Below are 144,179 nucleotides of genomic sequence, written 5' to 3'. Positions count from 1 at the left end.
CAAGTCAGTGGTCTCCGTGGCAGACAGAGCAAGTCAGTGGTCTCCGTGGCAGACAGAGCAAGTCAGTGGTCTCCGTGGCAGACAGAGCAAGTCAGTGGTCTCCGTGGCAGACAGAGCAAGTCAGTGGTCTCCGTGGCAGACAGAGCAAGTCAGTGGTCTCCGTGGCAGACAGAGCAAGTCAGTGGTCTCCGTGGCAGACAGAGCAAGTCAGTGGTCTCCGTGGCAGACAGAGCAAGTCAGTGGTCTCCGTGGCAGACAGAGCAAGTCAGTGGTCTCCGTGGCAGACAGAGCAAGTCAGTGGTCTCCGTGGCAGACAGAGCAAGTCAGTGGTCTCCGTGGCAGACAGAGCAAGTCAGTGGTCTCCGTGGCAGACAGAGCAAGTCAGTGGTCTCCGTGGCAGACAGAGCAAGTCAGTGGTCTCCGTGGCAGACAGAGCAAGTCAGTGGTCTCGGTGGCAGACAGAGCAAGTCAGTGGTCTCCGTGGCAGACAGAGCAAGTCAGTGGTCTCGGTGGCAGACAGAGCAAGTCAGTGGTCTCGGTGGCAGACAGAGCAAGTCAGTGGTCTCGGTGGCAGACAGAGCAAGTCAGTGGTCTCGGTGGCAGACAGAGCAAGTCAGTGGTCTCGGTGGCAGACAGAGCAAGTCAGTGGTCTCGGTGGCAGACAGAGCAAGTCAGTGGTCTCGGTGGCAGACAGAGCAAGTCAGTGGTCTCGGTGGCAGACAGAGCAAGTCAGTGGTCTCGGTGGCAGACAGAGCAAGTCAGTGGTCTCGGTGGCAGACAGAGCAAGTCAGTGGTCTCGGTGGCAGACAGAGCAAGTCAGTGGTCTCGGTGGCAGACAGAGCAAGTCAGTGGTCTCGGTGGCAGACAGAGCAAGTCAGTGGTCTCGGTGGCAGACAGAGCAAGTCAGTGGTCTCGGTGGCAGACAGAGCAAGTCAGTGGTCTCGGTGGCAGACAGAGCAAGTCAGTGGTCTCGGTGGCAGACAGAGCAAGTCAGTGGTCTCGGTGGCAGACAGAGCAAGTCAGTGGTCTCGGTGGCAGACAGAGCAAGTCAGTGGTCTCGGTGGCAGACAGAGCAAGTCAGTGGTCTCGGTGGCAGACAGAGCAAGTCAGTGGTCTCGGTGGCAGACAGAGCAAGTCAGTGGTCTCGGTGGCAGACAGAGCAAGTCAGTGGTCTCGGTGGCAGACAGAGCAAGTCAGTGGTCTCGGTGGCAGACAGAGCAAGTCAGTGGTCTCGGTGGCAGACAGAGCAAGTCAGTGGTCTCGGTGGCAGACAGAGCAAGTCAGTGGTCTCGGTGGCAGACAGAGCAAGTCAGTGGTCTCGGTGGCAGACAGAGCAAGTCAGTGGTCTCGGTGGCAGACAGAGCAAGTCAGTGGTCTCGGTGGCAGACAGAGCAAGTCAGTGGTCTCGGTGGCAGACAGAGCAAGTCAGTGGTCTCGGTGGCAGACAGAGCAAGTCAGTGGTCTCGGTGGCAGACAGAGCAAGTCAGTGGTCTCGGTGGCAGACAGAGCAAGTCAGTGGTCTCGGTGGCAGACAGAGCAAGTCAGTGGTCTCGGTGGCAGACAGAGCAAGTCAGTGGTCTCGGTGGCAGACAGAGCAAGTCAGTGGTCTCGGTGGCAGACAGAGCAAGTCAGTGGTCTCGGTGGCAGACAGAGCAAGTCAGTGGTCTCAGTGGCAGACAGAGCAAGTCAGTGGTCTCAGTGGCAGACAGAGCAAGTCAGTGGTCTCAGTGGCAGACAGAGCAAGTCAGTGGTCTCAGTGGCAGACAGAGCAAGTCAGTGGTCTCAGTGGCAGACAGAGCAAGTCAGTGGTCTCAGTGGCAGACAGAGCAAGTCAGTGGTCTCAGTGGCAGACAGAGCAAGTCAGTGGTCTCAGTGGCAGACAGAGCAAGTCAGTGGTCTCAGTGGCAGACAGAGCAAGTCAGTGGTCTCAGTGGCAGACAGAGCAAGTCAGTGGTCTCAGTGGCAGACAGAGCAAGTCAGTGGTCTCAGTGGCAGACAGAGCAAGTCAGTGGTCTCAGTGGCAGACAGAGCAAGTCAGTGGTCTCAGTGGCAGACAGAGCAAGTCAGTGGTCTCAGTGGCAGACAGAGCAAGTCAGTGGTCTCAGTGGCAGACAGAGCAAGTCAGTGGTCTCAGTGGCAGACAGAGCAAGTCAGTGGTCTCAGTGGCAGACAGAGCAAGTCAGTGGTCTCAGTGGCAGACAGAGCAAGTCAGTGGTCTCAGTGGCAGACAGAGCAAGTCAGTGGTCTCAGTGGCAGACAGAGCAAGTCAGTGGTCTCAGTGGCAGACAGAGCAAGTCAGTGGTCTCAGTGGCAGACAGAGCAAGTCAGTGGTCTCAGTGGCAGACAGAGCAAGTCAGTGGTCTCAGTGGCAGACAGAGCAAGTCAGTGGTCTCAGTGGCAGACAGAGCAAGTCAGTGGTCTCAGTGGCAGACAGAGCAAGTCAGTGGTCTCAGTGGCAGACAGAGCAAGTCAGTGGTCTCAGTGGCAGACAGAGCAAGTCAGTGGTCTCAGTGGCAGACAGAGCAAGTCAGTGGTCTCAGTGGCAGACAGAGCAAGTCAGTGGTCTCAGTGGCAGACAGAGCAAGTCAGTGGTCTCAGTGGCAGACAGAGCAAGTCAGTGGTCTCAGTGGCAGACAGAGCAAGTCAGTGGTCTCAGTGGCAGACAGAGCAAGTCAGTGGTCTCAGTGGCAGACAGAGCAAGTCAGTGGTCTCAGTGGCAGACAGAGCAAGTCAGTGGTCTCAGTGGCAGACAGAGCAAGTCAGTGGTCTCAGTGGCAGACAGAGCAAGTCAGTGGTCTCAGTGGCAGACAGAGCAAGTCAGTGGTCTCAGTGGCAGACAGAGCAAGTCAGTGGTCTCAGTGGCAGACAGAGCAAGTCAGTGGTCTCAGTGGCAGACAGAGCAAGTCAGTGGTCTCAGTGGCAGACAGAGCAAGTCAGTGGTCTCAGTGGCAGACAGAGCAAGTCAGTGGTCTCAGTGGCAGACAGAGCAAGTCAGTGGTCTCAGTGGCAGACAGAGCAAGTCAGTGGTCTCAGTGGCAGACAGAGCAAGTCAGTGGTCTCAGTGGCAGACAGAGCAAGTCAGTGGTCTCAGTGGCAGACAGAGCAAGTCAGTGGTCTCAGTGGCAGACAGAGCAAGTCAGTGGTCTCAGTGGCAGACAGAGCAAGTCAGTGGTCTCAGTGGCAGACAGAGCAAGTCAGTGGTCTCAGTGGCAGACAGAGCAAGTCAGTGGTCTCAGTGGCAGACAGAGCAAGTCAGTGGTCTCAGTGGCAGACAGAGCAAGTCAGTGGTCTCAGTGGCAGACAGAGCAAGTCAGTGGTCTCAGTGGCAGACAGAGCAAGTCAGTGGTCTCAGTGGCAGACAGAGCAAGTCAGTGGTCTCAGTGGCAGACAGAGCAAGTCAGTGGTCTCAGTGGCAGACAGAGCAAGTCAGTGGTCTCAGTGGCAGACAGAGCAAGTCAGTGGTCTCAGTGGCAGACAGAGCAAGTCAGTGGTCTCAGTGGCAGACAGAGCAAGTCAGTGGTCTCAGTGGCAGACAGAGCAAGTCAGTGGTCTCAGTGGCAGACAGAGCAAGTCAGTGGTCTCAGTGGCAGACAGAGCAAGTCAGTGGTCTCAGTGGCAGACAGAGCAAGTCAGTGGTCTCAGTGGCAGACAGAGCAAGTCAGTGGTCTCAGTGGCAGACAGAGCAAGTCAGTGGTCTCAGTGGCAGACAGAGCAAGTCAGTGGTCTCAGTGGCAGACAGAGCAAGTCAGTGGTCTCAGTGGCAGACAGAGCAAGTCAGTGGTCTCAGTGGCAGACAGAGCAAGTCAGTGGTCTCAGTGGCAGACAGAGCAAGTCAGTGGTCTCAGTGGCAGACAGAGCAAGTCAGTGGTCTCAGTGGCAGACAGAGCAAGTCAGTGGTCTCAGTGGCAGACAGAGCAAGTCAGTGGTCTCAGTGGCAGACAGAGCAAGTCAGTGGTCTCAGTGGCAGACAGAGCAAGTCAGTGGTCTCAGTGGCAGACAGAGCAAGTCAGTGGTCTCAGTGGCAGACAGAGCAAGTCAGTGGTCTCAGTGGCAGACAGAGCAAGTCAGTGGTCTCAGTGGCAGACAGAGCAAGTCAGTGGTCTCAGTGGCAGACAGAGCAAGTCAGTGGTCTCAGTGGCAGACAGAGCAAGTCAGTGGTCTCAGTGGCAGACAGAGCAAGTCAGTGGTCTCAGTGGCAGACAGAGCAAGTCAGTGGTCTCAGTGGCAGACAGAGCAAGTCAGTGGTCTCAGTGGCAGACAGAGCAAGTCAGTGGTCTCAGTGGCAGACAGAGCAAGTCAGTGGTCTCAGTGGCAGACAGAGCAAGTCAGTGGTCTCAGTGGCAGACAGAGCAAGTCAGTGGTCTCAGTGGCAGACAGAGCAAGTCAGTGGTCTCAGTGGCAGACAGAGCAAGTCAGTGGTCTCAGTGGCAGACAGAGCAAGTCAGTGGTCTCAGTGGCAGACAGAGCAAGTCAGTGGTCTCAGTGGCAGACAGAGCAAGTCAGTGGTCTCAGTGGCAGACAGAGCAAGTCAGTGGTCTCAGTGGCAGACAGAGCAAGTCAGTGGTCTCAGTGGCAGACAGAGCAAGTCAGTGGTCTCAGTGGCAGACAGAGCAAGTCAGTGGTCTCAGTGGCAGACAGAGCAAGTCAGTGGTCTCAGTGGCAGACAGAGCAAGTCAGTGGTCTCAGTGGCAGACAGAGCAAGTCAGTGGTCTCAGTGGCAGACAGAGCAAGTCAGTGGTCTCAGTGGCAGACAGAGCAAGTCAGTGGTCTCAGTGGCAGACAGAGCAAGTCAGTGGTCTCAGTGGCAGACAGAGCAAGTCAGTGGTCTCAGTGGCAGACAGAGCAAGTCAGTGGTCTCAGTGGCAGACAGAGCAAGTCAGTGGTCTCAGTGGCAGACAGAGCAAGTCAGTGGTCTCAGTGGCAGACAGAGCAAGTCAGTGGTCTCAGTGGCAGACAGAGCAAGTCAGTGGTCTCAGTGGCAGACAGAGCAAGTCAGTGGTCTCAGTGGCAGACAGAGCAAGTCAGTGGTCTCAGTGGCAGACAGAGCAAGTCAGTGGTCTCAGTGGCAGACAGAGCAAGTCAGTGGTCTCAGTGGCAGACAGAGCAAGTCAGTGGTCTCAGTGGCAGACAGAGCAAGTCAGTGGTCTCAGTGGCAGACAGAGCAAGTCAGTGGTCTCAGTGGCAGACAGAGCAAGTCAGTGGTCTCAGTGGCAGACAGAGCAAGTCAGTGGTCTCAGTGGCAGACAGAGCAAGTCAGTGGTCTCAGTGGCAGACAGAGCAAGTCAGTGGTCTCAGTGGCAGACAGAGCAAGTCAGTGGTCTCAGTGGCAGACAGAGCAAGTCAGTGGTCTCAGTGGCAGACAGAGCAAGTCAGTGGTCTCAGTGGCAGACAGAGCAAGTCAGTGGTCTCAGTGGCAGACAGAGCAAGTCAGTGGTCTCAGTGGCAGACAGAGCAAGTCAGTGGTCTCAGTGGCAGACAGAGCAAGTCAGTGGTCTCAGTGGCAGACAGAGCAAGTCAGTGGTCTCAGTGGCAGACAGAGCAAGTCAGTGGTCTCAGTGGCAGACAGAGCAAGTCAGTGGTCTCAGTGGCAGACAGAGCAAGTCAGTGGTCTCAGTGGCAGACAGAGCAAGTCAGTGGTCTCAGTGGCAGACAGAGCAAGTCAGTGGTCTCAGTGGCAGACAGAGCAAGTCAGTGGTCTCAGTGGCAGACAGAGCAAGTCAGTGGTCTCAGTGGCAGACAGAGCAAGTCAGTGGTCTCAGTGGCAGACAGAGCAAGTCAGTGGTCTCAGTGGCAGACAGAGCAAGTCAGTGGTCTCAGTGGCAGACAGAGCAAGTCAGTGGTCTCAGTGGCAGACAGAGCAAGTCAGTGGTCTCAGTGGCAGACAGAGCAAGTCAGTGGTCTCAGTGGCAGACAGAGCAAGTCAGTGGTCTCAGTGGCAGACAGAGCAAGTCAGTGGTCTCAGTGGCAGACAGAGCAAGTCAGTGGTCTCAGTGGCAGACAGAGCAAGTCAGTGGTCTCAGTGGCAGACAGAGCAAGTCAGTGGTCTCAGTGGCAGACAGAGCAAGTCAGTGGTCTCAGTGGCAGACAGAGCAAGTCAGTGGTCTCAGTGGCAGACAGAGCAAGTCAGTGGTCTCAGTGGCAGACAGAGCAAGTCAGTGGTCTCAGTGGCAGACAGAGCAAGTCAGTGGTCTCAGTGGCAGACAGAGCAAGTCAGTGGTCTCAGTGGCAGACAGAGCAAGTCAGTGGTCTCAGTGGCAGACAGAGCAAGTCAGTGGTCTCAGTGGCAGACAGAGCAAGTCAGTGGTCTCAGTGGCAGACAGAGCAAGTCAGTGGTCTCAGTGGCAGACAGAGCAAGTCAGTGGTCTCAGTGGCAGACAGAGCAAGTCAGTGGTCTCAGTGGCAGACAGAGCAAGTCAGTGGTCTCAGTGGCAGACAGAGCAAAAAAAAACAAAATGTCTTATAAATTGTCATGTAAAAAAAGAATAGAGTCAACAGTGGAAGGCTGAAGGACAGTCCTCCACTGGTTGATTGTCCTTCCAGCTACACTGAAGTTCCTCTCCCTGATGCTACAGCTCGCCGGAATGCAAAGTATACTTCTAGCCAGCCTGGTCAATTTAGGGTATGTAACACTGTGTTCCTTCCACCAGCCCAACAGATCACGTTCGTTTTCCATCGCCAACACAGCAGGTCTCTGTGCTGTGTACTGCTGCACTTCATCATTTGTGTCTATTTCTTCATGAACATTCTCCCATTCAGCAAATGCAGTCACTGCTTTTTTGGCAGCTGTAGGTTCATTCTCAACCACTGTCGTTTCCTTCACCGGTTCTTCTGTTTTAATGTTGTTGATAAGTCTGCGCACTTCAGAATAAACTACTTCCCTATCATGGCTGGATAACATTCGTAGCTGATTAAATTTAGGCCAGAGAAATGTTGCTATTTTGTGCTCGTCATTTATTTTAACTTTCTTCAGAAGCCACTGTCTGTGCCATTCCCTGACAACTGCTTGTGTTGGAGTATCTGAAGAATGTGGCATACAGAGACGTTTAAGTTTCTCAAACCACGGAATTACCAGGTTCAATGTAGGATATTGGTCTCCCTCGAGTTCCCTCTGAGCTTCATAAAATGGTCGGAGGAAATCCACCAAAAACTGCAAGACATCAGGGGTGATATTTTCCAGCCTGTAGCTTTCCCCACGCTGTTCCAGTTTCTCGTGCAGCTCATGATAAATATCCTGAATTGAATTCAGTGTCAGATACACAGTACTGTACCTCGTTTCTCCCATTGGATTTAAAGTTTTAGACAACTGTGCAGCAAGACCAGACTGTTTAATATATGTCACCAAGTCTTTGGCATGATGTATAGTTTCTACAACATCCGGAGCTTCAGAAGATAATTCCTTTGGATCAAGTGAATGTTGAAGGACTGTGTTATATACATGGCCCTGACAATCCAGACGTCGATATGGTCTAAGATCAAACACTATGTTAGTGCCTTGATCTGTCACCCAGACCAGTTTATATAAATTTGCTGGGTCGAATCCAAATGTATTCACGAGCAGAATTAAAATCTCCTGCCTGATGTTTTTACCAGTTTTGACGTCCTCCAGTGGAAACATTGCTGTTGTTAAAACTTTGGCATGAAGTTTAAAATCTACTGTGATGTAATGACAAGTTATCGACATATAATGGATTTTATTGTAGTCGTCCGTCCACATGTCAGTTGTCATTCCCACATTCACATCCTTCAGTATGTCAGTAATCTGAGAAATTAGTTCTTTTCTCTTTTCTTTGGCCACATCACGACACCTTCTTGAAACTGTACTTGGATTTGGTAACACACTTGATGCTGATACTTGACCGTATGTCGCACCCACATTGATAAGCTCTTGTGCTAGCTCAACAAACCCTTCACCAGAGACAGTTTGGAAAGATCGAATATCTTTGCAACAGAAACTCACGCATTTGTCTATAATTTCTGATTTCTTGTGAGTGGGTCTGTTTTTTTTTCTTGTCCGTACAAAGGAAGTTAAGTCTGACCGACTTGGCCCTGCTGTGGGTCGAGTACATCCTTTTACAGTGTGTCGCTGCAAAGATGAATTTCCTGTCTTTTTGCTGTGATATTTTAGTAGAAGTTTGCAAGATTTACATTGTACAAATCCACTTGAACTTTTACTATTTCGGAAAACAACAACATTGAAATGTTCCCACACGGAAGATTTACGTTTTCCAGCTACAGGACTTTCCACTGCTAAACATTCTCCAGTCGACAGCATTTGTTTTACATCCATAGTGTACAGTAATGTAAAATCACCTTTGGACACATGTAGTCGGGTCTAGTCGTGTTTGGGTCAGGCAGCCAGGCTTTAAGTCAGATTTCTACTTCCAAGTCCTATTGTTGAAGGGAAAACAAGCAGACACTGTTTAAAATGTGTCCTTAAACTTCTCACCGAGTCTTTAAACAATCGCCGCATCGTTAGTGCGGCCATTTTTTTCTGCTGTTCACTGTCCAATAACAATGAACAGTGAGACTCTGGATCTGAACCAGGAACATTCATTGCAGTTTGGAGACAGAAAGCAGCAATGATTTTCAATAGTGAGTTCTTCTCATTCTGTCTCACTCACCCTGTCCAGACACTGCCTGAGAAATACCTCTCTCTCCACTCCGACTCCATGTCCCAGGACCAGTACCTGCTAAAGGCCTGCTACCAGACCCGAACGCGACAGGCCCTGACGACATGTGTCGGGTTTGGGTCGGTCACTCTTCCGGGTCGAGCTCTTGGGCTCGGGTCGGACAAACACAGTATTAATCGGACATGAAAGGTTGTTTAAAAAGATGAAGATTGGAGCCACGAAGTCAGTGATTGTTTGGTCATGAGTTAAACAGAAACCCATGGAGTTGTGTCCAGACAGGTTGTGCCACACTGTACCAGTATCTGTATTGCTTAAACTAAACACAGCAATTGCCAGAAGGCTCAGTAAATATCATTACACATTACCTAGACTCCTGCTTTCCAGGTTGAAATACATGCTGCAAGTTTATCCAGTGAGCAGCTGAAATGCAAAGAGCAGGAATGTTCTGAGTGATTAATTATTACAAAATGATTATAAAATATACAGTATTTGTATTAAAAATATAACCTGCTCACTGTCAGGACTCTAGTCCACACACACAGCACCTGACCGAACCACAGCGGACCCGACCCCGACCCGACCATCCCTTCACTTCCCTTCCTGACACCCAACCTGCAAGATGCTACACCGCATGCGTGATGACGGCAAATTGACGGCACCGGCTCACTGCGCAGACTCAATTCCGACCCGGATTCCCAGCTCCGGTCAGTTTTTTTAAATTTCAATACTGACCAGCAGAGACTGACCGAGTGTGTCCGACCCGAACCCGAACTGGACCCGAGCCCGAAAGCCGGAGCCGCAAGCTGGGCCCGAGCCGAGGCGGACACATGTGCTCGGGTCCCGCTCGGGTTGGACTCGGGTATCCAGGCCTCTAGTGTACATTCCACACAGTCCCCGACTCCCGCTGAACTTCCCCGCTATTCAATGTTAATCTCTGAACACATCTGCAGACTCGCTCCCAAACCTGGTGTTGCTGCTGGAAGCAGATGTTGTTTGTTCACTTACCCCGGGACCCGGATGTCTCCATTCGCAGCTGATTTAAACAATCTTCCGCTCACTCACTGAATGACGGTCAGAGACAGTGTTGGGGGAAGGGGAGCGCATGCGCTCTTCGCTTCATTATGACGTCCCAGTGGGCGGGGCTATATCGCGCGTGCGCAGATCTCTGCAACAAAACTCAATGGGAACTTTCCCATTTCACCCTCATCAATGTGTGAACAATGAAACTGAACATGGGATTAGGGTGGAGGGAGGGTGGGGAGGGGTGGAGGGAATCTATAACCTAGAAAGCCGGGAGCTGATCCCATTTAGATGTTCAAATTGCCGTCTCTCCCTGCAGGGTCTTTGTTATTATTGAGACCCTCCTCTCAAAACAATCAGACAGAAACATGGGAGGAAGGAGGGAGTCGGTGTGTTTGCTGGGACCTTGTAGAATTCATTTCAGTCAGCAAAGGTTTGTCTAACCGGAGTGAAACCCGCGGTCAATGTGAGTAATACACAATGGTGATCTTCATCGTTTCATTCTGAACAAGAGAGACACGGAGCTGCCGCGATTATACCAGACACACAAACACAGTGACGATAGAGCCCGTCCCAGAGTTTCAGCTCCCGGTTGTTAAATGTCCTCATGTACACAGTCTTTGCTGTGAGTTTTCAGGGCTCAGTTGCCGATTTCTACTCCTGTATCACTTAAACACTCGGAGCCAGGAGATCCTCACACTCCATTTTGAAAGGTTTATTGACAGGAATTTTTCTAAACTTTGGCTGAGTCGATCATAACCTGCTGATCAAGCATAGTATTATTCAAGGAATTAATGAGACATTCTGTTCACTACTTGGGTCTTGAACTCGGTTTGAGCAGATCAATAAGTGAAAGGTTCAGCATTTTTCCAGATACAGCAGACAGAGCTGGATAGAGGGACTCAGGGTTAATCCTGCACACACAGGGCAGTTTGAGTGACAGTCACACAGGGACGGGAACTGATCTCGATTCCGTTGCCTACTCACCCAACAAGGACAGTTCGGGACTGACTAAACATCCAACTCACTATAATTCAGTACTGGAGAAAGACAGAGGCTTGTCCACTCCATCTTTCCTTACTGTATCTGGGACATTATGTAAGGGAAAGTGTTCCAGTACCTCTCACTCTCAGAGAGCAACTGACATGTGTTCAGACAGTCAGTGTTAGTCTTTCACTTACCATGAATAGGCGCCTCTCCAAGAACCTGTAAATCCAATATCCCGAAGCAGTTGTTCTACTCAGAACTTGGTCATGGTAGGAGAACCCCAGGAGGACAGTGGAAACACTTCAGAGATGTCCTCAAATCATCCCTCATTTGGGAAGACATTGTACTCTTCAGGGATATTTGTCAGGAACATGCAAAGGCGAACTCGACGCAGCGAAGACAGCACCCACACGTCCGATGCAGTCATTTACCTGACCCTTCCAGCACCACCTGTCCCTGATATGACAGAATCTGCAGATCATGCATTGGACTTATCAGCCATTTCATAACTCAACAAACTGGAGTGGAAAAAAGTCATCCTTGATCACGAGAGACTGTCTGAGATGGAAGAGAATAAATAGGCCAATATAATGATCAGCAATAATAATGAACTGGATAGGGAGGAGATCGAGAGCAGGGAGACAGAATAGGGAGGGGAAGTTGCCTGGGACGTTTATATAATGTAACACATTGACAGAGATCCTGTTCTATTTGGGTAAAGACTTATTCAAGATAGAAAAATGTAAACTATTCTCTCGATGACATATTGTACCAGAGACAAGCTCTCTATTATTTCCAAACTCAAAACAGGGCCAGATTATAAACAAATACTGTATTTCTCACTGAACCACTTTTACCTGTTGGACTCTCTGCAGATTCGCAGGACAAGGCCATTCAGATATATTTTCAGTCTAAGAGATTCATTCTGATGACATTAAGCAGAGACTATCAGATGTTTAACTTTCATCCCTCAAACACTCGGATTCACTTTTACACTTCGACGACATCCGTTTGGACAGTTTAGGAGCCGCCCCCTCACCCCTTCCTCCGCTTTATTCCGACCATCTTCCAGTCTCAGTGTCACACACGTTACCATTAATTTGCTTTTGATCAATATAATTCAAAGGTTGTTTGCAGCGACAATCATAGAAATAATGATGACAGTGATTTGTACAAAACATCCCATATCCATCCTATCACCATGATTACAAGCAGGCAGAACCAGGGGAAGGAAAAATCTGGTAACAAAGACCATTATTTTTGACATCAGTGGTGAATTAATAAAGGACAACCAGTACGGATTTGCTGAGGGCAAATCATGTGCTACTAACATGATTGAATTCTTGTGGTTGAAGTTACTGAAGGTAGTACAGTAATTATTGGATACATGCTCTTCCAAAGGCATTCGATCAAGTAGTGAATAACAGACTTACATGGAGAATAGAATGCATGTTAAAATTGACACTGGTATCCTGAGATGGTAGTTGGTTCAAGGATAGGAGCCTATTCTGTGACCTTGTATTACTTACACCTTCTCCTTTGTTATCTCTTGCCCCACCCCCGCTTTACTTGCTTTTCACCTCTGACTATTCTAATATTTGCTTGTTCTGAAGTAGGGTCACAGACCTGAAACGTTAATTCTGCTTCTCTCTCCACAGATGCTGCCAGATCTGCTGAGTATTTCCAGCATTTCTTGTTTTTATTTCAGATTTCCAGCATCCGCAGTATTTTGCTTTTATTTTAGAGTTTAGTAGTGAACTGATCCTTTCTGCTGACTGGGCAGAACTATGCAGTGGTGTGACGCAGAAAACTGTACGAAGAACATTACTTCAATAGGGCCCACAATGTTGCAGTTTGAGGAGGACAAAATACACAGTAATGTATGCAAATATTAAAGAGCTGTAAGTTTCAGGTAGATGTTACCTGAACAGAGGTGAGACAGAGAATACCCAACCTGTCTCACCTTTAGATTCCTGACCAAGATAGACCTACAAGGTACAAACTCAAGTTATGTGACCAAGTCAGAGAGTTTATTAGGCTTAACTAAGATGTACAAAGTTAATACTTAACAATGGTAATAGATATTCAGTAACACACAACACCCGTTCTTGTTTCTCTGCTTGCTGCCGCACGGACTTCTCTCCTTCTTCTTCCCTTGCTGTGTTTTCTTGACTGTATTCTATCTTCTCCTTTTAAGTACCAACGATCTTCTGTTGACCCCTCTCTAAGTGTGCTGACGATGTCCTGTAACACCCTTTCTTTTATCCTTCTTGTGGTGCAAGGATGTTACCATATTAGTTTTGAAATGTTCCAAGTGTCCTAATTGGTCCAGGGTGACATCATTGTTTGACACTTGTTAGTTAATGGTTGAATCTACACACAGTACAGATGTTTCCCGACTCTTTCTATTTTAGCAAGGATCCTAAAGGTTACATTCTTGCTGATCCCAGACATTTTTTTCTTTAATTCTGCCTTTATCTCATCTCTCTCCATGCAAGGAGTGCTGGTGACTCTCCCATTGTTCTCACAAAAAGGTTTAAACAAAGTATAGCCTTGAAAACACATTTCATAATAAAGCAAGCAACAGATCAAACAGACTTCAATATATTGATGTACAAATTAATCCTATTATTTTAGCTGTCCTTATTTGTCACAAACGTAAAATATGTCACAGTCCATCGCACCCACATTGTGGATTCTCCTCCAGCTACATGACTTGCCTCTTTTTCCCCTATGGCTATGTGCATCTTCCACACTGACACATCTCTCAACATGACATTTTAACATAGTTCAGTGAAGATGACCGTCATGCTTCACAATCCAACCTTAACATTGCAGTTCTTGCATAAATGTAAGCTATGAAAATGCTCTAAACTTTACACAGCGGTGAGCAGTGTTCAGGTGATACAGAAAATCTGGTGCATTGGGCAGAGACAATCAGTTGATCTATCAAAGTCTCTTGATGTAATGCTCCTATCTATACTACTTACAACACAACTATTCTTTTGTTATCTAAAAGCTTGGATAGATGGCTCTGGACTATGTTATCTAAGTAAGTGGTTGTTCTCCTTCTTTTTCTTTTTTTCTTCTTTTGGGCCTCCTTATCTCGAGAGACAATTTATACGCGCCTGGAGGTGGTCAGTGGTTTGTGAAGCAGCGCCTGGAGTGGCTATAAAGGCCAATTCTGGAGTGACAGGCTCTTCCACAGGTGCTGCAGAGAAATTTGTTTGTCGGGGCTGTTGCACAGTTGGCTCTCCCCTTGCGCCTCTGTCTTTTTTCCTGCCAACTACTCAGTCTCTTCGACTCGCCACAATTTAGCCCTGTCTTTCTGGCTGCCCGCCAGCTCTGGCGAATGCTTGCAACTGACTCCCATGACTTGTGATCAATGTCAAACGATTTCATGTCGCGTTTGCAGACGTCTTTATAGCAGAGACATGGACGGCCGGTGGGTCTGATACCAGTGGCGAGCTCGCTGTACAATGTGTCTTTGGGGTTCCTGCCATCTTCCATGCGGCTCACATGGCCAAGCCATCTCAAGCGCCGCTGACTCAGTAGTGTGTACAAGCTGGGGGTGTTGGCCGCTTCAAGGACTTCTGTGTTGGAGATATAGTCCTGCCACCTGATGCCAATTATTCTCCAAAGGCAGCGAAGATGGAATGAATTGAGACGTCGCTCTTGGCTGGCATACGTTGTCCAGGCCTCGCTGCTGTAGAGCAAGGTAATGAGGACACAGGCCTGATACACTCGGACTTTTGTGTTCCGTGTCAGTGCGCCATTTTCCCACACTCTCTTGGCCAGTCTGGACATAGCTGTGGAAGCCTTACCCATGCGCTTGTTGATTTCAGCATCTAGAGACAGGTTACTGGTGATAGTTGAGCCTAGGCTGGTGAACTCTTGAACCACTTCCAGAGCGTGGTCGCCAATATTGATGGATGGTAAGTAAGTGGTTGTTCTCCTTCCAGTAATGTGGATTGAGGGGAAATTTGATGCAGGTGTAGGTAAGTTAGACAAGGAGAACCAGTTCCCATTAGTTGATGGTGCAAGGACAAGGAGACACAGATAGATGGTTTTGGGAAAGAGATGCAGGGAAATGTGAGGAAGCACTTTTTGTTTTACCTGCGACAACTCCCTGCCCACAAGTGTGGTGGAAGCAGAGAAAATCAATGATTTCAAAAGGAAATTGGAGAAACACTTGAAGGAAACAAACTTGCTGCAGGGCGACGTCCATCAAGCAGGAGAATGAATCTGATTGGATGATGAGAATATTTTATCAACTTCAATTCTGTCAAGGGTTTGACAGTTTTTTTCCTTTGCAAAATACTGCAACATAAAAATAAACAGCAATTTAAGATTGCGAAGGCTGGGAATCAAATCTGGGTCAACAACTTGGAAAACAGCGATGCTCACCACTATACCACCATCGCTTACTGCACTGTGTGCTTTGGTTTAATTCACAGAACACTTTACAATCATTTTAACTTGCACCTGAGCAACACGTTTATGTTAATAAAAACACAATACTGTGAATGCTGGAAATCTGAAATAAAAACAGAAAGTGCTGCTCATATTCTGATCAAAGAACACTCACCTGAAACGTTAACTCTGCTTCTCTCTCCACAGATGCTGCCAGACCTGCTGAGTATTTCCAGCATTTCTTGTTTTTATTTCAGATTTCCAGCATCTGCAGTATTTTGCTTTTATTTTAGAGTTTAGTAGTGAACTGATCCTTTTTGCTTACTGGGCAGAACTATGCAGTGGAGTGACGCAGAAAACTGTACGAAGAACAATGTTTTTAACGGTCCCACAATTTCGAAGTTTGAGGAGGACAAAATAAATAGCAATGTATGCAAATAGTAAAGAGCTGTAAGTTTCACGTAGATGTTACCTGAACAGAGGTGAGACAAAGAATACCCAACCCGTCTCACCTTTAGATTCCTGACCAAGATAGACCAACAAGGTACAAACTCAAGTTATGTGACCAAGTCAGAGAGTTTATTAGGCTTACCTAAGATGCACAAAGTTAATACTTAACAATGGTAATAGATATTCAGTAACACCCAACACCCGTTCTTGTTTCTGTGCTTGCTGCGGCACGGACTTCTCTCCTTCTTCTTCCTTTGCTGTGTTTTCTTGACTGTGTTCTACCTTCTCCTTCCAAGAGGTAACGATCTTCTGTTGACCCCTCTCATTGCAGAAACTGACAGATACAGAGTAACATCAACCTTCACGTACCAGGAACTGACAGGGACAGAGTAAAATCAACATTCACATACCAGAAACTGACAGGTACAGAGTAAAATCAACATTCACATACCAGGAACTGACAGGTACAGATTAAAATCAACATTCACAAACCAGAAACTGACAGGTACAGAGTAAAATCAACATTCACATACCAGAAACTGACAGGTACAGAGTAAAATCAACATTCACATACCAGGAACTGACAGGTACAGAGTAAAATCAACATTAACATACCAGGAACTGACAGATACAGGGTAAAATCAACATTCACATACCAGGAACTGACAGGTACAGAGTAAAATCAACATTCACATACCAGGAACTGACAGGTACAGAGTAAAATCAACATTCACATACCAGGAACTGACAGGTGCAGAATAAAATCAACATTCACATACCAGGAACTGACAGGTACAGAGTAAAATCAACATTCACATACCAGGAACTGACAGGGACAGAGTAAAATCAACATTCACATACCAGGAACTGACAGGGACAGAGTAAAATCAACATTCACATACCAGGAACTGACAGGGACAGAGTAAAATCAACATTCACATACCAGGAACTGAAAGGTATAGAGTAAAATCAACATTCACATACCAGGAACTGACAGGTACAGAGTAAAAGCAACATTCACATACCAGGAACTGACAGGTACAGAGTAAAATCAACATTCACATACCAGGAACTGACAGGTACAGAGTAAAATCAACATTCACATCCCAGGAACTGACAGATACAGAGTAAAATCAACATTCACATACCAGGAACTGACAGGTACAGAGTAAAATTAACATTCACATAACAGGAACTGACAGGGACAGAGTAAAATCAACATTCACATACCAGGAACTGACAGGTACAGAGTAAAATCAACATTCACATACCAGGAACTGACAGGTACAGAGTAAAATTAACATTCACATACCAGGAACTGACAGGGACAGAGTAAAATCAACATTCACATGCCAGGAACTGACAGGTACAGAGTAAAATCAACATTCACAGACCAGGAACTGACAGGTACAGAGTAAAATCAACATTCACATACCAGGAACTGACAGGTACAGAGTAAAATCAACATTCACAGACCAGGAACTGACAGGTACAGAGTAAAATCAACATTCACATACCAGGAACTGACAGGTACAGAGTAAAATCAACATTCACATACCAGGAACTGACAGGTACAGAGTAAAATCAACATTCACATGCCAGGAACTGACAGGTACAGAGTAAAATCAACATTCACATACCAGGAACTGACAGGTACAGAGTAAAATCTACATTCACATACCAGGAACTGACAGGTACAGAGTAAAATCAACATTCACATACCAGGAACTGACAGGTACAGAGTAAAATCAACATTCACATACCAGGAACTGAAAGGTACAGAGAAAAATCAAAATTCACATACCAGGAACTGAAAGGTACAGAGAAAAATCAACATTCACATACCAGGAACTGACAGGTACAGAGTAAAATCAACATTCACATACCAGGAACTGACAGGTACAGAGAAAAATCAACATTCACATACCAGGAACAGACAGATACAGAGTAAAATCAAAATTCACATACCAGGAACTGACAGGTGCAGAGTAAAATCAACATTCACATACCAGGAACTGACAGGTACAATACAGATCGTTGGCCGGTATTTATTTGAAGGCAGGGAATTAAAAAGTGACGCAATGATCGATCCGATCCATGAACGTTCTTGTAGGAGATCTCGAAATTACCTCCAGCTGAAATGTGAGCAGTTGGTATTCAAATAACTGCAGTAAATCGACTCTTTCACAGAGTCTGTCAGTGGATCTTAAAAGAGCCGATCTGCTTGGTGCTTTATTTTTGTACATTGTGGAGATCTGCAAGGAGCTGTTGTGCTTGGTCACTGCAATGTCCAATCGTAGGTCAAATATTTGAATGAATATTTTATAGTAAGCGATGGTGGTATAGTGGTGAGCATAGCTGCTTTCCAAGCAGTTGACCTGGGTTTGATTCCTGAACATCACAACCTTAAATTGCAGGTTTAATTTATGTTGCAGTATTTTACAAACGAAAAAAATGTCAAAGCTTTGACAGAATTGAAATTGATAAAATATTCTTATCATCCAATCAGATTCATTCTCCCGCTTGATTGGCGTCACCCTGGAGCAAGTTTGTTTCCTTCAAGTGTTTCTCCAATTTCCTATTGAAATCATTGATTGACTCTGCTTCCACCACACTTGTGGACAGACATTGCAGTTGCAATGTAGCAGGTAAAGCAAAAATTGCTTCCTCAAATTTCCCGGCATCTCTTTCCCAAAACCATCAATCTGTGTCTCCTAGTCCTTGTACCATCAACTAATGGGAACGGGTTATCCTTGTCTAACTTACCTACACCTGCATCAGATCTCCCCTCAATCCACATTGCTGCAAGGAGAACAACCACTTCCTTAGATAACACAATCCAGAGCCATCTATCCAAGCTTTTCAATAACAAAAGAATAGTTGTGTTGTAAGTAGTCTCGATAGGAGCATAACTTCAAGAGACTTTGATAGATTAACTGATTGTCTCTGCCCAACGCACCAGATTTTCTGTATCACCTGAACACTGCTCACAGCTGTGTAAAGTTTAGAGTATTTTCATGGCTTACATTTATGCAAGAACTGCAATGTTAAGGTTGGATTGTGAAGCATGACGGTCATCTTCACTGAACTATGTTAAAATGTCATGTTGAGAGATGTGTCAGTGTGGAAGATGCACGTAGCCATAGGAAAAAAAAAGGCAAGTCATGTAGCTGGAGGAGAATCCACAATGTGGGCGCGATGGACCGTGACATATTTTACTTTTGTGACAAATAAGGACAGCTAAAATAATAGGATTAATGATATGCTTTGTACATCAATATATTGAAGTCTGTTTGATCTGTTGCTTGCTTTATTATGAAATGTGTTTTCAAGGCTATACTTTGTTTAAACCTTTTTGTGAGAACAATGGGAGAGTCACCAGCACTCCTTGCATGGAGAGAGATGATATAAAGGCAGAATTAAAGAAAAAAATGTCTGGGATCAGCAAGAATGTAACCTTTAGGATCCTTTCTAAAATAGAAAGGGTCGGGAAACATCTGTACTGTGTGTAGATTCAACCATTAACTAACCAGTGTCAAACAGTGATGTCAACCTGGACCAATTAGGACACTTGGAACAATTCAAAACTAATATGGTAACATCCTTGCACCACAAGAAGGATAAAAGAAAGGGTGTTACAGGACATCGTCAGCACACTTAGAGAGGGGTCAACAGAAGATCGTTGGTACTTAAAAGGAGAAGATAGAATATAGTCCAAAAAACACAGCAAGGGATGAAGAAGGAGAGAAGTCCATGCGGCAGCAAGCACAGAAACAAGAACGGGTGTTGTGTGTTACTGAATATCTATTACCATTGTTAAGTATTAACTTTGTACATCTTGGTTAAGCCTAATAAACTCTCTGACTTGGTCACATAACTTGAGTTTGTACCTTGTCGGTCTATCTTGGTCAGGAATCTAAAGGTGAGACGGGTTGGGTATTCTCTGTCTCACCTCTGTTCAGGTAACATCTACCTGAAACTTACAGCTCTTTACTATATGCATACATTGCTGTGTATTTTGTCCTCCTTAAACTTCGAAATTGTGGGCCCGTTAAATACATTGTTCTTCGTACAGTTTTCTGTGTCACTCCACTGCATAGTTCTGCCCAGTAAGAAAAAGGATCAGTTCGCTACTAAACTCTAAAATAAAAGCAAAATACTGCAGATGCTGGAAATCTGAAATAAAAACAAGAAATGCTGGAAATACTCAGCAGGTCTGGCAGCATCTGTGGAGAGAGAAGCAGAGTTAACGTTTCAGGTGAGTGACCATTGATCAGAATATTTGCAGCACTTTCTGATTTTATTTCAGATTTCCAGCATTCACAGTTTTGTGTTTCTGTTAACACAATCGTATTGCTCAGGTACAAGTTGAAACCATTGTACAGCATTCTATTAATCAAAACGCTGGAGCAGCACAGTACAGTAAGCGATGGTGGTGTAGTGGTGAGCATAGCTGCCTTCCAAGCAGTTGACCTGGGTTTGATTCCCGGCCATAGCAACCTTAAAATGCAGGTTTACTTTATGTTGCAGTATTTTACAAACGAAAAAAACGTCAAAGCTTTGACAGAATTGAAATTGATAAAATATTCTTCTCATCCAATCAGATTCATTCTCCCGCTTGATTGGCGTCACCCTGGAGCAAGTTTGTTTCCTTCAAGTGTTTCTCCAATTTCCTATTGAAATCATTGATTGTCTCTGCTTCCACCACACTTGTGGACAGACATTGCAGTTGCAATGTAGCAGGTAAAGCAAAAAGTGCTTCCTCACATTTCCCGGCATCTCTTTCCCAAAACCATCAATCTGTGTCTCCTAGTCCTTGTACCATCAACTAATGGGAACGGGTTATCCTTGTCTAACTTACCTACACCTGCATCAGATCTCCCCTCAATCCACATTGCTGGAAGGAGAACAACCACCTACTTAGATAACACAATCCAGAGCCATCTATCCAAGCTTTTCAATAGCATAAGAATAGTTGTGTTGTAAGGAGTATAGATAGGAGCATAACTTCAAGAGACTTTGATAGATTAACTGATTGTCTCTGCCCAACGCACCAGATTTTCTGTATCACCTGAACACTGCTCACAGCTGTGTAAAGTTTAGAGTATTTTCATGGCTTACATTTATGCAAGAACTGCAATGTTAATGTTGGATTGTAAAGCATGACGGTCATCTTCTCTGAACTATGTTAAAATGTCATGTTGAGAGATGTGTCAGTGTGGAAGATGCACGTAGCCATAGGAAAAAAAAAGGCAAGTCATGTAGCTGGAGGAGAATCCACAATGTGGGCGCGATGGACCGTGACATATTTTACGTTTGTGACAAATAAGGACAGCTAAAATAATAGGATTAATGATATGCTTTGTACATCAATATATTGAAGTCTGTTTGATCTGTTGCTTGCTTTATTATGAAATGTGTTTTCAAGGCTATACTTTGTTTAAACATTTTTGTGAGAACGATGGGAGTCTCACCAGCACTCCTTGCATGGAGAGAGATGAGATAAAGGCAGAATTAAAGAAAAAAATGTCTGGGATCACAAGCATGTAACCTTCAGGATCCTTGCTAAAATAGAAAGAGTTGGGAAACATCTGTAATGTGTGTAGATTCAACCATTAACTAACTAGTGTCAAACAATGATGTCAACCTGGACCAATTAGGACACTTGGAACAATTCAAAACTAATATGGTAACATCCTTGCACCACAAGAAGGATAAAAGAAAGGGTGTTACAGGACATCGTCAGCACACTTAGAGAGGGGTCAACAGAAGATCGTTGGTACTTAAAAGGAGAAGATAGAATATAGTCCAAAAAACACAGCAAGGGATGAAGAAGGAGAGAAGTCCGTGCGGCAGCAAGCACAGAAACAAGAACGGGTGTTGTGTGTTACTGAATATCTATTACCATTGTTAAGTATTAACTTTGTACATCTTAGTTAAGCCTAATAAACTCTCTGACTTGGTCACATAACTTGAGTTTGTACCTTGTAGGTCTATCTTGGTCAGGAATCTAAAGGTGAGACGGGTTGGGTATTCTCTGTCTCACCTCTGTTCTGGTAATATCTAGCTGAAACTTACAGCTCTTTACTATATGCATACATTGCTGTGTATTTAGTCCTCCTTAAACTTCGAAATTGTGTGCCCGTTAAAAACATTGTTCTTCGTACAGTTTTCTGCGTCACTCCACTGCATAGTTCTGCCCAGTAAGCAAAAAGGATCAGTTCGCTACTGAACTCTAAAATAAAAGCAAAATACTGCAGATGCTGGAAATCTGAAATAAAAACAAGAAATGCTGGAAATACTCAGCAGGTCTGGCAGCATCTGTGGAGAGAGAAGCAGAGTTAACGTTTCAGGTGAGTGACCATTGATGAGAATATTTGCAGCACTTTCTGATTTTATTTCAGATTTCCAGCATTCACAGTATTGTGTTTCTGTTAACATAATCGCATTGCTCAGGTACAAGTTGAAACCATTGTACAGCATTCTATTAATCAAAACGCTGGACCAGCACAGTGCAATAAGCGGTGGTGGTATAGTGGTGAGAATAACTGCCTTCCAAGCAATTGATCTGGGTTCGATTTCTGACCATCGCAACCTTAAATTGCAGGTTTACTTTATGTTGCAGTATTTTAAAAACGAAAAAAATGTCAAAGCTTTGACAGAATTGAAATTGATAAAATATTCTTATCATCCAATCAGATTCATTCTCCCGCTTGATTGGCGTCACCCTGGAGCAAGTTTGTTTCCTTCAAGTGTTTCTCCAATTTCCTATTGAAATCATTGATTGTCTCTGCTTCCACCACACTTGTGGACAGACATTGCAGTTGCAATGTCGCAGGGAAAGCAAAAAGTGCTTCCTCACATTTCGCTGCATCTATTTCCCAAAACCATCAATCTGTGTCTCCTAGTCCTTGTACCATCAACTAATGGGAACGGGTTATCCTTGTCTAACTTACCTACACCTGCATCAGATCTCCCCTCAATCCACATTGCTGGAAGGAGAACAACCACCTACTTAGATAACACAATCCAGAGCCATCTATCCAAGCTTTTCAATAGCATAAGAATAGTTGTGTTGTAAGTAGTATAGATAGGAGCATAACTTCAAGAGACTTTGATAGATTAACTTATTGTCTCTGCCCAACGCACCAGATTTTCTGTATCACCTGAACACTGCTCACAGCTGTATAAAGGTTAGAGTATTTTCATGGCTTACATTTATGCAAGAACTGCAATGTTAAGGTTGGATTGTGAAGCATGACGGTCATCTTCTCTGAACTATGTTAAAATGCCATGTTGAGAGATGTGTCATTGTGGAAGATGCACGTAGCCATAGGAAAAAAAAAGGCAAGTCATGTAGCTGGAGGAGAATCCAGAAAGTGGGCGCGATGGACCGTGACATATTTTACGTTTGTGACAAATAAGGACAGCTAAAATAATAGGATTAATGATATGCTTTGTACATCAATATATTGAAGTCTGTTTGATCTGTTGCTTGCTTTATTATGAAATGTGTTTTCTAGGCTATACTTTGTTTAAACCTTTTTGTGAGAACAATGGGAGAGTCACCAGCACTCCTTGCATGGAGAGAGATGAGATAAAGGCAGAATTAAAGAAAAAAATGTCTGGGATCAGCAAGAATGTCACCTTTAGGATCCTTGCCAAAATAGAAAGAGTCGGGAAACATCTGTACTTTGTGTAGATTCAACCATTAACTAACTAGTGTCAAACAATGATGTCAACCTGGACAAATTTGGACACTTGGAACAATTCAAAACTAATATGGTAACATCCTTGCACCACAAGAAGGATAAAAGAAAGGGTGTTACAGGACATCGTCAGCACACTTAGAGAGGGGTCAACAGAAGATCGTTGGTACTTAAAAGGAGAAGATAGAATATAGTCAAAAAAACACAGCAAGGGATGAAGAAGGAGAGAAGTCCGTGCGGCAGCAAGCACAGAAACAAGAACGGGTGTTGTGTGTTACTGAATATCTATTACCATTGTTAAGTATTAACTTTGTACATCTTGGTTAAGCCGAATAAACTCACTGACATGGTCACATAACTTGAGTTTGTACCTTGTCCGTCTATCTTGGTCAGGAATCTAAAGGTGAGACGGGTTGGGCATTCTCTGTCTCACCTCTGTTCAGGTAATATCTAGCTGAAACTTACAGTTCTTTACTATATGCATACATTGCTGTGTATTTTGTCCTCCTTAAACTTCGAAATTGTGGGCCCATTAAAAACATTGTTCTTCGTACAGTTTTCTGCGTCACTCCACTGCATAGTTCTGCCCAGTAAGCAAAAAGGATAAGTTCGCTACTAAACTCTAAAATAAAAGCAAAATTCTGCAGATGCTGGAAATCTGAAATAATAATAAGAAATGCTGGAAATACTCAGCAGGTCTGGCAGCATCTGTGGAGAGAGAAGCAGAGTTAACGTTTCAGGTGAGTGACCATTGATCAGAATATTTGCAGCACTTTCTGATTTTATTTCAGATTTCCAGCATTAACAGTATTGTGTTTCTGTTAACATAATCGTGTTGCTCAGGTGCAAGTTGAAACCATTGTACAGTATTCTATTAATCAAAACGCTGGACCAGCGCAGTACAGTAAGTGATGGTGGTATAGTGGTGAGCATAGCTGCCTTCCAAGCAGTTGACCTGGGTTCGATTCCAGACTATCGCAGCCTGAAGTTGCAGCTTCCCTTTATGTTGCAGTATTTTACAAATGAAAAAAATGTCAAAGCTTTGACAGAATTGAAATTGATAAAATATTCTTATCATCCAATCAGATTCATTCTCCCACTTGATTGGCGTCACCCTGGAGCAAGTTTGTTTCCTTCAAGTGTTTCTCCAATTTCCTATTGAAATCATTGATTGTCTCTGCTTCCACCACACTTGTGGACAGACATTGCAGTTGCAATGTAGCAGGTAAAGCAAAAAGTGCTTCCTCACATTTCCCGGCATCTCTTTCCCAAAACCATCAATCTGTGTCTCCTAGTCCTTGTACCATCAACTAATGGGAACGGGTTATCCTTGTCTAACTTACCTACACCTGCATCAGATCTCCCCTCAATCCACATTGCTGGAAGGAGAACAACCACCTACTCAAATAACACAATCCAGAGCCATCTATCCAAGCTTTTCAATAGCATAAGAATAGTTGTGTTGTAAGTAGTATAGATAGGAGCATAACTTCAAGAGACTTTGATAGATTAACTGATTGTCTCTGCCCAACGCACCAGATTTTCTGTATCACCTGAACACTGCTCACAGCTGTATAACGTTTAGAGTATTTTCATGGCTTACATTTATGCAAGAACTGCAATGTTAAGGTTGGATTGTGAAGCATGACGGTCGTCTTCTCTGAACTATGTTAAAATGTCATGTTGAGAGATGTGTCAGTGTGGAAGATGCACGTAGCCATAGGAAAAAAAAAGGCAATTCATGTAGCTGGAGGAGAATCCACAAAGTGGGCGTGATGGACCGTGACATATTTTACGTTTGTGACAAATAAGGACAGCTAAAATAATAGGATTAATGATATGCTTTGTACATCAATATATTGAAGTCTGTTTGATCTGTTGCTTGCTTTATTATGAAACGTGTTTTCTAGGCTATACTTTGTTTAAACCTTTTTGTGAGAACAATGGGAGAGTCACCAGCACTCCTTGCATGGAGAGAGATGAGATAAAGGCAGAATTAAAGAAAAAAATGTCTGGGATCAGCAAGAATGTAACCTTTAGGATCCTTGCTAAAATAGAAAGAATCGGGAAACATCTGTACTGTGTGTAGATTCAACCATTAACTAACTAGTGTCAAACAATGATGTCAACCTGGACCAATTAGGACACTTGGAACAATTCAAAACTAATATGGTAACATCCTTGCACCACAAGAAGGATAAAAGAAAGGGTGTTACAGGACATCGTCAGCACACTTAGAGAGGGGTCAACAGAAGATCGTTGGTACTTAAAAGGAGAAGATAGAATATAGTCAAAAAAACACAGCAAGGGATGAAGAAGGAGAGAAGTCCGTGCGGCAGCAAGCACAGAAACAAGAACGGGTGTTGTGTGTTACTGAATATCTATTACCATTGTTAAGTATTAACTTTGTACATCTTGGTTAAGCCAAATAAACTCTCTGACATGGTCACATAACTTGAGTTTGTACCTTGTCGGTCTATCTTGGTCAGGAATCTAAAGGTGAGACGGGTTGGGTATTCTCTGTCTCACCTCTGTTCAGGTAACATCTACCTGAAACTTACAGCTCTTTACTATATGCATACATTGCTGTGTATTTTGTCCTCCTTAAACTTCGAAATTGTGGGCCCGTTAAAAACATTGTTCTTCGTACAGTTTTCTGTGTCACTCCACTGCATAGTTCTGCCCAGTAAGCAAAAAGGATCAGTTCGCTACTAAACTCTAAAATAAAAGCAAAATACTGCAGATGCTGGAAATCTGAAATAATAAGAAATGCTGGTAATACTCAGCAGGTCTGGCAGCATCTGTGGAGAGAGAAGCAGAGTTAACGTTTCAGGTGAGTGACCATTGATCAGAATATTTGCAGCACTTTCTGATTTTAATTCAGATTTCCAGCATTCACAGTATTGTGTTTCTGTTAACATAATCGTGTTGCTCAGGTGCAAGTTGAAACCATTGTACAGCATTCTATTAATCAAAACGCTGGACCAGCACAGTACAGTAAGCGATGGTGGTATAGTGGTGAGCATAGCTGCCTTCCAAGCAGTTGACCTGGGTTCGATTCCCGGCCATCGCAAACTTAAATTGAAGGTTTACTTCATGTTGCAGTATTTTACAAACGAAAAAAATGTCAAAGCTTTGACAGAATTGAAGTTGATAAAATATTCTTATCATCCAATCAGATTCATTCTCCCGCTTGATTGGCGTCACCCTGGAGCAAGTTTGTTTCCTTCAAGGGTTTCTCCAATTTCCTATTGAAATCATTGATTGTCTCTGCTTCCACCACACTTGTGGACAGACATTGCAGTTGCAATGTAGCAGGTAAAGCAAAAAGTGCTTCCTCACATTTCCCGGCATCTCTTTCCCAAAACCATCAATCTGTGTCTCCTAGTCCTTGTACCATCAACTAATGGGAACGGGTTATCCTTGTCTAACTTACCTACACCTGCATCAGATCTCCCCTCAATCCACATTGCTGGAAGGAGAACAACCACCTACTTAGATAACACAATCCAGAGCCATCTATCCAAGCTTTTCAATAGCATAAGAATAGTTGTGTTGTAAGTAGTATAGATAGGAGCATAGCTTCAAGAGACTTTGATAGATTAACTGATTGTCTCTGCCCAACGCACCAGATTTTCTGTATCACCTGAACACTGCTCACAGCTGTATAAAGTTTAGAGTATTTTCATGGCTTACATTTATGCAAGAACTGCAATGTTAAGGTTGGATTGTGAAGCATGACGGTCATCTTCTCTGAACTATGTTAAAATGTCATGTTGAGAGATGTGTCAGTGTGGAAGATGCACGTCGCCATAGGAAAAAAAAAGGCAAGTCATGTAGCTGGAGGAGAATCCACAAAGTGGGCGCGATGGACCGTGACATATTTTACGTTTGTGACAAATAAGGACAGCTAAAATAATAGGATTAATGATATGCTTTGTACATCAATATATTGAAGTCTGTTTGATCTGTTGCTTGCTTTATTATGAAATGTGTTTTCAAGGCTATACTTTGTTTAAACCTTTTTGTGAGAACAATGGGAGAGTCACCAGCACTCCTTGCATGGAGAGAGATGAGATAAAGGCAGAATTAAAGAAAAAAATGTCTGGGATCAGCAAGAATGTAACCTTTAGGATCCTTGCTAAAATAGAAAGAATCGGGAAACATCTGTACTGTGTGTAGATTCAACCATTAACTAACTAGTGTCAAACAATGATGTCAACCTGGACCAATTAGGACACTTGGAACAATTCAAAACTAATATGGTAACATCCTTGCACCACAAGAAGGATAAAAGAAAGGGTGTTACAGGACATCGTCAGCACACTTAGAGAGGGGTCAACAGAAGATCGTTGGTACTTAAAAGGAGAAGATAGAATATAGTCAAAAAACACAGCAAGGGATGAAGAAGGAGAGAAGTCCGTGCGGCAGCAAGCACAGAAACAAGAACGGGTGTTGTGTGTTACTGAATATCTATTACCATTGTTAAGTATTAACTTTGTACATCTTGGTTAAGCCTAATAAACTCTCTGACATGGTCACATAACTTGAGTTTGTACCTTGTCGGTCTATCTTGGTCAGGAATCTAAAGGTGAGACGGGTTGGGTATTCTCTGTCTCACCTCTGTTCAGGTAACATCTACCTGAAACTTACAGCTCTTTACTATATGCATACATTGCTGTGTATTTTGTCCTCCTTAAACTTCGAAATTGTGGGCCCGTTAAAAACATTGTTCTTCGTACAGTTTTCTGCGTCACTCCACTGCATAGTTCTGCCCAGTAAGCAAAAAGGATCAGTTCGCTACTAAACTCTAAAATAAAAGCAAAATACTGCAGATGCTGGAAATCTGAAATAATAAGAAATGCTGGTAATACTCAGCAGGTCTGGCAGCATCTGTGGAGAGAGAAGCAGAGTTAACGTTTCAGGTGAGTGACCATTGATCAGAATATTTGCAGCACTTTCTGATTTTAATTCAGATTTCCAGCATTCACAGTATTTTGTTTCTGTTCACATCATCGTGTTGCTCAGGTGCAAGTTGAAACCATTGTACAGCATTCTATTAATCAAAACGCTGGACCAGCGCAGCACAGTAAGCGATGGTGGTATAGTGGTGAGCATAGCTGCCTTCCAAGCAGTTGACCTGGGTTCGATTCCCGGCCGTCGCAACCTTAAATTGCAGGTTTACTTCATGTTGCAGTATTTTACAAACGAAAAAAATGTCAAAGCTTTGACAGAGTTGAAATTGATAAAATATTGTTATCATCCAATCAGATTCATTCTCCCGCTTGATTGGCGTCACCCTGGAGCAAGTTTGTTTCCTTCAAGTGTTTCTCCATTTTCCTATTGAAATCATTGATTGTCTCTGCTTCCACCACACTTGTGGACAGACATTGCAGTTGCAATGTAGCAGGTAAAGCAAAAAGTGCTTCCTCACATTTCCCGGCATCTCTTTCCCAAAACCATCAATCTGTGTCTCCTAGTCCTTGTACCATCAACTAATGGGAATGGGTTATCCTTGTGTAACTTATCTACACCTGCATCAGATCTCCCCTCAATCCACATTGCTGGAAGGAGAACAACCACCTACTTAGATAACACAATCCAGAGCCATCTATCCAAGCTTTTCAATAGCATAAGAATAGTTGTGTTGTAAGTAGTATAGACAGGAGCATACCTTCAAGAGACTTTGATAGATTAACTGATTGTCTCTGCCCAACGCACCAGATTTTCTGTATCACCTGAACACTGCTCACAGCTGTCTCAAGTTTAGAGTATTTTCATGGCTTACATTTATGCAAGAATTGCAATGTTAAGGTTGGATTGTGAAGCATGACGGTCATCTTCACTGAACTATGTTAAAATGTCATGTTGAGAGATGTGTCAGTGTGGAAGATGCACGTAGCCATAGGAAAAGAAAAGGCAAGTCATGTAGCTGGAGGAGAATCCACAAAGTGGGCGCGATGGACCGTGACATATTTTACGTTTGTGACAAATAAGGACAGCTAAAATAATAGGATTAATGATATGCTTTGTACATCAATATATTGAAGTCTGTTTGATCTGTTGCTTGCTTTATTGTGAAATGTGTTTTCAAGGCTATACTTTGTTTAAACCTTTTTGTGAGAACAATGGGAGAGTCACCAGCACTCCTTGCATGGAGAGAGATGAGATAAAGGCAGAATTAAAGAAAAAAATGTCTGGGATCAGCAAGAATGTCACCTTTAGGATCCTTGCTAAAATAGAAAGAATCGGGAAACAGCTGTACTGTGTGTAGATTCAACCATTAACTAACTAGTGTCAAACAATGATGTCAACCTGGACTAATTAGGACACTTGGAACAATTCAAAACTAATATGGTAACATCCTTGCACCACAAGAAGGATAAAAGAAAGGGTGTTACAGGACATCGTCAGCACACTTAGAGAGGGGTCAACAGAAGATCGTTGGTACTTAAAAGGAGAAGATAGAATATAGTCAAAACAACACAGCAAGGGATGAAGAAGGAGAGAAGTCCGTGCGGCAGCAAGCACAGAAACAAGAACGGGTGTTGTGTGTTACTGAATATCTATTACCATTGTTAAGTATTAACTTTGTACATCTTGGTTAAGCCTAATAAACTCTCTGACATGGTCACATAACTTGAGTTTGTACCTTGTCGGTCTATCTTGGTCAGGAATCTAAAGGTGAGACGGGTTGGGTATTCTCTGTCTCACCTCTGTTCAGGTAACATCTACCTGAAACTTACAGCTCTTTACTATATGCATACATTGCTGTGTATTTTGTCCTCCTTAAACTTCGAAATTGTGGGCCCGTTAAAAACATTGTTCTTCGTACAGTTTTCTGCGTCACTCCACTGCATAGTTCTGCCCAGTAAGCAAAAAGGATCAGTTCGCTACTGAACTCTAAAATAAAAGCAAAATACTGCAGATGCTGGAAATCTGAAATAATAATAAGAAATGCTGGAAATACTCAGCAGGTCTGGCAGCATCTGTGGAGAGAGAAGCAGAGTTAACGTTTCAGGTGAGTGACCATTGATCAGAATATTTGCAGCACTTTCTGATTTTATTTCAGATTTCCAGCATTCACAGTATTGTGTTTCTGTGAACATAATCGTGTTGCTCAGGTGCAAGTTGAAACCATTGTACAGCATTCTATTAATCAAAACGCTGAATCAGCATAGTACAGTAAGTGATGGTGGTATAGTGGTGAGCATAGCTGCCTTTCAAGGGGTTGACCTGGGTTCGATTCTCGGCCATCGCAACCTTAAATTGCAGGTTTACTTTATGTTGCAGTATTTTCCAAACGAAAAACATGTCAAAGCTTTGACAGAATTGAAATTGATAAAATATTCTTGTCATCCAATCAGATTCATTCTCCCGCTTGATTGGCGTCACCCTGGAGCAAGTTTGTTTCCTTCAAGTGTTTCTCCAAGTTCCTATTGAAATCATTGATTGTCTCTGCTTCCACCACACTTGTGGACAGACATTGCAGTTGCAATGTAGCAGGTAAAGCAAAAAGTGCTTCCTCACATTTCCCGGCATCTCTTTCCCAAAACCATCAATCTGTGTCTCCTAGTCCTTGTACCATCAACTAATGGGAACGGGTTATCCTTGTCTAACTTACCTACACCTGCATCAGATCTCCCCTCAATCCACATTGCTGTAAGGAGAACAACCACTAACTTAGATAACACAATCCAGAGCCATCTATCCAAGCTTTTCAATAGCATAAGAATAGTTGTGTTGTAAGTAGTATAGATAGGAGCATAACTTCAAGAGACTTTGATAGATTAACTGATTGTCTCTGCCCAACGCACCAGATTTTCTGTATCACCTGAACACTGCTCACAGCTGTATAAAGTTTAGAGTATTTTCATGGCTTACATTTATGCAAGAACTGCAATGTTAAGGTTGGATTGTGAAGCATGACGGTCATCTTCTCTGAACTATGTTAAAATGTCATGTTGAGAGATGTGTCAGTGTGGAAGATGCACGTAGCCATAGGGAAAAAAAAAGGCAAGTCATGTAGCTGGAGGAGAATCCACAAAGTGGTCGCGATGGACCGTGACATATTTTACTTTTGTGACAAATAAGGACAGCTAAAATAATAGGATTAATGATATGCTTTGTACATCAATATATTGAAGTCTGTTTGATCTGTTGCTTGCTTTATTATGAAATGTGTTTTCAAGGCTATACTTTGTTTAAACCTTTTTGTGAGAACAATGGGAGAGTCACCAGCACTCCTTGCATGGAGAGAGATGAGATCAAGGCAGAATTAAAGAAAAAAATGTCTGGGATCAGCAAGAATGTAACCTTTAGGATCCTTGCTAAAATAGAAAGAGTCGGGAAACATCTGTACTGTGTGTAGATTCAACCATTAACTAACTAGTGTCAAACAATGATGTCAACCTGGACCAATTAGGACACTTGGAACAATTCAAAACTAATATGGTAACATCCTTGCACCACAAGAAGGATAAAAGAAAGGGTGTTACAGGACATCGTCAGTACACTTAGAGAGGGGACAACAGAAGATCGTTGGTACTTAAAAGGAGAAGATCGAATATAGTCAAAAAAACACAGCAAGGGATGAAGAAGGAGAGAAGTCCGTGCGGCAGCAAGCACAGAAACAAGAACGGGTGTTGTGTTTTACTGAATATCTATTACCATTGTTAAGTATTAACTTTGTACATCTTGGTTAAGCCTAATAAACTCTCTGACATGGTCACATAACTTGAGTTTGTACCTTGTCGGTCTATCTTGGTCAGGAATCTAAAGTTAAGACGGGTTGGGTATTCTCTGTCTCACCTCTGTTCAGGTAACATCTACCTGAAACTTACAGCTCTTTACTATATGCATACATTGCTGTGTATTTTGTCCTCCTTAAACTTCGAAATTGTGGGCCCGTTAAAAACATTGTTCTTCGTACAGTTTTCTGCGTCACTCCACTGCATAGTTCTGCCCAGTAAGCAAAAAGGATCAGTTCGCTACTAAACTCTAAAATAAAAGCAAAATACTGCAGATGCTGGAAATCTGAAATAATAATAAGAAATGCTGGAAATACTCAGTAGGTCTGGCAGCATCTGTGGAGAGAGAAGCAGAGTTAACGTTTCAGGTGAGTGACCATTGATCAGAATATTTGCAGCACTTTCTGATTTTATTTCAGATTTCCAGCATTCACAGTATTGTGTTTCTGTTAACATAATCGTGTTGCTCAGGTGCAAGTTGAAACCATTGTACAGCATTCTATTAATCAAAGCGCTGGACCAGCGCAGTATAGTAAGCGATGGTGGTATAGTGGTGAGCATAGCTGCCTTCCAAGCAGTTGACCTGGGTTCGATTCTTGGCCAATTCAACCTTAAATTGCAAGTTTTCTTCATGTTGCAGTATTTTACAAACGAAAAACATGTCAAAGCTTTGACAGAATTGAAATTGATAAAATATTCTTATCATCCAATCAGATTCATTCTCCCGCTTGATTGGCGTCACCCTGGAGCAAGTTTGTTTCCTTCAAGTGTTTCTCCAATTTCCTATTGAAATCATTGATTGTCTCTGCTTCCACCACACTTGTGGACAGACATTGCAGTTGCAATGGAGCAGGGAAAGCAAAAAGTGCTTCCTCACATTTCGCTGCATCTCTTTCCCAAAACCATCAATCTGTGTCTCCTGGTCCTTGTACCATCAACTAATGGGAACGGGTTATCCTTGTCTAACTTACCTACACCTGCATCAGATCTCCCCTCAATCCACATTGCTGGAAGGAGAACAACCACCTACTTAGATAACACAATCCAGAGCCATCTATCCAAGCTTTTCAATAGCATAAGAATAGTTGTGTTGTAAGTAGTATAGATAGGAGCATAACTTCAAGAGACTTTGATAGATTAACTGATTGTCTCTGTCCAACGCACCAGATTTTCTGTATCACCTGAACACTGCTCACAGCTGTATAAAGTTTAGAGTATTTTCATGGCTTACATTTATGCAAGAACTGCAATGTTAAGGTTGGATTGTGAAGCATGACGGTCATCTTCTCTGAACTATGTTAAAATGTCATGTTGAGAGATGTGTCAGTGTGGAAGATGCACGTAGCCATAGGAAAAAAAAAGGCAAGTCATGTAGCTGGAGGAGAATCCACAAAGTGTGCGCGATGGACCGTGACATATTTTACGTTTGTGACAAATAAGGACAGCTAAAATAATAGGATTAATGATATGCTTTGTACATCAATATATTGAAGTCTGTTTGATCTGTTGCTTGCTTTATTATGAAATGTGTTTTCAAGGCTATACTTTGTTTAAACCTTTTTGTGAGAACAATGGGAGAGTCACCAGCACTCCTTGCATGGAGAGAGATGAGATCAAGGCAGAATTAAAGAAACAAATGTCTGTGATCAGCAAGAATGTAACCTTTAGGATCCTTGCTAAAATAGAAAGAATCGGGAAACATCTGTACTGTGTGTAGATTCAACCATTAACTAACTAGTGTCAAACAATGATGTCAACCTGGACCAATTAGGACACTTGGAACAATTCAAAACTAATATGGTAACATCCTTGCACCACAAGAAGGATAAAAGAAAGGGTGTTACAGGACATCGTCAGCACACTTAGAGAGGGGTCAACAGAAGATCGTTGTACTTAAAAGGAAAAGCTAGAATATAGTCAAAAAAATACAGCAAGGGATGAAGAAGGAGAGCAGTCCGTGCGGCAGCAAGCACAGAAACAAGAACGGGTGTTGTGTGTTACTGAATATCTATTACCATTGTTAAGTATTAACTTTGTACATCTTGGTTAAGCCTAATAAACTCTCTGACATGGTCACATAACTTGAGTTTGTACCTTGTCGGTCTATCTTGGTCAGGAATCTAAAGGTGAGACGGGTTGGGTATTCTCTGTCTCACCTCTGTTCAGGTAACATCTACCTGAAACATACAGCTCTTTACTATATGCATACATTGCTGTGTATTTTGTCCTCCTTAAACTTCGAAATTGTGGGCCCGTTAAAAACATTGTTCTTCGTACAGTTTTCTGCGTCACTCCACTGCATAGTTCTGCCCAGTAAGCAAAAAGGATCAGTTCGCTACTAAACTCTAAAATAAAAGCAAAATATTGCAGATGCTGGAAATCTGAAATATTAATAAGAAATGCTGGAAATACTCAGCAGGTCTGGCAGCATCTGTGGAGAGAGAAGCAGAGTTGACGTTTCAGGTGAGTGACCATTGATCAGAATATTTGCAGCACTTTCTGATTTTATTTCAGATTTCCAGCATTCACAGTATTGTGTTTCTGTGAACATAATCGTGTTGCTCAGGTGCAAGTTGAAACCATTGTACAGCATTCTATTAATCAAAACGCTGGATCAGCACAGTACAGTAAGCGATGGTGTTATAGTGGTGAGCATAGCTGCCTTCCAAACAGTTGACCTGGGTTTGATTCCCTGCCATCGCAACCTTAAATTGCAGGTTTACTTTATGTTGCAGTATTTTACAAACGAAAAAAATGTCAAAGCTTTGACAGAGTTGACATTGATAAAATATTGTTATCATCCAATCAGATTCATTCTCCCGCTTGATTGGCGTCACCCTGGAGCAAGTTTGTTTCCTTCAAGTGTTTCTCCAATTTCCTATTGAAATCATTGATTGTCTCTGCTTCCACCACACTTGTGGACAGACATTGCAGTTGCAATGGAGCAGGTAAAGCAAAAGGTGCTTCCTCACATTTCCCTGCATCTCTTTCCCAAAACCATCAATCTGTGTCTCCTAGTCCTTGTACCATCAACTAATGGGAACGGGTTATCCTTGTCTAACTTACCTACACCTGCATCAGATCTCCCCTCAATCCACATTGCTGGAAGGAGAACAACCACCTACTTAGATAACACAATCCAGAGCCATCTATCCAAGCTTTTCAATAGCATAAGAATAGTTGTGTTGTAAGTAGTATAGATAGGAGCATAACTTCAAGAGACTTTGATAGATTAACTGATTGTCTCTGCCCAACGCACCAGATTTTCTGTATCACCTGAACACTGCTCACAGCTGTATAAAGTTTAGAGTATTTTCATGGCTTACATTTATGCAAGAACTGCAATGTTAAGGTTGGATTGTGAAGCATGACGGTCATCTTCACTGAACTATGTTAAAATGTCATGTTGAGAGATGTGTCAGTGTGGAAGATGCACGTAGCCATAGGAAAAAAAAAGGCAAGTCATTTAGCTGGAGGAGAATCCACAAAATGGGCGCGATGGACCGTGACATATTTTACGTTTGTGACAAATAAGGACAGCTAAAATAATAGGATTAATGATATGCTTTGTACATCAATATATTGAAGTCTGTTTGATCTGTTGCTTGCTTTATTATGAAATGTGTTTTCAAGGCTATACTTTGTTTAAACCTTTTTGTGAGAACAATGGGAGAGTCACCAGCACTCCTTGCATGGAGAGAGATGAGATCAAGGCAGAATTAAAGAAACAAATGTCTGTGATCAGCAAGAATGTAACCTTTAGGATCCTTGCTAAAATAGAAAGAATCGGGAAACATCTGTACTGTGTGTAGATTCAACCATTAACTAACTAGTGTCAAACAATGATGTCAACCTGGACCAATTAGGACACTGGGAACAATTCAAAACTAATATGGTAACATCCTTGCACCACAAGAAGGATAAAAGAAAGGGTGTTACAGGACATCGTCAGCACACTTAGAGAGGGGTCAACAGAAGATCGTTGGTACTTAAAAGGAGAAGCTAGAATATAGTCAAAAAAACACAGCAAGGGATGAAGAAGGAGAGCAGTCCGTGCGGCAGCAAGCACAGAAACAAGAATGGGTGTTGTGTGTTACTGAATATCTATTACCATTGTTAAGTATTAACTTTGTACATCTTGGTTAAGCCTAATAAACTCTCTGACATGGTCACATAACTTGAGTTTGTACCTTGTCGGTCTATCTTGGTCAGGAATCTAAAGGTGAGACGGGTTGGGTATTCTCTGTCTCACCTCTGTTCAGGTAACATCTACCTGAAACTTACAGCTCTTTACTATATGCATACATTGCTGTGTATTTTGTCCTCCTTAAACTTCGAAATTGTGGGCCCGTTAAAAACATTGTTCTTCGTACAGTTTTCTGCGTCACTCCACTGCATAGTTCTGCCCAGTAAGCAAAAAGGATCAGTTCGCTACTAAACTCTAAAATAAAAGCAAAATATTGCAGATGCTGGAAATCTGAAATATTAATAAGAAATGCTGGAAATACTCAGCAGGTCTGGCAGCATCTGTGGAGAGAGAAGCAGAGTTGACGTTTCAGGTGAGTGACCATTGATCAGAATATTTGCAGCACTTTCTGATTTTATTTCAGATTTCCAGCATTCACAGTATTGTGTTTCTGTGAACATAATCGTGTTGCTCAGGTGCAAGTTGAAACCATTGTACAGCATTCTATTAATCAAAACGCTGGATCAGCACAGTACAGTAAGCGATGGTGTTATAGTGGTGAGCATAGCTGCCTTTCAAGCAGTTGATCTGGGTTTGATTCCCTGCCATCGCAACCTTAAATTGCAGGTTTACTTTATGTTGCAGTATTTTACAAACGAAAAAAATGTCAAAGCTTTGACAGAGTTGAAATTGATAAAATATTCTTATCATCCAATCAGATTCATTCTCCCGCTTGATTGGCGTCACCCTGGAGCAAGTTTGTTTCCTTCAAGGGTTTCTCCAATTTCCTATTGAAATCATTGATTGTCTCTGCTTCCACCACACTTGTGGACAGACATTGCAGTTGCAATGTAGCAGGTAAAGCAAAAAGTGCTTCCTCACATTTCCCGGCATCTCTTTCCCAAAACCATCAATCTGTGTCTCCTAGTCCTTGTACCATCAACTAATGGGAACGGGTTATTCTTGTCTAACTTACCTACACCTGCATCAGATCTCCCCTCAATCCACATTGCTGGAAGGAGAACAACCACCGACTTAGATAAGACAATCCAGAGCCATCTATCCAAGCTTTTCAACAGCATAAGAATAGTTGTGTTGTAAGTAGTATAGATAGGAGCATAACTTCAAGAGACTTTGATAGATTAACTGATTGTCTCTGCCCAACGCACCAGATTTTCTGTATCACCTGAACACTGCTCACAGCTGTATAAAGTTTAGAGTATTTTCATGGCTTACATTTATGCAAGAACTGCAATGTTAAGGTTGGATTGTGAAGCATGACGGTCAACTTCTCTGAACTATGTTAAAATGTCATGTTGAGAGATGTGTCAGTGTGGAAGATGCACGTAGCCAAAGGAAAAAAAAAGGCAAGTCATGTAGCTGGAGGAGAATCCACAAAGCGGGCGCGATGGACCGTGACATATTTTACTTTTGTGACAAATAAGGACAGCTAAAATAATAGGATTAATGATATGCTTTGTACATCAATATATTGAAGTCTGTTTGATCTGTTGCTTGCTTTATTATGAAATGTGTTTTCAAGGCTATACTTTGTTTAAACCTTTTTGTGAGAACAATGGGAGAGTCACCAGCACTCCTTGCATGGAGAGAGATGAGATAAAGGCAGAATTAAAGAAAAAAATGTCTGGGATCAGCAAGAATGTAACCTTTAGGATCCTTGCTAAAATAGAAAGAATCGGGAAACATCTGTACTTTGTGTAGATTCAACCATTAACTAACTAGTGTCAAACAATGATGTCAACCTGGACAAATTAGGACACTTGGAACAATTCAAAACTAATATGGTAACATCCTTGCACCACAAGAAGGATAAAAGAAAGGGTGTTACAGGGCATCGTCAGCACACTTAGAGAGGGGTCAACAGAAGATCGTTGGTACTTAAAAGGAGAAGCTAGAATATAGTCAAAAAACACAGCAAGGGATGAAGAAGGAGAGAAGTCCGTCCGGCAGCAAGCACAGAAACAAGAACGGGTGTTGTGTGTTACTGAATATCTATTACCATTGTTAAGTATTAACTTTGTACATCTTGGTTAAGCCTAATAAACTCTCTGACATGGTCACATAACTTGAGTTTGTACCTTGTCGGTCTATCTTGGTCAGGAATCTAAAGGTGAGACGGGTTGGGTATTCTCTGTCTCACCTCTGTTCAGGTAACATCTACCTGAAACTTACAGCTCTTTACTATATGCATACATTACTGTGTATTTTGTCCTCCTTAAACTTCGAAATTGTGGGCCCGTTAAAAACATTGTTCTTCGTACAGTTTTCTGCGTCACTCCACTGCATAGTTCTGCCCAGTAAGCAAAAAGGATCAGTTCGCTACTAAACTCTAAAATAAAAGCAAAATACTGCAGATGCTGGAAATCTGAAATAATAATAAGAAATGCTGGTAATACTCAGCAGGTTTGGCAGCATCTGTGGAGAGAGAAGCAGAGTTAACGTTTCAGGTGAGTGACCATTGATCAGAATATTTGCAGCACTTTCTGATTTTATTTCAGATTTCCAGCATTCACAGTATTGTGTTTCTGTTCACATAATCGTGTTGCTCAGGTGCAAGTTGAAACCATTGTACAGCATTCTATTAATCAAAACGCTGGACCAACACAGTACAGTAAGCGATGGTGGTATAGTGGTGAGCATAGCTGCCTTCCAAGCAGTTGACCTGGGTTCGATTCCCAGCCATCGCAACCTTAAGTTGCAGGTTTACTTTATGTTGCAGTATTTTACAAACGAAAAAAATGTCAAAGCTTTGACAGAATTGAAATTGATAAAATATTCTTATCATCCAATCAGATTCATTCTCCCGCTTGATTGGCGTCACCCTGGAGCAAGTTTGTTTCCTTCAAGTGTTTCTCCAATTTCCTATTGAAATCATTGATTGTCTCTGCTTCCACCACACTTGTGGACAGACATTGCAGTTGCAATGGAGCAGGTAAAGCAAAAGGTGCTTCCTCACATTTCCCGGCATCTCTTTCCCAAAACCATCAATCAGTGTCTCCTAGTCCTTGTACCATCAACTAATGGGAACGGGTTATCCTTGTCTAACTTACCTACACCTGCATCAGATCTCCCCTCAATCCACATTGCTGGAAGGAGAACAACCACCTACTTAGATAACACAATCCAGAGCCATCTATCCAAGCTTTTCAATAGCATAAGAATAGTTGTGTTGTAAGTAGTATAGATAGGAGCATAACTTCAAGAGACTTTGATAGATTAACTGATTGTCTCTGCCCAACGCACCAGATTTTCTGTATCACCTGAACACTGCTCACAGCTGTATAAAGTTTAGAGTATTTTCATGGCTTACATTTATGCAAGAACTGCAATGTTAAGGTTGGATTGTGAAGCATGACGGTCATCTTCTCTGAACTATGTTAAAATGTCATGTTGAGAGATGTGTCAGTGTGGAAGATGCACGTAGCCATAGGAAAAAAAAGGCAAGTCATGTAGCTGGAGGGGAATCCACAAAGTGGGCGCGATGGACCGTGACATATGTTACGTTTGTGACAAATAAGGACAGCTAAAATAATAGGATTAATGATATGCTTTGTACATCAATATATTGAAGTCTGTTTGATCTGTTGCTTGCTTTATTATGAAATGTGTTTTCAAGGCTATACTTTGTTTAAACCTTTTTGTGAGAACAATGGGAGAGTCACCAGCACTCCTTGCATGGAGAGAGATGAGATAAAGGCAGAATTAAAGAAAAAAATGTCTGGTATCAGCAAGAATGTAACCTTTAGGATCCTTGCTAAAATAGAAAGAATCGGGAAACATCTGTACTGTGTGTAGATTCAACCATTAACTAACTAGTGTCAAACAATGATGTCAACCTGGACCAATTAGGACACTTGGAACAATTCAAAACTAATATGGTAACATCCTTGCACCACAAGAAGGATAAAAGAAAGGGTGTTACAGGACATTGTCAGCACACTTAGAGAGGGGTCAACAGAAGATCGCTGGTACTTAAAAGTAGAAGATAGAATATAGTCAAAAAAACACAGCAAGGGATGAAGAAGGAGAGAAGTCCGTGCGACAGCAAGCACAGAAACAAGAACGGGTGTTGTGTGTTACTGAATATCTATTACCATTGTTAAGTATTAACTTTGTACATCTTGGTTAAGCCTAATAAACTCTCTGACATGGTCACATAACTTGAGTTTGTACCTTGTCGGTCTATCTTGGTCAGGAATCTAAAGGTGAGACGGGTTGGGTATTCTCTGTCTCACCTCTGTTCAGGTAACATCTACCTGAAACTTACAGCTCTTTACTATATGCATACATTGCTGTGTATTTTGTCCTCCTTAAACTTCGAAATTGTGGGCCCGTTAAAAACATTGTTCTTCGTACAGTTTTCTGCGTCACTCCACTGCATAGTTCTGCCCAGTAAGCAAAAAGGATCAGTTCGCTACTAAACTCTAAAATAAAAGCAAAATACTGCAGATGCTGGAAATCTGAAATAATAATAAGAAATGCTGGAAATACTCAGCAGGTCTGGCAGCATCTGTGGAGAGGGAAGCAGAGTTAACGTTTCAGGTGAGTGACCATTGATCAGAATATTTGCAGCACTTTCTGATTTTATTTCAGATTTCCAGCATTCACAGTATTGTGTTTCTGTTAACATAATCGTGTTGCTCAGGTGCAAGTTGAAACCATTGTACAGCATTCTATTAATCAAAACGCTACACCAGCACAGTACAGTAAGCGATGGTGGTATAGTGGTGAGCATAGCTGCCTTCCAAGCAGTTGACCTGGGTTCGAATCTCGGCCATCGCAACCTTAAATTGCAACTTTCCTTTATGTTGCAGTATTTTACAAACGAAAAAAATGTCAAAGCTTTGACAGAATTGAAATTGATAAAATATTCTTATCATCCAATCAGATTCATTCTGCCGCTTGATTGGCGTCACCCTGGAGCAAGTTTGTTTCCTTCAAGTGTTTCTCCAATTTCCTTTTGAAATCATTGATTGTCTCTGCTTCCACCACACTTGTGGACAGACATTGCAGTTGCAATGTGGCAGGTAAAGCAAAAAGTGCTTCCTCACATTTCCCGGCATCTCTTTCCCAAAACCATCAATCTGTGTCTCCTAGTCCTTGTACCATCAACTAATGGGAACGGGTTATCCTTGTCTAACTTACCTACAGCTGCATCAGATCTCCCCTCAATCCACATTGCTGGAAGGAGAACAACCACCGACTTAGATAAGACAATCCAGAGCCATCTATCCAAGCTTTTCAACAGCATAAGAATAGTTGTGTTGTAAGTAGTATAGATAGGAGCATAACTTCAAGAGACTTTGATAGATTAACTGATTGTCTCTGCCCAACGCACCAGATTTTCTGTATCACCTGAACAATGCTCACAGCTGTATAAAGTTTAGAGTATTTTCATGGCTTACATTTATGCAAGAACTGCAATGTTAAGGTTGGATTGTGAAGCATGACGGTCATCTTCTCTGAACTATGTTAAAATGTCATGTTGAGAGATGTGTCAGTGTGGAAGATGCACGTAGCCATAGGATAAAAAAAGGCAAGTCATGTAGCTGGAGGAGAATCCACAAAGTGGGCGCGATGGACCGTGACATATTTTACTTTTGTGACAAATAAGGACAGCTAAAATAATAGGATTAATGATATGCTTTGTACATCAATATATTGAAGTCTGTTTGATCTGTTGCTTGCTTTATTATGAAATGTGTTTTCAAGGCTATACTTTGTTTAAACCTTTTTGTGAGAACAATGGGAGAGTCACCAGCACTCCTTGCATGGAGAGAGATGAGATAAGGGCAGAATTAAAGAAAAAAATGTCTGTGATCAGCAAGAATGTAACCTTTAGGATCCTTGCTAAAATAGAAAGAATCAGGAAACATCTGTACTGTGTGTAGATTCAACCATTAACTAACTAGTGTCAAACAATGATGTCAACCTGGACAAATTAGGACACTTGGAACAATTCAAAACTAATATGGTAACATCCTTGCACCACAAGAAGGATAAAAGAAAGGGTGTTACAGGGCATCGTCAGCACACTTAGAGAGGGGTCAACAGAAGATCGTTGGTACTTAAAAGGAGAAGCTAGAATATAGTCAAAAAAACACAGCAAGGGATGAAGAAGGAGAGAAGTCCGTGCGGCAGCAAGCACAGAAACAAGAACGGGTGTTGTGTGTTGCTGAATATCTATTACCATTGTTAAGTATTAACTTTGTACATCTTGGTTAAGCCTAATAAACTCTCTGACATGGTCACATAACTTGAGTTTGTACCTTGTCGGTCTATCTTGGTCAGGAATCTAAAGGTGAGACGGGTTGGATATTCTCTGTCTCACCTCTGTTCAGGTAACATCTACCTGAAACTTACAGCTCTTTACTATATGCATACATTACTGTGTATTTTGTCCTCCTTAAACTTCGAAATTGTGGGCCCGTTAAAAACATTGTTCTTCGTACAGTTTTCTGCGTCACTCCACTGCATAGTTCTGCCCAGTAAGCAAAAAGGATCAGTTCGCTACTAAACTCTAAAATAAAAGCAAAATACTGCAGATGCTGGAAATCTGAAATAATAATAAGAAATGCTGGTAATACTCAGCAGGTCTGGCAGCATCTGTGGAGAGAGAAGCAGAGTTAACGTTTCAGGTGAGTGACCATTGATCAGAATATTTGCAGCACTTTCTGATTTTATTTCAGATTTCCAGCATTCACAGTATTGTGTTTCTGTGAACATAATCGTGTTGCTCAGGTGCAAGTTGAAACCATTGTACAGCATTCTATTAATCAAAACGCTGGACCAACACAGTACAGTAAGCGATGGTGGTATAGTGGTGAGCATAGCTGCCTTCCAAGCAGTTGAGCTGGGTTCGATTCCAGCTCATCGCAACCGTAAATTGCAGGTTTACTTCATGTTGCAGTATTTTACAAACGAAAAAAATGTCAAAGCTTTGACAGAATTGAAATTGATAAAATATTCTTATCAGCCAATCAGATTCATTCTCCCGCTTGATTGGCTTCACCCTGGAGCAAGTTTGTTTCCTTCAAGTGTTTCTCCAATTTCCTATTGAAATCATTGATTGTCTCTGCTTCCACCACACTTGTGGACAGACATTGCAGTTTCAATGGAGCAGGGAAAGCAAAAAGTGCTTCCTCACATTTCGCTGCATCTCTTTCCCAAAACCATCAATCTGTGTCTCCTGGTCCTTGTACCATCAACTAATGGGAACGGGTTATCCTTGTCTAACTTACCTACACCTGCATCAGATCTCCCCTCAATCCACATTGCTGGAAGGAGAACAACCACCTACTTAGATAACACAATCCAGAGCCATCTATCCAAGCTTTTCAATAGCATAAGAACAGTTGTGTTGTAAGTAGTATAGATAGGAGCATAACTTCAAGAGACTTTGATAGATTAACTGATTGTCTCTGCCCAACGCACCAGATTTTCTGCATCACCTGAACACTGCTCACCGCTGTGTAAAGTTTAGAGTATTTTCATGGCTTACATTTATGCAAGAACTGCAATGTTAAGGTTGGATTGTGAAGCATGACGGTCATCTTCTCTGAACTATGTTAAAATGTCATGTTGAGAGATGTGTCAGTGTGGAAGATGCACGTAGCCATAGGAAAAAAAAGGCAAGTCATGTAGCTGGAGGGGAATCCACAAAGCGGGCGCGATGGACCGTGACATATGTTACGTTTGTGACAAATAAGGACAGCTAAAATAATAGGATTAATGATATGCTTTGTACATCAATATATTGAAGTCTGTTTGATCTGTTGCTTGCTTTATTATGAAATGTGTTTTCAAGGCTATACTTTGTTTAAACCTTTTTGTGAGAACAATGGGAGAGTCACCAGCACTCCTTGCATGGAGAGAGATGAGATAAAGGCAGAATTAAAGAAAAAAATGTCTGGGATCAGCAAGAATGTAACCTTTAGGATCCTTGCTAAAATAGAAAGAATCGGGAAACATCTGTACTGTGTGTAGATTCAACCATTAACTAACTAGTGTCAAACAATGATGTCAACCTGGACAAATGAGGACACTTGGAACAATTCAAAACTAATATGGTAACATCCTTGCACCACAAGAAGGATAAAAGAAAGGGTGTTACAGGGCATCGTCAGCACACTTAGAGAGGGGTCAACAGAAGATCGTTGGTACTTAAAAGGAGAAGCTAGAATATAGTCAAAAAACACAGCAAGGGATGAAGAAGGAGAGAAGTCCGTGCGGCAGCAAGCACAGAAACAAGAACGGGTGTTGTGTGTTACTGAATATCTATTACCATTGTTAAGTATTAACTTTGTACATCTTGGTTAAGCCTAATAAACTCTCTGACATGGTCACATAACTTGAGTTTGTACCTTGTCGGTCTATCTTGGTCAGGAATCTAAAGGTGAGACGGGTTGGGTATTCTCTGTCTCACCTCTGTTCAGGTAACATCTACCTGAAACTTACAGCTCTTTACTATATGCATACATTGCTGTGTATTTTGTCCTCCTTAAACTTCGAAATTGTGGGCCCGTTAAAAACATTGTTCTTCGTACAGTTTTCTGCGTCACTCCACTGCATAGTTCTGCCCAGTAAGCAAAAAGGATCAGTTCGCTACTAAACTCTAAAATAAAAGCAAAATACTGCAGATGCTGGAAATCTGAAATAATAATAAGAAATGCTGGAAATACTCAGCAGGTCTGGCAGCATCTGTGGAGAGAGAAGCAGAGTTAACGTTTCAGGTGAGTGACCATTGATCAGAATATTTGCAGCACTTTCTGATTTTATTTCAGATTTCCAGCATTCACAGTATTGTGTTTCTGTTAACATAATCGTGTTGCTCAGGTGCAAGTTGAAACCATTGTACAGCATTCTATTAATCAAAACGCTGGACCAGAACAGTACAGTAAGCGATGGTGGTATAGTGGTGAGCATAGCTGCCTTCCAAGCAGTTGACCTGGGTTCGATTCCCGGCCATCGCAACCTTAAATTGCAACTTTCCTTTATGTTGCAGTATTTTACAAACGAAAAAAATGTCAAAGCTTTGACAGAATTGAAATTGATAAAATATTCTTATCATCCAATCAGATTCATTCTGCCGCTTGATTGGCGTCACCCTGGAGCAAGTTTGTTTCCTTCAAGTGTTTCTCCAATTTCCTTTTGAAATCATTGATTGTCTCTGCTTCCACCACACTTGTGGACAGACATTGCAGTTGCAATGTCGCAGGTAAAGCAAAAAGTGCTTCCTCACATTTCCCGGCATCTCTTTCCCAAAACCATCAATCTGTGTCTCCTAGTCCTTGTACCATCAACTAATGGGAATGGGTTATCCTTGTCTAACTTACCTACACCTGCATCAGATCTCCCCTCAATCCACATTGCTGGAAGGAGAACAACCACCTACTTAGATAACACAATCCAGAGCCATCTATCCAAGCTTTTCAATAGCATAAGAATAGTTGTGTTGTAAGTAGTATAGATAGGAGCATAACTTCAAGAGACTTTGATAGATTAACTGATTGTCTCTGCCCAACGCACCAGATTTTCTGTATCACCTGAACACTGCTCACAGCTGTATAAAGTTTAGAGTATTTTCATGGCTTACATTTATGCAAGAACTGCAATGTTAAGGTTGGATTGTGAAGCATGACGGTCATCTTCTCTGAACTATGTTAAAATGTCATGTTGAGAGATGTGTCAGTGTGGAAGATGCACGCAGCCATAGGAAAAAAAAAGGCAAGTCATGTAGCTGGAGGAGAATCCACAAAGTGGGCGCGATGGACCGTGACATATTTTACGTTTGTGACAAATAAGGACAGCTAAAATAATAGGATTAATGATATGCTTTGTACATCAATATATTGAAGTCTGTTTGATCTGTTGCTTGCTTTATTATGAAATGTGTTTTCAAGGCTATACTTTGTTTAAACCTTTTTGTGAGAACAATGGGAGAGTCACCAGCACTCCTTGCATGGAGAGAGATGAGATAAAGGCAGAATTAAAGAAAAAATGTCTGGGATCAGCAAGAATGTAACCTTTAGGATCCTTGCTAAAATAGAAAGAATCGGGAAACATCTGTACTGTGTGTAGATTCAACCATTAACTAACTAGTGTCAAACAATGATGTCAACCTGGACCAATTAGGACACTTGGAACAATTCAAAACTAATATGGTAACATCCTTGCACCACAAGAAGGATAAAAGAAAGGGTGTTACAGGACATCGTCAGCACACTTAGAGAGGGGTCAACAGAAGATCGTTGGTACTTAAAAGGAGAAGATAGAATATAGTCAAAAAACACAGCAAGGGATGAAGAAGGAGAGAAGTCCGTGCGGCAGCAAGCACAGAAACAAGAACGGGTGTTGTGTGTTACTGAATATCTATTACCATTGTTAAGTATTAACTTTGTACATCTTGGTTAAGCCTAATAAACTCTCTGATATGGTCACATAACTTGAGTTTGTACCTTGTCGGTCTATCTTGGTCAGGAATCTAAAGGTGAGACGGGTTGGGTATTCTCTGTCTCACCTCTGTTCAGGTAACATCTACCTGAAACTTACAGCTCTTTACTATATGCATACATTGCTGTGTATTTTGTCCTCCTTAAACTTCGAAATTGTGGGCCCGTTAAAAACATTGTTCTTCGTACAGTTTTCTGCGTCACTCCACTGCATAGTTCTGCCCAGTAAGCAAAAAGGATCAGTTCGCTACTAAACTCTAAAATAAAAGCAAAATACTGCAGATGCTGGAAATCTGAAATAATAAGAAATGCTGGTAATACTCAGCAGGTCTGGCAGCATCTGTGGAGAGAGAAGCAGAGTTAACGTTTCAGGTGAGTGACCATTGATCAGAATATTTGCAGCACTTTCTGATTTTAATTCAGATTTCCAGCATTCACAGTATTTTGTTTCTGTTCACATCATCGTGTTGCTCAGGTGCAAGTTGAAACCATTGTACAGCATTCTATTAATCAAAACGCTGGACCAGTGCAGTACAGTAAGCGATGGTGGTATAGTGGTGAGCATAGCTGCCTTCCAGGCAGTTGATCTGGGTTCGATTCCTGGCCATCGCAACCTTAAATTGCAGGTTTACTTCATGTTGCAGTATTTTACAAACGAAAAAAATGTCAAAGCTTTGACAGAGTTGAAATTGATAAAATATTCTTATCATCCAATCAGATTCATTCTCCCGCTTGATTGGCGTCACCCTGGAGCAAGTTTGTTTCCTTCAAGTGTTTCTCCAATTTCCTATTGAAATCATTGATTGTCTCTGCTTCCACCACACTTGTGGACAGACATTGCAGTTGCAATGTAGCAGGTAAAGCAAAAAGTGCTTCCTCACATTTCCCGGCATCTCTTTCCCAAAACCATCAATCTGTGCCTCCTAGTCCTTGTACCATCAACTAATGGGAATGGGTTATCCTTGTCTATCTTATCTACACCTGCATCAGATTTCCCCTCAAACCACATTGCTGGAAGGAGAACAACCACCTACTTAGATAACACAATCCAGAGCCATCTATCCAAGCTTTTCAATAGCATAAGAATAGTTGTGTTGTAAGTAGTATAGACCGGAGCATAACTTCAAGAGACTTTGATAGATTAACTGATTGTCTCTGCCCAACGCACCAGATTTTCTGTATCACCTGAACACTGCTCACAGCTGTATAAAGTTTAGAGTATTTTCATGGCTTACATTTATGCAAGAACTGCAATGTTAAGGTTGGATTGTGAAGCATGACAGTCATCTTCACTGAACTATGTTAAAATGTCATGTTGAGAGATGTGTCAGTGTGGAAGATGCACGTAGCCATAGGAAAAAAAAAGGCAAGTCATGTAGCTGGAGGAGAATCCACAAAGTGGGCGCGATGGACCGTGACATATTTTACGTTTGTGACAAATAAGGACAGCTAAAATAATAGGATTAATGATTTGCTTTGTACATCAATATATTGAAGTCTGTTTGATCTGTTGCTTGCTTTATTGTGAAATGTGTTTTCAAGGCTATACTTTGTTTAAACCTTTTTGTGAGAACAATGGGAGAGTCACCAGCACTCCTTGCATGGAGAGAGATGAGATAAAGGCAGAATTAAAGAAAAAAATGTCTGGGATCAGCAAGAATGTCACCTTTAGGATCCTTGCTAAAATAGAAAGAATCGGGAAACATCTGTACTGTGTGTAGATTCAACCATTAACTAACTAGTGTCAAACAATGATGTCAACCTGGACCAATTAGGACACTTGGAACAATTCAAAACTAATATGGTAACATCCTTGCACCACAAGAAGGATAAAAGAAAGGGTGTTACAGGACATCGTCAGCACACTTAGAGAGGGGTCAACAGAAGATCGTTGGTACTTAAAAGGAGAAGATAGAATATAGTCAAAAAACACAGCAAGGGATGAAGAAGGAGAGAAGTCCGTGCGGCAGCAAGCACAGAAACAAGAACGGGTGTTGTGTGTTACTGAATATCTATTACCATTGTTAAGTATTAACTTTGTACATCTTGGTTAAGCCTAATAAACTCTCTGACATGGTCACATAACTTGAGTTTGTACCTTGTCGGTCTATCTTGGTCAGGAATCTAAAGGTGAGACGGGTTGGGTATTCTCTGTCTCACCTCTGTTCAGGTAACATCTACCTGAAACTTACAGCTCTTTACTATATGCATACATTGCTGTGTATTTTGTCCTCCTTAAACTTCGAAATTGTGGGCCCGTTAAAAACATTGTTCTTCGTACAGTTTTCTGCGTCACTCCACTGCATAGTTCTGCCCAGTAAGCAAAAAGGATCAGTTCGCTACTAAACTCTAAAATAAAAGCAAAATACTGCAGATGCTGGAAATCTGAAATAATAATAAGAAATGCTGGAAATACTCAGCAGGTCTGGCAGCATCTGTGGAGAGAGAAGCAGAGTTAACGTTTCAGGTGAGTGACCATTGATCAGAATATTTGCAGCACTTTCTGATTTTATTTCAGATTTCCAGCATTCACAGTATTGTGTTCTTGTGAACATAATCGTGTTGCTCAGGTGCTAGTTGAAACCATTGTACAGCATTCTATTAATCAAAACGCTGGATCAGCACAGTGCAGTAAGCGATGGTGGTATAGTGGTGAGCATAGCTGCCTTCCAAGCAGTTGACTTGGGTTCGATTCTTGGCCAATTCAACCTTAAATTGCAGGTTTTCTTCATATTGCAGTATTTTACAAACGAAAAACATGTCAAAGCTTTGACAGAATTGAAATTGATAAAATATTCTTATCATCCAATCAGATTCATTCTCCCGCTTGATTGGCGTCACCCTGGAGCAAGTTTGTTTCCTTCAAGTGTTTCTCCAATTTCCTATTGAAATCATTGATTGTCTCTGCTTCCACCACACTTGTGGACAGACATTGCAGTTGCAATGGAGCAGGTAAAGCAAAAGGTGCTTCCTCACATTTCCCGGTATCTCTTTCCCAAAACCATCAATCTGTGTCTCCTAGTCCTTGTACCATCAACTAATGGGAACGGGTTATCCTTGTCTAACTTACCTACACCTGCATCAGATCTCCCCTCAATCCACATTGCTGGAAGGAGAACAACCACCGACTTAGATAACACAATCCAGAGCCATCTATCCAAGCTTTTCAATAGCATAAGAATAGTTGTGTTGTAAGTAGTATAGATAGGAGCATAACTTCAAGAGACTTTGATAGATTAACTGATTGTCTCTGTCCAACGCACCAGATTTTCTGTATCACCTGAACACTGCTCACAGCTGTATAAAGTTTAGAGTATTTTCATGGCTTACATTTATGCAAGAACTGCAATGTTAAGGTTGGATTGTGAAGCATGACGGTCATCTTCTCTGAACTATGTTAAAATGTCATGTTGAGAGATGTGTCAGTGTGGAAGATGCACGTAGCCATAGGAAAAAAAAAGGCAAGTCATGTAGCTGGAGGAGAATCCACAAAGTGGGCGCGATGGACCGTGACATATTTTACTTTTGTGACAAATAAGGACAGCTAAAATAATAGGATTAATGATATGCTTTGTACATCAATATATTGAAGTCTGTTTGATCTGTTGCTTGCTTTATTATGAAATGTGTTTTCAAGGCTATACTTTGTTTAAACCTTTTTGTGAGAACAATGGGAGAGTCACCAGCACTCCTTGCATGGAGAGAGATGAGATCAAGGCAGAATTAAAGAAACAAATGTCTGGGATCAGCAAGAATGTAACCTTTAGGATCCTTGCTAAAATAGAAAGAATCGGGAAACATCTGTACTGTGTGTAGATTCAACCATTAACTAACTAGTGTCAAACAATGATGTCAACCTGGACCAATTAGGACACTTGGAACAATTCAAAACTAATATGGTAACATCCTTGCACCACAAGAAGGATAAAAGAAAGGGTGTTACAGGACATCGTCAGCACACTTAGAGAGGGGTCAACAGAAGATCGTTGGTACTTAAAAGGAGAAGATAGAATATAGTCAAAAAACACAGCAAGGGATGAAGAAGGAGAGAAGTCCGTGCGGCAGCAAGCACAGAAACAAGAACGGGTGTTGTGTGTTACTGAATATCTATTACCATTGTTAAGTATTAACTTTGTACATCTTGGTTAAGCCTAATAAACTCTCTGACATGGTCACATAACTTGAGTTTGTACCTTGTCGGTCTATCTTGGTCAGGAATCTAAAGGTGAGACGGGTTGGGTATTCTCTGTCTCACCTCTGTTCAGGTAACATCTACCTGAAACTTACAGCTCTTTACTATATGCATACATTGCTGTGTATTTTGTCCTCCTTAAACTTCGAAATTGTGGGCCCGTTAAAAACATTGTTCTTCGTACAGTTTTCTGTGTCACTCCACTGCATAGTTCTGCCCAGTAAGCAAAAAGGATCAGTTCGCTACTAAACTGTAAAATAAAAGCAAAATACTGCAGATGCTGGAAATCTGAAATAATAAGAAATGCTGGTAATACTCAGCAGGTCTGGCAGCATCTGTGGAGAGAGAAGCAGAGTTAACGTTTCAGGTGAGTGACCATTGATCAGAATATTTGCAGCACTTTCTGATTTTAATTCAGATTTCCAGCATTCACAGTATTTTGTTTCAGTTCACATCATCGTGTTGCTCAGGTGCAAGTTGAAACCATTGTACAGCATTCTATTAATCAAAACGCTGGACCAGCGCAGTACAGTAAGCGATGGTGGTATAGTGGTGAGCATAGCTGCCTTCCAAGCAGTTGATCTGGGTTCGATTCCTGGCCATCGCTACCTTAAATTGCAGGTTTACTTCATGTTGCAGTATTTTACAAACGAAAAAAATGTCAAAGCTTTGACAGAGTTGAAATTGATAAAATATTCTTATCATCCAATCAGATTCATTCTCCCGCTTGATTGGCGTCACCCTGGAGCAAGTTTGTTTCCTTCAAGTGTTTCTCCAATTTCCTATTGAAATCATTGATTGTCTCTGCTTCCACCACACTTGTGGACAGACATTGCAGTTGCAATGTAGCAGGTAAAGCAAAAAGTGCTTCCTCACATTTCCCGGCATCTCTTTCCCAAAACCATCAATCTGTGCCTCCTAGTCCTTGTACCATCAACTAATGGGAATGGGTTATCCTTGTCTAACTTATCTACACCTGCATCAGATTTCCCCTCAAACCACATTGCTGGAAGGAGAACAACCACCTACTTAGATAACACAATCCAGAGCCATCTATCCAAGCTTTTCAATAGCATAAGAATAGTTGTGTTGTAAGTAGTATAGACAGGAGCATAACTTCAAGAGACTTTGATAGATTAACTGATTGTCTCTGCCCAACGCACCAGATTTTCTGTATCACCTGAACACTGCTCACAGCTGTATAAAGTTTAGAGTATTTTCATGGCTTACATTTATGCAAGAACTGCAATGTTAAGGTTGGATTGTGAAGCATGACAGTCATCTTCACTGAACTATGTTAAAATGTCATGTTGAGAGATGTGTCAGTGTGGAAGATGCACGTAGCCATAGGAAAAAAAAAGGCAAGTCATGTAGCTGGAGGAGAATCCACAAAGTGGGCGCGATGGACCGTGACATATTTTACGTTTGTGACAAATAAGGACAGCTAAAATAATAGGATTAATGATTTGCTTTGTACATCAATATATTGAAGTCTGTTTGATCTGTTGCTTGCTTTATTGTGAAATGTGTTTTCAAGGCTATACTTTGTTTAAACCTTTTTGTGAGAACAATGGGAGAGTCACCAGCACTCCTTGCATGGAGAGAGATGAGATAAAGGCAGAATTAAAGAAAAAAATGTCTGGGATCAGCAAGAATGTCACCTTTAGGATCCTTGCTAAAATAGAAAGAATCGGGAAACATCTGTACTGTGTGTAGATTCAACCATTAACTAACTAGTGTCAAACAATGATGTCAACCTGGACCAATTAGGACACTTGGAACAATTCAAAACTAATATGGTAACATCCTTGCACCACAAGAAGGATAAAAGAAAGGGTGTTACAGGACATCGTCAGCACACTTAGAGAGGGGTCAACAGAAGATCGTTGGTACTTAAAAGGAGAAGATAGAATATAGTCAAAAAACACAGCAAGGGATGAAGAAGGAGAGAAGTCCGTGCGGCAGCAAGCACAGAAACAAGAACGGGTGTTGTGTGTTACTGAATATCTATTACCATTGTTAAGTATTAACTTTGTACATCTTGGTTAAGCCTAATAAACTCTCTGACATGGTCACATAACTTGAGTTTGTACCTTGTCGGTCTATCTTGGTCAGGAATCTAAAGGTGAGACGGGTTGGGTATTCTCTGTCTCACCTCTGTTCAGGTAACATCTACCTGAAACTTACAGCTCTTTACTATATGCATACATTGCTGTGTATTTTGTCCTCCTTAAACTTCGAAATTGTGGGCCCGTTAAAAACATTGTTCTTCGTACAGTTTTCTGCGTCACTCCACTGCATAGTTCTGCCCAGTAAGCAAAAAGGATCAGTTCGCTACTAAACTCTAAAATAAAAGCAAAATACTGCAGATGCTGGAAATCTGAAATAATAATAAGAAATGCTGGAAATACTCAGCAGGTCTGGCAGCATCTGTGGAGAGAGAAGCAGAGTTAACGTTTCAGGTGAGTGACCATTGATCAGAATATTTGCAGCACTTTCTGATTTTATTTCAGATTTCCAGCATTCACAGTATTGTGTTTCTGTGAACATAATCGTGTTGCTCAGGTGCTAGTTGAAACCATTGTACAGCATTCTATTAATCAAAACGCTGGATCAGCACAGTACAGTAAGCGATGGTGGTATAGTGGTGAGCATAGCTGCCTTCCAAGCAGTTGACCTGGGTTCGATTCTTGGCCAATTCAACCTTAAATTGCAGGTTTTCTTCATATTGCAGTATTTTACAAACGAAAAACATGTCAAAGCTTTGACAGAATTGAAATTGATAAAATATTCTTATCATCCAATCAGATTCATTCTCCCGCTTGATTGGCGTCACCCTGGAGCAAGTTTGTTTCCTTCAAGTGTTTCTCCAATTTCCTATTGAAATCATTGATTGTCTCTGCTTCCACCACACTTGTGGACAGACATTGCAGTTGCAATGGAGCAGGTAAAGCAAAAGGTGCTTCCTCACATTTCCCGGTATCTCTTTCCCAAAACCATCAATCTGTGTCTCCTAGTCCTTGTACCATCAACTAATGGGAACGGGTTATCCTTGTCTAACTTACCTACACCTGCATCAGATCTCCCCTCAATCCACATTGCTGGAACGAGAACAACCACCGACTTAGATAACACAATCCAGAGCCATCTATCCAAGCTTTTCAATAGCATAAGAATAGTTGTGTTGTAAGTAGTATAGATAGGAGCATAACTTCAAGAGACTTTGATAGATTAACTGATTGTCTCTGTCCAACGCACCAGATTTTCTGTATCACCTGAACACTGCTCACAGCTGTATAAAGTTTAGAGTATTTTCATGGCTTACATTTATGCAAGAACTGCAATGTTAAGGTTGGATTGTGAAGCATGACGGTCATCTTCTCTGAACTATGTTAAAATGTCATGTTGAGAGATGTGTCAGTGTGGAAGATGCACGTAGCCATAGGAAAAAAAAAGGCAAGTCATGTAGCTGGAGGAGAATCCACAAAGTGGGCGCGATGGACCGTGACATATTTTACTTTTGTGACAAATAAGGACAGCTAAAATAATAGGATTAATGATATGCTTTGTACATCAATATATTGAAGTCTGTTTGATCTGTTGCTTGCTTTATTATGAAATGTGTTTTCAAGGCTATACTTTGTTTAAACCTTTTTGTGAGAACAATGGGAGAGTCACCAGCACTCCTTGCATGGAGAGAGATGAGATAAAGGCAGAATTAAAGAAAAAAATGTCTGGGATCAGCAAGAATGTAACCTTTAGGATCCTTGCTAAAATAGAAAGAATCGGGAAACATCTGTACTGTGTGTAGATTCAACCATTAACTAACTAGTGTCAAACAATGATGTCAACCTGGACCAATTAGGACACTTGGAACAATTCAAAACTAATATGGTAACATCCTTGCACCACAAGAAGGATAAAAGAAAGGGTGTTGCAGGACATCATCAGCACACTTAGAGAGGGGTCAACAGAAGATCGTTGGTACTTAAAAGGAGAAGCTAGAATATAGTCAAAAAAACACAGCAAGGGATGAAGAAGGAGAGCAGTCCGTGCGGCAGCAAGCACAGAAACAAGAACGGGTGTTGTGTGTTACTGAATATCTATTACCATTGTTAAGTATTAACTTTGTACATCTTGGTTAAGCCTAATAAACTCTCTGACATGGTCACATAACTTGAGTTTGTACCTTGTCGGTCTATCTTGGTCAGGAATCTAAAGGTGAGACGGGTTGGGTATTCTCTGTCTCACCTCTGTTCAGGTAACATCTACCTGAAACTTACAGCTCTTTACTATATGCATACATTGCTGTGTATTTTGTCCTCCTTAAACTTCGAAATTGTGGGCCCGTTAAAAACATTGTTCTTCGTACAGTTTTCTGCGTCACTCCACTGCATAGTTCTGCCCAGTAAGCAAAAAGGATCAGTTCGCTACTAAACTCTAAAATAAAAGCAAAATACTGCAGATGCTGGAAATCTGAAATAATAATAAGAAATGCTGGAAATACTCAGCAGGTCTGGCAGCATCTGTGGAGAGAGAAGCAGAGTTAACGTTTCAGGTGAGTGACCATTGATCAGAATATTTGCAGCACTTTCTGATTTTATTTCAGATTTCCAGCATTCACAGTATTGTGTTTCTGTTCACATAATCGTGTTGCTCAGGTGCAAGTTGAAACCATTGTACAGCATTCTATTAATCAAAACGCTGGATCAGCACAGTACAGTAAGCGATGGTGTTATAGTGGTGAGCATAGCTGCCTTTCAAGCAGTTGACCTGGGTTCGATTCCCGGCCATCGCAACCTCAAATTGCAGGTTTACTTTATGTTGCAGTATTTTACAAACGAAAAACATGTCAAAGCTTTGACAGAGTTGAAATTGATAAAATATTCTTATCATCCAATCAGATTCATTCTCCCACTTGATTGGCGTCACCCTGGAGCAAGTTTGTTTCCTTCAAGTGTTTCTCCAATTTCCTATTGAAATCATTGATTGTCTCTGCTTCCACCACACTTGTGGACAGACATTGCAGTTGCAATGGAGCAGGTAAAGCAAAAAGTGCTTCCTCACATTTCCCGGCATCTCTTTCCCAAAACCATCAATCTGTGTCTCCTAGTCCTTGTACCATCAACTAATGGGAACGGGTTATCCTTGTCTAACTTACCTACACCTGCATCAGATCTCCCCTCAATCCACATTGCTGTAAGGAGAACAACCACTAACTTAGATAACACAATCCAGAGCCATCTATCCAAGCTTTTCAATAGCATAAGAATAGTTGTGTTGTAAGTAGTATAGATAGGAGCATAACTTCAAGAGACTTTGATAGATTAACTGATTGTCTCTGCCCAACGCACCAGATTTTCTGTATCACCTGAACACTGCTCACAGCTGTGTAAAGTTTAGAGTATTTTCATGGCTTACATTTATGCAAGAACTGCAATGTTAAGGTTGGATTGTGAAGCATGACGGTCATCTTCTCTGAACTATGTTAAAATGCCATGTTGAGAGATGTGTCAGTGTGGAAGATGCACGTAGCCATAGGAAAAAAAAAGGCAAGTCATGTAGCTGGAGGAGAATCCACAAAGTGGGCGCGATGGACCGTGACATATTTTACGTTTGTGAAAAATAAGGACAGCTAAAATAATAGGATTAATGATATGCTTTGTACATCAATATATTGAAGTCTGTTTGATCTGTTGCTTGCTTTATTATGAAATGTGTTTTCTAGGCTATACTTTGTTTAAACCTTTTTGTGAGAACAATGGGAGAGTCACCAGCACTCCTTGCATGGAGAGAGATGAGATAAAGGCAGAATTAAAGAAAAAAATGTCTGGGATCAGCAAGAATGTCACCTTTAGGATCCTTGCTAAAATAGAAAGAGTCGGGAAACATCTGTACTGTGTGTAGATTCAACCATTAACTAACTAGTGTCAAACAATGATGTCAACCTGGACAAATTAGGACACTTGGAACAATTCAAAACTAATATGGTAACATCCTTGCACCACAAGAAGGATAAAAGAAAGGGTGTTACAGGACATCGTCAGCACACTTAGAGAGGGGTCAACAGAAGATCGTTGGTACTTAAAAGGAGAAGATAGAATATAGTCAAAAAAACACAGCAAGGGATGAAGAAGGAGAGAACTCCGTGCGGCAGCAAGCACAGAAACAAGATCGGGTGTTGTGTGTTACTGAATATCTATTACCATTGTTAAGTATTAACTTTGTACATCTTGGTTAAGCCTAATAAACTCACTGACATGGTCACATAACTTGAGTTTGTACCTTGTCCGTCTATCTTGGTCAGGAATCTAAAGGTGAGACGGGTTGGGTATTCTCTGTATCACCTCTGTTCAGGTAACATCTACCTGAAACTTACAGCTCTTTACTATATGCATACATTGCTGTGTATTTTGTCCTCCTTAAACTTCGAAATTGTGGGCCCGTTAAAAACATTGTTCTTCGTACAGTTTTCTGCGTCACTCCACTGCATAGTTCTGCCCAGTAAGCAAAAAGGATAAGTTCGCTACTAAACTCTAAAATAAAAGCAAAATACTGCAGATGCTGGAAATCTGAAATAATAATAAGAAATGCTGGAAATACTCAGCAGGTCTGGCAGCATCTGTGGAGAGAGAAGCAGAGTTAACGTTTCAGGTGAGTGACCATTGATCAGAATATTTGCAGCACTTTCTGATTTTATTTCAGATTTCCAGCATTAACAGTATTGTGTTTCTGTTAACATAATCGTGTTGCTCAGGTGCAAGTTGAAACCATTGTACAGTATTCTATTAATCAAAACGCTGGACCAGCACAGTACAGTAAGCGATGGTGGTATAGTGGTGAGCATAGCTGCCTTCCCAGCAGTTGACCTGGGTTCGATTCCCGGCCATCGCAAACTTAATTTGAAGGTTTACTTCATGTTGCAGTATTTTACAAACGAAAAAAATGTCAAAGCTTTGACAGAATTGATGTTGATAAAATATTCTTATCATCCAATCAGATTCATTCTCCCGCTTGATTGGCGTCACCCTGGAGCAAGTTTGTTTCCTTCAAGGGTTTCTCCAATTTCCTATTGAAATCATTGATTGTCTCTGCTTCCACCACACTTGTGGACAGACATTGCAGTTGCAATGTAGCAGGTAAAGCAAAAAGTGCTTCCTCACATTTCCCGGCATCTCTTTCCCAAAACCATCAATCTGTGTCTCCTAGTCCTTGTACCATCAACTAATGGGAACGGGTTATCCTTGTCTAACTTACCTACACCTGCATCAGATCTCCCCTCAATCCACATTGCTGGAAGGAGAACAACCACCTACTTAGATAACACAATCCAGAGCCATCTATCCAAGCTTTTCAATAGCATAAGAATAGTTGTGTTGTAAGTAGTATAGATAGGAGCATAGCTTCAAGAGACTTTGATAGATTAACTGATTGTCTCTGCCCAACGCACCAGATTTTCTGTATCACCTGAACACTGCTCACAGCTGTATAAAGTTTAGAGTATTTTCGTGGCTTACATTTATGCAAGAACTGCAATGTTAAGGTTGGATTGTGAAGCATGACGGTCATCTTCTCTGAACTATGTTAAAATGTCATGTTGAGAGATGTGTCAGTGTGGAAGATGCACGTAGCCATAGGAAAAAAAAAGGCAAGTCATGCAGCTGGAGGAGAATCCACAAAGTGTGCGCGATGGACTGTGACATATTTTACGTTTGTGACAAATAAGGACAGCTAAAATAATAGGATTAATGATATGCTTTGTACATCAATATATTGAAGTCTGTTTGATCTGTTGCTTGCTTTATTATGAAATGTGTTTTCAAGGCTATACTTTGTTTAAACCTTTTTGTGAGAACAATGGGAGAGTCACCAGCACTCCTTGCATGGAGAGAGATGAGATAAAGGCAGAATTAAAGAAAAAAATGTCTGGGATCAGCAAGAATGTAACCTTTAGGATCCTTGCTAAAATAGAAAGAATCGGGAAACATCTGTACTGTGTGTAGATTCAACCATTAACTAACTAGTGTCAAACAATGATGTCAACCTGGACCAATTAGGACACTTGGAACAATTCAAAACTAATATGGTAACATCCTTGCACCACAAGAAGGATAAAAGAAAGGGTGTTACAGGACATCGTCAGCACACTTAGAGAGGGGTCAACAGAAGATCGTTGGTACTTAAAAGGAGAAGATAGAATATAGTCAAAAAACACAGCAAGGGATGAAGAAGGAGAGAACTCCGTGCGGCAGCAAGCACAGAAACAAGAACGGGTGTTGTGTGTTACTGAATATCTATTACCATTGTTAAGTATTAACTTTGTACATCTTGGTTAAGCCTAATAAACTCTCTGACTTGGTCACATAACTTGAGTTTGTACCTTGTCGGTCTATCTTGGTCAGGAATCTAAAGGTGAGACGGGTTGGGTATTCTCTGTCTCACCTCTGTTCAGGTAACATCTACCTGAAACTTACAGCTCTTTACTATATGCATACATTGCTGTGTATTTTGTCCTCCTTAAACTTCGAAATTGTGGGCCCGTTAAAAACATTGTTCTTCGTACAGTTTTCTGCGTCACTCCACTGCATAGTTCTGCCCAGTAAGCAAAAAGGATCAGTTCGCTACTGAACTCTAAAATAAAAGCAAAATACTGCAGATGCTGGAAATCTGAAATAATAATAAGAAATGCTGGAAATACTCAGCAGGTCTGGCAGCATCTGTGGAGAGAGAAGCAGAGTTAACGTTTCAGGTGAGTGACCATTGATGAGAATATTTGCAGCACTTTCTGATTTTATTTCAGATTTCCAGCATTCACAGTATTGTGTTTCTGTTAACATAATCGTGTTGCTCAGGTGCAAGTTGAAACCATTGTACAGCATTCTATTAATCAAAACGCTGGACCAGCACAGTACAGTAAGCGATGGTGATATAGTGGTGAGCATAGCTGCCTTCCAAGCAGTTGACCTGGGTTCGATTTCAGGCTATCGCAGCCTGAAGTTGCAGCTTTCCTTCATGTTGCAGTATTTTACAAACGAAAAAAATGTCAAAGCTTTGACAGAATTGAAATTGATAAAATATTCTTATCATCCAATCAGATTCATTCTCCCACTTGATTGGCGTCACCCTGGAGCAAGTTTGTTTCCTTCAAGTGTTTCTCCAATTTCCTATTGAAATCATTGATTGTCTCTGCTTCCACCACACTTGTGGACAGACATTGCAGTTGCAATGCAGCAGGTAAAGCAAAAAGTGCTTCCTCACATTTCCCGGCATCTCTTTCCCAAAACCATCAATCTGTGTCTCCTAGTCCTTGTACCATCAACTAATGGGAACGGGTTATCCTTGTCTAACTTACCTACACCTGCATCAGATCTCCCCTCAATCCACATTGCTGGAAGGAGAACAACCACCTACTTAGATAACACAATCCAGAGCCATCTATCCAAGCTTTTCAATAGCATAAGAATAGTTGTGTTGTAAGTAGTATAGATAGGAGCATAACTTCAAATGACTTTGATAGATTAACTGATTGTCTCTGCCCAACGCACCAGATTTTCTGTATCACCTGAACACTGCTCACAGCTGTATAAAGGTTAGAGTATTTTCATGGCTTACATTTATGCAAGAACTGCAATGTTAAGGTTGGATTGTGAAGCATGACGGTCATCTTCTCTGAACTATGTTAAAATGCCATGTTGAGAGATGTGTCAGAGTGGAAGATGCACGTAGCCATAGGAAAAAAAAAGGCAAGTCATGTAGCTGGAGGAGAATCCACAAAGTGGGCGCGATGGACCGTGACATATTTTACGTTTGTGACAAATAAGGACAGCTAAAATAATAGGATTAATGATATGCTTTGTACATCAATATATTGAAGTCTGTTTGATCTGTTGCTTGCTTTATTATGAAATGTGTTTTCTAGGCTATACTTTGTTTAAACCTTTTTGTGAGAACAATGGGAGAGTCACCAGCACTCCTTGCATGGAGAGAGATGAGATAAAGGCAGAATTAAAGAAAAAAATGTCTGGGATCAGCAAGAATGTCACCTTTAGGATCCTTGCTAAAATAGAAAGAGTCGGGAAACATCTGTACTGTGTGTAGATTCAACCATTAACTAACTAGTGTCAAACAATGATGTCAACCTGGACAAATTAGGACACTTGGAACAATTCAAAACTAATATGGTAACATCCTTGCACCACAAGAAGGATAAAAGAAAGGGTGTTACAGGACATCGTCAGCACACTTAGAGAGGGGTCAACAGAAGATCGTTGGTACTTAAAAGGAGAAGATAGAATATAGTCCAAAAAACACAGCAAGGGATGAAGAAGGAGAGAACTCCGTGCGGCAGCAAGCACAGAAACAAGAACGGGTGTTGTGTGTTACTGAATATCTATTACCATTGTTAAGTATTAACTTTGTACATCTTGGTTAAGCCTAATAAACTCACTGACATGGTCACATAACTTGAGTTTGTACCTTGTCCGTCTATCTTGGTCAGGAATCTAAAGGTGAGACGGGTTGGGTATTCTCTGTATCACCTCTGTTCAGGTAACATCTACCTGAAACTTACAGCTCTTTACTATATGCATACATTGCTGTGTATTTTGTCCTCCTTAAACTTCGAAATTGTGGGCCCGTTAAAAACATTGTTCTTCGTACAGTTTTCTGCGTCACTCCACTGCATAGTTCTGCCCAGTAAGCAAAAAGGATAAGTTCGCTACTAAACTCTAAAATAAAAGCATAATACTGCAGATGCTGGAAATCTGAAATAATAATAAGAAATGCTGGAAATACTCAGCAGGTCTGGCAGCATCTGTGGAGAGAGAAGCAGAGTTAACGTTTCAGGTGAGTGACCATTGATCAGAATATTTGCAGCACAACCTGATTTTATTTCAGATTTCCAGCATTAACAGTATTGTGTTTCTGTTAACATAATCGTGTTGCTCAGGTGCAAGTTGAAACCATTGTACAGTATTCTATTAATCAAAACGCTGGACCAACGCAGTGCAGTAAGCGATGGTGGTATAGTGGTGAGCATAGCTGCCTTCCAAGCAATTGACCTGGGTTCGATTCCCGGCCATCGCAAACTTAAACTGAAGGTTTACTTTATGTTGCAGTATTTTACAAACGAAAAAAATGTCAAAGCTTTGACAGAATTGAAGTTGATAAAATATTCTTATCATCCAATCAGATTCATTCTCCCGCTTGATTGGCGTCACCCTGGAGCAAGTTTGTTTCCTTCAAGGGTTTCTCCAATTTCCTATTGAAATCATTGATTGTCTCTGCTTCCACCACACTTGTGGACAGACATTGCAGTTGCAATGTAGCAGGTAAAGCAAAAAGTGCTTCCTCACATTTCCCGGCATCTCTTTCCCAAAACCATCAATCTGTGTCTCCTAGTCCTTGTACCATCAACTAATGGGAACGGGTTATCCTTGTCTAACTTACCTACACCTGCATCAGATCTCCCCTCAATCCACATTGCTGGAAGGAGAACAACCACCTACTTAGATAACACAATCCAGAGCCATCTATCCAAGCTTTTCAATAGCATAAGAATAGTTGTGTTGTAAGTAGTATAGATAGGAGCATAGCTTCAAGAGACTTTGATAGATTAACTGATTGTCTCTGCCCAACGCACCAGATTTTCTGTATCACCTGAACACTGCTCACAGCTGTGTAAAGTTTAGAGTATTTTCATGGCTTACATTTATGCAAGAACTGCAATGTTAAGGTTGGATTGTGAAGCATGACGGTCATGTCCTCTGAACTATGTTAAAATGTCATGTTGAGAGATGTGTCAGTGTGGAAGATGCACGTAGCCATAGGAAAAAAAAAGGCAAGTCATGCAGCTGGAGGAGAATCCACAAAGTGGGCGCGATGGACTGTGACATATTTTACGTTTGTGACAAATAAGGACAGCTAAAATAATAGGATTAATGATATGCTTTGTACATCAATATATTGAAGTCTGTTTGATCTGTTGCTTGCTTTATTATGAAATGTGTTTTCAAGGCTATACTTTGTTTAAACCTTTTTGTGAGAACAATGGGAGAGTCACCAGCACTCCTTGCATGGAGAGAGATGAGATAAAGGCAGAATTAAAGAAAAAAATGTCTGGGATCAGCAAGAATGTAACCTTTAGGATCCTTGCTAAAATAGAAAGAATCGGGAAACATCTGTACTGTGTGTAGATTCAACCATTAACTAACTAGTGTCAAACAATGATGTCAACCTGGACCAATTAGGACACTTGGAACAATTCAAAACTAATATGGTAACATCCTTGCACCACAAGAAGGATAAAAGAAAGGGTGTTACAGGACATCGTCAGCACACTTAGAGAGGGGTCAACAGAAGATCGTTGGTACTTAAAAGGAGAAGATAGAATATAGTCAAAAAACACAGCAAGGGATGAAGAAGGAGAGAACTCCGTGCGGCAGCAAGCACAGAAACAAGAACGGGTGTTGTGTGTTACTGAATATCTATTACCATTGTTAAGTATTAACTTTGTACATCTTGGTTAAGCCTAATAAACTCTCTGACATGGTCACATAACTTGAGTTTGTACCTTGTCGGTCTATCTTGGTCAGGAATCTAAAGGTGAGACGGGTTGGGTATTCTCTGTCTCACCTCTGTTCAGGTAACATCTACCTGAAACTTACAGCTCTTTACTATATGCATACATTGCTGTGTATTTTGTCCTCCTTAAACTTCGAAATTGTGGGCCCGTTAAAAACATTGTTCTTCGTACAGTTTTCTGCGTCACTCCACTGCATAGTTCTGCCCAGTAAGCAAAAAGGATCAGTTCGCTACTGAACTCTAAAATAAAAGCAAAATACTGCAGATGCTGGAAATCTGAAATAATAATAAGAAATGCTGGAAATACTCAGCAGGTCTGGCAGCATCTGTGGAGAGAGAAGCAGAGTTAACGTTTCAGGTGAGTGACCATTGATGAGAATATTTGCAGCACTTTCTGATTTTATTTCAGATTTCCAGCATTCACAGTATTGTGTTTCTGTTAACATAATCGTGTTGCTCAGGTGCAAGTTGAAACCATTGTACAGCATTCTATTAATCAAAACGCTGGACCAGCACAGTACAGTAAGCGATGGTGATATAGTGGTGAGCATAGCTGCCTTCCAAGCAGTTGACCTGGGTTCGATTTCAGGCTATCGCAGCCTGAAGTTGCAGCTTTCCTTCATGTTGCAGTATTTTACAAACGAAAAAAATGTCAAAGCTTTGACAGAATTGAAATTGATAAAATATTCTTATCATCCAATCAGATTCATTCTCCCACTTGATTGGCGTCACCCTGGAGCAAGTTTGTTTCCTTCAAGTGTTTCCCCAATTTCCTATTGAAATCATTGATTGTCTCTGCTTCCACCACACTTGTGGACAGACATTGCAGTTGCAATGCAGCAGGTAAAGCAAAAAGTGCTTCCTCACATTTCCCGGCATCTCTTTCCCAAAACCATCAATCTGTGTCTCCTAGTCCTTGTACCATCAACTAATGGGAACGGGTTATCCTTGTCTAACTTACCTACACCTGCATCAGATCTCCCCTCAATCCACATTGCTGGAAGGAGAACAACCACCTACTTAGATAACACAATCCAGAGCCATCTATCCAAGCTTTTCAATAGCATAAGAATAGTTGTGTTGTAAGTAGTATAGATAGGAGCATAACTTCAAAAGACTTTGATAGATTAACTGATTGTCTCTGCCCAACGCACCAGATTTTCTGTATCACCTGAACACTGCTCACAGCTGTATAAAGGTTAGAGTATTTTCATGGCTTACATTTATGCAAGAACTGCAATGTTAAGGTTGGATTGTGAAGCATGACGGTCATCTTCTCTGAACTATGTTAAAATGCCATGTTGAGAGATGTGTCAGAGTGGAAGATGCACGTAGCCATAGGAAAAAAAAGGCAAGTCATGTAGCTGGAGGAGAATCCACAAAGTGTGCGCGATGGACCGTGACATATTTTACGTTTGTGACAAATAAGGACAGCTAAAATAATAGGATTAATGATATGCTTTGTACATCAATATATTGAAGTCTGTTTGATCTGTTGCTTGCTTTATTATGAAATGTGTTTTCTAGGCTATACTTTGTTTAAACCTTTTTGTGAGAACAATGGGAGAGTCACCAGCACTCCTTGCATGGAGAGAGATGAGATAAAGGCAGAATTAAAGAAAAAAATGTCTGGGATCAGCAAGAATGTCACCTTTAGGATCCTTGCTAAAATAGAAAGAGTCGGGAAACATCTGTACTGTGTGTAGATTCAACCATTAACTAACTAGTGTCAAACAATGATGTCAACCTGGACCAATTAGGACACTTGGAACAATTCAAAACTAATATGGTAACATCCTTGCACCACAAGAAGGATAAAAGAAAGGGTGTTACAGGACATCGTCAGCACACTTAGAGAGGGGTCAACAGAAGATCGTTGGTACTTAAAAGGAGAAGATAGAATATAGTCAAAAAAACACAGCAAGGGATGAAGAAGGAGAGAAGTCCGTGCGGCAGCAGGCACAGAAACAAGAACGGGTGTTGTGTGTTACTGAATATCTATTACCATTGTTAAGTATTAACTTTGTACATCTTGGTTAAGCCTAATAAACTCTCTGACATGGTCACATAACTTGAGTTTGTACCTTGTCGGTCTATCTTGGTCAGGAATCTAAAGGTGAGACGGGTTGGGTATTCTCTGTATCACCTCTGTTCAGGTAACATCTACCTGAAACTTACAGCTCTTTACTATATGCATACATTGCTGTGTATTTTGTCCTCCTTAAACTTCGAAATTGTGGGCCCGTTAAAAACATTGTTCTTCGTACAGTTTTCTGCGTCACTCCACTGCATAGTTCTGCCCAGTAAGCAAAAAGGATAAGTTCGCTACTAAACTCTAAAATAAAAGCATAATACTGCAGATGCTGGAAATCTGAAATAATAATAAGAAATGCTGGAAATACTCAGCAGGTCTGGCAGCATCTGTGGAGAGAGAAGCAGAGTTAACGTTTCAGGTGAGTGACCATTGATCAGAATATTTGCAGCACAACCTGATTTTATTTCAGATTTCCAGCATTAACAGTATTGTGTTTCTGTTAACATAATCGTGTTGCTCAGGTGCAAGTTGAAACCATTGTACAGTATTCTATTAATCAAAACGCTGGACCAGCACAGTACCGTAAGCGATGGTGGTATAGTGGTGAGCATAGCTGCCTTCCAAGCAGTTGACCTCGGTTCGATTCCCGGCCATCGCAAACTTAAATTGAAGGTTTACTTCATGTTGCAGTATTTTACAAACGAAAAAAATGTCAAAGCTTTGACAGAATTGAAGTTGATAAAATATTCTTATCATCCAATCAGATTCATTCTCCCGCTTGATTGGCGTCACCCTGGAGCAAGTTTGTTTCCTTCAAGGGTTTCTCCAATTTCCTATTGAAATCATTGATTGTCTCTGCTTCCACCACACTTGTGGACAGACATTGCAGTTGCAATGTAGCAGGTAAAGCAAAAAGTGCTTCCTCACATTTCCCGGCATCTCTTTCCCAAAACCATCAATCTGTGTCTCCTAGTCCTTGTACCATCAACTAATGGGAACGGGTTATCCTTGTCTAACTTACCTACACCTGCATCAGATCTCCCCTCAATCCACATTGCTGGAAGGAGAACAACCACCTACTTAGATAACACAATCCAGAGCCATCTATCCAAGCTTTTCAATAGCATAAGAATAGTTGTGTTGTAAGTAGTATAGATAGGAGCATAGCTTCAAGAGACTTTGATAGATTAACTGATTGTCTCTGCCCAACGCACCAGATTTTCTGTATCACCTGAACACTGCTCACAGCTGTATAAAGTTTAGAGTATTTTCATGGCTTACATTTATGCAAGAACTGCAATGTTAAGGTTGGATTGTGAAGCATGACGGTCATCTTCTCTGAACTATGTTAAAATGTCATGTTGAGAGATGTGTCAGTGTGGAAGATGCACGTAGCCATAGGAAAAAAAAAGGCAAGTCATGCAGCTGGAGGAGAATCCACAAAGTGGGCGCGATGGACCGTGACATATTTTACGTTTGTGACAAATAAGGACAGCTAGAATAATAGGATTAATGATATGCTTTGTACATCAATATATTGAAGTCTGTTTGATCTGTTGCTTGCTTTATTATGAAATGTGTTTTCAAGGCTATACTTTGTTTAAACCTTTTTGTGAGAACAATGGGAGAGTCACCAGCACTCCTTGCATGGAGAGAGATGAGATAAAGGCAGAATTAAAGAAAAAAATGTCTGGGATCAGCAAGAATGTAACCTTTAGGATCCTTGCTAAAATAGAAAGAATCGGGAAACATCTGTACTGTGTGTAGATTCAACCATTAACTAACTAGTGTCAAACAATGATGTCAACCTGGACCAATTAGGACACTTGGAACAATTCAAAACTAATATGGTAACATCCTTGCACCACAAGAAGGATAAAAGAAAGGGTGTTACAGGACATCGTCAGCACACTTAGAGAGGGGTCAACAGAAGATCGTTGGTACTTAAAAGGAGAAGATAGAATATAGTCAAAAAACACAGCAAGGGATGAAGAAGGAGAGAAGTCCGTGCGGCAGCAAGCACAGAAACAAGAACGGGTGTTGTGTGTTACTGAATATCTATTACCATTGTTAAGTATTAACTTTGTACATCTTGGTTAAGCCTAATAAACTCTCTGACATGGTCACATAACTTGAGTTTGTACCTTGTCGGTCTATCTTGGTCAGGAATCTAAAGGTGAGACGGGTTGGGTATTCTCTGTCTCACCTCTTTTCAGGTAACATCTACCTGAAACTTACAGCTCTTTACTATATGCATACATTGCTGTGTATTTTGTCCTCCTTAAACTTCGAAATTGTGGGCCCGTTAAAAACATTGTTCTTCGTACAGTTTTCTGCGTCACTCCACTGCATAGTTCTGCCCAGTAAGCCAAAAGGATCAGTTCGCTACTGAACTCTAAAATAAAAGCAAAATACTGCAGATGCTGGAAATCTGAAATAATAATAAGAAATGCTGGAAATACTCAGCAGGTCTGGCAGCATCTGTGGAGAGAGAAGCAGAGTTAACGTTTCAGGTGAGTGACCATTGATCAGAATATTTGCAGCACTTTCTGATTTTATTTCAGATTTCCAGCATTCACAGTATTGTGTTTCTGTTAACATAATCGTGTTGCTCAGGTGCAAGTTGAAACCATTGTACAGCATTCTATTAATCAAAACGCTGGACCAGCACAGTACAGTAAGCGATGGTGGTATAGTGGTGAGCATAGCTGCCTTCCAAGCAGTTGACCTGGGTTTCATTCCAGGCTATCGCAGCCTGAAGTTGCAGCTTTCCTTTATGTTGCAGTATTTTACAAACGAAAAAAATTTCAAAGCTTTGACAGAATTGAAATTGATAAAATATTCTTATCATCCAATCAGATTCATTCTCCCACTTGATTGGCGTCACCCTGGAGCAAGTTTGTTTCCTTCAAGTGTTTCTCCAATTTCCTATTGAAATCATTGATTGTCTCTGCTTCCACCACACTTGTGGACAGACATTGCAGTTGCAATGCAGCAGGTAAAGCAAAAAGTGCTTCCTCACATTTCCCGGCATCTCTTTCCCAAAACCATCAATCTGTGTCTCCTAGTCCTTGTACCATCAACTAATGGGAACGGGTTATCCTTGTCTAACTTACCTACACCTGCATCAGATCTCCCCTCAATCCACATTGCTGGAAGGAGAACAACCACCTACTCAAATAACACAATCCAGAGCCATCTATCCAAGCTTTTCAATAGCATAAGAATAGTTGTGTTGTAAGTAGTATAGATAGGAGCATAACTTCAAGAGACTTTGATAGATTAACTGATTGTCTCTGCCCAACGCACCAGATTTTCTGTATCACCTGAACACTGCTCACAGCTGTATAAAGTTTAGAGTATTTTCATGGCTTACATTTATGCAAGAACTGCAATGTTAAGGTTGGATTGTGAAGCATGACGGTCGTCTTCTCTGAACTATGTTAAAATGTCATGTTGAGAGATGTGTCAGTGTGGAAGATGCACGTAGCCATAGGAAAAAAAAAGGCATGTCTTGTAGCTGGAGGAGAATCCACAAAGTGGGCGCGATGGACCGTGACATATTTTACGTTTGTGACAAATAAGGACAGCTAAAATAATAGGATTAATGATATGCTTTGTACATCAATATATTGAAGTCTGTTTGATCTGTTGCTTGCTTTATTATGAAACGTGTTTTCAAGGCTATACTTTGTTTAAACCTTTTTGTGAGAACAATGGGAGAGTCACCAGCACTCCTTGCATGGAGAGAGATGAGATAAAGGCAGAATTAAAGAAAAAAATGTCTGGGATCAGCAAGAATGTAACCTTTAGGATCCTTGCTAAAATAGAAAGAATCGGGAAACATCTGTACTGTGTGTAGATTCAACCATTAACTAACTAGTGTCAAACAATGATGTCAACCTGGACCAATTAGGACACTTGGAACAATTCAAAACTAATATGGTAACATCCTTGCACCACAAGAAGGATAAAAGAAAGGGTGTTACAGGACATCGTCAGCACACTTAGAGAGGGGTCAACAGAAGATCGTTGGTACTTAAAAGGAGAAGATAGAATATAGTCAAAAAAACACAGCAAGGGATGAAGAAGGAGAGAAGTCCGTGCGGCAGCAAGCACAGAAACAAGAACGGGTGTTGTGTGTTACTGAATATCTATTACCATTGTTAAGTATTAACTTTGTACATCTTGGTTAAGCCTAATAAACTCTCTGACATGGTCACATAACTTGAGTTTGTACCTTGTCGGTCTATCTTGGTCAGGAATCTAAAGGTGAGACGGGTTGGGTATTCTCTGTCTCACCTCTGCTCAGGTAACATCTACCTGAAACTTACAGCTCTTTACTATATGCATACATTGCTGTGTATTTTGTCCTCCTTAAACTTCGAAATTGTGGGCCCGTTAAAAACATTGTTCTTCGTACAGTTTTCTGTGTCACTCCACTGCATAGTTCTGCCCAGTAAGCAAAAAGGATCAGTTCGCTACTAAACTGTAAAATAAAAGCAAAATACTGCAGATGCTGGAAATCTGAAATAATAAGAAATGCTGGTAATACTCAGCAGGTCTGGCAGCATCTGTGGAGAGAGAAGCAGAGTTAACGTTTCAGGTGAGTGACCATTGATCAGAATATTTGCAGCACTTTCTGATTTTAATTCAGATTTCCAGCATTCACAGTATTGTGTTTCTGTGAACATAATCGTGTTGCTCAGGTGCAAGTTGAAACCATTGTACAGCATTCTATTAATCAAAACGCTGGACTAGCACAGTACAGTAAGCGATGGTGGTATAGTGGTGAGCATAGCTGCCTTCCAAGCAGTTGACCTGGGTTCAATCCCGGCCATCGCAACCTTAAATTGCAGGTTTACTTTATGTTGCAGTATTTTACAAACGAAAAAAATGTCAAAGCTTTGACAGAATTGAAATTGATAAAATATTCTTATCATCCAATCAGATTCATTCTGCCGCTTGATTGGCGTCACCCTGGAGCAAGTTTGCTTCCTTCAAGTGTTTCTCCAATTTCCTATTGAAATCATTGATTGTCTCTGCTTCCACCACACTTGTGGACAGACATTGCAGTTGCAATGTAGCAGGTAAAGCAAAAAGTGCTTCCTCACATTTCCCGGCATCTCTTTCCCAAAACCATCAATCTGTGTCTCCTAGTCCTTGTACCATCAACTAATGGGAACGGGTTATCCTTGTCTAACTTACCTACACCTGCATCAGATCTCCCCTCAATCCACATTGCTGGAAGGAGAACAACCACCTACTTGGATAACACAATCCAGAGCCATCTATCGAAGCTTTTCAATAGCATAAGAATAGTTGTGTTGTAAGTAGTATAGATAGGAGCATAACTTCAAGAGACTTTGATAGATTAACTGATTGTCTCTGCCCAACGCACCAGATTTTCTGTATCACCTGAACACTGCTCACAGCTGTATAAAGTTTAGAGTATTTTCATGGCTTACATTTATGCAAGAACTGCAATGTTAAGGTTGGATTGTGAAGCATGACGGTCGTCTTCTCTGAACTATGTTAAAATGTCATGTTGAGAGATGTGTCAGTGTGGAAGATGCACGTAGCCATAGGAAAAAAAAAGGCAAGTCTTGTAGCTGGAGGAGAATCCACAAAGTGGGCGCGATGGACCGTGACATATTTTACGTTTGTGACAAATAAGGACAGCTAAAATAATAGGATTAATGATATGCTTTGTACATCAATATATTGAAGTCTGTTTGATCTGTTGCTTGCTTTATTATGAAACGTGTTTTCAAGGCTATACTTTGTTTAAACCTTTTTGTGAGAACAATGGGAGAGTCACCAGCACTCCTTGCATGGAGAGAGATGAGATAAAGGCAGAATTAAAGAAAAAATGTCTGGGATCAGCAAGAATGTAACCTTTAGGATCCTTGCTAAAATAGAAAGAATCGGGAAACATCTGTACTGTGTGTAGATTCAACCATTAACTAACTAGTGTCAAACAATGATGTCAACCTGGACCAATTAGGACACTTGGAACAATTCAAAACTAATATGGTAACATCCTTGCACCACAAGAAGGATAAAAGAAAGGGTGTTACAGGACATCGTCAGCACACTTAGAGAGGGGTCAACAGAAGATCGTTGGTACTTAAAAGGAGAAGATAGAATATAGTCAAAAAAACACAGCAAGGGATGAAGAAGGAGAGAAGTCCGTGCGGCAGCAGGCACAGAAACAAGAACGGGTGTTGTGTGTTACTGAATATCTATTACCATTGTTAAGTATTAACTTTGTACATCTTGGTTAAGCCTAATAAACTCTCTGACATGGTCACATAACTTGAGTTTGTACCTTGTCGGTCTATCTTGGTCAGGAATCTAAAGGTGAGACGGGTTGGGTATTCTCTGTCTCACCTCTGTTCAGGTAACATCTACCTGAAACTTACAGCTCTTTACTATATGCATACATTGCTGTGTATTTTGTCCTCCTTAAACTTCGAAATTGTGGGCCCGTTAAAAACATTGTTCTTCGTACAGTTTTCTGTGTCACTCCACTGCATAGTTCTGCCCAGTAAGCAAAAAGGATCAGTTCGCTACTAAACTCTAAAATAAAAGCAAAATACTGCAGATGCTGGAAATCTGAAATAATAAGAAATGCTGGTAATACTCAGCAGGTCTGGCAGCATCTGTGGAGAGAGAAGCAGAGTTAACGTTTCAGGTGAGTGACCATTGATCAGAATATTTGCAGCACTTTCTGATTTTAATTCAGATTTCCAGCATTCACAGTATTGTGTTTCTGTTAACATAATCGTGTTGCTCAGGTGCAAGTTGAAACCATTGTACAGCATTCTATTAATCAAAACGCTGGACCAGCACAGTACAGTAAGCAATGGTGGTATAGTGGTGAGCATAGCTGCCTTCCAAGCAGTTGACCTGGGTTCAATTCCCGGCCATCGCAACCTTAAATTGCAGGTTTACTTTATGTTGCAGTATTTTACAAACGAAAAAAATGTCAAAGCTTTGACAGAATTGAAATTGATAAAATATTCTTATCATCCAATCAGATTCATTCTGCCGCTTGATTGGCGTCACCCTGGAGCAAGTTTGTTTCCTTCAAGTGTTTCTCCAATTTCCTATTGAAATCATTGATTGTCTCTGCTTCCACCACACTTGTGGACAGACATTGCAGTTGCAATGTAGCAGGTAAAGCAAAAAGTGCTTCCTCACATTTCCCGGCATCTCTTTCCCAAAACCATCAATCTGTGTCTCCTAGTCCTTGTACCATCAACTAATGGGAACGGGTTATCCTTGTCTAACTTACCTACACCTGCATCAGATCTCCCCTCAATCCACATTGCTGGAAGGAGAACAACCACCGACTTAGATAAGACAATCCAGAGCCATCTATCCAAGCTTTTCAACAGCATAAGAATAGTTGTGTTGTAAGTAGTATAGATAGGAGCATAACTTCAAGAGACTTTGATAGATTAACTGATTGTCTCTGCCCAACGCACCAGATTTTCTGTATCACCTGAACACTGCTCACAGCTGTATAAAGTTTAGAGTATTTTCATGGCTTACATTTATGCAAGAACTGCAATGTTAAGGTTGGATTGTGAAGCATGACGGTCGTCTTCTCTGAACTATGTTAAAATGTCATGTTGAGAGATGTGTCAGTGTGGAAGATGCACGTAGCCATAGGAAAAAAAAAGGCAAGTCTTGTAGCTGGAGGAGAATCCACAAAGTGGGCGCGATGGACCGTGACATATTTTACGTTTGTGACAAATAAGGACAGCTAAAGTAATAGGATTAATGATATGCTTTGTACATCAATATATTGAAGTCTGTTTGATCTGTTGCTTGCTTTATTATGAAACGTGTTTTCAAGGCTATACTTTGTTTAAACCTTTTTGTGAGAACAATGGGAGAGTCACCAGCACTCCTTGCATGGAGAGAGATGAGATAAAGGCAGAATTAAAGAAAAAATGTCTGGGATCAGCAAGAATGTAACCTTTAGGATCCTTGCTAAAATAGAAAGAATCGGGAAACATCTGTACTGTGTGTAGATTCAACCATTAACTAACTAGTGTCAAACAATGATGTCAACCTGGACCAATTAGGACACTTGGAACAATTCAAAACTAATATGGTAACATCCTTGCACCACAAGAAGGATAAAAGAAAGGGTGTTACAGGACATCGTCAGCACACTTAGAGAGGGGTCAACAGAAGATCGTTGGTACTTAAAAGGAGAAGATAGAATATAGTCAAAAAAACACAGCAAGGGATGAAGAAGGAGAGAAGTCCGTGCGGCAGCAGGCACAGAAACAAGAACGGGTGTTGTGTGTTACTGAATATCTATTACCATTGTTAAGTATTAACTTTGTACATCTTGGTTAAGCCTAATAAACTCTCTGACATGGTCACATAACTTGAGTTTGTACCTTGTCGGTCTATCTTGGTCAGGAATCTAAAGGTGAGACGGGTTGGGTATTCTCTGTCTCACCTCTGTTCAGGTAACATCTACCTGAAACTTACAGCTCTTTACTATATGCATACATTGCTGTGTATTTTGTCCTCCTTAAACTTCGAAATTGTGGGCCCGTTAAAAACATTGTTCTTCGTACAGTTTTCTGTGTCACTCCACTGCATAGTTCTGCCCAGTAAGCAAAAAGGATCAGTTCGCTACTAAACTCTAAAATAAAAGCAAAATACTGCAGATGCTGGAAATCTGAAATAATAAGAAATGCTGGTAATACTCAGCAGGTCTGGCAGCATCTGTGGAGAGAGAAGCAGAGTTAACGTTTCAGGTGAGTGACCATTGATCAGAATATTTGCAGCACTTTCTGATTTTAATTCAGATTTCCAGCATTCACAGTATTGTGTTTCTGTTAACATAATCGTGTTGCTCAGGTGCAAGTTGAAACCATTGTACAGCATTCTATTAATCAAAACGCTGGACCAGCACAGTACAGTAAGCGATGGTGGTATAGTGGTGAGCATAGCTGCCTTCCAAGCAGTTGACCTGGGTTCAATTCCCGGCCATCGCAACCTTAAATTGAAGGTTTACTTTATGTTGCAGTATTTTACAAACGAAAAAAATGTCAAAGCTTTGACAGAATTGAAATTGATAAAATATTCTTATCATCCAATCAGATTCATTCTGCCGCTTGATTGGCGTCACCCTGGAGCAAGTTTGCTTCCTTCAAGTGTTTCTCCAATTTCCTATTGAAATCATTGATTGTCTCTGCTTCCACCACACTTGTGGACAGACATTGCAGTTGCAATGTAGCAGGTAAAGCAAAAAGTGCTTCCTCACATTTCCCGGCATCTCTTTCCCAAAACCATCAATCTGTGTCTCCTAGTCCTTGTACCATCAACTAATGGGAACGGGTTATCCTTGTCTAACTTACCTACACCTGCATCAGATCTCCCCTCAATCCACATTGCTGGAAGGAGAACAACCACCTACTTGGATAACACAATCCAGAGCCATCTATCGAAGCTTTTCAATAGCATAAGAATAGTTGTGTTGTAAGTAGTATAGATAGGAGCATAACTTCAAGAGACTTTGATAGATTAACTGATTGTCTCTGCCCAACGCACCAGATTTTCTGTATCACCTGAACACTGCTCACAGCTGTATAAAGTTTAGAGTATTTTCATGGCTTACATTTATGCAAGAACTGCAATGTTAAGGTTGGATTGTGAAGCATGACGGTCATCTTCTCTGAACTATGTTAAAATATCATGTTGAGAGATGTGTCAGTGTGGAAGATGCACGTAGCCATAGGAAAAAAAAAGGCAAGTCATGTAGCTGGAGGAGAATCCACAAAGTGGGCGCGATGGACCGTGACATATTTTACGTTTGTGACAAATAAGGACAGCTAAAATAATAGGATTAATGATATGCTTTGTACATCAATATATTGAAGTCTGTTTGATCTGTTGCTTGCTTTATTATGAAATGTGTTCTCAAGGCTATACTTTGTTTAAACCTTTTTGTGAGAACAATGGGAGAGTCACCAGCACTCCTTGCATGGAGAGAGATGAGATAAAGGCAGAATTAAAGAAAAAAATGTCTGGGATCAGCAAGAATGTAACCTTCAGGATCCTTGCTAAAATAGAAAGAATCGGGAAACATCTGTACTGTGTGTAGATTCAACCATTAACTAACTAGTGTCAAACAATGATGTCAACCTGGACCAATTAGGACACTTGGAACAATTCAAAACTAATATGGTAACATCCTTGCACCACAAGAAGGATAAAAGAAAGGGTGTTACAGGACATCATCAGCACACTTAGAGAGGGGTCAACAGAAGATCGTTGGTACTTAAAAGGAGAAGATAGAATATAGTCAAAAAAACACAGCAAGGGATGAAGAAGGAGAGAAGTCCGTGCGGCAGCAAGCACAGAAACAAGAACGGGTGTTGTGTGTTACTGAATATCTATTACCATTGTTAAGTATTAACTTTGTACATCTTGGTTAAGCCTAATAAACTCTCTGACATGGTCACATAACTTGAGTTTGTACCTTGTCGGTCTATCTTGGTCAGGAATCTAAAGGTGAGACGGGTTGGGTATTCTCTGTCTCACCTCTGTTCAGGTAACATCTACCTGAAACTTACAGCTCTTTAGTATATGCATACATTGCTGTGTATTTTGTCCTCCTTAAACTTCGAAATTGTGGGCCCGTTAAAAACATTGTTCTTCGTACAGTTTTCTGCGTCACTCCACTGCATAGTTCTGCCCAGTAAGCAAAAAGGATCAGTTCGCTACTAAACTGTAAAATAAAAGCAAAAGACTGCAGATGCTGGAAATCTGAAATAATAATAAGAAATGCTGGAAATACTCAGCAGGTCTGGCAGCATCTGTGGAGAGAGAAGCAGAGTTAACGTTTCAGGTGAGTGACCATTGATCAGAATATTTGCAGCACTTTCTGATTTTAATTCAGATTTCCAGCATTCACAGTATTTTGTTTCTGTTCACATCATCGTGTTGCTCAGGTGCAAGTTGAAACCATTGTACAGCATTCTATTAATCAAAACGCTGGACCAGCGCAGTACAGTAAGCGATGGTGGTATAGTGGTGAGCATAGCTGCCTTCCAAGCAGTTGACCTGGGTTCGATTTCCGGCCATCGCAACCTTAAATTGCAGGTTTACTTCATGTTGCAGTACTTTACAAACGAAAAAAATGTCAAAGCTTTGACAGAGTTGAAATTGATAAAATATTCTTATCATCCAATCAGATTCATTCTCCCGCTTGATTGGCGTCACCCTGGAGCAAGTTTGTTTCCTTCAAGTGTTTCTCCAATTTCCTATTGAAATCATTGATTGTCTCTGTTTCCACCACACTTGTGGACAGACATTGCAGTTGCAATGTCGCAGGTAAAGCAAAAAGTGCTTCCTCACATTTCCCGGCATCTCTTTCCCAAAACCATCAATCTGTGTCTCCTAGTCCTTGTACCATCAACTAATGGGAATGGGTTATCCTTGTCTAACTTATCTACACCTGCATCAGATCTCCCCTCAATCCACATTGCTGGAAGGAGAACAACCACCTACTTAGATAACACAATCCAGAGCCATCTATCCAAGCTTTTCAATAGCATAAGAATAGTTGTGTTGTAAGTAGTATAGATAGGAGCATAACTTCAAGAGACTTTGATAGATTAACTGATTGTCTCTGCCCAACGCACCAGATTTTCTGTATCACCTGAACACTGCTCACAGCTGTATAAAGTTTAGAGTATTTTCATGGCTTACATTTATGCAAGAACTGCAATGTTAAGGTTGGATTGTGAAGCATGACGGTCATCTTCTCTGAACTATGTTAAAATGTCATGTTGAGAGATGTGTCAGTGTGGAAGATGCACGTAGCCATAGGAAAAAAAAAGGCAAGTCATGTAGCTGGAGGAGAATCCACAAAGTGGGCGCGATGGACCGTGACATATTTTACGTTTGTGACAAATAAGGACAGCTAAAATAATAGGATTAATGATATGCTTTGTACATCAATATATTGAAGTCTGTTTGATCTGTTGCTTGCTTTATTATGAAATGTGTTTTCAAGGCTATACTTTGTTTAAACCTTTTTGTGAGAACAATGGGAGAGTCACCAGCACTCCTTGCATGGAGAGAGATGAGATAAAGGCAGAATTAAAGAAAAAAATGTCTGGTATCAGCAAGAATGTAACCTTTAGGATCCTTGCTAAAATAGAAAGAATCGGGAAACATCTGTACTGTGTGTAGATTCAACCATTAACTAACTAGTGTCAAACAATGATGTCAACCTGGACCAATTAGGACACTTGGAACAATTCAAAACTAATATGGTAACATCCTTGCACCACAAGAAGGATAAAAGAAAGGGTGTTACAGGACATCGTCAGCACACTTAGAGAGGGGTCAACAGAAGATCGTTGGTACTTAAAAGGAGAAGATAGAATATAGTCAAAAAAACACAGCAAGGGATGAAGAAGGAGAGAAGTCCGTGCGGCAGCAAGCACAGAAACAAGAACGGGTGTTGTGTGTTACTGAATATCTATTACCATTGTTAAGTATTAACTTTGTACATCTTGGTTAAGCCTAATAAACTCTCTGACATGGTCACATAACTTGAGTTTGTACCTTGTCGGTCTATCTTGGTCAGGAATCTAAAGGTGAGACGGGTTGGGTATTCTCTGTCTCACCTCTGTTCAGGTAACATCTACCTGAAACTTACAGCTCTTTAGTATATGCATACATTGCTGTGTATTTTGTCCTCCTTAAACTTCGAAATTGTGGGCCCGTTAAAAACATTGTTCTTCGTACAGTTTTCTGCGTCACTCCACTGCATAGTTCTGCCCAGTAAGCAAAAAGGATCAGTTCGCTACTAAACTGTAAAATAAAAGCAAAAGACTGCAGATGCTGGAAATCTGAAATAATAATAAGAAATGCTGGAAATACTCAGCAGGTCTGGCAGCATCTGTGGAGAGAGAAGCAGAGTTAACGTTTCAGGTGAGTGACCATTGATCAGAATATTTGCAGCACTTTCTGATTTTAATTCAGATTTCCAGCATTCACAGTATTTTGTTTCTGTTCACATCATCGTGTTGCTCAGGTGCAAGTTGAAACCATTGTACAGCATTCTATTAATCAAAACGCTGGACCAGTGCAGTACAGTAAGCGATGGTGGTGTAGTGGTGAGCATAGCTGCCTTCCAAGCAGTTGACCTGGGTTCGATTTCTGGCCATCGCAACCTTAAATTGCAGGTTTACTTCATGTTGCAGTATTTTACAAACGAAAAAAATGTCAAAGCTTTGACAGAGTTGAAATTGATAAAATATTCTTATCATCCAATCAGATTCATTCTCCCGCTTGATTGGCGTCACCCTGGAGCAAGTTTGTTTCCTTCAAGTGTTTCTCCAATTTATTATTGAAATCATTGATTGTCTCTGCTTCCACCACACTTGTGGACAGACATTGCAGTTGCAATGTCGCAGGTAAAGCAAAAGGTGCTTCCTCACATTTCCCGGCATCTCTTTCCCAAAACCATCAATCTGTGTCTCCTAGTCCTTGTACCATCAACTAATGGGAACGGGTTATCCTTGTCTAACTTACCTACACCTGCATCAGATCTCCCCTCAATCCACATTGCTGGAAGGAGAACAACCACCTACTTAGATAACACAATCCAGAGCCATCTATCCAAGCTTTTCAATAGCATAAGAATAGTTGTGTTGTAAGTAGTATAGATGGCAGCATAACTTCAAGAGACTTTGATAGATTAACTGATTGTCTCTGCCCAACGCACCAGATTTTCTGTATCACCTGAACACTGCTCACAGCTGTATAAAGTTTAGAGTATTTTCATGGCTTACATTTATGCAAGAACTGCAATGTTAAGGTTGGATTGTGAAGCATGACGGTCATCTTCTCTGAACTATGTTAAAATGTCATGTTGAGAGATGTGCCAGTGTGGAAGATGCACGTAGCCATAGGAAAAAAAAAGGCAAGTCATGTAGCTGGAGGAGAATCCACAAAGTGGGCGCGATGGACCGTGACATATTTTACGTTTGTGACAAATAAGGACAGCTAAAATAATAGGATTAATGATATGCTTTGTACATCAATATATTGAAGTCTGTTTGATCTGTTGCTTGCTTTATTATGAAATGTGTTTTCAAGGCTATACTTTGTTTAAACCTTTTTGTGAGAACAATGGGAGAGTCACCAGCACTCCTTGCATGGAGAGAGATGAGATAAAGGCAGAATTAAAGAAAAAAATGTCTGGGATCAGCAAGAATGTAACCTTTAGGATCCTTGCTAAAATAGAAAGAATCGGGAAACATCTGTACTGTGTGTAGATTCAACCATTAACTAACTAGTGTCAAACAATGATGTCAACCTGGACCAATTAGGACACTTGGAACAATTCAAAACTAATATGGTAACATCCTTGCACCACAAGAAGGATAAAAGAAAGGGTGTTACAGGACATCGTCAGCACACTTAGAGAGGGGTCAACAGAAGATCGTTGGTACTTAAAAGGAGAAGATAGAATACAGTCAAAAAACACAGCAAGGGATGAAGAAGGAGAGAAGTCCGTGCGGCAGCAAGCACAGAAACAAGAACGGGTGTTGTGTGTTACTGAATATCTATTACCATTGTTAAGTATTAACTTTGTACATCTTGGTTAAGCCTAATAAACTCTCTGACATGGTCACATAACTTGAGTTTGTACCTTGTCGGTCTATCTTGGTCAGGAATCTAAAGGTGAGACGGGTTGGGTATTCTCTGTCTCACCTCTGTTCAGGTAACATCTACCTGAAACTTACAGCTCTTTACTATATGCATACATTGCTGTGTATTTTGTCCTCCTTAAACTTCGAAATTGTGGGCCCGTTAAAAACATTGTTCTTCGTACAGTTTTCTGCGTCACTCCACTGCATAGTTCTGCCCAGTAAGCAAAAAGGATCAGTTCGCTACTAAACTCTAAAATAAAAGCAAAATACTGCAGATGCTGGAAATCTGAAATAATAATAAGAAATGCTGGAAATACTCAGCAGGTCTGGCAGCATCTGTGGAGAGAGAAGCAGAGTTAACGTTTCAGGTGAGTGACCATTGATCAGAATATTTGCAGCACTTTCTGATTTTATTTCAGATTTCCAGCATTCACAGTATTGTGTTTCTGTGAACATAATCGTGTTGCTCAGGTGCAAGTTGAAACCATTGTACAGCATTCTATTAATCAAAGCGCTGGACCAGCGCAGTATAGTAAGCGATGGTGGTATAGTGGTGAGCATAGCTGCCTTCCAAGCAGTTGACCTGGGTTCGATTCTTGGCCAATTCAACCTTAAATTGCAGGTTTACTTTATGTTGCAGTATTTTACAAACGAAAAAAATGTCAAAGCTTTGACAGAATTGAAATTGATAAAATATTCTTATCATCCAATCAGATTCATTCTCCCGCTTGATTGGCGTCACCCTGGAGCAAGTTTGTTTCCTTCAAGTGTTTCTCCAATTTCCTATTGAAATCATTGATTGTCTCTGCTTCCACCACACTTGTGGACAGACATTGCAGTTGCAATGGAGCAGGTAAAGCAAAAGGTGCTTCCTCACATTTCCCGGCATCTCATTCCCAAAACCATCAATCTGTGTCTCCTAGTCCTTGTACCATCAACTAATGGGAACGGGTTATCCTTGTCTAACTTACCTACACCTGCATCAGATCTCCCCTCAATCCACATTGCTGGAAGGAGAACAACCACCTACTTAGATAACACAATCCAGAGCCATCTATCCAAGCTTTTCAATAGCATAAGAATAGTTGTGTTGTAAGTAGTATAGATAGGAGCATAACTTCAAGAGACTTTGATAGATTAACTGATTGTCTCTGCCCAACGCACCAGATTTTCTGTATCACCTGAACACTGCTCACAGCTGCATAAAGTTTAGAGTATTTTCATGGCTTACATTTATGCAAGAACTGCAATGTTAAGGTTGGATTGTGAAGCATGACGGTCATCTTCTCTGAACTATGTTAAAATGTCATGTTGAGAGATGTGTCAGTGTGGAAGATGCACGTAGCCATAGGAAAAAAAAAGGCAAGTCATGTAGCTGGAGGGGAATCCACAAAGTGGGCGCGATGGACTGTGACATATGTTACGTTTGTGACAAATAAGGACAGCTAAAATAATAGGATTAATGATATGCTTTGTACATCAATATATTGAAGTCTGTTTGATCTGTTGCTTGCTTTATTATGAAATGTGTTTTCAAGGCTCTTTTCTTTTGGGCCTCCTTATCTCGAGAGACAATGGATACGCGCCTGGAGGTGGTCAGTGGTTTGTGAAGCAGCGCCTGGAGTGGCTATAAAGGCCAATTCTGGAGTGACAGGCTCTTCCACAGGTGCTGCAGAGAAATTTGTTTGTTGGGGCTGTTGCACAGTTGGCTCTCCCCTTGCGCCTCTGTCTTTTTTCCTGCCAACTACTAAGTCTCTTCGACTCGCCACAATTTAGCCCTGTCTTTATGGCTGCCCGCCAGCTCTGGCGAATGCTGGCAACTGACTCCCACGACTTGTGATCAATGTCACACGATTTCATGTCGCGTTTGCAGACGTCTTTATAACGGAGACATGGACGGCCGGTGGGTCTGATACCAGTGGCGAGCTCGCTGTACAATGTGTCTTTGGGGATCCTGCCATCTTCCATGCGGCTCACATGGCCAAGCCATCTCAAGCGCCGCTGACTCAGTAGTGTGTATAAGCTGGGGGTGTTGGCCGCTTCAAGGACTTCTGTGTTGGAGATATAGTCCTGCCACCTGATGCCAAGTATTCTCCGAAGGCAGCGAAGATGGAATGAATTGAGACGTCGCTCTTGGCTGGCATACGTTGTCCAGGTCTCGCTGCCGTAGAGCAAGGTACTGAGGACACAGGCCTGATACACTCGGACTTTTGTGTTCCGTGTCAGTGCGCCATTTTCCCACACTCTCTTGGCCAGTCTGGACATAGCAGTGGAAGCCTTACCCATGCGCTTGTTGATTTCTGCATCTAGAGACAGGTTACTGGTGATAGTTGAGCCTAGGTAGGTGAACTCTTGAACCACTTCCAGAGCGTGGTCGCCAATATTGATGGATGGAGCATTTCTGACATCCTGCCCCATGATGTTCGTTTTCTTGAGGCTGATGGTTAGGCCAAATTCATTGCAGGCAGACGCAAACCTGTCGATGAGACTCTGCAGGCATTCTTCAGTGTGAGATGTTAAAGCAGCATCGTCAGCAAAGAGGAGTTCTCTGATGAGGACTTTCCGTACTTTGGACTTCGCTCTTAGACGGGCAAGGTTGAACAACCTGCCCCCTGATCTTGTGTGGAGGAAAATTCCTTCTTCAGAGGATTTGAACGCATGTGAAAGCAGCAGGGAGAAGAAAATCCCAAAAAGTGTGGGTGCGAGAACACAGCCCTGTTTCACACCACTCAGGATAGGAAAGGGCTCTGATGAGGAGCCACCATGTTGAATTGTGCCTTTCATATTGTCATGGAATGAGGTGATGATACTTAGTAGCTTTGGTGGACATCCGATCTTTTCTAGTAGTCTGAAGAGACCACGTCTGCTGACGAGGTCAAAGGCTTTCAAGGCTATACATTGTTTAAACCTTTTTGTGAGAACAATGGGAGAGTCACCAGCACTCCTTGCATGGAGAGAGATGAGATAAAGGCAGAATTAAAGAAAAAAATGTCTGGTATCAGCAAGAATGTAACCTTTAGGATCCTTGCTAAAATAGAAAGAATCGGGAAACATCTGTACTGTGTGTAGATTCAACCATTAACTAACTAGTGTCAAACAATGATGTCAACCTGGACCAATTAGGACACTTGGAACAATTCAAAACTAATATGGTAACATCCTTGCACCACAAGAAGGATAAAAGAAAGGGTGTTACAGGACATCGTCAGCACACTTAGAGAGGGGTCAACAGAAGATCGTTGGTACTTAAAAGGAGAAGCTAGAATATAGTCAAAAAAACACAGCAAGGGATGAAGAAGGAGAGAAGTCCGTGCGGCAGCAAGCACAGAAACAAGAACGGGTGTTGTGTGTTACTGAATATCTATTACCATTGTTAAGTATTAACTTTGTACATCTTGGTTAAGCCTAATAAACTCTCTGACATGGTCACATAACTTGAGTTTGTACCTTGTCGGTCTATCTTGGTCAGGAATCTAAAGGTGAGACGGGTTGGGTATTCTCTGTCTCACCTCTGTTCAGGTAACATCTACCTGAAACTTACAGCTCTTTACTATATGCATACATTACTGTGTATTTTGTCCTCCTTAAACTTCGAAATTGTGGGCCCGTTAAAAACATTGTTCTTCGTACAGTTTTCTGCGTCACTCCACTGCATAGTTCTGCCCAGTAAGCAAAAAGGATCAGTTCGCTACTAAACTCTAAAATAAAAGCAAAATACTGCAGATGCTGGAAATCTGAAATAATAATAAGAAATGCTGGTAATACTCAGCAGGTCTGGCAGCATCTGTGGACAGAGAAGCAGAGTTAACGTTTCAGGTGAGTGACCATTGATCAGAATATTTGCAGCACTTTCTGATTTTATTTCAGATTTCCAGCATTCACAGTATTGTGTTTCTGTTCACATAATCGTGTTGCTCAGGTGCAAGTTGAAACCATTGTACAGCATTCTATTAATCTAAATGCTGGACCAGCACAGTACAGTAAGCGATGGTGGTATAGTGGTGAGCATAGCTGCCTTCCAAGCAGTTGACCTGGGTTCGATTCCAGGTCATCGCAACCTTAAATTGCTTATTTACTTCATGTTGCAGTATTTTACAAACGAAAAAAATGTCAAAGCTTTGACAGAATTGAAATTGATAAAATATTCTTATCAGCCAATCAGATTCATTCTCCCGCTTGATTGGCTTCACCCTGGAGCAAGTTTGTTTCCTTCAATAGGATAGGGCTGTGAAGAAGGCATATGGGGTGTTAGCGTTCATTAGCAGAGGGATTGAATTTAAGAGCCGTGAGGTGATGATGCAGCTGTACAGGACCTTGGTAAGGCCTCATTTGGAGTACTGTGTGCAGTTCTGGTCGCCTCATTTTAGGAAGGATGTGGAAGCCTTGGAGAGGGTGCAGAGGAGATTTACCAGGATGTTGCCTGGAATGGAGAATAAGTCTTACGAGGAAAGGCTGAACATTCTAGGCCTCTTCTCATTAGAAAGGAGAAGGATGAGCGTTGACATGATAGAGGTTTATAAGATGATCAGGGGAATAGATAGGGTAGACAGTCAGAAACTTTTTCCCCGGGTGGAGCAAAGCGTTACAAGGGGTCATAAATTTAAGGTGAAGGGTGGGAGATATAAGGGGGATGTCAGGGGAAGCTTCTTTACCCAGAGAGTGGTCGAGGCATGGAATGCCTTGCCCGGGGAAGTTGTTGAGTCAGAAACTTTAGGGACTTTCAAAAGGCTTTTGGATAGGTATATGGATAAAGGAGAATGATGGGGTATAGATTAAATTGTCCTTGACAGAGGACAAAGGATCGGCACAACATTGTGGGCCGAAGGGCCTGTTCTGTGCTGTATGTTCTATGTTCTATGTTCTATGTTCAAGTGTTTCTCCAATTTCCTATTGAAATCATTGATTGTCTCTGCTTCCACCACACTTGTGGACAGACATTGCAGTTGCAATGGAGCAGGGAAAGCAAAAAGTGCTTCCTCACATTTCCCTGCATCTCTTTCCCAAAACCATCAATCTGTGTCTCCTGGTCCTTGTACCATCAACTAATGGGAACGGGTTATCCTTGTCTAACTTACCTACACCTGCATCAGATCACCCCTCAATCCACATTGCTGTCAGGAAAACAACCACCTACTTAGATAACACAATCCAGAGCCATCTATCCAAGCTTTTCAATAACAAAAGAATAGTTGTGTTGTAAGTAGTCTCGATAGGAGCATAACATCAAGAGACTTTGATAGATTAACTGATTGTCTCTGCTCAACGCACCAGATTTTCTGTATCACCTGAACACTGCTCACCGCTGTGTAAAGTTTAGAGTATTTTCATGGATTACATTTATGCAAGAACTGCAATGTTAAGGTTGGATTGTGAAGCATGACGGTCATCTTCTCTGAACTATGTTAAAATGTCATGTTGAGAGATGTGTCAGTGTGGAAGATGCACGTAGCCATAGGAAAAAAAAAGGCAAGTCATGTAGCTGGAGGGGAATCCACAAAGTGGGCGCGATGGACCGTGACATATTTTACTTTTGTGACAAATAAGGACAGCTAAAATAATAGGATTAATGATATGCTTTGTACATCAATATATTGAAGTCTGTTTGATCTGTTGCTTGCTTTATTATGAAATGTGTTTTCAAGGCTATACTTTGTTTAAACCTTTTTGTGAGAACAATGGGAGAGTCACCAGCACTCCTTGCATGGAGAGAGATGAGATAAAGGCAGAATTAAAGAAAAAAATGTCTGGGATCAGCAAGAATGTAACCTTTAGGATCCTTGCTAAAATAGAAAGAGTCGGGAAACATCTGTACTGTGTGTAGATTCAACCATTAACTAACTAGTGTCAAACAATGATGTCAACCTGGACCAATTAGGACACTTGGAACAATTCAAAACTAATATGGTAACATCCTTGCACCACAAGAAGGATAAAAGAAAGGGTGTTACAGGACATCGTCAGCACACTTAGAGAGGGGTCAACAGAAGATCGTTGGTACTTAAAAGGAGAAGATAGAATATAGTCAAAAAAACACAGCAAGGGATGAAGAAGGAGAGAAGTCCGTGCGGCAGCAAGCACAGAAACAAGAACGGGTGTTGTGTGTTACTGAATATCTATTACCATTGTTAAGTATTAACTTTGTACATCTTGGTTAAGCCTAATAAACTCTCTGACATGGTCACATAACTTGAGTTTGTACCTTGTCGGTCTGTCTTGGTCAGGAATCTAAAGGTGAGACGGGTTGGGTATTCTCTGTCTCACCTCTGTTCAGGTAACATCTACCTGAAACTTACAGCTCTTTACTATATGCATACATTGCTGTGTATTTTGTCCTCCTTAAACTTCGAAATTGTGGTCCCGTTAAAAACATTGTTCTTCGTACAGTTTTCTGCGTCACTCCACTGCATAGTTCTGCCCAGTAAGCAAAAAGGATCAGTTCGCTACTGAACTCTAAAATAAAAGCAAAATACTGCAGATGCTGGAAATCTGAAATAAAAACAAGAAATGCTGGAAATACTCAACAGGTCTGGCAGCATCTGTGGAGAGAGAAGCAGAGTTAACGTTTCAGGTGAGTGACCATTGATCAGAATATTTGCAGCACTTTCTGATTTTATTTCAGATTTCCAGCATTCACAGTATTGTGTTTCTGTTAACATAATCGTGTTGCTCAGGTGCAAGTTGAAACCATTGTACAGCATTCTATTAATCAAAACGCTGGACCAGCACAGTACAGTAAGCGATGGTGGTATAGTGGTGAGCATAACTGCCTTCCAAGCAGTTGACCTGGGTTTGATTCCCAGCCATCGCAACCTTAAATTGCAGGTTTACTTTATGTTGCAGTATTTTACAAACGAAAAAAATGTCAAAGCTTTGACAGAATTGAAATTGATAAAATATTGTTATCATCCAATCAGATTCATTCTCCCCCTTGATTGGCGTCACCCTGGAGCAAGTTTGTTTCCTTCAAGTGTTTCTCCAATTTCCTATTGAAATCATTGATTGTCTCTGCTTCCACCACAGTTGTGGACAGACATTGCAGTTGCAATGGAGCAGGTAAAGCAAAAGGTGCTTCCTCATATTTCCCTGCATCTCTTTCCCAAAACCATCAATCTGTGTCTCCTAGTCCTTGTACCATCAACTAATGGGAACGGGTTATCCTTGTCTAACTTACCTACACCTGCATCAGATCTCCCCTCAATCCACATTGCTGGAAGGAGAACAACCACCTACTTAGATAACACAATCCAGAGCCATCTATCCAAGCTTTTCAATAGCATAAGAATAGTTGTGTTGTAAGTAGTATAGATAGGAGCATAACTTCAAGAGACTTTGATAGATTAACTGATTGTCTCTGCCCAACGCACCAGATTTTCTGTATCACCTGAACACTGCTCACAGCTGTATAAAGTTTAGAGTATTTTCATGGCTTACATTTATGCAAGAACTGCAATGTTAAGGTTGGATTGTGAAGCATGACGGTCATCTTCTCTGAACTATGTTAAAATGTCATGTTGAGAGATGTGTCAGTGTGGAAGATGCACGTAGCCATAGGAAAAAAAAAGGCAAGTCATGTAGCTGGAGGAGAATCCACAAAGTGGGCGCGATGGACCGTGACATATTTTACGTTTGTGACAAATAAGGACAGCTAAAATAATATGATTAATGATATGCTTTGTACATCAATATATTGAAGTCTGTTTGATCTGTTGCTTGCTTTATTATGAAATGTGTTTTCAAGGCTATACTTTGTTTAAACCTTTTGTGAGAACAATGGGAGAGTCACCAGCACTCCTTGCATGGAGAGAGATGAGATAAAGGCAGAATTAAAGAAAAAAATGTCTGGTATCAGCAAGAATGTAACCTTTAGGATCCTTGCTAAAATAGAAAGAATCGGGAAACATCTGTACTGTGTGTAGATTCAACCATTAACTAACTAGTGTCAAACAATGATGTCAACCTGGACCAATTAGGACACTTGGAACAATTCAAAACTAATATGGTAACATCCTTGCACCACAAGAAGGATAAAAGAAAGGGTGTTACAGGACATCGTCAGCACACTTAGAGAGGGGTCAACAGAAGATCGTTGGTACTTAAAAGGAGAAGCTAGAATATAGTCAAAAAAACACAGCAAGGGATGAAGAAGGAGAGAAGTCCGTGCGGCAGCAAGCACAGAAACAAGAACGGGTGTTGTGTGTTACTGAATATCTATTACCATTGTTAAGTATTAACTTTGTACATCTTGGTTAAGCCTAATAAACTCTCTGACATGGTCACATAACTTGAGTTTGTACCTTGTCGGTCAGTCTTGGTCAGGAATCTGAAGGTGAGACGGGTTGGGTATTCTCTGTCTCACCTCTGTTCAGGTAACATCTACCTGAAACTTACAGCTCTTTACTATATGCATACATTACTCTGTATTTTGTCCTCCTTAAACTTCGAAATTGTGGGCCCGTTAAAAACATTGTTCTTCGTACAGTTTTCTGCGTCACTTCACTGCATAGTTCTGCCCAGTAAGCAAAAAGGATCAGTTCGCTACTAAACTCTAAAATAAAAGCAAAATACTGCAGATGCTGGAAATCTGAAATAATAATAAGAAATGCTGGAAATACTCAGCAGGTCTGGCAGCATCTGTGGAGAGAGAAGCAGAGTTAACGTTTCAGGTGAGTGACCATTGATCAGAATATTTGCAGCACTTTCTGATTTTATTTCAGATTTCCAGCATTCACAGTATTGTGTCTCTGTTAACATAATCGTGTTGCTCAGGTGCAAGTTGAAACCATTGTACAGCATTCTATTAATCAAAACGCTGGACCAGCACAGTACAGTAAGCGATGGTGGTATAGTGTTGAGCATAGCTGCCTTCCAAGCAGTTGACCTGGGTTCGATTCCCAGTCATCGCAACCTTAAATTGCAGGTTTACTATAGGTTGCAGTATTTTACAAACGAAAAAAATGTCAAAGATTTGACAGAATTGAAATTGACAAAATATTCTTATCATCCAATCAGATTCATTCTCTTGCTTGATTGGCGTCACCCTGGAGCAAGTTTGTTTCCTTCAAGTGTTTCTCCAATTTCCTATTGAAGTCAATGATTGTCTCTGCTTCCACCACACTTGTGGACAGACATTGCAGTTGCAATGTAGCAGGTAAAGCAAAAAGTGTTTCCTCAAATTTCCCTGCATCTCTTTCCCAAAACCATCAATCCGTGTCTCCTAGTCCTTGTACCATCAACTAATGGGAACGGGTTATCCTTGTCTAATTTACCTACACCTGCATCAGATCTCCCCTCAATTCACATTGCTGTCGGAGAACAACCACTTACTGAGATAACACAATCCAGAGCCATCTATACAAGCTGTTCAATAACAAAAGAATAGTTGTGTTGTAAGTAGTATAGATAGGAGCATAACTTCAAGAGACTTTGATAGATTAACTGATTGTCTCTGCCCAACGCACCAGATTTTCTGGATCACCTGAACACTGCTCACCGCTGTGTCAAGTTTAGAGTATTTTCATGGCTTACATTTATGCAAGAACTGCAATGTTAATGTTGGATTGTGAAGCATGACGGTCATCTTCACTGAACTATGTTAAAATGTCATGTTGAGAGATGTGTCAGTGTGGAAGATGCACGTAGCCATAGGAAAAAAAAAGGCAAGTCATGTAGCTGGAGGAGAATCCACAATGTGGGCGCGATGGACCGTGACATATTTTACGTTTGTGACAAATAAGGACAGCTAAAATAATCTGATTAATGATATGCTTTGTACATCAATATATTGAAGTCTGTTTGATCTGTTGCTTGCTTTATTATGAAATGTGTTTTCAAGGCTATACTTTGTTTAAACATTTTTGTGAGAACGATGGGAGTCTCACCAGCACTCCTTGCATGGAGAGAGATGAGATAAAGGAAGAATTAAAGAAAAAAATGTCTGGGATCAGCAAGAATGTAACCTTTAGGATCCTTGCTAAAATAGAAAGAATCGGGAAACATCTGTACTGTGTGTAGATTCAACCATTAACTAACTAGTGTCAAACAATGATGTCAACCTGGACCAATTAGGACACTTGGAACAATTCAAAACTAATATGGTAACATCCTTGCACCACAAGAAGGATAAAAGAAAGGGTGTTGCAGGACATCGTCAGCACACTTAGAGAGGGGTCAACAGAAGATCGTTGGTACTTAAAAGGAGAAGCTAGAATATATTCAAAAAACACAGCAAGGGATGAAGAAGGAGAGAAGTCCGTGCGGCAGCAAGCACAGAAACAAGAACGGGTGTTGTGTGTTACTGAATATCTATTACCATTGTTAAGTATTAACTTTGTACATCTTAGTTAAGCCTAATAAACTCTCTGACTTGGTCACATAACTTGAGTTTGTACCTTGTAGGTCTATCTTGGTCAGGAATCTAAAGGTGAGACGGGTTGGGTATTCTCTGTCTCAACTCTGTTCAGGTAACATCTACCTGAAACTTACAGCTCTTTACTATATGCATACATTGCTGTGTATTTTGACCTCCTTAAACTTCGAAATTGTGGGCCCGTTAAAAACATTGTTCTTCATACAGTTTTCTGCGTCACTCCACTGCATAGTTCTGCCCAGTAAGCAAAAAGGATCAGTTCGCTACTAAACTCGAAAATAAAAGCAAAATACTGCAGATGCTGGAAATCTGAAATAATAATAAGAAATGCTGGAAATACTCAGCAGGTCTGGCAGCATCTGTGGAGAGAGAAGCAGAGTTAATGTTTCAGGTGAGTGACCATTGATCAGAATATTTGCAGCACTTTCTGATTTTATTTCAGATTTCCAGCATTCACAGTGTTGTGTTTCTGTCAACAAAATCGTGTTGCTCAGGTGCAAGTTGAAACCATTGTACAGCATTCTATTAATCAAAACGCTGGACCATCACAGTACAGTAAGCGATGGTGGTATAGTGGTGAGCATAGCTGTCTTCCAAGCAGTTGACCTGGGTTCGATTCCCAGCCATCGCAACCTTAAATTGCAGGTTTACTTTATGTTGCAGTATTTTACAAACGAAAAAAATGTCAAAGCTTTGACAGAATTGAAATTGATAAAATATTCTTATCATCCAATCAGATTCATTCTCCCGCTTGATTGGCGTCACCCTGGAGCAAGTTTGTTTCCTTCAAGTGTTTCTCCAATTTCCTATTGAAATCATTGATTGTCTCTGCTTCCACCACACTTGTGGACAGACATTGCAGTTGCAATGGAGCAGGTAAAGCAAAAAGTGCTTCCTCACATTTCGCTGCATCTCTTTCCCAAAACCATCAATCTGTGTCTCCTAGTCCTTGTACCATCAACTAATGGGAACGGGTTATCCTTGTCTAACTTACCTACACCTGCATCAGATCTCCCCTCAATCCACATTGCTGTCAGGAAAACAACCACCTACTTAGATAACACAATCCAGAGCCATCTATCCAAGCTTTTCAATAACAAAAGAATAGTTGTGTTGTAAGTAGTCTCGATAGGAGCATAACATCAAGAGACTTTGATAGATGAACTGATTGTCTCTGCTCAACGCACCAGATTTTCTGTATCACCTGAACACTGCTCACCGCTGTGTAAAGTTTAGAGTATTTTCATGGCTTACATTTATGCAAGAACTGCAATGTTAAGGTTGGATTGTGAAGCATGACGGTCATCTTCACTGAACTATGTTAAAATGTCATGTTGAGAGATGTGTCTGTGTGGAAGATGCACGTAGCCATAGGAAAAAAAAAGGCAAGTCATGTCGCTGGAGGAGAATCCACAAAGTGGGCGCGATGGACCGTGACATATTTTACGTTTGTGACAAATAAGAACAGCTAAAATAATAGGATTAATGATATGCTTTGTACATCAATATATTGAAGTCTGTTTGATCTGTTGCTTGCTTTATTATGAAATGTGTTTTCAAGGCTATACTTTGTTTAAACCTTTTTGTGAGAACAATGGGAGAGTCACCAGCACTCCTTGCATGGAGAGAGATGAGATAAAGGCAGAATTAAAGAAAAAAATGTCTGGGATCAGCAAGAATGTAACCTTTAAGATCCTTGCTAAAATAGAAAGAGTCGGGAAACATCTGTACTGTGTGTAGATTCAACCATTAACTAACTAGTGTCAAACAGTGATGTCAACCTGGACCAATTAGGACACTTGGAACAATTCAAAACTAATATGGTAACATCCTTGCACCACAAGAAGGATAAAAGAAAGGGTGTTACAGGACATCGTCAGCACACTTAGAGAGGGGTCAACAGAAGATCGTTGATACTTAAAAGGAGAAGATAGAATATAGTCAAAAAAACACAGCAAGGGATGAAGAAGGAGAGAAGTCCGTGCGGCAGCAAGCACAGAAACAAGAACGGGTGTTGTGTGTTACTGAATATCTATTACCATTGTTAAGTATTAACTTTGTACATCTTAGTTAAGCCTAATAAACTCTCTGACTTGGTCACATAACTTGAGTTTGTACCTTGTAGGTCTATCTTGGTCAGGAATCTAAAGGTGAGACAGGTTGGGTATTCGCTGTCTCACCTCTGTTCAGGTAAATCTACCTGAAACTTACAGCTCTTTACTATATGCATACATTGCTGTGTATTTTGTCCTCCTTAAACTTCGAAATTGTGGGCCCGTTAAAAACATTGTTCTTCGTACAGTTTTCTGCGTCACTCCACTGCATAGTTCTGCCCAGTAAGCAAAAAGGATCAGTTCACTAATAAACTCTAAAATAAAAGCAAAATACTGCGGATGCTGGAATCCTGAAATAAAAACAAGAAATACTGGAAATACTCAACAGGTCTGGCAGCTTCTGTGGAGAGAGAAGCAGAGTTAACGTTTCAGGTCTGTGACCCTACTTCAGAACGAGCAAATATTAGAATTGTGAAAGTTTATAAGCAAGTAAAGCGGGGTTGGGGCAAGAGATAACAAAGGAGAAGGTGTAATTAAGACAAGTTCACAGAGTAGCCTCCTCTCCTTTAACCAACTACCATCTCAGAATACCAGTGTCAATTTTAACATGCATTTCTATTCTCCATGTAAGTCTGTTGTTCACTACTTGATTGAATGCCTTTGGAAGAGCATATATCCAATAATTACTGTACTACCTTCGGTAACTTCAACCACAAGAATTCAATCATGTTAGTCGCACATGATTTGCCCTGAGCAAATCCGTACTGGTTGTCCTTTATTAACTCAGCACTGATGTCAAAAATAATAGTCTCTGTTAGCAGATTTTTCCTTCCCCTGGTTCTGCCTGCTTGTAATCATGGTGATAGGATGGATATGGGATATTTTGTACAAATCACTGTCATCATTATTTCAATGATTTTCGCTGCAAACAACCTTTGAATTATATTGATCAAAAGCAAATTAATGGTAACGTGTGTGACACTGAGACTGGAAGATGGTCGGAATAAAGCGGAGGAAGGGGTGAGGGGGCGGCTCCTAAACTGTCCAAACGGATCTCGTCGAAGTGTAAAAGTGAATCCGAGTGTTTGAGGGATGAAAGTTAAACATCTGATAGTCTCTGCTTAATGTCATCAGAATGAATCTCTTCGTGACTGAAAATATATCTGAATGGCCTTGTCCTGCGAATCTGCAGAGAGTCCAACAGTTAAAAGTGGTTCAGTGAGAAATACAGTATTTGTTGATAATCTGGCCCTGTTTTGAGTTTGGAAATAATAGAGAGGTTGTCTCTGGTACAATATGTCAGCGAGAGAGCAGTTTACATTTTTCTATCTTGAATAATTCGTGTACCAAATAGAACAGGATCTCTGTCAATGTGTTACATTATATAAACGTCACAGGCCACTTCCCCTCCCTATTCTATCTCCCTGCACTCGATCTCCTCCCTCTCCAGTTCATTATTATTGCTGATCATTATATTGGCCTATTTATTATCTTCCATCTCAGACAGTCCCTCGCGATCAAGGATGACTTTTTTCCACTCCAGTTTGATGTGTTCTGAAATGGCTGATAAGTCCAATGCATGATCTGCAGACTCTGTCATATCAGGGACTGGTGTTGCTGGAAGGGTCAGGTAAATGACTGCGTTGGAGGTGTGGGTGCTGTCTTCGCTGCGTCGAGTTCACCTTTGCATGTTCCTGACAAATATCCCTGAAGAGTACAATGTCTTCCCAAATGAGGGATGATTTGAGGACATCTCTGAAGTGTTTCCACTGTCCTCCTGGGGTTCTCCTACCATGACCAAGTTCTGAGTAGAACAGCTGCTTCGGGATATTGGATTTACAGGTTCTTGGAGAGGCGCCTATTCATGGTAAGTGAAAGACTAACACTGTCTGTCTGAACGCATGTCAGTTGCTGTCTGAGAGTGAGAGGTACTGGAACACTTTCCCTCACATAATGTACCAGATACAGTAAGGACAGATGGAGTGGACAAGCCTCTGTCTTTCTCCAGTACTGAATTATAGTGAGTTGGATGTTCAGTCAGTCCCCAACTGTCCTTGTTGGGTGAGTAGGAAACGGAATCGAGAGGAGTTCCCGTCCCTGTGTGACTGTCACTCAAACTGTCCTGTGTGTGCAGGATTAACCCTGAGTCCCTCTATCCAGCTCTGTCTGTTATATCTGGAAAAATGCTGAACCTTTCACTTATTGATCTGCTCAAACCGAGTTCAAGACCCAAGTAGTGAACAGAATGTCTCATTAATTCCTTGAATAATACTATGATTGAACAGCAGGTTATGATCGACTCAGCCAAAGTTTGGAAAAATTCCTGTCAATAAATCTTTCAAAATGGAGTGTGAGGATCTCCTGGTTCCGTGTGTTTAAGGGATACAGGAATAGGAATCGGCAACTGAGCCCTGAAAATTCACAGCAAAGACTGTGTACATGAGGACATTTAACAATCGGGAGCTGAAACTCTGGGACGGGCTCTATTGTCACTGTGTTTGTGTGTCCAGTATAATCGCGGCAGCTCCGTGTCTCTCTTGTTTAGAATGAAACGATGAAGATCACCATTCGGTATTACTCACATTGACCGCGGGTTTCACTCCGGTTAGACAAACCTTTGCTGACTGAAATGAATTCTACAAGGTCCCAGCAAACACACCGACTCCCTCCTTCCTCCCATGTTTCTGTCGATTGTTTTGAGAGGAGGGTCTCAATAATAACAAACACCCTGCAGGGAGAGACGGCAATTTGAACATCTAAATGGGATCAGCTCCCGGCTTTCTAGGTTATAGATTCCCTCCACCCCTCCCCACCCTCCCTCCACCCTAACCCCATGTTCAGTTTCATTGTTCACACATTGATGAGGGTGAAATGGGAAAAGTTCCCATTGAGTTTTGAACGCTCAATTCTTGCAGAGAGCTGCGCAAGCGCATTATAGCTCCGCCCACTGCGACGTCATAATGAAGCGTAGAGCGCATGCGCTCCCCTCTCCCCAACACTGTCTCTGAGCGTCATTCAGTGAGTGAGCGGAAGATTGTTTAAATCAGTGCGAATGGAGACATCCGGGTCCCGGGGTAAGTGAACAAACAACATCTGCTTCCAGCAGCAACACCAGGTTTGGGAGCGAGTCTGCAGATGTGTTCAGAGATTAACATTGAATAGCGGGGAAGTTCAGCGGGAGTCGGAGATTGTGGAGCAGAAACTGGTCCCGGAACATGGAGTGAGCCGGTGGGGGGAAGGGAGAGGTGACGACTCCATCGGGTAGTCCGATTCATGGAGCGGTGCGGGGTGTGGGTTGTTTCTGAATGTCGCAAAACTGTCGCAAAACTGTCGCAAAACCGCTGCAAACAGGTGGGCAGCAGAAGCAGAGTGTTGCAGGAGACAGACACTATTTGTGTTGCTGGTTTTCTTTTTCCGATTGTTCATAATGATTATTATTGAAAACATTATATTGATTACTTTTGTATCATGTCAGTTAATTGTCAGGGGTGTGGGAACCAGGAGCAAGTATTAGAGAGGAATACCGACATGTACAGAATACTGGGGGAGATTCATCGCACAAGAATCGGGAATAATACGATATTAAGTGGGGTCAGAGTGAGGCAGAATGTAATACAGTCTGAATCAGGGTACATGGATGAGAACACACGGAGTGTGGTTAATAAGATGGTGAGGTACAGGCGGAGATTGTCATGTGCAAATTTGATGTTGTGGCTCGAACAGAGACTGGGAAAGACTGGGTATTAAATATTCCTGGATACAAGGTATTCAGGAAAGATATGAAAGGAAATAAAGGGGGAGGGTTGTCAGTATTGATTAATGAGAGTATTTCAGTGCTGGAGAAAAAGGATGTCCCAGAGAGGTCGAGGACAGAATCAACTTGGTTGGAGCTAAGGAACAAAAAAGCTGCAGTTACATTGATCAGTGTTATCTATAGGCCACCAGCTAGTGGGTAGGACATGGAAAAACAAATTTGCAAGGAAATTACTGCACGGTGCAAAGATTATAGGGTAATTATAATGTAAGAGTTTAATTATCCAAACATAGACTGGGATAATAGTAGTGTAAAGGGCAGGAGTTCCCAGAGTGTGTTCAGGAAAATTTTCTACAACAGTATGTTGCTAGTCCAACGAGAAAGGAGGCACTGCTAGACCTGGTTCTTGGGAATGAGGTGGGCCAAGTGGATCAAGTATCAGTAGGAGAGCATTTAGGGGATAGTGATCATTGTATCATAAGGTTTAGGTTGACTATGGAAAAGGACAAAGAGCAATCCAAGGTAAGAATAATTAACTGGGGGAAAGTCAACTTCAATGGGGTAAGAATGGAGCTGGGGCGAATAAATTGGAGTCAAAAGCTGGCAGTAAAGCAGGTAGATGAACATTGGGTTACCTTCAAAGAACAGATAGTTCGGGCACAGTCGACGTATGTTCCCTTGAAGGGGAAAATTAAAACCAACAACCAGAACTCCTTGGATGGCAAAAGAGGTAGAGATTGAGATAAAGAAGAAAAAGTGTGCTTCTGAGAGATGCCAGGTAGAAAATATTACTGTGAACCAGGCTGAATATAGAAGGTCCAGAGGGGAAGTGAAAAAAAAACAAATAGGAGAAGCAATGAGAGAAGATGAAAAGAGACGGCCAGCGAGCATTAAAGGAAATCCCAACGTTTTCTATAAGCATATAAATAGTAAAAAGGTGGTAAAAGGAGGAGTGCGGCCGATTAGGGACCAGAAAGAGGATTTACACATGGAGGCAGAGGGCAAAGCTGAGGTATTAAAAGAATACTTTGCATCTGTCTTTGGCTGGGTTGCATCTTCTTCCTTGGTAATGTTGAAAGAGGAGGTAAGTCAGATATTAAAGGGTTTTAAAATTGATAAAGAAGAAATGTTAGATAGTCTGTCTGTACTTAAAGTGGATAAAGCACCAGAGCCAGATGAGATGCATCTAAGGAAACTGAGGGAAGTGAGGGTGGAAATCACAGAGGATCTGGACATAATTTTCCACTCTTCCTTAGACTCGGTGGTGGTGATAAAGAACTGCGGAATTTTTCAAAAAAGGGTGTAAATATAAGCCTATCAACTGCAGGCCAGTTAGTTTAAATTCAGTGTTGGAAAAACATAGAGAAAAAGTAATTGGGGGCAAAATCAATAGTCACAGGGACTATTAAAGCAGAGATGGATGAGGGGCAACCTGACTTGGCTGGCACAGTGGTTAGCACCGCAGCCTCACAGTTCCAGCGACCCGGGTTTAATTCTGGGTACTGCCTGTGTGGAGTTTGCAAGTTCTCCCTGTGTCTGCGTGGGTTTCCTCCGGATGCTCCGGTTTCCTCCCACATGCCAAAAACTTGCAGGTTGAAAGGTAAATTGGCCATTATAAATTTCCCCTAGTATTGGTAGGTGGGAGGGAAATATAGGGACAGGTGGGGATGTGGTAGGAATATGGAATTAGTGTAGGATTAGTATAAATGGGTGGTTGATGTTCGGCACAGACTCGGTGGGCCGAAGGGCCTGTTTCAGTGCTGTATCTTTAAATAAAAAAAATAAACAAAATTATGAGAAGCAGAGATAGGAATTTTTTTTTCCCTGAGCAGAGATGTCAATAACCAGGGGACAGAGATTTAAGGCAAGGAGCAGGAGGTTTAGAGGGGCTTTGAGGAAAAATGCTTTCACCCAGAAGATGGTTGGAATGTGGATCACACTGCCTGAAGAGATGGTAGAGGCAGAAACCCTCAACATTCAAGCAGTATTTGTATGAACATTTGAACTGCCATAGTGTACAAGGATACTGACCAAGTGCTGGAAAATGGGATGAGAATACTTAGGTACCTGATGTACATGATGGGCTGAAGGGCCTATTTATGTGCTGTCGAACTCGATGACTCTAAATGTGAGTTAATTAAGGAAAAGCAGCATGGATTTCTTCAGGGAAAATCATGTTTAACCAAATAGCTGAAGTCTTTTGTGCAGTTAACAGAGAGGATTGATGAGGGCAATGCTGTTGATGTGGTGTACATGGATCTTCAAAAGGTGTTTGATACAGTGCCACACAACAGACATGTGAGCAAACTTATAGTTCATGCAGTAAAATGGACAGTCGCAACTAGATACGAAATTGCCTGAGTTACAGGAAACAAAGAGCAGTGGTTAATGGATGTTTTTTGGCTGCAGGAAGCTTGTGATGGAGTTTCCCTGGGATCAGTGTTTGGACCCTTGCTTTTGCTGATATAGCTTAATCTCCTCGACCTTGGTGCACAATTTCAAAGTATGCAGATGATACGAAACTTGGAAGCATTGTGAACTGTGAGGTGGATAGTGTAGAACTACAAAAGGACATAGACAAGTTGGTGGAATGGACAGACAGGTGGCAGATGAAGTTCAATGCACAGAAATGTAAGGTGATTCATTTTGGTAGTAAGAACATGGAGGAATTGTATAGAATAAAGGGTATAATTCGAGGAGCAGGAGCAGATGGACTGAGGTGTGTATGCGCATAAGTTATTGAAAGTGGCCGGACAGGTTTAGAATGTGTTTAATAAAACATACAGCATCCTAGACTTCATTCATAGTGGAATAAAGTACAAGAGCAAGGAAGTTATGTTGACCTTCTGTAAGACACTAATTCAGCCTCTGCTGAAGTATGATGTCCAATTCTGGGCACCTCACTTGAGGAAAGACCTGACAGCATGGGAGAGAGTAAAGAGAAGAGTCACGAAAATGGATCCAGGGATGAGGAAATTTAGTTTTAAAGATAGATTGGAGAAGTTAGGACTGTTTTCCCAGGGGAAGAGAAGACTGAGAGGTGATTTGATAGAGGTATTCAAAATCATGAGGTGTCTGGGTAGAGTGGATAGAGAGAAACTCTAGGGGTGGCGCAGTGGTTAGCACCGCAGCCTCACAGCTCCAGCGACCTGGGTTCAATTCTGGGTACTGCCTGTGTGGAGTTTGCAAGTTCTCCCTGTGTCTGTGTGGGTTTTCTCCGGGTGCTCCGCTTTCCTCCCACAGCCAGAAGACTTGCAGTTTGGGAGGTAAATTGGCCATTATAAATTGCCCCTAATATAGGTAGCTGGTAAGGAAATATAGGGACAGGTGGGGATGTGGTAGGAATATGGGATTAGTGTAGGATTAGTATAAATGGGTGGTTGATGGTCGGCACAGTCTCGGTGGGCTGAAGAGCCTGTTTCAGTGCTGTATCTCTAAACTAAACTGTTCCCACTCAGAGGATCAAGAACGAGATGGCACAAATTTAAAGTATTTGGTAAGAGTAGCAAAAGGTACATGAGGAAAATCTTTTTCATGCAGCGAGTGGTTAAGATCTGGAATTTGATGGAGGCAGGTTTGACTGAAGTATTCAAAAGGGAATTAGAAAGTTTTATGAAAGGGAAGAATTTGGTGGGGTTATGGGGAGAAGGCAGGGGAATGGAACTGAGGGAGTTGCTCTTTCAGAGAACCGGTGCAGACACGATGGGCCAAATGGCCTCCTTCTGCACTGTAATGATTCTGTGATTCTTCTCACTGACCTTTCTTCAAGTATAAGAATTACTTTTTCTTGCTGCAGGCAAACATTTGAAGGAACCAGAATGAAAGTCCTGACTCCTGGACACAAGGAAAAGTGCAGCCAGTTTCTTCCAACACACAGTAGGTAGATACAGTATCACTCACAAAGCACAGTGACACAGCCAGCTCATCATTTCCACTGTAACAAACAAAAGAAGTAGTCAGACCCACACTCATCCCAAGATCAAGAGACACATTTTCAATCCAACAGTCAAGCAGAGCAGGAGAGATTGAAGTTGTATCTATTTCACTCCAGCTGACTGGTAGATACATCAAACCCAGTCTAAAAACACACTCATTATCAGATTTAAATACACTGTCAATTTGACTACATTTCAAATAAGATATCTTAACTAGAACAGGCAAAATTTATCTGATTGAAAGCTACAGAATGAATCCCAATAAAGTCCCCCACAATATCAACTGAGCTACAGATTACAAACCAGTCCAAACATGTCACTAAGGGTCAGACAGAAACATACAGTATTCATTCTTTTTTTTTACAAAATGGTGTAATTTGACTGTACATACCAGGTCATGGATCAGATTGAAAGATTAACATTCACAATTAATTTGGCAGAGAAAGGAATTGGATACCAATTCACAACTCATGTACAAGAATTGAACAAAATAGACAGCTATGAAATAGTTAATTCCTATTTTATATTAAACACAAGGAAAAAAATATTGATAGATGAAAATATTTAACAGTAGCCAACAGAATGCTTGAGGTACATATTAAGTACTGAAGGATCACACAGACATCACAGAGATGCAAATTGAACCTGACACTGAAACAGGGTACCAGAGCCTAATGGATGGAGAATGAATCACATATCATACCCATAATTTACATATACTGAATGGATCCAACATGCATGTACAGTACACACACTGGCTGCTCCAGAATTAATCTTACACTTGCACACTCCCTCAGAGGCAGATACATTTATTTAGAGATACAGCACTGAAACAGACCCTTCGGCCCACCGAGTCTGTGGCGACCAACAACTACCCATTTATACTAACCCGACAGTAATCTCATATTCCCGACCACCTATCTTCGAGGGGCAATTTACCTATCACCTGCAAGTCTTATGGCCGTGGCAGGAAACCGAAGCACTTGGCGAAAACCCACACGGTCACAGGGAGAACTTGCAAACTCCACACAGGCAGTACCCAGAATCGAACCCGGGTCCCTGGAGTTATGTGGCTGCGGCGCTAACCACTGCGCCACTGTGCCACCCACTACACAAGGAATGAATTCCAAACACACATTCTGGTCCAGAGATTTAAAGATACACAATGTGGCCCACAATCATGTCAAGTAAGAGAAGATCTTAAGAACATAACAAATATGACCAAGAGTAGGCCATTTGACCTCTCCACCCTACTCTGCCATTTAGTATGATCATGGCTGATCTGATTGTGCTTAACTTCACTTTCCTCGCTGTCCCAATAACCCTTTACTGCCTTGTAGATCAAAAATCTATCTATCTATCTATCACAGCCAGAGACTGATAGCTATATAATGCATCCCATAATCAATTCCATGACGTGAAACAGACAGACACAGTAAAAATCTGATTCACACAGAGTAGGAGTGCCTAAAAAACACTGAGTCCACAATGCCATTCAATAATATTTCCTAACAGGTACAGAATGAATGCCACACTCACAAACTCTACCAGTCACAGAAAAACACAGAATAAACAACACATTCACATACAATACCAGAGACAGAGAGATACTGAATGAATCACATTCTCACTGTCAGTTGCGGAGACGGATGATAAATGAATTAATCCACACTCACATTCAGTTTGAGAGACTGATGGATACAGAAGTATATTCACACTCACAGGCTGTCCCAGAAACTGACATACACCACATTAATCCCACCTCATACAGAGTACCAGAGGCTGACATGATGAACTGGAACCAGACATAGTCACATAACAGAAAATAAATGTTACAGAATAATGTACTCATTTACCTACATTAAACTCACATAGTGATGGTGGTATAGTGCTGAGAATATCTGCTTTCCAAGCAGTTGACCTGAGTTCTCTACTGCAGGTCAGACCTCAATTCTGGTATCATACAGATTCATTTTATAACATAAAAATTATCAATGTGATTTCCAAATTAAAACTTACAAAAGACTCTCATCATCCATGTGTATCTCCCACAATGCTGAGCTTCAATTTTCTTTCAATGAAATCTATGTTAAACAAGACATGTCCTTTAAACTAATAAATGAGTTCTCAGTCAGAAACAAGAGTGTGCAGATCTTTGTTTAATAATAATAAAAAGGGAGATAGGTAAAGTTCAGTTCACAAACAGCGCTCTGGGTAAAGATTGTACCCTCACTCAGATAACAGAGAATGAAATAAAATAACACTCACAGACCAGGAACTGACGGGGACAGAGTACAAGCTACACACAGACAAAATACAAAAAAAAACAGTTTTAAAACTGAACAAGTCAATGCAATTTATAAAATGATTCTCATCATCCATGTACGTCTCCTGGAAATTTATCATTTCTTGAATAAATATAGATTTAAAATAGCCTTTAAACTGATCAGTATTCAGTCTGAAACGAATAGTAAACATAGAGTTATTTACAGCACGGAAGGAGGCTATTTGGCCCATCGAGTCCATGACAGCTCTCGACAGGGCAATCCAGTCACACTCACTCCACCGCTCTATCCCTGTAACTCTGCAAGTTTAATTCCTTCAAATGCTGATTCAATCATCTCTTGAAGTAATTGATTGTCTCTACTTCCAGCTCCCTTGTGGGAAGTGAGTTCCAGATCATCACCACTCACTCAGTGTTCGCCCCAAATCCTCAATTTCTGTTACTATGTCCTTGTACAATGAGCGAATGGGAACTGTTTCTCCTTGTCTCACTTGTCATGATGTTTCACACTTGTTGTAAATCTCCCTTCAGTCAGCTCGTCCACTGATCTTGCCTGTCACCTATCCACCAATATCCCTGACTTTCTGACTCCCTCTGTTACTGTCTCTTCAACTGTTTCAATGTTGTTGATTCAATGGAGAACAAATCCATCTCTACCGACTTCACACATTCTGATAAATCTCCTCTGAACCCTCAAATAACCAGAACTGGATGCAATACTCCACTACAACACCGTCACTGTGTTTATTTTACACATCCGTATTTCTTGTTTAGAAAGAACCAGAGCACTCGAATGGAACACGAAGCCGGTGCTCTTATTTTAAACATTCAGAAACAAGGAGTATGGAATTCAAACCCACGCATGCAGATCACAACAGATTAGCAGTTCATCGTTTTAATCACTCGGCCACCTTGTCTTCTGTGAGTAAGCTGAAGTGCGGAGGAATAATCCGTGCAGAATGAAAAAGGTGACGGGCTGGTGCCAACAAAACTGAACCAGTTGAAGAGACAGTAACAGAGGGAGTGAGAAAGTCAGGGATATCGGTGGATAGGTGACAGGCAAAAGCAATGGACTGAGCTGACTGCTGTGAAATATTGTGGCTTCGCCGAGCACTAAATTTGATTGGTTATCTAGAGTAACCAATCAGATAAATAGAGAATCTCAAGAATTGACATCATTGTAAACCAGCCAATCACGAACATGGTTTTCACCCCATCCTTCATTAACATCGAGCTCTGGGGATGTGTATAAAATGCGAGTTCTGACCTTTAAGAGCCACCCACAACGTCTCTCAAAAAGCTACAACATTATCTCTATAATATCAATTTGTTTTGATATTTTTACCAAGTATTTTCTAACTGCCTTTGTGATCTCTGTTTTAATCCCACAGATTCTGGTTAATACAGTTTCACTGCCCGTGTGATCTTCCTGTCTCTACTTAATAATGTCCCGATCATTAATTACTGACTATTTGTGAGCTTTGTTCACGGACGCGTTCATATTCGGCCCCTTTGCTGTATTTCGATAATAAAATCTGATTTAACGCACAGGCATCATTTCTCAGTCACTCATATCCCGAGATCAAGTTTGTTCTCAATAAGTAATCAGTACATTATCTAGAAACCCCGGTGGTGTGGGAACCCTCAGTCTCACTCTTTGACACCTGACACTAAGATTATACACTCCGCTGTTGTCTCTCACCAATAGGGATCAATCTATAATCAGTGATGTGGTATCATTAGGAACATTGAGCTGAAATGGTTACAGAATGCTGTGAAAGAGGCTTTCTGTCCTCTGGTTATAGAATGTTTCAAAAAGGATAGAGAGTAAACCCGAATAGATGGTGGAATGTGAAAGTGAATCTGGAAATTGTTACCACATGTAGAATAATACAATATGAAAAAGATTTTAAAATATTTGCGGTAAAACCAAGTTACCTATAAATGTGATGATCTATATTGAAGCCGCTCTGTGTTTTACAAATATATTGGCGGGATTTTCAAATTTGAAAAATCGTTTGCAGTCTGACAATTTCGCGCCGTTATTTTCCGCCCTCATCTCCTTGGCGTCTCCGGATTGGTGAATTCAGCAGCTCTCTGATTGGTCACATGAAGAGTACAATGACACCCAGTGCAGAGTGACCAATCACCAGTGCCCCCGACACCATTCCTCCCGAAGGTATAAATAGGACTATTGTGGGCGGTTCTCAGCATTCTTCCTGAAAGTGTTTGTTAGATTGTGGTAATGTCTGGAAGAGGGAAGACCGGTGGTAAAGCTCGGTCCAAGGCCAAGTCTCGCTCCTCCCGGGCTGGACTGCAGTTCCCGGTGGGCCGTGTTCACAGGTTCCTTAAAAAGGGGAACTATGCTGAGCGTGTGGGTGCCGGAGCCCCGGTCTATCTGGCTGCTGTGCTCGAGTATCTGACAGCTGAAATCCTCGAGCTGGCCGGCAATGCGGCCCGGGACAACAAGAAGACCCGCATCATCCCCAGACACCTGCAGCTGGCAGTCCGCAACGACGAGGAGCTCAACAGGCTGCTGGGAGGGGTGACCATCGCACAAGGCGGGGTGCTGCCTAATATCCAGGCCGTGCTGCTGCCCAAGAAAACCAGCGCTCAGAGCACCAAGAGCAAGTGAAGTGGCCTGACTTAAATCTGCGAACCCAAAGGCTCTTTTCAGAGCCACCCACTTTATCTGTTAAAGGGCTGCTTGCTGTCTGAGAGGCGGCAATTTTATAATGCTCGCGCTGCTTTGTGTTGGCACAGAAAGAGGCCACTTGGCCCGTCGTGTCGTCGGCCGAAAAACGACCCACCTATTCTAATCCCACCGTCCAGCATTCAGTCCGTCGCCCTGCAGATTACAGCATTTGAAATGCATATCCAGATTCCCTTTGAATGAGTTGAGGGTCTCTGCCTCAACTACCCTTTCAGGCAGTGGGTTCCAGACCCCCATCACCCTCTGGGTGAAAATAAAATCCTCGTTTTCCCTCTAATTTTTCCACCAATCGCTTTAAACATATGCCCCACAGTCACTGACCTCTCTGCTAAGACTCTTCACCTCCACTCTCTGCAGTCCCGCCAAAATGTTGTACATTTCAATCAGATCTCCCCTCAGCCTTCTCAGTACTGGATTCGGGCATTTAGCTGCTCTCCTCTTGTGACATTTTAACAAATCTACCGCTTATGCACAACAAAAGCTTTTGCAAAATGATCGGCTCTCTAATAAAATGATCTGCTCCAGACCCCATTTCTCTGACAACTGGTGATCGCAGCTCTTTGTTTTGCCGATTTGGTGGCTCTTAAAAGAGCCGTTGTGTTATTTGATGCCAAACTCAGTTCGGGGCAGGGTGAGTTTAGGCGCGCTCCCCGCGGATACGGCGGGCCAGCTGGATGTCTTTGGGCATGATGGTGACTCGCTTGGCGTGGATGGCGCACAGGTTGGTGTCCTCAAAGAGCCCCACCAGGTAAGCCTCGCTGGCCTCCTGCAGGGCCATGACGGCCGAGCTCTGGAAGCGCAGGTCTGTCTTGAAGTCCTGTGCGATCTCCCGCACCAGGCGCTGGAAGGGCAGTTTGCGGATGAGCAGCTCGGTGGATTTCTGGTAGCGGCGGATCTCCCGCAGAGCCACAGTGCCGGGTCTGTAACGGTGAGGCTTCTTCACTCCGCCCGTGGCTGGAGCGCTCTTGCGGGCCGCTTTTGTAGCCAGCTGCTTGCGGGGAGCTTTCCCTCCAGTCGATTTGCGCGCTGTCTGCTTGGTTCTGGCCATTCTAGTAGAAGATCAGGAACAAAGACACTGTAAATGTTGAGGCTGCTCAGGGACTGTCTATTTAAGACAGTAGAGGGACCGCCCTAGTGTTGTGATTGGATGCAGCCCCGTCCATCAGTCAAGTTTAAAAACAGCTCTGGGAAGTAAAAGGGCGGCGGGAAATGCTGTGCACTGATTGGTTGAACTGTAACTGAAACTGAAATTTTATCAATTTCAAAAAGCCCGCCAATTTCCGATGAGCAAACAAGGCAAAGATTAAAAAACACCTAATTTGGCGGAAACAATTATAAAATCTCACTCCTTGTAGCTTTATTTCTTTCTTCCTAGATCCCCCTCTGTGTCTTGCAACACAGTTTAAACAGTGTTCTCTGGCGGGAGTAAAGCGCCAGTCATTACTTACCATAACGGCAGTAAATCCCGCTTCGTGCCGGCAGTTCAGACCCTCATGTATAAATTATCAAATGCAACCGTTTAATTTACTGAGAGAATGAAATGATGTACAAAAGCAGTTGTTAATAAAGATAAACAATATACAGATAACTTGATCTTATTAATTCAAGTTGCAAGGTCACTGCTCTCTCTGTGAGTCTTTGGGTGGCTCTTAGAAGAGCCTTTGTGTTTGGTAGAAAGGGTGGATTTGTTTAGCCGCCGAATCCATAGAGAGTGCGGCCCTGGCGTTTCAGAGCGTACACCACATCCATGGCGGTGACCGTCTTGCGCTTGGCGTGCTCAGTGTAGGTGACCGCATCTCTGATCACATTCTCCAGGAAAACCTTCAGCACCCCGCGGGTCTCCTCATAGATCAAACCCGAGATGCGCTTCACTCCACCACGGCGAGCCAGGCGGCGGATTGCTGGCTTGGTGATACCCTGGATGTTATCACGAAGCACTTTGCGGTGCCGCTTTGCTCCGCCTTTGCCGAGTCCTTTGCCTCCTTTACCTCTTCCAGACATGACGCTTCTTCACTCAAATCACTGCTGAATGAGAAACGAGCTGTTTCTGCTGCCTTTTTTATACAGCCCGCCCGGACCTGACTGAGAAAGTGACAGAGAGTGAGAGGCGGGGCGGAGAGGAAACTGAGTGACAGACAGAGCAGAGAAATGTCTTTCATCCTCCAGCTCCGCCTCCCACTTGCTCGAACCGCAAATTCAAAAAAAAACTCTCAACAATAGAGCTCAGCACAAAACTTCCAGACTCAACCTTTATAGTCAAAGATAACAGAAACCCAGAGCTTTTAAATAAGGATCTATAACAAGTAAAAGTTGATCATCTACCCGCCTAAGTACAGTGCTTCCGATCACAAGTCAACCCGTTTCCACACACCTCCCCTCCCAGACGGATTGAGTATTTTACTAACACCTTACCCCAGCTGAATTAGAGAATTGAGTTGTGACGCGGGGTTTCTCGCCAGTATTCCTGTCTTCGACCCTCTCACTCTGAATTAGTGAAACGAGCATGAACTGAGACTGTACATAACAGATCCCCAGTTACAGTGAGGCCGGGACATCCCTCTGTTTTGTTACAGAGAGTGGGGGAAGGGCTGAGTGTAGTGTATGTCAGTGAGTCACCAGGGGTCCTGCATTTAGTTCCCATCATTTCTATGTGAAATGTGCACACGGCGGCGGGACAGGGATCATTTGATAGGGGGAACAGCTCTTTCCTGAGAGATGTGGGTGGCTCTGAAAAGAGCCTTTGGGTTCAGATGTCTACAAGTTTCCCGTGCAGTTTCACTTCTTTCCAGGGGCTGCTTTCTGAGCCTTTGCTGCTTTCGGCTTGGTCTTGCCCCTTGATGATTGAATTTTCTTGAGCACCTTTCCGCCCGTGGCACTCTTGGGTTTTTTGGCCTTCTTCACAGGAGACTTTTTCGGAAGCGCTGCTTTCTTCGCTGGGGATTTCTTTGGCGTTGCCGCCTTCTTGCTGGTCACTTTCTTGCCTGCTGCTTTCTTCGCTGCCGATTTCTTGGCTGCTAGTTTCTTGACTGGTAATTTCTTGGCTGCTGATTTCTTTGCTGTCACTTTCTTACCAGCTGTTTTCTTCACTAAAGGTTTTTTGCCTGCTCCTGACTTCACTTTCTTTCCCACATTTCCCTTGGTTCCCTGCTTAGGGATTCTGAAGGAGCCGGAGGCGCCCGTACCGCTGCTCTGCACCAGGGAACCTTTGTTCACATTCCTCCTGATACTTTGCTTGATTTGGGTCCTGAACTTCCCCACATCCACACCGCTCCGACCCAGAGCCTTCTTTATGGCGGGCAGTGAGGTCCCCTTGCGATCGGTGCAATCCGCCACAATCCTGAGGATCTTCTCGCTCAACGTGGGACCGGCTGACTTGTTCCGGGGTGCCGCTTTCTTCTTCTTGGCAGTTTTGACTTGAGCGGCGGGGGCTGGAGGAGCCGTTTCGGCGCCTGCTGTATCGGTCATGTCCGGGACTCTGCACAAAGTCTCTCTGTCAGTCAGAACTGGGTCAGAAATGAAGCCGGTGGTGGCGGCACTGAGCAACTTAAAGGCAGTGAGCGGACGGGGGCGGAGACAACCTGCTGTCAGCTCCAGGCTCCTGCTGCCTCTCTGTGTTTCTCTCTGGTCCTAAACTACAAAGAACAAAGAACAAAGATAATTACAGCACAGGAACAGGCCCTTCGGCCCTCCAAGCCTGCGCCGATCCAGATCCTCTCTCTAAACATGTCGCCTATTTTCTCAGGTTCTGTATCTCTTTTCTTCCTGCCCATTCATGTATCTGTCTAGATACATCTTAAAAGAATCCATCGTGCCCGCATCTACCACCTCCGCTGGCAATGCGTTCCAGGTGCCCACCACCCTCTGCGTAAAGAACTTTCCACGCATATCCCCCCTAAACTTTTCCCCTTTCACTTTGAACTCGTGTCCTCTAGTAATTGAAACCCCCACTCTGGGAAAAAGCCTCTTGCTATCCACCCTGTCTATACCTCTCATGATTTTGTACACCTCAATCAGGTCCCCCCTCAACCTCCGTCTTTCTAATGAAAATAATCCTAATCTACTCAGCCTCTCTTCATAGCTAGCGCCCTCCATACCAGGCAACATCCTGGTGAACCTCCTCTGCACCCTCTCCAAAGCATCCACATCCTTTTGGTAATGTGGCGACCAGAACTGCACGCAGTATTCCAAATGTGGCCGAACCAAAGTCCTATACAACTGTAACATGACCTGCCAACTCTTGTACTCAATGCCCCGTCCGATGAAGGAAAGCATGCCGTATGCCTTCTTGACCACTCTATTTACCTGCGTTGCCACCTTCAGGGAACAGTGGACCTGAACACGCAAATCTCTCTGGACATCAATTTTCCCCAGGACTTTTCCATTTACTGTATAGTTCACTCTTGAATTGGATCTTCCAAAATGCATCACCTCGCATTTGCCCTGATTGAACTCCATCTGCCATTTCTCTGCCCAACTCTCCAATCTATCTGTATTCTGCTGTATTCTCTGACAGTCCCCTTCACTATCTGCTACTCCACCAATCTTAGTGTCGTCTGCAAATTTGCTAATCAGTCCACCTATACTTTCCTCCAAATCATTAATGTATATCACAAACAACAGTGGTCCCAGCACGGATCCCTGTGGAACACCACTGGTCACACGTCTCCATTTTGAGAAACTCCCTTCTACTGCTACTCTGTCTCCTGTTGCCCAGCCAGTTCTTTATCCATCGAGCTAGTACACCTTGGACCCCAAGCGCCTTCACTTTCTCCATCAGCCTGCCATGGGGAACCTTATCAAACGCCTTACTGAAGTCCATGTATATGACATCGACAGCCCTTCCCTCATCAATCAACTTTGTCACTTCCTCAAAGAATTCTATTAAGTTGGTAAGACATGACCTTCCCTGCACAAAACCATGTTGCCTATCACTGATGAGCCCATTTTCTTCCAAATGGGAATAGATCCTATCCCTCAGTATCTTCTCCAGCAGCTTCCCTACCACTGACGTCAGGCTCACCGGTCTATAATTACCTGGATTATCCCTGCTACCCTTCTTAAACAAGGGGACAACATTAGCAATTCTCCAGTCCTCCGGGACCTCACCCGTGTTTAAGGATGCTGCAAAGATATCTGTTAAGGCCCCAGCTATTTCCTCTCTTGCTTCCCTCAGTAACCTGGGATAGATCCCATCCGGACCTGGGGACTTGTCCACCTTAATGCCCTTTAGAATACCCAACACTTCCTCCCTCCTTATGCCGACTTGACCTAGAGTAATCAAACATCTGTTCCTAACCTCAACATCCGTCATGTCCCTCTCCTCGGTGAATACCGATGCAAAGTACTCGTTTAGAATCTCACCCATTTTCTCTGAGTCCAAGCATAACATTCCTCCTTTGTCCTTTAGTGGGCAAATCCTTTCTCTGGTTACCCTCTTTCTCCTTATATATGAATAAAAGGCTTTGGGATTTTCCTTAACCCTGTTTGCTAAAGATATTTCATGACCCCTTTTAGCCCTCTTAATTCCTCGTTTCAGATTGGTCCTACATTCCCGATATTCTTTCAAAGCTTCGTCTTTCATCAGCCGCCTAGACCTTATGTATGCTTCCTTTTTCCTCTTAGCTAGTCTCACAATTTCACCTGTCATCCATGGTTCCCTAATCTTGCCATTTCTATCCCTCATTTTCACAGGAACATGTCTCTCCTGCACGCTAATCAACCTCTCTTTAAAAGCCTCCCACATATCACATGTGGATTTACCTTCAAACAGCTGCTCCCAATCTACATTTCCCAGCTCCTGCCGAATTTTGGTATAGTTGGCCTTCCCCCAATTTAGCACTCTTCCTTTAGGACCACTCTCGTCTTTGTCCATTAGTATTTTAAAGCTTACGGAATTGTGATCACTATTCCCAAAGTAGTCCCCTACTGAAACTTCAACAACCTGGCCGGGCTCATTCCCCAACACCAGGTCCAGTATGGCCCCTTCCCGAGTTGGACTATTTACATACTGCTCTAGAAAACCCTCCTGGATGCTCCTTACAAATTCTGCTCCATCTGGACCTCTAACACTAAGCGAATCCCAGTCAATGTTGGGAAAATTAAAATCTCCTATCACCACCACCCTGTTGCTCCTACATCTTTCCATAATCTGTTTACATATTTGTACCTCTATCTCACGCTCGCTGTTGGGAGGCCTGTAGTACAGCCCCAACATTGTTACCGCACCCTTCCTATTTCTGAGTTCTGTCCATATTGCCTCACTGCTCGAGTCCTCCATAGTGCCCTCCTTCAGCACAGCTGTGATATCCTCTTTGACCAGTAATGCAACTCCTCCACCCCTTTTACCTCCCTCTCTATCCCGCCTGAAGCATCGATATCCTGGGATATTTAGTTGCCAATCATGCCCTTCCCTCAACCAAGTCTCAGTAATAGCAATAACATCATACTCCCAGGTACCAATCCAAGCCCTAAGTTCATCTGCCTTACCAACTACACTTCTTGCATTAAAACAAATGCACCTCAGACCACCAGTCCCTTTATATTCATCATCTGCTCCCTGCCTGCTCTTCCCCTTAGTCACACTGACTTCATTATCTAGTTCCTTACAGGCTTTTGTTACTACCTCCTTACTGTCAACTGACCTCAATTGGTTCCCATCCCCCTGCCACATTAGTTTAAACCCTCCCCAACAGCGTTAGCAAAAGCACCTCCAAGGACATTGGTTCCAGTCCGGCCCAGGTGTAGACCATCCAATTTGTAATAGTCCCACCTCCCCCAGAACCGGTCCCAATGTCCCAAAAATCTGAACCCCTCCTTCCTGCACCATCTCTCAAGCCACGCATTCATCCTGACTATTCTTTCATTTTTACTCTGACTATCACGTGGCACTGGTAGTAATCCTGAGATTACTACCTTTGAGGTCCTACTTTTTAACTTGGCTCCTAACTCCCTAAACTCTGCTTGTAGGACCTCATCCCGTTTTTTACCTATATCATTAGTGCCTACGTGCACAATGACAACTGGCTGTTCACCCTCCCCCTTTAGAATGTTCTGCAGCCGATCTGAGACGTCCCTGACCCGTGCACCTGGGAGGCAACATACCATTCGGAAGCCTCGTTTTCGACCACTGAAATTCGGGTACTGTAGAATCCCAGACTAGATCCTTCCTGTCTCTGACATCAGAATGCTTGCTGTTCAAAAGTTTGCACTGGAAGTAAAGACTCCATTTTTGACTGAAACCCGTTTTATTGCTGCACTGATGGCGCTCTTTCCCCCGATAGCTGACATGTTCTCGACTTTTGGACTGAAATCTTGAAATCAACAAAGAAACTACACAGAATTCCCACTTTGGGAATGAGAAGGGGATCAATGTGCTTCTTTGACTGGAAAATCTTGTTACTTGACACAAGAGGGACTCGGAAATCCGGCGATGAGTCCGGACGCACAAACACAGTGACATTGGACTAACCCGCCAGCACCTTTAATACACTCTCTCTGACACAATATTCACATCTACACATTCTCATGTCGAACTGTTCACTAAATGTGGACTTCCCAGGACAGGTTTTGATCTCAATGCTGAGGTAAATAGACCCTTCAGCTCCACTCTATCCAGGCCCTTCAGCATTTTATACATTTCAATCAGATCTCCCGTCAGCCTTCTCTGTTCCAAGGAGAACAACCACAGTCTATTCAATCTTTCCTCAGAGCTGCATTTTTCAGTCCCGGCAACATGCTCGTAAATCTCCTCTGTACCCTCTCCAGTGCAGTTACATCCTTTCTGTAATGAGGTGACCAGAACTGCACACAGAACTCAAGTTCTGGCCTAACCAATGATGATAAAGTTCCAGCATAACCTTCCTCCTCTTATATTCTATACCTCGGCCAATAAAGGAAAGGATTCCATAAGTCTTCTTAACCATATTACCGCCCTACCCTGTTACCTTCAGGGATCCGTGGACATTTACTCCAAGGTCCCTCACCTCCTCTGCACCTCTCAGTATTTTCCCATTAATCGTGTATTCCTTTGCATTGTTTGACCTCCCCAAGTGCATCGCGTCACACTTCTCCGGATTGAATTCTATTTGCCACTTTTCTGCCCTTCTGACCAGACCATAAACATCTTCCTCCAGTCCACAGCAATCCTCCTCGCTATCTACCACACGGCCAATATTGGTGTCGTCTGCAAACTTCTTGATCGTGTCCCTCAACATTTATGTCCAAATTGTTTATATAGATCATCAACAAAACAGGCGACCCATTACTGAGCCCTGGGGAAAACCACTGGAAACAGCCCTCCAGACTCAAAAGCAGCCGTCAACAATTACTCTTTGTTTCCTGCCACTGAGCCAATTTTGCATCCACCTTGCTGCATTTCCCTGGATCCCATGAGATTTTATTTGATAAAGATTCTGTATTTTGGGACCTTGTCAAAAGCTAAAATTCATGTAGAATCCATCAACTGCACTACCCTCATCTATCATCCTTTTTCAAATTCAATTCAGTTTGCATGTGCCTTTCTAAGTGACAGTTTATCTTGTCTCTCAGAATAGATTTCAATAATTTGCCCACTACTGAGGTTACACTGACTGGCCTGCAATTATTGAGTTTTCGGCTGAAATGTAAGATTCGTTTTATCTCGAAAGATCCGCCTGGGGAAACAAGACGTTACAATCTCATCTCTCACTGATATGGTGCCAGAGGAAAACACATTATTAATCTCACAGTCCGGGAAAGTGTCAGAGAGTGAGGCATACAATGTCCCAAATGTAACTTTCTCTGCCCTGTTGAACTCTCTGTAATCTTTCAGCTCAAACCCTTCGCTATGACTCTCAGTGACAGACAGTTTCAATCTGATTAAATTGATCTGTGACTGTAACTGTCAGATATTAACTCCTGCTCCATTCCTGCAAACACATCGACTCCCTCGGAGGATCACTTTGAGAATTCGAGCTAATGAACAGCAAACATAGTGCAGAGAATGATCTCAAGTTGAGCTTGGTAACAGGGTAATCTCCCAGCTGGAAACCTTCTCTAATCTTGCCCACAGTCCCGGTTCCATTGCTCAAAATCAGATAAAACTGAACTGGAGAAAGTTCCGATTGATTTTTGTTTTTCAAACCATTGCCGAATGAGGCGCATGCGCGGTATTAACCCGCCCCCACCGCTGATTGTGAATGAGCGAATGTACGCATGCGCGCTCCCCTCCTCCAGCAAATCTGTTGAACACCATTGACTCAGTGAGCGGAAAGAGTTTGTTTTTAAACAGAGGGAATGGAGATATTACAGCCTCGGGGTAAGGCAGCAAATAGCAATCTGCTTCCAGCAGCACATTGCTTTGGGACCCTGTCCGCAGTCTGGATCAGAGATCACCATTGACTCCGGAGCAAGTTCAGGGGGAGTCGCGGGCTGTTTGTGAGAGGCAATGTGGAGGATGAACTGATCCCAGAACATGGAGTGAGCGGCGGAATGGAGAGACCTTTCTCGGCCTGTGTGTGTGCACTGGGTAAGTGAGACAGAACGTGAATAATCTTTGCTGTTTCTCGCCTCAGTTCTGTAATACATGTTGGTGGTTTAACTCCTGTTTCACGCTGTTTACTGTGAGTGTACAGTGAATAGTGGAATCAAGATCCAGAGTGCACAGTTTCAGAATAAGGAGTCTCCCATTTTAGACGGAGTGAAGGAGGAATTTCTTCTCTCAAAGCGTCAGTCATCTTTGGAATTCTCTACCTCAGAGAGCAGTGGAGGCTGGGTTGTTAAATATATTCAAGGATGAGTTAAACTTTTGATCTCCATGGGAGTAATGTGTTCTGGGAGCAGGCAGGATAATGGAGCTGAATCCAGGATCAGAGCAGCCATGATCTCATTGAATGGCGGATCAGACTCGAGAGGCTGAATGGCCTACTCCTGCTCCTACTTCTTAGGTTCTTATGTTATAATGTCAGATGGAAATAGAAACCTGATCTGTACAAACATCCCTCAGGTATTCCCAATCTTAGAGCAGTGCAGATATTGGCTTGTTTATGGATGTCACTAAATTGTTGTAAATCGGCCAAAACACCTGGTCAGCAGATGCTGAGATCTGCAGTGAAATCAGACACTGACATTCTTTGTATTTCTGGTGAGTATTTGTGGTTAGTAATAATGATTATGAATTGAAATGTTACATTAATCTCTTTTCTAGCTTCCACCTCAACTGATCTTCAGTTACAAGATATATTGTTCTTCCTTTCTGTCGGCAAATACTTCAAGGGAACAGAATGAATGTGATGATTCCCAGGCACAAGGAAATGTACATTCAGCTCCTTGCAACACAGAGTAGGTATGTTATCACTCCCAGAGACCATCAGTTAATTCCAGAGTCACATGGAGCAGAAGTAGTCAAACTCTCACTGATCCCAAGTTCAGAGACACATTTTCAATCCAGCAATCAAACAAAGCAGAAGAGACAGACATTGTATCCAATCCATTCCAATTCTGTACTGCTGAATGTTAGGTACATCAATCTCAGTTCAAAAGCACTCCCACGGTCAGATTGAAAGGCACTAATTCAATCTCACAAGAGGGACACATCCTGGAGACAGTAAGATAGAGAGTGAATCTCACCCTCACATACCTGAAACTGTGTGCAGTTCTGGTCACCTCATTACAGAAATGATGTAACTGCACTAGAGAGGGTAAAGAGGATATTTATTTGGATGTTGCCAGGGCTGGAAAAATGCTGTTGTGAGGAAAGATTGGATAGGCTGGGATTATTCTCTTTGGAACAGTGAAGGCTGAGGGGAGAGCTGATTGAAATGTATCGAATTTTGAGGGACCTGGACAGAGTGGAGGTGAAGGGTCTATTCATCTTAACAAAGAGGTCAGTGATGAAGGCCAGAGATTTAAAGTGATTGGTAGAAAAATTAGAGGGGCGATGAGGGAAAGAAAATCACTCAGATGGTGTTCGGGGTCTGGAACTCACTGCCTGAAAGGATAGTTGAGGCAGGGACCCTCAACTGATTCAGAAGTACTCTGGCAAGGCCATAAGTGCCATAAGCTGCAGGGTTCACGACCAAATCCTGGAAGGTGGGATTAGAATAAGTGGCCTCTTTCCATGCCTTAAACGTTCGATGAATTTATGAAATTGATGATTAAAAGAAAATAAACACATTCCTATACTGTAAACAGACAGACACAGAGTGAAATTCACATTTACAAATTATAAAAGAGTTAAAGTAAAGATTAAAACCTCCGGTCACAGAAGGGAGACTGACAGCTACAGAGAAGAAAATAAAACCACTCACATGCAAGAGACTGTCAGATAGAGAATAACACCAGAGTACCTAACAGAGACAGACACTTACCATGTAAAACACATGGACACATACCAGAGACTGAGAGGGACAAAGGAAAAACAATTCTCCAATAAGAGAAATTGAATGATAGGAATAACACACATACTTGTGTAGTAGACATTGATAGCTGCAGAAAAAAAGAAAATGTGCACACACACCTGTCAGGAACTGTAAGCTGCAGATTAAAACACACAGACCAAAAATCGAAAGATTCAGAGAAAAGCCCCATATCACACACTAGAGTTTGAAAGATACAGAATTAACCCATACTATTATATCTTAACTTTACAGAGACAGCCTAACAGTGACACTCACATACCAGAAACCAACTGGTGCAAAGTAAAACTCACTCAAGTAACAGAAACTGACAGGTAAAGATCAAAAAACAGAATCATATACCAGGAAATGGCAGGTATAGAATAAAACAACAATCACATATTGGAAGTTGGCAGGTTGGGGCGGGAACACCTTCATGTTCCATAAACTGACAGGTACAGAGTAAAATAAACATTCATATACTATCAATGGACAGGTACAGATTTAACATCTCATTCACTTAACAGAATCTAAAAGGTGCTGCAGAAAGTACATAATCAAATTCCAAAGATTGAAAGATACAGAATAAACCCACATTCACACACCAGATACTGACAGGAACAGAACCCATATTCCATTCACAGAAACAGATCGGGACATAACAAAGGCCACAATCACATACCAGAAACTGACAGGAACAGAACCCATATTCCATTCACAGAAACAGATAGGGACAGAACAAAGGCCACAATCACATACCAGAAACTGACAGGAACAGAACCCATATTCCATTCACAGAAACAGATAGGGACAGAACAAAGGCCACAATCACATACCAGAAACTCACACATTTCGGAAAGTAACAGGTGCAGGATAAATGTTACCCTCGCATATGAGAAACTGACAGATACAGATTAACACCCAGACTCGCATTCTAGAAACTAACAGGCAAAGATTAAAATCTACATTTATTTTTCAGAAAATAGCAAATGCAGTATAAAAGCCACACTCAGCTACAAGAGACTGACAGACACAGAGTGAAATCCACAGTGAATTCCAAGAAATTTACTGTTAGAGAGTGAAAATCTCTCATCCATAACTGACAGGTACAAAGAAAACCCAACACTTGCACTTCACACACTGACAGATACAGAATAAAACACACACATAATTAAGAAGATTTATATACCAGATACTGACAGATACAGACTAAAACTCAAAGTCACTTAACATAAACTGACAGATACAGAATAAATTCAGCAGTCACAGACCAGAGAATGAAATGCACAAAGTAAACCTCACAGACAGATGTCAGAAACTGACATGTACAGATTAAAAATCACACTCACATTCTGGAGAATGTAGAGATGTGGTGTACAATCCAGAGTCAAAAGCCAGACTGAAACACGTTTGTGTATACCAGACCATAACATGGACAGGTTAAAAACCAGACCTGCACATTAGAAATTTAAAGGCACAGGTTAAAACTTAAATTTACAGACCAGACAATCAAAGATAATGAGTGAACACCACTCATATACAAGCGAGTGTTAGATTGACAGTCAAACCCACATTCACATGCAATAAACTGAGGGGCACAAGTACAAGACACACAAACAAACATCAGAAACTGAAAGATACAGAATAAGACATTTCTCACATAAAACAAAGTGACAGGTACAGATAAACCCACACTCAAAATCAGAAACTAACAGAGATAAACTGTAGACTAGGGATTGAGAGATATAGAGTGAAACATACACCCGTATCCAAGGAACTGAATAATACAGCAAAAGAAGTGAAAATAAAACACTCACCCGCTAGAAAAGAATTAAACTGCACTAACACACCAGAAACTGACAGGCATGAATAAAACCCCCTCACCCACACAACCAACTGCTCCCCCCCACCAATACAGAAACAGATAACAGAAAATGACAGGCATGAAGCAAACCCCCGCGCCAACCGCCCACACCCCCATCCCCCCGCCCAAGACAGAAAAACACAACAGAGACTGACAGCCATGAAATAAAAGCTACACACAAATACCAGAAAGTGGCAGGTACAGTTTGGGGTGGCACAGTGGTGCAGTGGTCCGGGTGGTGCAGTGGTTAGCACCGCAGCCTCACAGCTCCAGGGACCAGAGTTCAATTCTGGGTACTTCTTGTGTGGAGTTTGCAAGTTCTCCCTGTCACCGCGTGGGTTTTCACCGGGTGCTCCGGTTTCCTCCCACTGCTAAAGACTTGCAGGTGACAGGTAAATTGGCCATTGTAAATTGCTCGTCGTGTAGGTCGGTGGTAGGGAATATGGGCTTACTGAAGGGTTAGTATAAATGGGTGGTTCTTGGTCGGCACAGACTCCGTGGGCCAAAGGGCCTGTTTCAATGCTGTATCTCTAAAATAAAAAAAGTAAAGTTCCATACTGCAAAGTACAAAGGAAACAAGGTAAAAAACAGCCTTCACGAATCTGAGTTAGACTGATGTGGAGTAAAATCTAGATGCACATACCAAAGATTGACTGGTACAGATATAAATCTCAATCACATAAGAAATTGAGAGGTGCAGAGTAAACCCCACAAACAGGGATCAGTATGTAACTGGTACAAAGTAAAATTCAAAACAAACTTTTCAGAAACAGACAGGTAACAAGAAGAAAAAAGACACAAACACAAATACCAGAGAACAAGGGTTACAGAGTAAAACACATGCTCGTTTATCAGGAATTGCCATGTACAGAATTAAAAACCTCTCATTCACACTAGAAACTGACAGACACAAAGGAAATCCCACACTCACACTTCAGAGACTGACAAATATTCAGAAAAAAATACCGTTATAACAGAGACTGACAGGAACAGAATTAAGCACACCATCAAGATAAACAAATGGCAGATTCAGCATAAATCCCAAATTCCCATTTCAGAGACTGACATGCACAGAGTAAAATGAACACCTATTTAGCAGAAATTAACAATCACCCTTAAAAGGACAGTCACAGAATAGAAACTGTCAGTTCAAGTCCGAAGCAGATTCACAGAACAAATTGAAATATACAATGTGAACCTCCTACTCAAATACCAGAAGCTGATGTGTATCCATCAGAGGGTCTCAATAATAACTAACACCCTGCAGGGAGAGACGGCAATTTGAACATCTAAATGGGATCAGCTCCCGGCTTTCTAGGTTATAGATTCCCTCCACCCCTCCCCACCCTCCCTCCACCCTAACCCCATGTTCAGTTTCATTGTTCACACATTGATGAGGGTGAAATGGGGAAAGTTCCCATTGAGTTTTGTTGCAGCGATCTGCGCACGCGCGGGCTATCCCCGCCCACTCCAACGTCATCGTGATGGGAACAGCGCATGCGCTCCCCTTCCCCCAACACTGTCTCTGAACGTCATTCAGTGAGTGAGCGGAAGATTGTTTAAATCAGCTGCGAATGGAGACATCCGGGTCCCGGGGTAAGTGAACAAACAACATCTGCTTCCAGCAGCAACACCAGGTTTGGGAGCGAGTCTGCAGATGTGTTCAGAGATTAACATTGAATAGCGGGGAAGTTCAGCGGGAGTCGGGGACTGTGTGGAATGTACACTGGAGGCCTGGATACCCGAGTCCAACCCGAGCGTGACCCGAGCACATGTGTCCGCCTCGGCTCGGGCCCAGCTTGCGGCTCCGGCTTTCGGGCTCGGGTCCAGTTCGGGTTCGGGTCGGACACACTCGGTCAGTCTCTGCTGGTCAGTATTGAAATTTAAAAAAACTGACCGGAGCTGGGAGTCCGGGTCGGAATTGAGTCTGCGCAGTGAGCCGGTGCCGTGACGGTCATCACGCATGCGCTGCAGCTTTTTGCAGGTTGGGGGTCAGGAAGGGTTGGGTCGGGTCCGCTGTTGTTCGGTCGGGTTCTTGGTGTGTGTGTCGACTCGAGTCCTAACAGTGAACAGTTTAATTTTTTTATATAAATACTGAATATTTTATAATCATTTTATGATAATTATTCATTCAGGACCTTCCTGCTCTCTGCATCTCAGCTGCTCACTGGATAAACTTGCAGCAAGTATCTCAACCTGTAAAGCAGGAGTTTACATAATGTATAATGATATTTACTGAGCCTTCGGGCAATTGCTGTGATTAGTTTAAGCAATACAGATACTGGTACAGTGTGGCACAACTCCATGGGTTTCTGTTTAACTCATGACCAAACAATCACTGACAATGTGGCTCCAATCTTCATCTTTTAAACAATCTTTCAACCAGCTGAAACAGATCGTTTGTAGCACTGCCAGATAAACACTTACAAAGATGTCAAAGGATAGATGGACACTGAAAGCTTTGGAGGTTTGAGATTCATCCATGACATCAAATAATCTAGGCCAAGAATATTTTTCTTCAAAAAAGTGATAGATAACTTCATGCAAAATTGTATTAAATGTCAATGCTGGAAATTGTTCAACATGCTTTGTCAGCTATTCGAGGTGCTGGCCATTATGTGTATACTGATCAAGCAGAAGTCTTCAATCTGCAGATCTGCAGTACTGTAGATTAATGATCAGACAGCACCGGAAATCTGCAGTACTGTAGATTAATGATCAGACAGCACTGGGAATCTGCAGTACTGTAGACTAATGATCAGACAGCACCGGGAATCTGCAGTACTGTACATTAACAATCAAACAGCACAGGGAAAGCCTGCTATCTGATCTGTCATTTATCCAAACAATCAATCTTTCCTTTCACTGAAGGTAACTTGCAGGTACAGCAAGCAATTAACAAGGTAAATGGTATGTTGGCCTTCATTGCAAGAGGATGAGTATAGGAGTAAAGATGTCTTGCTGCAATGAAATAGAGCCTTGTTGAGACTGTACCTGGAGTATTGTGTGCAGTTTTGGTCTCTTACCTATAAAAAGATATACTTGTCACCGAGGGAGTGTAATGAAGGTTCACCAAACTAATTCCTGGGATGAAGGGATTGCGTGATGAGGGAAGATTAAACAGACTGGGCCTTTATTCTCTGGAGTTTAGAAGAATGAGAGGTGATCTCATTCAAACATACAAAATTCTTACGGGACTCGACAGGGTAGATGCAGGAAGGATGTTTCCCCTGACTGGGGATCTCGAACCAGGGGATACAGTCTCAGAATAAGGAGCAGACCATTTAGGACTGAGAATAGGAGGAATTTCTTACACTCAGAGGCTGGTGAATCTTGGGAATTCTCTACCCAGAGGGCTGTGGAGACTCAGTCATTGAGTATGTTCAGGATGGGGATCGGTACATTTCTATATACTAAAAACATCAAGGGTTACAGGGATAGTGCAGGAAGATGGTGTTGAAGTAGATCAACCTTGATCTCATTGAATGGTGGAGAGGGCTCAAAGGGCTGAATGACCTAGTCCTGTTCCTAGTTCTTCTGTTAATGTGTTGTAGTCAGGTTAAGGGGGAACAAAACTGTGCTGCTGTACTACAGTGCTGTCCAACACGGACACTTTGTATCACCGGGTTCCTAATGTGGAAATGACAATGATGAAACTGTAAAGATCTAACCCTCACCTGTTCTTGTCTTACAGGGAATACTTCTCCTTTGTGCAGGAACCGGAATAGATGTGATGTTTCCCAGGACCAAGGAACCGTGCAGCCCAGCTCCTTCTAACGCACAGTAGGTAAGTGATCATTCCCATCGTGTAAAGGTACAGACAGCTCACCAGTTCCACTGTCAGGGACACCAGAAGGAGTCAGTCTCAAACTGATCCCAAGATCCAGACACACATTTTCAATCCCAACAAGGTAAATAGAGCAGGAGAGACAGACATTGTATCCAGTTCAAACCAATTCAGTACTGCTGACAGGTAGAGACATGAATCCCAGGTCAACTATCAGATTTAAATAGTCATATACAGCAGAGGAGGCTATTCGGCCCATTGACTCCATGTTTACTCTCCACAAAGGAATACAGTCAGTCCCACTCCCTGGCTCGATCCCCGTAGCCCTGCAAGTCTATTTCTCTCAGGTGACCATCCAACATCCTACTGAAGTCAGTGATTGTCTCCACTTCCACCTCCCTTGTGGGCAGTGAGTTCCAGGTCATTACCACCCCCTGTGTAAAACAGTGTTTCCTCATATTCCCCCTGAATCTCTGGTCAAAAACATTCAATCTGTGTAAACTAGTCCTTGTACCATTTGTTAATGGGAACAGTTTTTCGCTTTCCAGCTTGCCTGTTAATATATTGTACATTTCAGTTAAATCTCCCCTCAATCTCCTTTGTTCTGAGGAGCCGTGCCCGTGCCACGTGATAGCGAAGCGAGGAATTGGGAGAGAGAGGAGTTGAACACGTGGCTGCAGGGATTGTGTAGGAGGGAGGGTTTTGGTTTCCTGGATAATTGGGGCTCTTTCTGGGGTAGGTGGGACCTCTACAAACAGGATGGTCTTCACCTGAACCAGAGGGGTACCAATATCCTGGAGGGGGGGAGATTTGCTAGTGCTCTTCGGGGGGGGTTTAAACTAATTCAGCAGGAGAATGGGAACCTAAATTGTAGTTCCAGTGTACAGGATGTTGAGAGTAGTGAGGTTAGGGATAAGGTTACAAGGACGCAAGAGGGCACTGGAGAGCAAGAACTTGGTTTAAGTGTGTCTACTTCAATGCCAGGAGCATCCGGAATAAGGTGGGTGAGCTTGCAGCATGGGTTGGTACCTGGGATCTCGATGTTGTGGCCATTTCGGAGACATGGGTAGAGCAGGGGCAGGAATGGATGTTGCAAGTTCCGGGATTTAGATGTTTCAGTAAGAACAGAGAAGATGGTAAAAGAGGTGGGGGGCGGGGGGTGGCATTGTTAATCAAGGAGAGTATTACAGCGACAGAAAGGACGTTTGAGGACTCGTCTACTGAGGTAGTATGGGCCGAGGTTAGAAACAGGAGAGGAGAGGTCACCCTGTTGGGAGTCTTCTACAGACCTCCGAATAGTTCCAGAGATGTAGAGGAAAGGATAGCGAAGATGATTCTCGACAGGGGCGAGAGTAACAGGGTAGTTGTTATGGGGGACTTTAACTTTCCAAATATTGACTGGAAATACTATAGTTCGAGTACTTTAGATGGGTCTGTTTTTGTCCAGTGTGTGCAGGAGGGTTTTCTGACACAGTATGTAGACAGGCCAAACAGGGGCGATGCCACATTGGATTTGGTACTGGGTAATGAACCCGGCCAGGTGTTAGATTTAGATGTAGGTGAGCACTTTGGTGATAATGATCACAATTCGGTTAGGTTTACGTTAGCGATGGGCAGGGACAGGTATATACCGCAGGGCAAGAATTATAGCTGGGGGAAAGGAAATTATGATGCGATGAGGCAAGATTTAGGATGCGTAGGATGGGGAAGGAAACTTCAGGGGATGGGAACAATCGAAATGTGGAGCTTATTCAAGGAGCAGCTACTGCGTGTCCTTGATAAGTATGTACCTGTCAGGCTGGGAGGAAGTTGTCGAGCGAGGGAGCCGTGGTTTACTAAAGAAGTTGAAGCGCTTGTCAAGAGGAAGAAGAAGGCTTATGTTAGGATGAGACGTGAAGGCTCAGTTCGTGCGCTTGAGAGTTACAACCTCGCCAGGAAGGATCTAAAGGGAGAGATAAGAAGAGCGAGGAGAGGACACGAGAAGTTATTGGCGGATAGGATCAAAGAAAACCCTAAGGCTTTCTATAGGTATATCAGGAATAAAAGAATGACTAGAGTTAGATTAGGGCCAATCAAGGATAGTAGTGGGAAGTTGTGTGTGGTATCAGAGGAGATAGGGGAAGCGTTAAATGAATATTTTTCGTCAGTATTTACAGTAGAGAAAGAAAGTGTTGTCGAGGAGAATACTGAGATTCAGACTACGAGGCTAGATGGGATTGAGGTTCACAAGGAGGAGGTGTTAGCAATTTTGGAAAGTGTGAAAATAGATAAGTCCCCTGGGCCAGATGGGATTTATCCTAGGCTTCTCTGGGAAGCTAGGGAGGAGATTGCAGAGCCTTTGTCCTTGATCTTTATGTCGTCATTGTCGACAGGAATAGTGCTGGAAGACTGGAGGATAGCAAATGTTGTCCCCTTGTTCAAGAAGGGGAGTAGAGACAGCCCTGGTAATTATAGACCTGTGAGCCTTACTTCGGTTGTGGGTAAAATGTTGGAAAAGGTTATCAGAGACAGGATTTATAATCATCTTGAAAAGAATAAGTTCATTTGATATAGTCAGCACGGTTTTGTGAAGGGTAGGTCGTGCCTCACAAACCTTATTGAGTTTTTCGAGAAGGTGACCAAACAGGTGGATGAGGGTAAAGCAGTGGATGTGGTGTATATGGATTTCAGTAAGGCGTTTGATAAGGTTCCCCACGGTAGGCTATTGCAGAAAATACGGAAGTATGGGGTTGAAGGTGATTTAGAGCTTTGGATCAGAAATTGGCTAGCTGAAAGAAGACAGAGGGTGGTGGTTGATGGCAAATGTTCATCCTGGAGTTTAGTTACTAGTGGTGTACCGCAAGGATCTGTTTTGGGGCCACTGCTGTTTGTCATTTTTATAAATGACCTGGAAGAGGGTGTAGAAGGGTGGGTTAGTAAATTTGCGGATGACACTAAGGTCGGTGGAGTTGTGGATAGTGCCGAAGGATGTTGGAGGGTACAGAGGGACATCGATAGGCTGCAGAGCTGGGCTGAGAGATGGCAAATGGAGTTTAATGCGGAAAAGTGTGAGGTGATTCACTTTGGAAGGAGTAACAGGAATGCAGAGTACTGGGCTAATGGGAAGATTCTTGGTAGTGTAGATGAACAGAGAGATCTTGGTGTCCAGGTACATAAATCCCTGAAAGTTGCTCCCAGGTTAATAGGGCTGTTAAGAAGGCATATGGTGTGTTAGCTTTTATTAGTCGGGGGATCGAGTTTCGGAGCCACGAGGTCATGCTGCAGCTGTTCAAAACTCTGGTGAGACAGCACCTGGAGTATTGCATGCAGTTCTGGTCACCGCATTATAGGAAGGATGTGGAAGCTTTGGAAAGGGTGCAGAGGAGATTTACTAGGATGTTGCCTGGTATGGAGGGAAGGTCTTCCGAGGAAAGGCTGAGGGACTTGAGGTTGTTTTCGTTGGAGAGAAGGAGGAGGAGAGGTGACTTAATAGAGACATATAAGATAATCAGAGGGTTAGATAGGGTGGATAGTGAGAGTCTTTTTCCTCGGATGGTGATGGCAAACACGAGGGGACATAGCTTTAAGTTGAAGGGTGATAGATATAGGACAGATGTTAGAGGTAGTTTCTTTACTCAGAGAGTAGTAGGGGCATGGAACGCCCTGCCTGCAACAGTAGTAGACTCGCCAACTTTAAGGGCATTTAAGTGGTCATTGGATAGACATATGGATGAAAATGGAATAGTGTAGGTCAGATGGTTTCACAGGTCAGCGCAACATCGAGGGCCGAAGGGCCTGTACTGCGCAGTAATGTTCTTTAAAAAAAAAAAAACGAACAAGCCCAGATTTTCCAGCCTAACCTTGGAACTGAAATCCTCCATCCCTGAAACCATTCTGGTAAATCTCCTCTGCACCCTCTCAAGGACCAGAGCTTTGTAAAGGTTCAGCATAACATCCCTGCCTTTGTACTCAATGCCGCTGTTTATAAAGCCCAAGATCCCATATGTTTTACTAACCACTCTCAATACCTCCTGCCACCGACAATGATCGATGCACTTGCACCCTCAGGACCCTCTATTCCTGCAAACTCTTTAGAACTGGGCCAATAATTATATATTGCCTCTCCCTATTCCTTCTGCCAAAATGCATCACCTCACACTTGTCAGTATTAAATTCCATCTGCCACCTCTCTGCCCATTCTACTAGCCTGTCTATGTGCTGTTGCAGGCGGTTTATATCATCCTCACTGTTTGCCTCACCTCCATGTTTGGTGCCGTCAACAAATTTGGAAATAGACTCTGTTCAGCCTGAGCTACAAATTAAATAGAAGATAGATCTGACACATGTACCCGATTGAAAGGTGTAGAATTCATCCCAGAAAAGGTGCACGAGGACTCAAATTTTAAAAAAAACAACCCACTTAACCTGCTGTATCAGTTTAAACAATATTCATCCCAATAGTGTAACCTCACACCCAGCTTAGATGCAAGTTCAAAATTCTCTGCAGTATCAGATTGAGTGATGCTGTAAAATAAAGAAACCCCGAGGGACAACTTTGATCACAGTTCAGCATTCATCCACATTATACAGCTGCAAGATACAGTATCAATTGTTTTCAGCCCAGAGTTACACATTACATCCCATTTCAAACTGAAAGATACAGTGTCAATTCCATCACTGTAGATTGAGCTCCAGAATACAAGCCAGTCTGAAAACCTCATGCACTATCATTAGTGCTGTAAAGGTTGGGTTAAAATGATGTATCACTGATGTGTTTACAGGGAGACTGAGTCAATAGTAGTTATAACACTCTCATATTCGTTAAATAACATCTACAGAATCAAACCCAGTGTTGTCATAATTTAAATTAAATGTGACGTAAATACCTACTGAGGTATTAATGTTAAATATATTATTTGAGAGACCAGAAGTGAGATGCAAATGAAATACATCTGACAAATGAACAGCAGATGCACAAACATACAAGAGACTGACAGATACAGACTAAATCTCACACTCTCCTCCAGTACCACAAACAGAATGAATCACATGCTTACACACAGTAGCAGGGAATGTCAGACCCCTCAAACAGTACCACAGACTGATAGGTACAGATAGAATGCCACACTCACACACTACTGACATAGACAAAATGAACCACACATTCACATACAGTGCCAGAGACTGAAAAATACAGAATTAATCCCACTTATACACAGTACCAGATTCTGACAGAGAATGAATTTCTCTCTCTCTCACACAGAAAACACACACACATTCAGATCCAGTACCAGAGACTTACAGATAAAAAAGATAGTGCAGACTGACAATAAACTACATAGACTGACAAATACTGAATGAATCCCACATTCACAAACAATACCAGACACTGAGAAATACAGAATTAAACTCAAACCTATAGACTGCAACAGAGAATGACACAAACAGCATTAATCACTCACTCGTACTTTAGCACAAACTGACATAGACAGAAAGAATCCAACAAACACAAACAGTACCAGTGACTGAGAGATACAGAATGAACCTCACATTCACAGACAGTAGCAGAGACAGATGCAGAAAGAATTAATCTCTCATTCATATTGAATCAGAGTGTCAGAGGCAGAATGAATCTCACACTAACAAACTGCACCAGGGACTGAGAGATCCAGAATCAATTTCTCTCACACAAAGATACAATAGCAGAGACAGTCAGATACAGAATGAATCCAGATTCCCATCGAGCGGCAGATACAGACTGAAACACTCACTAACATACTATAGCAGAGCAGAGTGAATACAGAATAAATTCCACACACACGGACAACAGAGAGAGAGAGAGAGAGAGAAAGATCCAGAACTAATTTCACACTTACACAGTAACAGATTATGACAGGTCGAGACTTAGACCCAAACCACATACTGTACGAGAGAGTGACAGCTAGAGAATTAATTCCACAGTCACACACAGTAACAGACACTGACAGATACTGAACTAATCCCAGTCACACACAGTAACAGACACTGAAACTAACAGAATTAATCCCACACAATATATTGGCTTGACGTTTAATTTAAATGATGGCAACACAGTGTTTGATGCTGTTGGTTTTATTTAACTATTATGAGAGTCTTTTTAACTACTATTGCCTCAGTCTCCCTATAAACTCAAGAGAGATACATAATATTAGTCCAGCCTTTACAGCACTAATAATAGTGCATGAGGTTTTTGGACTGGCTTGTATTCTGGAGCTCAATCTACAGTGATGGAATTGACAATGTATCTTTCAGTTTGAAATGGGATGTAATGTGCAGCTCTGGGCTGAAAACAATTGATACTGCATCTTGCAGCTGTATAATGTGGATGAATGCTGAACTGTGATCAAAGTTGTCCCTCGGGGTTTCACTATTTTACAGCATCACTCAATCTGATACTGCACAGAATTTTGAACTTGCATCTAAGCTGGGTGTGAGGTTACACTATTGGGATGAATATTGTTTAAACTCATACTGTAGGTTAAGTGGGTGACATTTTAATTTGTGTCCTGGAGCATCTTCCTGGTATGAATTCAACACCTTTCAATCGAGTACAGTGTGTCAGATCTATCTAATATTTAATTTATAGCTCAGCCTGCACAGAGTCTATTTCAAAATTTGCTGACAACACCAAACATGGAGCTAAGGCAAACAGTGAGGATGATATGAACCACCTGCAACATAACATAGATAGGCAAGTAGAATGGGCAGAGAGGTGGCAGATGGAATTTAATACTGACAAGTGTGAGGTGATGCATTTTGGCAGAAGGAATAGGGAGAAGCAATATATAATCATTGGCACAGTTCTAAACGTTTGCAGGAATAGAGGGTCCTGAGGGTGCAAGTGCAGAGATCATTGTAACTGGCAGGACATATTGAGAGAGTGGATAATAAAGCATATGGGATCTTGGGCTTTATAAACAGAGGCATTGAGTACAAAGGCAGGGCGATTATGCTGAACCTTTATAAAGCTCTGGTTAGACCCCAACTGGAGTAGTGTGTCCAGTTCTGGTCACCATACCTCAGCATGGATGGGAGGGTCGTTGAGAGGCTGCAGAGGAGATTTACCAGAATGGTTTCAGGGATGGAGGATTTTAGTCACAAGGTTAGGTTGGAAAATCTGGGCTTGTTTTCCTCAGAACAAAGGAGATTGAGGGGAGATTTAACAGAAGTGTACAAGATTTTAACAGGCAAACTGGAAAGGGAAAAACTGTTCCCATTAACAAATGGTACAAGGACTAGTTTACACAGATTGAATGTTTTTGACCAGAGATTCAGGGGGAATATGAGGAAACACTGTTTTACACAGGGGGTGATAATGACCTGGAACTCTCTGCCCACAAGGGAGGTGGAAGTGGAGACAATCACTGACTTCAGTAGGATGTTGGATGGTCACCTGAGAGAAATAGACGTGCAGGTCTACGGGGATCGAGCAGGGGAGTGGGACTGACTGTATTCCTTTGTGGAGAGTAAACATGGAGTCAATGGGCCGAATAGCCTCCTCTGTGCTGTAAATGACTATGACTTTATTTAAATCTGGTAGTTGACCTGGGATTCATGTCTCTCCCTGTCAGCAGTACTGAATTGGTTTGAACTGGATACAATGTCTGTCTCTCCTGCTCTATTTACCTTGTTGGGATTGAAAATGTGTGTCTGGATCTTGGGATCAGTTTGAGACTGACTCCTTCTGGTGTCCCTGACAGTGGAACTGGTGAGCTGTCTGTACCTTTACACTCTGGGAATGATCACGTACCTACTGAGTGTTAGAAGGAGCTGGGCTGCACGGTTCCTTGGTCCTGGGAAACATCACATCTATTCTGGTTCCTGCACAAAGGAGAAGTATTCCTTGTAAGACAAGAACAGGTGAGGGTTAGAACTTTACAGTTTCATCATTGTCATTTCCACAGTGGGAACACGGTGATACAAAGTGTCAGTGTTGGACAGCACTGCAGTACAGCAGCACAGTTTTGTTCCCCCTTATCCTGTCCACAGCACAAAAACATAAGAACTAGGAACAGGAGGAGGCCATTCAGCCCTTTGAGCCCTCTCCACCATTCAATGAGATCATGGTTGATCTACTTCAACACCATTTTCCTGCACTATCCCTGTAACCCTTGATGTTTTTAGTATATAGAAATGTTTCGCTCTCCATCCTGAACATACTCAATGACTGAGCATCCACAGCCCTCTGGGGTAGAGAATTCCAAAGATTCACCAGCCTCTGAGTGAAGAAATTCCTCCTCATCTCAGTCCTAAATGTCCTGCTCCTTATTCTGAGACTGTGTCCCCTGGTTCTAGATCCCCAGTCCGGGGAAACATCCTTCCTGCATCTACCTTATCGAGCCCTGTAAGAATTTTGTATGTTTGAATGAGATCACCTCTCATTCTTCTAAACTCCAGAGAATAAAGGCCCAGTCTGTTTAATCTTCCCTCATAAGGCAATCCCTTCATCCCAGGAATTAGTTTGGTGAACCTTCATTGCACTCCCTCGATGACAAGTAGATCATTTTTATAGGTAAGAGACCAAAACTGCACACAATACTCCAGGTACAGTCTCAACAAGGCTCTATTTCATTGCAGCAAGACATCTTTACTCCTATACTCATCCTCTTGCAATGAAGGCCAACACACCATTTACCTTGTTAATTGCTTCCTGTACCTGCAAGTTACCTTCAGTGAAAGGAAAGATTGATTGGTTGGAAAAATGACAGATCAGATAGCAGGCTTTCCCTGTGCTGTGTGATTGTTAATGTACAGTACTGCAGATTCCCGGTGCTGTCTGATCATTAGTCTACAGTACTGCAGATTCCCGGTGCTGTCTGATCATTAGTCTACAGTACTGCAGATCTACAATACTGTTTGATTGAAGACTTCTGGTTGATCAGCATACACATAATGGCCAGCACCTCAAATAGCCTACAAAACAAAACAAAACATATATGTTAATGTTGACAAAGTATGTTGAACAATTTCTAACATTAACATTTAATACAATTTTACATAAAGCTTCCTATCACTTTTTTTTCAAATAAAAATATTCTTACCCTAGATTATTTGATGTCATGGGTGAATCTCAACCCTCCAAAGCTTTCAGATTGTCCATCTATCCTTTGAGATCTTTGTAAGTGTTTATCTGGCAGTACTACAAAAAAATCAGCAAGTGCTGCTTGTTCATTGCTTTTACACACTGGACTGCCCTGTTCCTCAAAAAATTACAGTTCAGTCTTAGAAGAGATAAAACATCCCAGAAACCCTGATGTTAACAAAGAACAAAGAACAGTACAGCACAGGAACAGGCCATTCGGCCCTCCAAGCCTGCGCCGATCTTGATGCCTGCTGAAACTAACACCTTCTGCACTTCTGGGGCCCATATCCCTCTATTCCCTTCCTATTCATATATTTGTCAAGATGGCTCTTGAAGGTCGCTATCGTATCTGCTTCCACCACCTCCCCTGGCAGCAAGTTCCAGGCACTCACCACCCTCTGTGTAAAAAATTTGCCTCGCACATCCCCTCTAAACTTTGCCCCTCGCACCTTAAATCTATGTCCCCTAGTAACTGACTCTTCCACCCGGGGAAAAAGCTTCTGACTATCCACTCTGTTCATGCGCTCATAACTTTGTAAACCTCTATCATGTCGCCCCTCCACCTCCGTCGTCCCAGTGAAATCAATCCGAGTTTTTCCAACCTCTCCTCATAGCTAATGCCCTGCAGACCGGGCAACATCCCGGTAAACCTCTTCTGTACCCTCTCCAAAGCCTTCACGTCCTTCTGGTAGTGTGGCGACCAGAACTGCATGCTATATTCTAAGTGGGTCCGAACTAAGGTTCTGTACAGCTGCAACATGACTTACCAATTTTTATACTCTATGCCCCGACCGATGAAGGCAAGCATGCCGTATGCCTTCTTGACTACCTTATCCACCTGCGTTGCCACTTTCAGTGACCTGTGGACCTATACGCCCAGATCTCTCTGCCTGTCAATGCTCCAAAGGGTTCTGCCATTTACTGTATACCTCCCACCTGCATTAGACCTTCCAAAATGCATTACCTCACATTTGTCTGGATTAAACTCCATCTGCCATTTCTCCACCCAAGTCTCCAACCGATCGATATCCTGTTGTAACCTCTGACAATCCTCATCATTATCCGTAACTCCACCAACCATTGTGTCGTCCGCAAACTTACTAATCAGACCAGCTACATTTTCCTCCAAATCATTTATATATACTACAAACAGCAAAGGTCCCAGCTCTGATCCCTGTGGAACACCACTAGTCACATCCCTCCATTCAGAAAAACACCCATCCACTGTTACCCTCTGTCTTCTGTGACTGAGCCAGTTCTGTATCCATCTTGCCAGCTCACCTCTGAAACCGTGTGACTTCACCTTTTGCACCAGTCTGCCATGCGGGACCTTGTCAAAGGCTTTACTAAAATCCATATAGACAACATCCACTGCCCTTCCCTCATCAATCATCTTCGTCACTTCCTCAAAAAAGTCAATCAAATTAGTAAGACACGACCTCCCCTTCACAAAACCATGCTGTCTCTCGCTAATAAGTTTGTTTGTTTCCAAATGGGATTAAATCCTGTCCTGAAGAATCCTTTCCAATAGTTTCCCTACCACTGATGTCAGGCTCACCGGCCTAGAATTTCCTGGATTATCCTTACCACCCTTCTTAAACAAAGGAACAACATTGGCTATTCTCCAGTCCTCAGGGACCTCACCTGTAGCCAATGAGGATGCAAAGATTTCTGTCAAGGCCCCAGCAATTTCTTCCCTTGCATCCCTCAGAATTCTACAGTAGATCCCATCAGGCCCAGGGGACTTATCTAACTTAATGCTTTGCAAGTATTAAAATGCAAAACAAATGATCTAATAGTGATCAAATACAGTTATGTATTTATTGAACATCTTTCTTCCAACTCCTTGAGTACATAAAATTAAAGATCCCAACTCTAGGAGTCAAAATAAGTTTTTGTTGATAACTTATAAAAACACACAGTATTTATCTTTTCTGTCAGAAATATCAGCCTGTCTCTTGAGACTTTCAAACAACTTCTTGACTCCCTCGTGATTTTTACGCAGTCTTCTCATGAGATTATCCATTTTCTCTCCACAAAGAAAGACTTGCTCTTCTCGAGCACCTTTCACAATCTCAGGACGTCCCAAACCACATTCCACCCAATGAAGATCTTTGTGAATTGTCATCACTGTTGTACAGTAGGAAACACAGCAGCCATTGCCCACAGCAAGTTCCCACAAACAGCACTGTGATAATAACCAGATACATCAGAAATGAATCGTGTCAAACCATAGTTTAGTTTAGTTTAGTGATACAGCACTGAAACAGGCCCTGCGCCCACCGAGTCTGTGCCGACCATCAACCACCCATTTATACTAATCCTACACTAATCCCATATCCCGACCACCTACCGAGACAAGGGGCAATTTATAATGGCCAATTAACCTACCAACCTGTGTGTCTTTGGCATGTGGGAGGAAACCGGAGCACCCGGAGGAAACCCACGCAGACACAGGGAGAACTTGCAAACTCCACAAAGACAGTACCCAGAATTGAACCCGGGTCGCTGGAGCTGTGAGGCTGCGGTGCTAACCACTGCGCCACTGTGATTAAAAAGAAAACTACTAACCTACTCCAACTAGGCACCCAATCAGCAGTGAGGTGAACATTGGATGTGGTAGTCTCAGTCGCAGACAGAGCAACTAAGTCGTCTCAGTCGCAGACAGGGCAACTAAGTCGTCTCAGGTCGCAGACAGGGCAACTAAGTCGTCTCAGGTCGCAGACAGGGCAACTAAGTCGTCTCAGGTCGCAGACAGGGCAACTAAGTCGTCTCAGGTCGCAGACAGGGCAACTAAGTCGTCTCAGTCAGAGACATAGCAAGTAAGTAGTCTCAGTCAGAGACATAGCATTTAAGTTGTCTCTGTGACAGACACAGCAAAAAAAAAAAAAAATGTCTTATAAATTGTCATGTAAAAAAAGAATAGAGTCAACAGTGGAAGGCTGAAGGACAGTCCTCCACTGGTTGATTGTCCTTCCAGCTGCACTGAAGTTCCTCTCCCTGATGCTACAGCTCGCCGGAATGCAAAGTATACTTCTAGCCAGCCTGGTCAATTTAGGGTATGTAACACTGTGTTCCTTCCACCAGCCCAACAGATCACGTTCGTTTTCCATCGCCAACACAGCAGGTCTCTGTGCTGTGTACTGCTGCACTTCATCATTTGTGTCTATTTCTTCATGAACATTCTCCCATTCAGCAAATGCAGTCACTGCTTTTTTGGCAGCTGTAGTTTCATTCTCAACCACTGTCGTTTCCTTCACCGGGTCTTCTGTTTTAATGTTGTTGATAAGTCTGCGCACTTCAGAATAAACTACTTCCCTATCATGGCTGGATAACATTCGTAGCTGATTAAATTTAGGCCAGAGAAATGTTGCTATTTTGTGCTCGTCATTTATTTTAACTTTCTTCAGAAGCCACTGTCTGTGCCGTTCCCTGACAACTGCTTGCGTTGGAGTATCTGAAGAATGTGGCATACAGAGACGTTTAAGTTTCTCAAACCACGGAATTACCAGGTTCAATGTAGGATATTGGTCTCCCTCCAGTTCCCTCTGAGCTTCATAAAATGGTCGGAGGAAATCCACCAAAAACTGCAAGACATCAGGGGTGATATTTTCCAGCCTGTAGCTTTCCCCACGCTGTTCCAGTTTCTCGTACAGCTCATGATAAATATCCTGAATTGAATTCAGTGTCAGATACACAGTACTGTACCTCGTTTCTCCCATTGGATTTAAAGTTTTAGACAACTGTGCAGCAAGACCAGACTGTTTAATATATGTCACCAAGTCTTTGGCATGATGTATAGTTTCTACAACATCCGGAGCTTCAGAAGATAATTCCTTTGGATCAAGTGAATGTTGAAGGACTGTGTTATATACATGGCCCTGACAATCCAGACGTCGATATGGTCTCAGATCAAACACACTGTTGGTGCCTTGATCTGTCACCCAGACCAGTTTATATAAATTTGCTGGGTCGAATCCAAATGTATTCACGAGCAGAATTAAAATCTCCTGCCTGATGTTTTTACCAGTTTTGACGTCCTCCAGTGGAAACATTGCTGTTGTTAAAACTTTGACATGAAGTTTAAAATCTACTGTGATGTAATGACAAGTTATCGACATATAATGGATTTTATTGTAGTCGTCTGTCCACATGTCAGTTGTCATTCCCACATTCACATCCTTCAGTATGTCAGTAATCTGAGAAATTAGTTCTTTTCTCTTTTCTTTGGCCACATCACGACACCTTCTTGAAACTGTACTTGGATTTGGTAACACACTTGATGCTGATACTTGACCGTATGTCGCACCCACATTGATAAGCTCTTGTGCGAGCTCAACAAACCCTTCACCAGAAACAGTTTGGAAAGATCGAATATCTTTGCAACAGAAACTCACGCATTTGTCTATAATTTCTGATTTCGTGTGAGTGGGTATGTTTTTCTTTCTTGTCCGTACAAAGGAAGTTAAGTCTGACCGACTTGGCCCTGCTGTGGGTCGAGTACATCCTTTTACAGTGTGTCGCTGCAAAGATGAATTTCCTGTCTTTTTGCTGTGATATTTTAGGAGAAGTTTGCAAGATTTACATTGTACAAATCCACTTGAACTTTTACTATTGCGGAAAACAACAACATTGAAATGTTCCCACACGGAAGATTTACGTTTTCCAGCGACGGGACTTTCCACTGCTAAACATTCTCCAGTAGACAGCATTTGTTTTACATCCATAGTGTACAGTAATGTAAAATCACCTTTGGACACATATAGTCGAGTCTAGTCGTGTTTGGGTCAGGCAGCCAGGCTTTAAGTCAGATTTCTACTTCCAAGTCCTATTGTTGAAGGGAAAACAAGCAGACATTGTTTAAAATGTGTCCTTAAACTTCTCACCTAGTCTTTAAAAACCCACCGCATCGTTATAATTCAGCCATTTTTTTTCTGCTGTTCACTGTCCAATAACAATGAACAGAGAGACTCTGGATCTGAACCGGGAACATTCATTACAGTTTGGAGACAGAAAGTAGCAATGATTTTCAATAGTGAGTACTTCTCATTCTGTCTCTCTCACCCTGTCCAGACACTGCCTGAGAAATACCTCTCTCTTCTCCTGACTCACTCCATGTCCCAGGACCAGTACCTGCTGAAGGCCTGCGACCAGACCCGAACCCAACAGGACCTGACGACGTGTGTCGGGTTTGGGTCGGTCACTCTTCCGGGTCGAGCTCTTGGGCTCGGGTCGGACAAACACAGTATTAATCGGACGTGAAAGGTTGTTTAAAAAGATGACGATTGGAGCCACGAGGTCAGTGATTGTTTGGTCATGAGTTAAACAGAAACCCATGGAGTTGTGCCACACTGTACCAGTATCTGTATTGCTTAAAATAAACACAGCAATTGCCCGAAGGCTCAGTAAATATTATAATACATTATGTAAACTCCTGCTTTGCAGGTTGAAATCCTTGCTGCAAGTTTATCCAGTGAGCAGCTGAAATGCAAAGAGCAGGAATGTTCTGAGTGATTAATTATTACAAAATGATTATAAAATATACAGTATTTATATTAAAAATATAACCTGCTCATTGTCTGGACTCTAGTCCACACACACACACAGTACCTGACACCCAACTTGCAAGAAGCTGCAGCGCATGCGTGATGACGGTGACGGCACCGGCTCACTGCGCAGACTCAATTCCGACACGGACTCCCAGCTCCGGTCAGTTTTTTTAAATTTCAATACTGACCAGCAGAGACTGACCGAGTGTGTCCGACCCGAACCCGAACTGGACCCGAGCCCGAAAGCCGGAGCCGCAAGCTGGGCCCGAGCCGAGGCGGACACATGTGCTCGGGTCCCGCTCGGGTTGGACTCGGGTATCCAGGCCTCTAGTGTACATTCCACACAGTCCCCGACTCCCGCTGAACTTCCCCGCTATTCAATGTTAATCTCTGAACACATCTGCAGACTCGCTCCCAAACCTGGTGTTGCTGCTGGAAGCAGATGTTGTTTGTTCACTTACCCCGGGACCCGGATGTCTCCATTCGCAGCTGATTTAAACAATCTTCCGCTCACTCACTGAATGACGCTCAGAGACAGTGTTGGGGGAAGGGGAGCGCATGCGCTCTACGCATCATTATGACGTCCCAGTGGGCGGGGCTATATCGCGCGTGCGCAGATCTCTGCAACAAAACTCAATGGGAACTTTCCCCATTTCACCCTCATCAATGTGTGAACAATGAAACTGAACATGGGGTTCGGGTGGAGGGAGGGTGGGGAGGGGTGGAGGGAATCTATAACCTAGAAAGCCGGGAGCTGATCCCATTTAGATGTTCAAATTGCCGTCTCTCCCTGCAGGGTCTTTGTTATTATTGAGACCCTCCTCTCAAAACAATCCGACAGAAACATGGGAGGAAGGAGGGAGTCGGTGTGTTTGCTGGGACCTTGTAGAATTCATTTCAGTCAGCAAAGGTTTGTCTAACCGGAGTGAAACCCGCGGTCAATGTGAGTAATACACAATGGTGATCTTCATCGTTTCATTCTAAACAAGAGAGACACGGAGCTGCCGCGATTATACCAGACACACAAACACAGTGACAATAGAGCCCGTCCCAGAGTTTCAGCTCCCGGTTGTTAAATGTCCTCATGTACACAGTCTTTGCTGTGAATTTTCAGGGCTCAGTTGCCGATGTCTACTCCTGTATCCCTTAAACACTCGGAACCAGGAGATCCTCACACTCCATTTTGAAAGATTTATTGACAGGAATTTTTCTAAACTTTGGCTGAGTCGATCATAACCTGCTGATCAAGCTTAGTATTATTCAAACAATTAATGAGACATTCTGTTCACTACTTGGGTCTTGAACTCGGTTTGAGCAGATCAACAAGTGAAAGGTTCAGCATTTTTCCAGATATAACAGACAGAGCTGGATAGTGGGACTCAGGGTTAATCCTGCACACACAGGGCAGTTTGAGTGACAGTCACACAGGGACGGGAACTGATCTCGATTCCGTTGCCTACTCACCCAACAAGGACAGTTCGGGACTGACTAAACATCCAACTCACTATAATTCAGTACTGGAGAAAGACAGAGGCTTGTCCACTCCATCTGTCCTTACTGTATCTGGGACATTATGTAAGGGAAAGTGTTCCAGGACCTCTCACTCTCAGAGAGCAACTGACATGTGTTCAGACAGTCAGTGTTAGTCTTTCACTTACCATGAATAGGCGCCTCTCCAAGAACCTGTAAATCCAATATCCCGAATATCTATTACCATTGTTAAGTATTAACTTTTTACATCTTAGGTAAGCCTAATAAACTCTCTGACTTGGTCACATAACTTGAGTTTGTACCTTGTAGGTCTATCTTGGTCAGGAATCTAAAGGTGAGACGGGTTGGGTATTCTCTGCCTCACCTCTGTTCAGGGAACATCTACCTGAAACTTACAGCTCTTTACTATTTGCGTACATTGCTATTTATTTTGTCCTCCACAAACTTCGAAATTGTGGGCCCGATAAAAACATTGTTCTTCGGACAGTTTTCTGCATCACTCCACTTCATAGTTCTGCCCAGTAAGCAAAAAGGATCAGTTCACTACTGAACTCTAAAATAAAAGCAAAATACTGCGCATGCTGGAAATCTGAAATAAAAACAAGAAATGCTGGAAATACTCAGCAGGTCTGGCAGCATCTGTGGAGAGAGAAGCAGAGTTAACGTTTCAGGTGAGTGATCTTTGATCAGAATATGAGCAGCACTTTCTGTTTTTATTTCAGATTTCCAGCATTCACAGTATTGTGTTTTTATTAACATAAACGTGTTGCTCAAGTGCAAGTTAAAATGATTGTAAAGTGTTCTGTGAATTAAACCAAAGCACACAGTACAGTAAGTGATGGTGGTATAGTGGTGAGCATCGCTGCTTTCCAAGCTGTTGATCCAGGTTCGATTCCCAACCTTCGCAATCTTAAATTGCTGTTTATTTTTATGTTGCAGTATTTTGCAAAGGAAAAAAACTGTCAAACCCTTGACAGAATTGAAGTTGATAAAATATTCTCATCATCCAATCAGATTCATTCTCCTGCTTGATGGACGTCGCCCTGCAGCAAGTTTGTTTCCTTCAAGTGTTTCTCCAATTTCCTTTTGAAATCATTGATTTTCTCTGCTTCCACCACACTTGTGGGCAGGGAGTTGTCGCAGGTTAAACAAAAAGTGCTTCCTCACATTTCCCTGCATCTCTTTCCCAAAACCATCAATCTGTGTCTCCTTGTCCTTGTACCATCAACTAATGGGAACTGGTTCTCCTTGTCTAACTTACCTACACCTGCATCAAATTTCCCCTCAATCCACATTACTGGAAGGAGAACAACCACTTACTTACCATCCATCAATATTGGCAACCACGCTCTGGAAGTGGTTCAAGAGTTCACCTGCCTAGGCTCAACTATCACCAGTAACCTGTCTCTAGATGCAGAAATCAACAAGCGCATGGATAAGGCTTCCACAGCTGTGTCCAGACTGGCCAAGAGAGTGTGGGAAAATGGCGCACTGACACGGAACACAAAAGTCCGAGTGTATCAGGCCTGTGTCCTCATTACCTTTCTCTACGGCAGCGAGGCCTGGACAATGTATGCCAGCCAAGAGCGACATCTCAATTCATTCCATCTTCGCTGCCTTTGGAGAATACTTGGCATCAGGTGGCAGGACTATATCTCCAACACAGAAGTCCTTGAAGCGGCCAACACCCCCAGCTTGTACACACTACTGAGTCAGCGGCGCTTGAGATGGCTTGGCCATGTGAGCCGCATGGAAGATGGCAGGAACCCCAAAGACACATTGTACAGCGAGCTCGCCACTGGTATCAGACCCACCGGCCGTCCATGTCTCTGCTATAAAGACGTCTGCAAACGCGACATGAAATCGTGTGACATTGATCACAAGTCGTGGGAGTCAGTTGCCAGCATTCGCCAGAGCTGGCGGGCAGCCAGAAAGACAGGGCTAAATTGTGGCGAGTCGAAGAGACTTAGCAGTTGGCAGGAAAAAAGACAGAGGCGCAAGGGGAGAGCCAACTGTGCAACAGCCCCGACAAACAAATTTCTCTGCAGCACCTGTGGAAGAGCCTGTCACTCCAGAATTGGCCTTTATAGCCACTCCAGGCGCTGCTTCACAAACCACTGACCACCTCCAGGCGCGTATAAATTGTCTCTCGAGATAAGGAGGCCCAAAAGAATAAAAAAAGAAAAAGAAGGAGAACAACCACTTACTTAGATAACATAGTCCAGAGCCATCTATCCAAGCTTTTCAATATCAAAAGAATAGTTGTGTTGTAAGTAGTATAGATAGGAGCATTACATCAAGAGACTTTGATAGATCAACTGATTGTCTCTGCCCAATGCACCAGATTTTCTGTATCACCTGAACACTGCTCACCGCTGTGTAAGGTTTAGAGCATTTTCATAGCTTACATTTATGCAAGAACTGCAATGTCAAGGTTGGATTGTAAAGCATGACGGTCATCTTCACTGAACTATGTTAAAATGTCATGTTGAGAGATGTGTCAGTGTGGAAGATGCACGTAGCCAAAGGAAAAAAAAGGCAAGTCATGTAGCTGGAGGAGAATCCACAATGTGGGCGCGATGGACCGTGACATAATTTACGTTTGTGACAAATAAGGACAGCTAAAATAATAGGATTAATTTGTACATCAATATATTGAAGTTTGTTTGATCTGTTGCTTGCTTTATTATGAAATGTGTTTTCAAGGCTATACTTTGTTTAAACCTTTTTGTGAGAACAATGGGAGAGTCACCAGCACTCCTTGCATGGAGAGAGATGAGATAAAGGCAGAATTAAAGAAAAAAATGTCTGGGATCAGCAAGAATGTAACCTTTAGGATCCTTGCTAAAGTAGAAAGAATCGGGAAACATCTGTACTGTGTGTAGATTCAACCATTAACTAACTAGTGTCAAACAATGATGTCAACCTGGACCAATTAGGACACTTGGAACATTTCAATACTAATATGGTAACATCCTTGCACCACAAGAAGGATAAAAGAAAGGGTGTTACAGGACATCGTCAGCACACTTAGAGAGGGGTCAACAGAATATCGTTGGTACTTAAAAGGAGAAGATAGAATACAGTCAAGAAAACACAGCAAGGGAAGAAGAAGGAGAGAAGTCCGTGCAGCAGCAAGCACAGAAACAAGAACGGGTGTTGTGTGTTACTGCATATCTATTACCATTGTTAAGTATTAACTTTGTGCATCTTAGTTAAGCCTAATAAACTCTCTGACATGGTCACATAACTTGAGTTTGTACCTTGTCGGTCTATCTTGGTCAGGAATCTAAAGGTGAGACAGGTTGGGTATTCTCTGTCTCACCTCTGTTCAGGTAACATCTACCTGAAACTTACAGCTCTTTACTATTTGCATACATTACTGTGTATTTTGTCCTCCTCAAACTTCAACATTGTGGGCCCTATTGAAGTAATGTTCTTCGTACAGTTTTCTGCGTCACTCCACTGCATAGTTCTGCCCAGTCAGCAGAAAGGATCAGTTCGCGCCTAAACTCTAAGATAAAAGCAAAATACTGCAGATGCTGGAAATCTGAAATAAAAACAAGAAATGCTGGAAATACTCAGCAGATCTGGCAGCATCTGTGGAGAGAGAAGCAGATTTAACGTTTCAGGTCAGTGACCCTACTTCAGAACAAGCAAATATTAGAATTGTCAGAGGTTATAAGCAAGTAAAGCGGGGGTGGGGCAAGAGATAACAAAGGAGAAGGTGTAATTAAGACAAGGTCACAGAATTGCCTCCTATCCTTTAACCAACTACCATCTCAGGATACCAGTGTCAGTTTTAACATGCATTTCTATTCTCCATGTAAGTCTGTTATTCACTACTTGATTGAATGCCTTTGGAAGAGCATATATCCAATAATTACTGTACTCCCTTCAGTAACTTCAACCACAAGAATTCAATCATGTTAGTAGCACATGATTTGCCCTCAGCAAATCCGTACTGGTTGTCCTTTATTAACTCAGCACTGATGTCAAAAATAATGGTCTTTGTTACCAGATTTTTCCTTCCCCTGGTTCTGCCTGCTTGTAATCATGGTGATAGGATGGATATGGGATATTTTGTACAAATCACTGTCATCATTATTTCAATGATTTTCGCTGCAAACAACCTTTAAATTATATTGATCAAAAGCAAATTAATGGTAACGTGTGTGACACTGAGACTGGAAGATGGTCGGAATAAAGCGGAGGAAGGGGTGAGGGGGCGGCTCCTAAACTGTCCAAATGGATCTCGTCGAAGTGTAAAAGTGAATCCGAGTGTTTGAGGGATGAAAGTTAAACATCTGATAGTGTCTGCTTAATGTCATCAGAATGAATCTCTTAGTGACTGAAAATATATCTGAATGGCCTTGTCCTGCGAATCTGCAGAGAGTCCAACAGGTAAAAGTGGTTCAGTGAGAAATACAGTATTTGTTTCTAATCTGGCCCTGTTTTGAGTTTGGAAATAATTGAGAGGTTGTCTCTAGTACAATATGTCATCGAGAGACTAGTTTACATTTTTCCATCTTGAATAAGTCTTTACCCAAATAGAACAGGATCTCTGTCAATGTGTTACATTATATAAACGTCCCAGGCAACTTCCCCTCCCTATTCTGTCTCCCTGCTCTCAATCTCCTCCCTATCCAGTTCATTATTATTGCTGATCATTATATTGGCCTATTTATTCTCTTCCATCTCAGACAGCCCCTTGTGATCAAGGATGACTTTTTTCCACTCCAGTTTTATGGGTTCTGAAATGGCTGATAAGTCCAATGCATGATCTGCAGACTCTGTCATATCAGGGACAGGTGGCGCTGGAAGGGTCAGGTAATTGACTGCATTGGAGGTGTGGGTGCTGTCTTCGCTGCCTTCGCTGTGTCGAGTTCACCTTTGCATGTTCCTGACAAATATCTCTGAATGTCTTCCCAAATGAGGGATGATTTGAGGACATCCCTGAAGTGTTTCTACTGTCCTCCTGGGATTCTCCTGCCATGACCAAGTTCTGAGTAGAACAACTGCTTCGGGATATTGTATTTACAGGTTCTTGGAGAGGCGCCTATTCATGGTAAGTGAAAGACTAACACTGACTGTCTAAACACATGTCAGTTGCTCTCTGAGAGTGAGAGGCACTGGAACACTTTCCCTCACATAATGTCCCAGATACAGTAAGGAAAGATGGAGTGGACAAGCCTCTGTCTTTCTCCAGTACTGAATTATGGTGAGTTGGATGTTTAGTCAGTAACGAACTGTCCTTGTTGGGTGAGTAGGCAACGGAATCGAGACCATTTCCCGTCCCTGTGTGACTGTCACTCAAACTGTCCTGTGTGTGCAGGATTAACCCTGAGTCCCTCTATCCAGCTCTGTCTGTTATATCTGGAAAAATGCTGAACCTTTCACTTGTTGATCTGCTCAAACCGAGTTCAAGACCCAAGTAGTGAACAGAATGTCTCATTAATTGTTTGAATAATACTATGATTGATCAGCAGGTTATGATCGACTCAGCCAAAGTTTGGAAAAATTCCTGTCAATAAATCTTTCAAAATGGAGTGTGAGGATCTCCTGGCTCCGAGTGTTTAAGGGATACAGGAGTAGACATCGGCAACTGAGCCCTGAAAATTCACAGCAAAGACTGTGCACATGAGGACATTTAACAACCAGGAGCTGAAACTCTGGGACGGGCTCTATTGTCACTGTGTTTGTGTGTCTGGTATAATCGCGGCAGCTCCGTGTCTCTCTTGTTTAGAATGAAACGATGAAGATCACCATTCGGTAT

General features: G+C 42.2%; 1 protein-coding gene, 1 long non-coding RNA gene and 20 other non-coding genes across 23 annotated transcripts; 21 read left to right on the top strand and 1 right to left on the bottom strand.

Annotated features, from left to right (window-relative positions):
* Window positions 1-19,926: 19,926 nt before the first annotated feature.
* trnag-ucc (transfer RNA glycine (anticodon UCC)) lies at window positions 19,927-19,998 on the top strand. Its single transcript has one exon. It is a non-coding gene; the product is annotated as a tRNA-Gly (tRNA).
* A 6,212-nt stretch (window positions 19,999-26,210) lies between these two features.
* On the top strand, window positions 26,211-26,282 carry trnag-ucc (transfer RNA glycine (anticodon UCC)). Its single transcript has one exon. It is a non-coding gene; the product is annotated as a tRNA-Gly (tRNA).
* Window positions 26,283-28,302: 2,020 nt separating this feature from the next.
* On the top strand, window positions 28,303-28,374 carry trnag-ucc (transfer RNA glycine (anticodon UCC)). Its single transcript has one exon. It is a non-coding gene; the product is annotated as a tRNA-Gly (tRNA).
* A 10,407-nt stretch (window positions 28,375-38,781) lies between these two features.
* On the top strand, window positions 38,782-38,853 carry trnag-ucc (transfer RNA glycine (anticodon UCC)). Its single transcript has one exon. It is a non-coding gene; the product is annotated as a tRNA-Gly (tRNA).
* Window positions 38,854-40,876: 2,023 nt separating this feature from the next.
* On the top strand, window positions 40,877-40,948 carry trnag-ucc (transfer RNA glycine (anticodon UCC)). The gene has a single exon. It is a non-coding gene; the product is annotated as a tRNA-Gly (tRNA).
* Window positions 40,949-45,066: 4,118 nt separating this feature from the next.
* On the top strand, window positions 45,067-45,138 carry trnag-ucc (transfer RNA glycine (anticodon UCC)). The gene has a single exon. It is a non-coding gene; the product is annotated as a tRNA-Gly (tRNA).
* Window positions 45,139-51,344: 6,206 nt separating this feature from the next.
* trnag-ucc (transfer RNA glycine (anticodon UCC)) lies at window positions 51,345-51,416 on the top strand. The gene has a single exon. It is a non-coding gene; the product is annotated as a tRNA-Gly (tRNA).
* A 4,119-nt stretch (window positions 51,417-55,535) lies between these two features.
* Window positions 55,536-55,607, top strand: trnae-uuc (transfer RNA glutamic acid (anticodon UUC)). Its single transcript has one exon. It is a non-coding gene; the product is annotated as a tRNA-Glu (tRNA).
* A 2,024-nt stretch (window positions 55,608-57,631) lies between these two features.
* Window positions 57,632-57,703, top strand: trnag-ucc (transfer RNA glycine (anticodon UCC)). Its single transcript has one exon. It is a non-coding gene; the product is annotated as a tRNA-Gly (tRNA).
* A 4,119-nt stretch (window positions 57,704-61,822) lies between these two features.
* Window positions 61,823-61,894, top strand: trnag-ucc (transfer RNA glycine (anticodon UCC)). Its single transcript has one exon. It is a non-coding gene; the product is annotated as a tRNA-Gly (tRNA).
* A 4,118-nt stretch (window positions 61,895-66,012) lies between these two features.
* Window positions 66,013-66,084, top strand: trnag-ucc (transfer RNA glycine (anticodon UCC)). The gene has a single exon. It is a non-coding gene; the product is annotated as a tRNA-Gly (tRNA).
* A 4,116-nt stretch (window positions 66,085-70,200) lies between these two features.
* Window positions 70,201-70,271, top strand: trnag-ucc (transfer RNA glycine (anticodon UCC)). Its single transcript has one exon. It is a non-coding gene; the product is annotated as a tRNA-Gly (tRNA).
* Window positions 70,272-72,291: 2,020 nt separating this feature from the next.
* Window positions 72,292-72,363, top strand: trnag-ucc (transfer RNA glycine (anticodon UCC)). Its single transcript has one exon. It is a non-coding gene; the product is annotated as a tRNA-Gly (tRNA).
* A 2,020-nt stretch (window positions 72,364-74,383) lies between these two features.
* Window positions 74,384-74,455, top strand: trnag-ucc (transfer RNA glycine (anticodon UCC)). The gene has a single exon. It is a non-coding gene; the product is annotated as a tRNA-Gly (tRNA).
* Window positions 74,456-76,479: 2,024 nt separating this feature from the next.
* trnag-ucc (transfer RNA glycine (anticodon UCC)) lies at window positions 76,480-76,551 on the top strand. The gene has a single exon. It is a non-coding gene; the product is annotated as a tRNA-Gly (tRNA).
* Window positions 76,552-78,575: 2,024 nt separating this feature from the next.
* On the top strand, window positions 78,576-78,647 carry trnag-ucc (transfer RNA glycine (anticodon UCC)). The gene has a single exon. It is a non-coding gene; the product is annotated as a tRNA-Gly (tRNA).
* A 5,471-nt stretch (window positions 78,648-84,118) lies between these two features.
* On the top strand, window positions 84,119-84,190 carry trnag-ucc (transfer RNA glycine (anticodon UCC)). Its single transcript has one exon. It is a non-coding gene; the product is annotated as a tRNA-Gly (tRNA).
* A 2,680-nt stretch (window positions 84,191-86,870) lies between these two features.
* trnag-ucc (transfer RNA glycine (anticodon UCC)) lies at window positions 86,871-86,942 on the top strand. Its single transcript has one exon. It is a non-coding gene; the product is annotated as a tRNA-Gly (tRNA).
* Window positions 86,943-88,965: 2,023 nt separating this feature from the next.
* On the top strand, window positions 88,966-89,037 carry trnag-ucc (transfer RNA glycine (anticodon UCC)). The gene has a single exon. It is a non-coding gene; the product is annotated as a tRNA-Gly (tRNA).
* Window positions 89,038-91,059: 2,022 nt separating this feature from the next.
* Window positions 91,060-91,131, top strand: trnag-ucc (transfer RNA glycine (anticodon UCC)). The gene has a single exon. It is a non-coding gene; the product is annotated as a tRNA-Gly (tRNA).
* Window positions 91,132-95,539: 4,408 nt separating this feature from the next.
* On the top strand, window positions 95,540-104,644 carry LOC137358974 (uncharacterized). Of its 2 annotated transcripts, none has more exons than XR_010971385.1 (3): window positions 95,540-95,628; window positions 100,105-100,188; window positions 103,302-104,644. It is a non-coding gene; the product is annotated as an uncharacterized lncRNA (long non-coding RNA). The 2 variants fall into 2 exon arrangements; XR_010971384.1 differs by having other exon boundaries at window positions 100,105-100,184; window positions 103,302-104,643.
* Window positions 104,645-108,015: 3,371 nt separating this feature from the next.
* On the bottom strand, window positions 108,016-108,705 carry LOC137358973 (histone H1-like). Its single transcript, XM_068025138.1, has one exon. The coding sequence runs from the start codon at window positions 108,703-108,705 to the stop codon at window positions 108,016-108,018; it is 690 nt and encodes a 229-aa protein (XP_067881239.1).
* Window positions 108,706-144,179: the final 35,474 nt, after the last annotated feature.

Source organism: Heterodontus francisci, unplaced genomic scaffold, assembly GCF_036365525.1.
Source record: "Heterodontus francisci isolate sHetFra1 unplaced genomic scaffold, sHetFra1.hap1 HAP1_SCAFFOLD_1058, whole genome shotgun sequence".
Classification (NCBI taxonomy): domain Eukaryota; kingdom Metazoa; phylum Chordata; class Chondrichthyes; order Heterodontiformes; family Heterodontidae; genus Heterodontus; species Heterodontus francisci.
This window is presented reverse-complemented; position numbering and strand designations above follow the sequence as displayed.

Bases quoted from the DNA above. Each gene is read 5' to 3' on its own strand.
- LOC137358973 (XM_068025138.1), bottom strand. From the start codon at position 108,705: ATGACCGATACAGCAGGCGCCGAAACGGCTCCTCCAGCCCCCGCCGCT.